The following is a 127,215-nucleotide window of genomic DNA, read 5'->3' as shown; positions in this document are numbered from 1 at the left end:
TAGGGTCAACATAGAGAGAAGACAGTACTGAAAACTGGCTAGCATCAGGTTAAAAAGAAAAGGCAGCATTTTCTGAAGGCCAAATTCACCTGCTTTATAACTTTGTCTAAGGCTGTCTCAAATGATGATGTCATGTTTTCCCAACCTACTATCTAATTTTAAACAGATGGTCAGCCTGTTCCATAGATTTCATTAAGTCAAGCAATCGGATAAGCAAATCTTGAACTGCATTGGGATCTTTATCATGCTGTTTCAAAGATGCTTTACAACTTTCCATTTTAAAAAAAAAAGAATGAAGTAATGTTGTTTCTCTTCTGATTTCCAAAGTTTATATTTTCATGGCATATACATGATACATTATTATTTAGAATTTTATTGTGTAATTTAAAAAGGCAAAATACTGATAATCACAGAGTGATAGCTTAAGAACTAAAATTTGTGGCTATAAAATAGGTCATTTATCACAAAATTAGCACAATTTTAAAATGTTGATGCAAAACAGATGTATACTACATTGCAGCATTTGTTTTCTCCCTGCATACAATTTGTTCTTTTTAGTAATTGTGAGAATATGTCAAGTACCTAATAGTACCTCTTAGCCATAAGCTAGGCCTTAAGCTCATACTTGGTACCTTGCCTTTCTGAGTCCTCTCTTTTTGTGCCATTCCTCTGAGAAGAATGCTTCCAGCAGAACTGATTTTGACATAGAAGTAAAGTTAATAGTTTCTGCTACAAACATTTATTAAGTTCCATAGTCAGCTAACACTGTCCCGGGCACTGGGAATACTGTAATGAATAAGCAAGAGAGGACACAGTCCATGGTTCGGGAAGATCAAAGTCACACACAAGCGAAAGCAGTAGTAGTAACACCCCATCCTCAATTCCTAAGGGTTCCCCCATCCCGACGTCCTTTCAGGAAATCCCCTGATGTGTACACTACCTGATGAGGAACTTTGTTGAGGAAACACAAGAAAGGGAGGGAAAGGATACTCACCTGCCTAGGCAAATCAGCCAAATCACCTGAGATGACAAACATCATAATCATAGATTGCCCTGCTTCCAGGAGGAGCCATTTGGTGACTTAAATCATTCAGCTGTTTCGTTGTTATTCTTTGTTTTATTGTGTTTTCTTCAACACAGCTGCTAAGTACTCCCTTTCTTAGCAGGGAAAAAAGTGCAGGCCTAGCTATTTCTAAAGTCCAGCCATTAGTTCCCTAGGAAACAAAATATATTAATACGAAAACTCTTTTAGTAAGAAAAAGCCTACCCAAACTACTTGGAAAAAACAGACTCGTCTGGCTTTCTAGCTGGGAAGTTCCACCAATGAACTTCAGGCATGGCTAGATCATAATGCTCAAATTACGTCTTAAAGATTTGACTTTCCCATTCTATCTCTGTTTTTCTCTGGGCAGATTCTTCCCACATAGTGGCAAAGATGACCACCAGCAGCTCTAGGCTTCCATCATCTTTACAGAAAAAATGCCTATCCCTCGCCCTCCCCACACCAGCAAACTGTCTCTTTCCTCATAGTTTCAGCAAAATTCCAGGGATTGTCCTCAAGAGAAATGCTAGAAAGAAAAAATATGTATATCCACTTTAAAAAAAAGTATATCCACTTTACACAAAAGCCCTGTAATATTTTTAAAGACTTTTAAATAAAGAGAACAAAATAACAAAAAAAAATCAAATTACAATGACAAAAAACTATATAGATTAATGTTTTTTATAGATCTCCCTCTGGAGTTTATGGAAATGTCAGTGGAATTAAGCCAGCTATTTCTTAGCTCCTTTCACTGACTCACTTCTTGTTGTACTGTTTAGAACGATCTCTGCCTAACTTTGTTGTTTAGGTTTTTGTTTCCAGGATAATGCTCATAGGTTTTCCCAACTTCTTGGTTGCCATCCTCTCTTTCTAGTGATATAGCCAACAATGAAATTATGTAGCCACTAGTTATAGGTAATAGATCCAAAGAGAGCCAAGTAAGACTTGTATCTTCTCAGAAAACTACAGGCTTTCTAGATCTAAGGTCTTCTGGCTTCACCTAGAAAAGTCAATTTACTTAATTCCTTGATGCTTGACCTATGCTTTACTCCAATATTTTTTTTAAAATGGTTGTCAAGCACAGAGCTGGAAATTTGTCACTATGGGACTGGAACATAGAAAGCTGGTGCTGGGCTTTGAGAAACCCTCACAAAAGAGGACAGAGACCAGGCACTCTAAGGAAGATGAAGATTATACACATTCTCTCAATCTGGGTGGGCCTCTTGCCCCTGCCATTCTCTCAGGCTGCAGAAAAGTGGAGACAATGAAAAGTAGTCAGCCCACTACCTGTGGCTAAGAGGAAAACAAATTCTTCTCATATGGTAGGAAGAATGCACCTGTACTGTATCGATGGAGAATTACCTGGGCATGATCAAGATTAAAATAAATCTCATGGCAAAAACAAACAAATATTTAATGCAAAGTAAAAGGACCCAGCTTGGAAGAAATTATAGCTTAAAAATGAGATGGAAATACCTCACAGTTGCTTTAAGCTATAGATGAATTTAATAAGAATATAAATTCAAGGGATTTTAAAAATGAACTGAAAAATGAGTTGATCAAATAACAGTTTGAGATCAAAAAGAAGTTTGTCAGTCTGAGCAAAAAACAATTAAGGATGGATAACATTGTTCTCAGGCCATAAAATTCATTGGCTCTTCTCTCTTCTTTCAAATAAAATAGGGCTTAGGAACTCAGGAAATAAAGCAGACTCATTGTTTGAAGAGTTTCCCTAAGATACCACCTGTTTCCTGCTTTAAAGATAATACACCTTCTCTTCAAATTAGGGAAGATCAAGGCTTCACGAAGACTTTGGTGGAAACTTGGCAAATGCACATGTGTGCCTGCACACACACTCACCAGTGGAAAGGAGTAAATATTTGAGATCTATTGAAGAGTTAAAGTCTTTGTGTTCCTTCAGCAACATCACATAAAATGACAAGTATGCGCTGATCATTCTCACTGGCCAACCCCTCAATACCATTGCCACCACTACCATTCTCTGACCTTCTCTAATATGCTGTGGTCTGGGAAAGCTGACCCCTGAGGACTTATCACCCTTGTTCCTTTGTCCTTGGGCTTCCAGTTGGGCAGGAGATCAGAAGGTAGGAGGAGGGAGAGGCCAAGATGTTTTTCTCCAGTTTTTCCCTGCTGCTTTGTAGGTCTCTGGCAGTAGATATAACACTCCACACTCTGCTGGTGTGAGAGGGGACCCTCCTTTCTGTGTTCATTGTCAGTTGACTCCAGGAACTCTACCTCCTCCCCTTGTGCCTGCAGCAGCTTCAAGCAGTGGTTAGTCTCTGGAATCTCACTATTGCTTATTTTTTTCTCTTAATCTCATTCTCACCTCAACAGTACTTCTTAATTTGTCTAAATTTTAAGCAAATAGGGCAAATTCTGTTTCCTCACAGGATCCAAACTGAGTTGCAAATACAGATACTGACTGGCCAAATTGAGAAAAATGAATAATTTCAAAGGAGCAAAGAAAATAAAAAAGGTTTTGATAAATATAGAATTGTTCTCATAGGGAAATGGCTAAAGATAATAATAGTGAATGTAAAAAAGAAAAGAAGGAAGAGAAGGAGGACCGATCTAAGAGATTAGGGGGAAACTAATATATAAGAGAGTTAGATAAAAAGGATCTAACATAGATACTGGGTTGTAAAGCACCAAACAAATACAAAAAGTCATTTGAAAATATGAAACAAGAATAATTTCCCTGAATTGAAGGCAAATGCTGCAGACTGAAAGAACACACTGAATTTGAAAGAAATTTGATGCAGAGCAGTCAACGCCAATTTATATTCTAGTTAGGTTATTCTCCTTATGCTAGTTGTGCTACTATCAAGCATTAAGGAAAAGAATTCAAACAGAAAAGACCAAAAACGCCAATCACTATCACCGGGGAAGTAATCACACTGGCCTCAGATTCCTTGACAATTGGAGATTGGTTGTACCGATCTTCATGGTTCTGGGAGGAAATCATAGTTAATAGTACATTGTAATAGTCCTATTATGTTAAAAATAATTTTTAATAAAACTAGGAAGGTAGATAGAATGAGATGACAGAACATATGTGACTGTTAATGTCCTCATCATTTATAGCAGGGAATCACTATTAAAACTGAGAACTTAAAAAAAAGACTCCAATTCCAACCTTTTTTTTTTTTGAGATGGAGTTTTGCTCTTGTTGCCCAGGCTGGAGTGCAATGGTGCGATCTCGGCTCACCACAACCTCTGCCTCCTGGATTCATGTGATTCTCCTGCCTCAGCATCCCAGGTACCTGGGATTACAGGCATGCGCCACCATGCCTAGCTAATTTTGTATTTTTAGTAGCGACAGGGTTTCTCCATTTTGGTTAGGCTGGTCCTGAACTCCTGACCTCAGGTGATCCACTCGCCTTGGCCTCCCAAAGTGCTGAGATAACAGGCGTGAGCCACCGCGTCTGGCTCCTCCAATCTCTTAACATTTGTGTTTTTCCAAAATTTCTTCCACAGTCTTAGAGGAATATTTTATGTTGAAAGAAAAAAAAATATTTATTTGAAGCTTACACTTCCATCAGGGTGTTTGGGAATTTTTGTTTGGTGTGTACGTATGCACATGTGTGTTTGGGTCATAAAGAAATTTGCTTGTTTCTTTTTCACTTTAAAAAAACATCTGTAGGCCAGGTGCAGCGGCTCACATCTGTAATCCCAGCACTTTGGGAGGCTGAGGCAGGCAGATCACCTAAGTCAGGAGTTTGACACCAGCCTGGCTGACAGAGCGAAACTCCGTCTCTACTAAAAATACAAAAATTAGCCAGGCAGGGTGGCACATGTCTATAGCCCCAGGTACTCAGGAGGCTGAGGCAGGAGAATGGCTTGAACCTGGGAGGCAGAGACTGCAGTGAGCTGAGATCGTGCCACTGCACTCCAGTCCAGACGACTGAGCAAGACTCCGTCTCAAAAACAAAACAAAACAAAACAAAACAAAACAAAACAAAAAAACTATAATAGGCCAGGCATGGTAGCTCACGCCTGTAATCCTAGCACTTTGGGAGGCCAAGGCAGCTGGATTGTTTGATTTCAGGAGTTCAAGACCAACCTGGGCAACATAGCTAAACCCCATCTCTACAAAATATTAAAAAATTGTCTCAGCATAATAACATGCACCTGCAGTCCCAGCTACCCCAGAGGGTTCCTTGAGCCCAGGAGTTCAAGGTGGTAGTAATCTATGATAGTGCCACTGCACCTCAGTCTGGGCTACAAAGTTAGACCCTGACTCTTTAAAAAAAAAAAAAAAAAAGTTGTCTATAATATAATCATATTTTAAAGCATTTCCTTCCTGTCTAGCTGTCTATTTTTTAAAGAAACATGCCTGGATAAAGTTCATCTAATATTAACCAAGTTTCTTCTTATGTGGTGAGATTTAACTGATTTTTAAATCTCTATGTTTGTACTTTTTGCAGTGTTTGAATTCCTTCTAAAAATACACTTAGTATTTACAAGAAAAGATAGAATAATTTATTTTATTAAAAATAAGACTGTAAACAAGACAAAATATTAACCAACAACTATAAATCTCTTTATGGAGGGATATGAATCATCTTAGTGTCCTTCTTTTACTTTTTTATGATTGACAAATAATAATTCTATATATTTATGGGGTAGAATGTGATGTTTCAATACATGTATACATTGGGAGATGATCAAATCAGGGTAATTAGCATACCCGTTACCCCAAATGCTTATCATTTCTTTGTGGTGAGAACATTTAAAAACTTCTCTTTTAGTTATTTTGAAATATTTAATACATTAACTATCGTTACCTTGCTGTGCAATAGAGCAGCTAGAACTTATTCCTCCCAGCTGTAACTTTGTACCTGTTGACAAATGTCTCTCCTTTTGTCCATCTACCTCCCCCAACCCAAGCCCCTGGTAACCATCATTCTGCTCCCTATTTCTATTTTTTTCTTTTTTTTTTTTAATTTTAGCATCAGAATTACTTGCAAATCTGCTCTCTCCTTCTATGAGCTTGCCTTTTTTAGATTTTACGTATACATAAGATCACATGGTATTTGTCTCTCTGTGCCTGACTCATTTCACTTAACACAATATCCCCTAGGTTCATCCATGTTGTTGAAAATGACAGAATTTCAGTTTTTTTTTAAGGACGGATAGTATTCCATTATGTACATATACCACATTTTAAAAATCTATTCATCCCTTGATGGAAAGTTAGGTTGTTTCCATATCTTGGCTATTGTGAATAATGCTGCAATGAACATGAAGTGCAGATGTCTCTTTGGCATACTGATTTTAAATCCTGTGAGTATATACCCAGTAGTGAGATTGCTGGATCGTATGGTAATTCTATTTTTAGTTTTTAAAGAAATCTTTATATTATTTTCAAAATGTCTACTAATTTACAATACCACCAAGAGTGTATAAGGGTTCCCTTTTCTCCACATCCTCACCAACACTTATTATCTTTTATGTTTCTGATAATAGTCCATCTACAATTGTGAGGTGATATCTCATTGTGGTTTTAATTTGCATTTCTCTGATGATTAAAGATGTTGAGCATTTTTTTCATGTATCTGTTGGCCACTTTAAGAAGTGTCTATTCAAGTCCTTTGTCGATTTTTAAATAGAGTTGTTTTCTTGTTATTGAGTAGTTTGGGTTATTTATATATTTTGGATATTGGCTCCTTATCCCATATGTGATTTGCAAATATTTTCTCCCAACCTGTGGATTGTCTCTTCTCTCTATTAAGCTTCTTTTACTTTTTAATAAAAGTTTGTTTCATGTCTTTGCAAAACAAGGTTCCAGACTTCATTTGAGAATATGCAGGAAAGTTCAATAATTTGTGACAGCATATTGCAGGGTAAAGAGTACTCAAGCTTTAGATTGAACCTAAGTTAAATATCAATTATCTATTGTTATGTAGTAAATCACTCCAAACTTAGGTAGCATAAAATGACTACTATTTTATATACTTATGACTTTGTGGGTCAAGTAGTTAGGCAATGTACAATGATAATAACTTGTTTCTGTTCTTTGATGTCTGGGACCTCACCTGAGGTTACTTAAATATCCAAGAGCTGGCTGGAATGGCTCAATGGAGGCCATATGTCTGGAGTCTTGGTTCTGACTCTTAGCTTGGGCTCCTCATATCATGGTAGTCTCAAGGTTCCAAGAGGAAGCATTACAAAGAAGACAAACTCCCTAAGTCCAAGTGCTTAGTAAGCCTCTATTAATATCATGCTTGCTAATGTCCCATTGGCAAAAGCAAGTCCCAATGTCAAACCTAGACTCAATGTGGGAAGGGCATACACAAGAAATTTGGATCTTGGCTCTATCATTTTTGACCTTGACAAGTAATTTTATTTCTCTGAGTCTCAAAAGAGTTTTCTTTTCTGTAAAATGATGATAACAATACCCAATTCACTTGGTTTAAGGGATTAAATGAGACAAAAGTATAGCTAACAGAGAACCTAAGAAATAGTACATGTTTAATAGATATTAATTTTGATAATACTTATTATAAAAACATAAAGGGTACTTTTGTTTAAAAATGGTTGCACAGCTTATAAACTTACCTTTTGAATAAGTTTTATACAGTTTTGATTAGCACCATTTTAAATCTGTTTTTCAGTGTTTTTATTTACTTTGGGTCCCCCACACAAATTCTGTAAGTCCTTCTATGCAATGGTTACCTTATTTTCTATTTCCTTTGTTTCTCATCTTAACTTTTATTTTTATAGGCTTCTAATCAAAAGTACATTTTCCATTAAACTACTTGGAGGACATCTTATTTGATCTTCATGCAACCTTATGATATAGATAAAGAAAGTACTATCTTCACTTCACAGTTGGGGAAATTATGGCTGAGAAGGGTTAAATTAATATCTAAGATCATCCATTAGCATAGGCAAGACTATGTCCAAAGTCTCAGTCTTCCCAGTCTTCAGAGCTGTAGACCATAATATATCTTTCTAAATTCTCATGAGCCTCTTAAGAAATCTATGTGAACATTCCAGAAATGTTATCATTGCAATGTTTCTACAATCTTTTCATATGTTGATTTACTGTCTAATAATAGAAACAGAATCCACCATAGTTAAGAGAACCTAACTTACTTTCTCCAGATATCAGATGCAAACCTGTTATAATATTAGTATGTATTTAACATTGTAAGAATATGCAGGAAACTTCTGGCTGTAAAAGGGCTCTTTTCTTTGTATTCAAATAAAAAAGGACTTAGAAGCTCACCGATTAACTGGAGAGTGTTGAAGGGAGACTCCTTAGAATATACCTGTTTCTGCTTTGTTTCCTTTAATTAAGAAAGATCAAGGTCTCAGAAAGATGCCAGTGGAGGCTGGGTGCCGTGGCTCACTCCTGTAATCCCAGCACTTTGGGAGGCCAAGGCAGGCGGATCACCTGAAGTCAGGAGTTCGAGACCAGCCTGGCCAACATGGTGAAATCCCGTCTCTACTAAAAATATGAAAATTAGCTGGGCCTGGTAATGCGCACCTGTAATCCCAGCTACTTGGGAGTCTGAGACAGGAGAATAGCTTGAACCCCGGAAGCAGAGGTTGCAGTGAGCCACGATCGCGCCATTGCACTCCAGCCTGGCTGACGAGAAAGTCCGTCTCAAAAAAAAAAAAAAAAAGAGGCAAGTGGAAGCTTGATATTTGCAGATGAGTCTCACATACGAACACACATTCATTCATACAAGCATGCACACACACATACACATCAGCGGAAACGGGTAAATGTCTGATATCTGTATACTGATATCAAACGTTAAATTCTGTAAAATCTTTTACAAAAGTAACACAAAGATTGAGGAGGAGTACAAGATTTTGTGTACCAATTAGAGATCTTCAGTTGCAATGAAAAAGGCTAATACTGGCAAACTTGAAAAATAAAAAAGGACTTACAGGAAGGATATGGGTGGCTCACAGAAGCAAAGTAATAACTGCCGAAGTGTGCTCAGCAAAGAACCCAGGGATGCAGGTAGCAAGAGCCAAGTAGCAGGAACTACTCTGTGGTTTTATTAGGTCACCTCTGTGGGGATGAATTAGCTCTGTTTTTCCTATCTTTATATCACTCTTTTTAAAAGTTAAATCTTGAGCAGGAATGTTTGGTTGGTCCTTATACTCACCCCTTGGCCAGGTGAGGACAGGGGACTTTGACAGTTAATAAGACTACAAACATTGGGCAAAAGGTAACTCAAGAAAGGAAATCATGGTATTATAACAAGAAGAAAAGAATGCTGGACCACTAAAAATTAAATTACAGACCAAAATGTCTTGTTTAGATTTAAAACATTTTAAGAAGGAGATATTTGCCTCAGATAAACCCAGTAGCTAAGCTGATTTAAGATTATCCCATTTAATCATTACAGAGACTTACGTTAGAAAGTTCTCAGTACATCAGGTTAGAATAATTTTATATTATTCTCTTAGTATGCTACTTACAGTTATCTGTTTTATTGTTATTAAACCTGTCACTTAAAAACATAAGCAGCACAATATAGTTCATTCCAAACTACACTTTCTTTCATCTCATAATTACATTAGAAAACACTAAGCCTTCTGCTACAATGAGATAATACAATTCCTAGGTGTTCAAAGACACATGGCAAACAATGCCTAAAAGGCAATGTTATCTTACAGTTAAATATGCCTACCTCTGAGGGTTTTACCACTGCTAATGTGCTCTTAGAATTCTGAAAGAGATGTACTATAAGAATGCCAGTGATTGGCAAATCATTACATACCAAATACCTAGAGAAAAATGATAGTAAGAATTCAAAACAAGATAGTGAGTATATTTTGAAATGAATTTTGAAAAACATACATGGAAATTAAAACCTTTTCTGCAAACTGCCATAACTGTTTTCCTTGATTATAATGAGACATTGGCAGAACTAAGTATTTGATATCTATAATCATTTAAAAGATGAAAAAAAATGGCAGATAGGAGGCAGGACTAACTTGCAGCTCCACCTGAGATGGATAGAACAGCACGTGGAGACTCATATTGTGAACTTTTGCTCTAAAAACTACCACAGGAACATATCAGAAAAACCAAAAGAATACAAGAGACCCTTTGAAAGAAGCAGGTTGCTGCTGCAAACTCCGTGAGACAGCCAAAAAACTGAGTGCCCAAAGTGTGAGAGGGGAAAGTCCACCTTCTAACACACACTCTCACTGGGGAACCTGTCAATCCAGATCACAGGAGAAAGATCTAACCTTACCTAGATCTGAAACAAATGTAGAGAGCCAAGAGAAATACAAAAGTAGAAGAAGCAGTGGGAAGAGCCCTTTAGGCACTGCCAGTCCTCAGGGAAGCCATTTCTGATTTTATCTCACAGGGATCCTTGGGGAGGGCTGCCAGTGGAAATGGGGGAAGGATCACAGGGAGAAGGAAACTTCTAGCAGATCTCTGTAATAATTATGACCGAACACGAATTTTCCTGGACACAATTGGGTGGGTGGGGGCAAAAGGGAAATGCAAATAGGAGCACAGAAGCCATGGCCAGTAGGTAGGGGTTGGGCCTGAAAGCCCTGCTTACTTTCTTAGCAGGAAAGCTTGTAGCCTGGGGCAAGATCTCAGCCCTGCTCACAGGCTGCCTGGATATAAACTCGGTGCTGTTGATGGGGCATGATGGGAGTGAGATTGGCCTTGCTGGCTGCATGGGAGTTGGGTGATGCCTGTCACTGCTAGCTTTCCCCTACTTCCCTGGTGATCTGTATGAAACAGAAGAGGCAGCCATAATCTCCCTGAGAATATAACTCCATTGGCCTGAGAACCACACCCCCATACCCCAGGGCAGCTGCAGCAAGCCCTGCCCAAGGAGAGTCTGAGCTCACACCACCTAAACCTGCCCCTACATCATGGTCTTTCTCTACCAGCCCTGGTATCCAAAGACAAAAGATATAATCTCTTGGGACCTCTATGGCCCCACCCAACACCTGAGAAACCGGAATACTTATTCAGGCAACCTTAGGGCAAGCTTGTATCAGCTGATGCTCTTTTTTTTTTTTTTTTTCTGAGATAGAGTTTCGCTCTTGTTCCTCAGGCTGGAGTGCAATGGCACGATCTTGGCTTACCGCAACCTCTGCCTCCCGGGTTCAAGAGATTCTCCTGCCTCAGCATTCCCGAGTAGCTGGGATTATAGGCATGCACCACCATGCCCAGCTAATTTTGTATTTTTAGTAGAGATGGGGTTTCTCCATGTTGGTCAGGCTGGTCTCAAACTCCTGACCTCAGGTGATCCACCCACCTTGGCCTCCTAAAGTGCTGGGATTACAGGCGTGAGCCACTGCGCCTGGCCCAGCTGATGTTCTCTTGAAAGCACCATCTGCTGGCTGGAGACCAACCAACGGCTAGCAAAACTAGCACTCAAGAAAACCAGTGCACTAAACACAACTACAACCAAGGACCTTCGCAGAGTCCACGACACTCCCTTACTACCTCCACTGGAGCAGGTGCTGATGGCCATGGCTGAAAGACCTGAAAACCAATCACATCACAGGACTCTTTGCAGATACTCCCCAGTACCAGCCCAGAGTCTGGCAGCCCCACTGGGTGGCTAGTCTCAGAAGAGCAATAACAATCACTGCAGTGCGGCTCTCAGGAATCCCCATCTCTAGGGAAGGGGGAGAACAATTGGACAAAAGAATCTGAACAGCAGCCCTTGAGCCCCAGATCTTTCCTCTGACATAGTCTACCCAAATAAGAAGGAACCAGAAAAACAATTCTGGTAATATGACAAAGCAAAGTTCTTTAACACCCTCAAAAGATGACTTTAGCTCACCAGCAATGGATCCAAACCAAGAAGAAATCTTTGAATTGCCAGTAGAAGAATTGAGACTGTTGATTATTAAGCTACTCAAGGAAGCACTAGAGAATGGTGAAAACCAACTTAAAGAAATTAAAAAAAAAAAACTACAGGATATGGATGAAAAAATCGCCAGAGAAATAGCATAAATAAAAAACAATTAAAACTTCTGGAAATGAAAGACATACTTAGAGAAATGCAAAATACACTGGAAAATCTCAACAACAGAATCAAACAAGTAGAAGAAAAAAAACTTCCAAGTTTGAAGACAAGGCATTTGAATTAACCCAATCTAACAAAGAAAAAAGAATAAAAAAAAAAAAAGAATGAAGCCTCTAAGAAGTCTGGGATTATGCTAAATGACCAAACCTAAAAATAATTGGTGTTTCTGAGGAAGATGAGAAATCTAAAAGTTTGGGAATCAGTCAAGGAAAATTTCCCTGGCCTTGCTAGAGAACTAGACATCCAAATTCAAGAAGCTCAAAGAACACCAGGTAAATTCATCACAAAAAATCATCACCTAGGCACATAGTCATCAGATTATCTAAATTCAAGATGAAGGCAAGAATCTTAAGAGCTGTGAGGCAAAAGCAACAGGTAACCTATAAAGGAAAACCTATCAGATTAACAGATTTCTCAGCAGAAACCCTACAAGCTAGAAGGGATTGGGGTCTTATCTTTAGCCTCCTTGAACAAAACAATTTTCAGCCAAGAAGTTTATATCCAGTGAAACTGAGGTTCATAAAAGAAGGAAAGATAAAGTCTTTTTCAGACAAACAAATGCTGAGAGAATTCACCACTACCAGTGCCAACTGGTAGACTACATACACTACAAGAGCTGCTAAAAGGAGATCAACATCTTGAAACAAAACCTCAAAACAGAAAAAACAGAACCTCCTTAAAACATAAATCTCACAGGGCCTATAATACAATACACAATGAAACAAAAAGGTATTTAGGCAACAACTAGCATGATGAGTAGAATAGTATCTCACATCTCAATACTAACATTGAATGTACATGGCCTAAATGCTCCACTTAAAACATACAGAATGGCAGAATGGATAAGAATTCATCAACAAAGTATCTTGTTGTCTTCAACAGACTCACCTGACACATAAGGACTCAGATAAACTTAAAGTAAAGTGGTGGGAAAAGATATTCCATGCAAATGGACACCAAAAGTGAGCAGGAGTAGCTATTCTCATATCAGACAAAACAGACTTTAAAGGAACAACAGTTAAAAAAGACAAAGAGGGACATAATGATAGAAGAACTAGTCCAACAAGAAAATATCACAATCCTAAATATATAAGCACCTAACACTGGAGCTCCCAAATTTATAAAACAATTACTACTAGACCTAAGAAATGAGGTAGATAGCAACACAATAATAGTAGGGGACTTCAATACTCCATTGACTGCACTAGACAGGTCATCAAGACAGAAAGTCAAGAAAGAAACAATGGACTTAAACTATACCCTAAAACAAATTGACTTAACAAGTATTTACAGAACTTTCTACCCAACAACTGCAGAATATACATTCTATTCATCAGCACATGGAACATTCTCTAAGATAGACCAAGGTGTATCTTGTATCAGCTGAAGCTCTCTTGAAAGCTCCACCTCCTGGCTGGATAGACCTTGTTTTGTGGCTAATACCATATAGGTCACAAAACAAGACTCAATAGATTTAAGAAAATCAAAATTATATCAAGTACTCTCTCAGACCACAGTGGAATAAAATCGGACATCAACTCCAAAGGAACCCTCAAAATCATGCAAATAAATGGAAATTAAATAATCTGCTCCTGAATGATTGTTGGGTCAATGAAATGAAGATGGAAATTAAAAATTATTTGAGCTGAACAATAATAGTGACATAACCTATCAAAACCTCTGGGATACATCAAAAGCAGTGCTAAGAAGAAAGCTCATAGCATTAAATGCCTACATCAAAAAGTCTGAAGGAGCATAAATAGACAATCTAAGGTTATATTTTAAGGAACTAGGGAAACAAGAAAAAAACAAACTCAAACCCAGCAGAAGAAAAAAATAAAAAGGATCAGAGCAGAACTAAATGAAACTGAATCAAAAAAATCTGTAAGACAAATGAAACAAAAAACTGATTTTTTTTTCTTTTCTTTTTCAGATGGAGTCTGTCACCCAGGCTGCAGTGAAGTGGCATGATCTCAGGTCACTATAATCTCTGCCTCCTGGGTTCAAGCAGTTCTCCCTGCCTCAGTCTCCCAAGTAGCTGGGATTACAGGCACCTGCCACCATGTCTGGCTAATTTTTTTTTTTTTTTTTTTTTTTTTTTTTTAGTAGAGACAGGGATTTGCTATGTTGCCCAGGCTGGTACTGAACTCCCGACCTCAGGTGATCTGCCCTCCGCAGCCTCCCAGTGTGCTGGGATTACAGGCGTGAGCTACGGTGCCTGGCCAACAAAACTGGTTTTCTGAAAAGATAAAGAAAATTGATAGACCATTAGTGTGATTAACCAAGAAAAGAAGAGAGAAGATCCAACTAAGCTAAATTAGAAACGAAATGGGAGATATTACAACTGATACCACAGAAATACAAAAGATTATTCAAGTCTACCATGGACACCTGTATACGCACAAACGAGAAAACCTAGAGGAGATGGATACATTCCTGGAAAGATATAATTCTTCTAGTTTAAACCAGGAAGAAATATAAACTGTGAACAAACCAATAACAAGCAGCAAAATAGAAATGGTAATTTTTTAAATCACCACCAAAAAAAGACCAGGACCAAATAGATTCAGAGCTAAATTCTATCAGACATTCAAAGAATAATTGGTACCAATCTTATTGACACTATCCCAAAAGACAAAGAGGGAATCCTCCCTAATTTCATTCTATGAAGCCAGTATCACCCTAATACCAAAACCAGGAAACAACATAACAAGAAAAGAAAACTACATACCAATATCCCTGATGACTATAGATGCAAAAATCCTCAACAAAATACTAGCTAACCAAATACAACAGCATATCAAAAAGATAATCCATCATGATCAAGCAGGTTTTATACCAGGCATGCAGGGATGATTTAACATACACTAGTCAATAAATGTGATACACCACAAAGGATTAAAAACAAAAATCACATGATAACCTCAACAGACGCAGAAAAATCATTTGACAAAATCCAGCATCCTTTTATTATTAAAACTCTCAGCAAAATTGGCGTAGAAGAGACATTTCTTAAGGCAATCAATGCCATCTATAACAAACCCACAGCCAACATTATACTGAATGAGGAAAAGTTGAAAGCATTCCCCCTGAGAACTAGAACAAGACAAAGATGTCCACTCTCACCACTTCTATTCAACATAGTACTGGAAGTCCTAGCCAGAGAAGTCAGACAAGAGAAAGAAACGGCATTCAAATTGGTAAAGAGGAAGTCAAACCATCGCTGTTCACTGATGATATAACTGTATACTTGGAAAACCATAAAGACATGTCCAAAAAGCTTCCACATCTGATAAATGAATTCAGTAAAATTTCAGGATACAAAATCAATATACACAAATCAGTAGCACCGCTATACACCAACAGAGGCCAAACTGAGAATCAAGTCAAGAACTCAATCTCTTTTATGATAGCTGCAAAAAAAAAAAAAAAAAAAAAAAAAAAAAAAAAAAAAAAAAAAAAAAAAAAAAACCACTTAGGAATATACCTCTATTGGTCCATTTTCATACTGCTGTAAAGAACTGCCCAAGACTGGGTAATTTATACAGGAAAAAGATTTAATTGACTCACAGTTCGGCATGACTGGGGAGACCTCAGGAAACTTACAATCATGGCAGAAGGTGATGGGGAAGCAAAGCACCTTCATCACAAGGTAGCAGGAAGGAGAAGTGCCCAGTGAAGAGGGAAGAGGCCTATATAATACCATCACATCTCTTAAGAACTCACTATCATGAGGTCAGCATTGGGGAACTGACCCCATGATTAAATTATCTCCACCTGGTCTCTCCCTTGACACATGGGGATTATGGGGATTACAATTCAAGATGAGATTTGAGTGGGGGCACAAAACCTAACCATATCATTCTGCCCCGGGCCCCTCCCAAACCTCATGTCTCTTTTACATTTCAAAACCAATCATGCCTTCCCAATAGTCCCCCAAAGTCTTTTTTTTTTTTTTTTTTAATACTTTAAGTTCTGGGATACCTGTGCAGAACGTGCACGTTTGTTACATAGGTCTACACATGCCATGGTGGTTTGCTGCACCCATCAACCTGTCATCTACATTAGGTATTTCTTCTGATGCTATCCCTCCCCTAACTCCCATTCCTCATCAGGCCCCGGTGTGTGATGTTCCCCTCCCTGTGTCCATGTGTTCTCATTGTTCAACTCCCACTTACGAGTGAGAACATGCGGTGTTTGGTTTTCTGTTCCTGTGTAAGCTTGCTGAGAATGATGGTTTTCAGCTTCATCCATATCCCTGCAAAGGACATGAACTCATCCTTTCTATGGCTGCATACTACTCTATGGTGTATATGTGCCACATTTTCTTAATCCAGTCTATCACTGATGGGCATTTGGGTTAGTTCCAAGTCTTTGCTTTTGTGAACAGTGCTGCAGTAAACATACGTATGCATGTGTCTTTATAGCAGAATGATTTATAATCCTTTGAGTATATACCCAGTAATGGCATTGCTGGGTCAAATGGTATTACTGGTTCTAGATCCTTGAGGAATTGCCACACTGTCTTCCACAATGGTTGAACTAGTTTACCGTCCCAGCAACAGTGTAAAAGCGTTCCTGTTTCTCCACATCCTCTCCAGCATCTGTTATTTCCCTACTTTTTAATGTTCGCCATTCTAACTGGCATGAGATGGTATCTCATTGTGGTTTTGATTTGCATTGATCTAATGACCAGTGATGATGAGCTTTTTTTCATATGTTTGTTGGTCATATAAATGTCTTGTTTCTTTTTTTTTTTTTTGAGATGGAGTCTCACTCTGTCGCCCAGGCTGGGGTGCAGTGGCACGATCTCAGCTCACTGCAAGCTCTGCCTCCCGGGTTCACGCCATTCTCCTGCCTCAGCCTCGCAAGTAGCTGGGACCACAGGCGCCTGCCACCACGCCTGGCTAATTTTTTGTATTTTTAGTAGAGACAGGGTTTCACCGTGTTAGCTAGGATGGTCTCAATCTCCTGACCTCATGATCTGCCCACCTCGGCCTCCCAAAGTCCTGGGATTATGGGGGTTTTTTTGGTTGTTTTTTTTTTTTTGAGACAGAGTTTTGCTCTTGTCACCCAAGCTGGAGTGCAGTGGTACAATCTTGGCCCACTGCAACCTCTGCCTCTGGGGTTCAAGCAATTCTCCTGCCTCAGCCTTCCAAGTAGCTGGGATTACAAGTACCCACCAGCACGCCCAGCTAATTTTTCTATTTTTAGTAAAGACGGGGTTTCTCCATATTGGCCAGGCTTGTCTCAAACTCTTCACCTCCGGTGATCCACCCGCCTTGTCCTCCCAAAAATGTCTTCTTTTGAGAAGTGTCTGTTCATATCCTTTGCCCACTTTTTCATGGGATTGTTTGTTTTTTTCTTGTATATTTGTTTAAGTTTCTTGTAGATTCTGGATATTAGCCCTTTGTCAGATGGATAGATTGCAAAATTTTCCCCCTATTCTGTAGTTTGCCTATTCACTCTGATGACGGTTTCTTTTGCTGTTCAGAAGCTTCATTCCAGCACTAACCCAAAAGTCCAAGTCCAAAGTCTCATCTGAGACAAGGCAAGTCTCTTCCACCTATGAGCCTGTAATATCAAAAGCAAGTTAGTTACTTCCTAGATACAATGGGGGTAAAGGTATTGGGTAAATATAGCTGTTCCAAATGAGCGAAATTGGACAAAATGAAGGGGCTCCAGGCCCCATGCAAGTCTGAAATCCAGCAGGGCAATCAAATTTTAAAGCTCTGAAATGATCTCCTTTGCCTCTATGTCTCACATCTAGGTCATGCTGATGGAAGAGGTGGGCTCCCATGGCCTTACACAATACCTAACCAAGGAGTTGAAAGACCTCTACAACGAAAACTACAAAACACTGCTGAAAGAAATCATAGATGACACAAACAAATAAAAACACATCGCATACTCATGGATGGGCAGAACCAGTAATGTCAAAATGACCACGCTGCCAAAAGCAATCTACAAATTTAATGCAATTCCCATCAAAATATCATTATAATTCTTCACACAACTAGAAAAAACAACCCTAAAATTCATATGGAACTAAAACAAAAAAAAAAGCCTGCATAGCCAAAGCCAGACTAAGCAGCAAAAAAAACAAATCTGGAGGCATCACATTACCTGGCTTCAAACTATACTACAAGGCTATAATCACCAAAACTGCATGGTTCTGGTATAAAAATAAGCATGTAGACTAATGGAACAGAATAGAGAACCCAGAAATAAAGCCAAATACTTACAGCCAGCTGATCTTCAACAAAGCAAACAAAAACATAAAGTGGAGAAAGTACACCCTATTTAACAATTGGTGCTGGGATAATTGGCAAGACACATGTAGGAGAATGAAACTAGATCCTAATCTCTCACCTTATACAAACATCAATTCAATATGGATCAAAGATTTAAATCTGAGACCTGAAACCGTAAACATTCTAGAAGGTAACATCAGAAAAACCCTTCTAAACATTGGCTTAGGCAAAGACTTCATGACCAAGAACCCAAAAGCAAATGCAACAAAAACAAAGATAAAAAGGTGGAACTTAATTAAACTAAAAAGCTTCTATACCGCAAAAGAAATAATCAGCAGAGTAAACAGAACCCTCAGAGTGGGAGAAAATCTTCACAAACGAAGCATTCAACAAAGGAATAATATCCAGAATCTACAAGGCAATCAAACAAATCACAAGACAAAAAAAAAAAATCCAACCAAATACAAATAATCACATCAAAATTTGGCTAAGGACATAAATAGACAATTATCAAAAGAAGATATACACATGGCCAACAAACATATTTTTTAAATGCTCAGTATCACTAATTATCAGGGAAATGCAAATCAAAACCACAGTGCAATACCACCTTACTTCTGCAAGAATGGTCATAATTAAAAAATCAAAAAATAATAGATGTTGGCATGGCTGTGGTGAAAAGGGAACACTTTTACCCTGCTGGTATGGAAAAAAAAAAAGGAGATTCCTTAAAGAACTAAAAGTAGATTTGCCATTTGCTCCAGCAATCCTGCTACTGGATATCTACTCAGAGGAAAAGTCATAATATAAAAAAGACACTTGCACACGCATGTTTATAGCAACACAATTCGCAATTGCAAAAATATGGAACCAGCCCAAATGCTCATCGATCAACGAGTGGATAAAGAAAATGCAATATATATACATATACCATGAAATACTACTCAGTCATAAAAAAGAATGAAATAATGTAATTCGAAGGAACCTGGACGGATTTGGAGACCATTATTCTAAGTGAAGTAACCCAGGAATGGAAAACGATGCATTGTATGTTCTCACTCATAAGACGGAGCTAAGCTCTAAATGATACAATGGACTTTGCGGATTCAGGGGGAAGGGTGGGAGGGGAGTGAGGAATAAAAGACTATACATTGGATACAGTGTATACTGCTTGGGTGACGTGTGCACCAAAATCTCAGAAATCACCACTAAAGAACTTATCCATGTAACCAAACACCACCTGTTCCCCAAAAACCTACTGAAATTTATAAAAAATCATTTAAAAGATGGAATAAGGAGCTAGGGTTATTGGAGTCATCTCTCTACCTCACTCCCTGACTTTGTTCAGGGAATGAGGTAGAGAGATGAAATTCTGTGAGTTCTCTAGCAGTTTTTCATAAGGGTGGATAAGAACTCAGGTGAACCTATAGGGTTTTAGAACTTAGAGAAACTAGAAGTAAAGAGTTCTTAGAAATCATCCAGGGCAAACTCTTCATAGAACAGTTTCTTTCTTATCATTCATGTGGTTTATAAGTCTTATCCAAAGATAGTAGCAATCCTAGTCATGCTAATTCTAATTCACTACTTACCCATAGTAGAGTGGAAACTTTTACCAAAATATCTGGAAACAGTTTTAAATTGTTTTTCTCTACCAGGATGCCCCCATGTTGAAGAAAGTAGGCAAAAACTGTGATAAAAATATGAGCTAGTCCTTTCTCTTTTGAATGCCTTAAAAACACCCAAAGAATCTGTGAGCTGGTAGAAACCCAAGAGGCTACTTCTTTATACATTCTTTGTCTTGTTCTGAAAAATAATTTACAGCAGCTTTAGAAGTCAACTAGTAAAACCTTATTTCCCACAGAGGAACCTTCTCTATGACATCTCAAATTGATATTTTCTTTTATTCTTCAAAGATGAAACACATTCACAAGTATCTTTCCATTGATAAAGCTGATTATTAGAAAAAGAAATCTCCCCTATATGGATTTACATCCTCTTTCCTAGAATATACACTTTATTTAATACAGTCCACTTTTAGGACTTCTTTCAAGATCATAATCTGTCCATAATCTTCCCAGCAACCCTAGAAATTTTTCTTCCTATATCAAAGAAATGGCCTAACAGAATCACTTGTCCACTGTCAAAAGTAAGTTGCCTCTTCTGATTCTGAATCAGCATCAGAATCACTTGTTGTACCAATTCATAGGCTCCACTACAGACCTAAAGTATCGGAATCTCTAAAGATAACATCAGAGAATCTACAACTATTACATATCAATAAAAAAAATGAAAACAGAAATTTTTAGACATGAAGTCCTTGCCCATGCCTATGTCCTGAATGGTAATGCCTAGGTTTTCTTCTAGGGTTTTTATGGTTTTAGGTCTAACGTTTAAGTCTTTAATCCATGTTGAATTAATTTTTGTATAAGGTGTAAGGAAGGGATCCAGTTTCAGCTTTCTACATATGGCTAGCCAGTTTTCCCAGCACCATTTATTAAATAGGGAACCCTTTCCCCGTTGCTTGTTTTTCTCAGGTTTGTCAAAGATCAGATAGTTGTAGATATGTGGTGTTATTTCTGAGGGCTCTGTTCTGTTCCACTGATCTATATCTCTGTTTTGGTACCAGTACCATGCTGTTTTGGTTACTGTAGCCTTGTAGTATAGTTTGAAGTCAGGTAGCATGATGCCGCCAGCTTTGTTCTCTTGGCTTAGGAAGGACTTCATGTCTAAAACACCAAAAGCAATGGCAACAAAAGACAAAATTGACAAATGGGATCTCATTAAACTAAAGAGCTTCTGCACAGCAAAAGAAACTACTATCAGAGTGAACAGGCAACCTACAAAATGGGAGAAAATTTTAGCAACCTACTCATCTGACAAAGGGCTAATATCCAGAATCTACAATGAACTCAAACAAATTTACAAGAAAAAAACAAACAACCCCATCAAAAAGTGGGCAAAGGACATGAACAGATACTTCTCAAAAGAAGACATTTATGCAGCCAAAAAACACATGAAAAAATGCTCACCATCACTGGCCATCAGAGAAATGCAAATCAAAACCACAGTGAGATACCACCTCACACCAGTTAGAATGGCAATCATTAAGTCAGGAAACAACAGGTGCTGGAGAGGATGTGGAGAAATAGGAACACTTTTACACTGTTAGTGGGACTGTAAACTAGTTCAACCCTTGTGGAAGTCAGTGTGGCGATTCCTCAGGGATCTAGAACTAGAAATACCATTTGACCCAGCCATCCCATTACTGGGTATATACCCAAAGGACTATAAATCATGCTGCTATAAAGACACATGCACATGTATGTTTATTGTGGCACTATTCACAATAGCAAAGACTGGGAATCAACCCAAATGTCCAACAATGATAGACTGGATTAAGAAAATGTGGCACATATACACCATGGAATACTATGCAGCCATAAAAAATGGTGAGTTCATGTCCTTTGTAGGGACATGGATGAAACTGGAAATCATCATTCTCAGTAAACTATCGCAAGAACAAAAAACCAAACACCGCATGTTCTCACTCATAGGTGGGAATTGAACAGTGAGAACACATGAACACAGGAAGGGGAACATCACACTCTGGGGACTGTTGTGGGGTGGGGGGAGGGGGGAGGGATAGCTTTAGGAGATATACCTAATGCTAAAAGACGAGTTAATGGGTGCAGCACACCAGCATGGCACAAGTATACATATGTAACTAACCTGCACAGTGTGCACATGTACTCTAAAACTTAAAGTTTAATAATAATAAAAAAAAGAAATTTTTAAAAATTATACTTTAAAAAGACCAGAGAATCTGCATTTTAAATAAGCATATTCTGATTCTTGCATACACTTAAATCCTTGAACTAGTGCCTACAGGATAGGGATACAAAGCTAATATGGATTCAACCATCTTAAAACTAACTCCTAGAAAAATGCTCTCATTCTACAAGACAAAAAGAGCATCGTTACCTGAAAGCTCCATAGTCCCCAAAGCAATACATTAACATAGCTATAGGAATCCAGTGTTTGGCTAGTACTTACTCGGTCTGTTGGGGGCTAATTATTCAAGGGGTTGCAGTCTTCATGGAGAAAGTACACAGAAACAATGAAGAATAAACTAGCACCAGATCCAAAAGGTTGGGGGTGGGGGCAACCCTATGAAATGTTGCTCTCATTTTACTCCATGAATATGAACAATACTTCAACATACTTGACATTTAAGGAAAGCTTGGTTTATAATAAACTTTGGATTCTTGAGAGGCTTTTATGAAATTTTGTCTTTAGTAGCACAAAGTAGGGTTAATCCAATTCTATAAGCCTTAAACCAATACTCTAGAGCGCAGTTTGTTAAGAACCTATGATTGAGTTCTAGACTAACATACCAAATGTATCTCAGGGTTTAATCCTTAGATGGCTCTTCTTTTCTCTATCTACATTCAATCCTCTGGTATTCTCATGGCTTTCAATATCACCTATACTCTGCTAACAGCTAAATTCTCTAGTTCAATTCTCTTACCTGAACTCTAAATTCATACCCAATTGCCTATTTGACATTACTGCTTGGATATCCAATATACATCTCAAACTAAATATTTCTAAAACTGAATGGTTCATCACTTTCCAAACCTGGTCCTTTTGAAGGCTGTGCCATCTTAGTTAACTGCAAATATATCTTTTCAATTGCTCAGGCTATAAACTTCAAGTCATCTTTAATTTCTCCTTTTCTTTTTTCACCCCAAATTTGATTTTTCAACATATCTTCTTGGCTCCTTCTTCAAAACACATCTAGAATCTGACTTCTTCTCACCATTTCAACCTCTACCACTTGATCTGAGCCACCATCTTCTCTTGACTAAATCAATTGTGATAGATCTCTAACTGGTTTCCCTAGTTCTATGCTGTCCTCGCTCTAATCCATTCTTTACCACAAAACCCAGAATAATCCATTTAAAACTAAGCTCAAAGATATCATTCCATTACTTAAAATTCTTCAATGTTTCCTCATCTCACTCACTCAGGTTAAAAACCAAAATCTTTACTATGGCCTACAAGACCCTACATAAATCTGGGTCTTCATGACCTCTAAGATTTCATATCAAACTATTATGCATCTGGCTCATGCTGCCCCAGTACTCCTAGCTCTGGTCTCCCAATGATGTCATCATGTTCCTGCCTTAGGGTCTTTGCACAGGCTTTCCTCAGATATTCTCATTGCTTACTTCTTCGCCATTTTAAGTTATTGCCAAAAAATATCACTTTCTCAGTCAATAACCCCCTGACCACCCTGTTTAAAATGTACTTAGTGCCCAGAACTACTTACCCTTTTTTCTGCTTTGTTTTTCTTTCATGTAATGTCACCTTTTAAGATACTCTATAATTTACTTTTCTTTTTTTTTTTTTTTGAGACAACGTCTTGCCCTGTTGCCCAGGCTAGAGTGCAGTGGCACAATCTCGGCCCACTGCAACCTCAACCTCCTAGGCTCAAGCCTTCCTCCCACCTTATAATGTACTTTTTCACTTTTATTTTTTATCTACCTTCTTCCAGTGGAATATATAAACTCCACCAAAGCAATCATTTTTGTTTTGTTTTTTATTTCCCCTCTCTCTGTCTCCACTGTTTTATTTCCAGTACCCAGAATAGTTCCTGGAACAAAATAGGTTTTTAAATAAATGATTTTTAAGTGACTCAGTTAATAAATAAAGAAGTTTAACTGGCTTTGTGGCCCTGATAGGACAGGTCACTTAACCTTACATCCTGTGTATCCTGATTTGTAAAATGTGATTCATGATTCTTATTAAGGTGTCTTCCACACTCTGAAATTAAAGTGATGCTCACAGATCCATAGTTATGGAAGGAAGCCCAGTGAAGTTCTGGGGCACAGCCTGGCTGTTTGAAGACGGTTGTAAGCCAAGCTGCTGTGGCCATGAGAAAGGCACCCAGTGGTTCCTGTGATAAAGACTGAGTTTCAACAGAACTTGGTGTTAAGGAGAATCTGAGGTTGCACTACCCTCTCTAAAATAGTCATAAATAAAATCTGTCTGGTGGTTTCATCTTTATATCTTTTTTCTGCTTTGGGCAACCCAAGCCTTGTTCACTGCCTCTACTCAGCATGATTTTGTAAATGCTAGCCACACTACAGAGTTTAAAGGTATGAAATATCTAATTAAAATGAAACTTCTGGTAGGAATAGCTTTCAGAGAGTAGTAATATGACTAGACAATATTTAACAAAAGAAAAGTCTGAGTCTAGGAGTCAAGGGAACTGGATCCTAAATCTGGTTCTGTCACTGTGTGACTTCAGAGAAGTCACTTAGCCTTTATGCCTCAGTTTTCTCATTTGTCAAACCGGGATTTGCCAGCCCTCAAAGGATAATTGTAGGGATTGCATAAAATAACAGATAAAAAAGTACTTTTAAAGTTTACAAATGCCCTGCATGTTTCATCCTTCTAAAGCACTAACGATGTGTTATGTTCTGAAAATGACAGAGAATTAAATGTGATCTTCACTCATAAAACTAGGAGATACAATCCTACAGGTTCACAATTTACCTAACAGGATATGACATGATCACTGGGAGGTACTCCAGAAAAGAGGCTGTTGACAGAGTGGAAAAGTCAGGCATATGCAATTATAATGTTGAATCCAATCATCATCATGAGTTCAGGATAGATATTTATGGATCATTATGGAGACCAGGAGGAACCTGACATTCTGAGTGGGTGGTAGAAGATTTTCTTTGGAGAGGTAAAGTTATCAAAGACAAAGTCACTTCCAACTTAAGAAGCAGATATTTTACAAGCTGTACAGTTCATCCATTTAACAGGCCCTAGCATTTGCTGCATACAGAAATTAAGTTTGGTTGACATGAGAGCATACTGGATATTCTGAGTGCCACACTTGGTACCAGCACAGCTGTAACCAGGACAGATTGCAATAAGGATACTTTTTTCTGGCTCCACAGATACTGACAAAATCCATGTTTTCTTTTTCCAGGGCCCAGCTCAGAAATCAGCGCTGATCAAATAAAGCACACATTCCCTTTGGCACTAAATTTGACTCGGCAGCGTCTGTACAGGGATCCTGGCAAGTAAGAGAATCATTTTTCTAAGCCATGGCCAGTCCCTGGAAGTGAATCTAATCATAGTATGGTGTTCCAAGAGGGGAAGTGAGAAATTTTCAGAGATGGGCAGAAGGGAAGATATAAGAATAATCATAACAAGATTCTAAGGGGGAAAGCCATATTGAATTAAACTTTAGATGATCTACAGCAGCTCTGCAGTGCCCAAATAAGTGCCTATAATACATGTGTTTATTAATGAAAGAATGAAACCTAGTCAGGGTCGGCTAAGTATCTATAATTGTATTCGTTTGGTTGCAGAACCAGAACATTCAGCCTTTAGAATCACTGGGGATTGGCTCACCGCTGTGTGGAAGCACAACTGTTATTTCTGAATGCCATCCATGTGGCTCAGCCACTGAGATGAAGCACCATTCAGAAGAAGCAAATGTGTGCTCTATGTTTCACCCAGTCTGATTTGGCCAAGATCACACAGATAGGTTCTACAAAGAAAGCACTATTGCCATTATCATCGAAATACAAATCTACTTTTGGAAGACAAGTGCCTTATAAATACACCAATTGAAAAACAAGCAAAGTGAATTTAAGCTACGTAAGTATGAGGAGATTCTTTAACAGAAATGCCCTCTTCTAAGTTTCTCTGCCAAATCTTCTTACTACATTTAAAGTTCTCAAAACCTTTTTGTTTCATGTCCTTGATTCTTGTCCTTTCAATGACTTTAGCTACTCTTTAGTACTTATACAGAGAAACTTCTCTTATATGATACAGTCAGGGAATGCAATATCCCAGCTCTACAATATTCTGGCTTCTGGAAAGATATGCTTTTGACATACCATATAACATTTTCAACAGGTTTCGAACAATAATAATACATGATATTCTATTACATCATATTATATTAAATCATATTATAATCATATATGGGTACTTGTGCTGAATGTAGTATAATCTTCTCCTGGTGACTCATCAAGTATTTTAGGATCATGGTTTGTCTGTTTTATTGATGCTCACAAAAGCAAAACAACTATGCCAAAGTGCTGGTGAGTGAAGCATTATATTGAATAGATTCCTGCTAAACCCGAGAACATCTTTGCCCTGAAACTATCTGGTATCTAGATAGCTCATGGTAACCCTAGGCATTTGCTGTCAACATAACAAGATCAGTTCTACTTAGTTTCCCAGATCAAACAAGATCAGTTGTGCTCTATTTAGTGTATTGTTTAACGTCTTCCTGTGATTACATTCATTTATGTTTTAGGTTTTTTTTCACAATAGACTCCTTCTTTTGTTTTCATTTCAGATTGTCTCCAGGCTCCAAGATTTTATTTTTTCATAGCAATTTCTTCCCCTCAATGCTTATTTTAATGCTATGCACAATGAATTCTTCAAAAACTAGCCACTAACTGGTACTTACTGGCTACGTTTTGTGAAACAAAAATTACAGGAGGCCATTGTTTTAGGATGGAATTCCTGCACTAGTCCCTAACAAATTGGACCAAACCAAAACAGGGTCACCCATGCTAAATGGCACATAATCAAACTAAAGCGTTAAGAAATCAAATAGATCCCAAATGGACCAACTTTTCCTGAAAATAGGAGACTCCAGTCTACCTGAGTCAGAGTAATAAGGAAGTCCTCTCTCTTTGAACCTGCACAAAAAAGTAACCTGATATTAAATAATCAGTTATTTTTATTCTTTTTTTTAGGTGGGGTCTCACTCTGTCACCCAAGCTGGGGTGCAGAGGTGCAATAATGGGTCATTGCAGCATAGAAATACTAGGTTCAAGAGATCCTCTCCCCTCACCCTCCCGAGTAGCTGGGACTAACTACAGGCACACACTACCACACCCAGCCAATTTTTTATTTTGTTTTTTGTAGAGATGAGGTCTCACTTTGTTACTCAGGCTGCTCTCAAACTCTGGACATCAAGCAATTCTCTTGCCTCATCCTCCCAAAGTGCTGAAATTATAGGCATGAGCCACTGGGCCCAGCCCCACTCAGATTTTTATTTTATTTATTTTATTTTATTTTATTCTAATTTTTTTTTATTTTTCAGATGGAGTCTTGCACTGTCACCCAGGCTGGAGTGCAGTGGTGTGATCTTGGCTCACTGCAACCTCCGCCTCCCAGTTTCAAGCGATTCTCTTGCCTCAGCCTCCTGAGTAGCTGGGACTATACGTGCACACCACCACACCTGGCTAATTTTTGTATTATTAGTAGAGATGGGATTTCACCATGTTGGCCAGGCTGCTCTCGAACTCCTGGCCTCCTGATCCGCCCACCTCAGCCTCCCAAAGTGTTAGGATTACAGGTGTGAACCACTGTGCCCAGCCTCAGTTATTTTTACATTGCTCTTTTCCTTGTCCCCACTTTACAAAACCCACTGTTCTGCCATTGCCCAGTGGGAGCTTTACTCTATCTTGAAGAATAGAAGCTGCCCCAATTCATGAGCCACAGATAAAAGCCAATTCTATCTATAACTAAATTTGTTGTAATTTTGTCTTTTGACAATTTTATGTGGCAAAAATAGCCATTGTGCTAAGTGAATAACCAAAATGTTCTTGTAAATAACATAAATTTGTGGTTTCCTAGTATACTCTGCAGAGCTCTGGGATTCTCTAGATGTGCTTCACTGACCACTGTGATATAAGGAGGCGGCTAAACTCATGTCACTCTGCGCATCCCATATCCTTCAAGCTGAGCAACTCTGTCCTAATCCTTTTTCTTTTTATTTATTTATTGAGACAGGGTCTCACTCTGTCATCCAGACTGGAGTGCAATGGCTCCATCACAGCTCACTGCAGCCTCGACCTCCTGGGATCAAGCAATCGTCCTGCCTCAGCCTCCTGAGTAGCTGGGACTACAGGCATGTGCCACCACACTCGGCTAATTTTTGTATGATTTTAGAGGTGGGGTCTCCCTATGTTGCCCAGGCTAGTCTCAAACATCTAGTTTCAAGCAATCCTCCTGCCTCAGCCTCCCAAAGTGCTGGGATTATGGGCAAGAGACACTGCACCTGGCCCTTGTCTGTTTTATACAGTGGGTTTCTACACAAGATTGTGTGTAAATGCAAAAAAATAGTTTGACAATTAGTAACATTGACCCAGCTGCTAATTGACAGTGAATATTTCACTTCAGTGACTCTACTTGTTTGTTGACAAAGCTACTACTTAGCAGAGGCAGTGATATTGTCAAGTCCTGTTTGTGTGTGTGTGTGTGTGTGTGTGTGTGTGTACAAATATTTTTAAATGCTTACCAATGGTTCAATACTGAATAAAGCCTATGTACTCCCAATGATTACTGTCCAAAATAGCATTATGCAAAGTACTTAACTGAGCTTCCACCTTATGATTCTAAAAGCTAAGAAAAAATGCTTGTCGCTCTTTTGAAGATATGGGTTATAATTATTGGAGAAGCACGTTCACATGCAGTTTGACTCTTCTCCACATTGGAGTAATTACCCTGCATTGTAGCTGGACTCAGGGGATTTTGAACGTAGTAATGAATTGCTGCGAACCTTCCAAGAAATACAGAACCATATGTCTCAGGAAATGGGTTGGAGGCTGTAGCTATAGATAAGAACGTGGGAAGGGAATGCTAGTACTTCTAAAGCCAACTGTGTAAGGTTATGAATTGAAATTCATTGCTAATGTGGATGAAGCTGGAATGTATTTTTCCCATGACGTTTAGTGTGGAATTTGTCATAGTAGCAGGAAATTGGATGCTAAACTTTTAAGTTGCTTTCCAGTGATTAAAGAACAGAATGTCCAGATTCTTAGAATCTCCATACTAGAAGTTCAAATTTACATGTAGCTTATGTTATCTGGATGGCTACAATTATAAACTCTCAGAAGCTTAGGCCAGATCATAAAAAGGCCAAAATATGAGAATGAAACCATTGAGAATTAAAATACAGAAGTTGAAAATCACCAACTGTAGAAGTTTCATATTCAAGAGATATTTTCTTTTTCCTGAGGAGACATTTTCTTTTTCCTGAGATCAAAATCCAGTCAAATAATCAAATGTAAATAAAAAATATAACAATCAATCAAATCCATCTGTAGAAAGGATGGGATGTGTTTATAGAAGCCCAGTAATTCAAACCAAAGCTAGAAAAGGTGGTATCAAAACTAAGATTTATAAAAATTTGTACCCAAGAAGAAGAGAGACTATATCTAGGTCACCTGAGGTAAATTCTATCAATAAATAAGGGTGGTTCACCAAGCTTACAGCCTGGTAAGACAATATTCCAGATCTCAAGCTTTCTTACAGACAGGAGACAATCTTTCAGATTTCAAGAAAGAAAGAATAGATAAAATAGACATCTACAGTCAGTTGACTTTAAGTAAAAGAGATAATCCTATATCATCTGAGTGGCCCTAATTCAATCAGTTGAAAAGCTTCACAGCAGAATGGTTTCCTGGAAGAAGAAATTCTACCTATCAGCTTCAGCTTGATACATTTTGGACTTGTCTAACCAGCTCCCAGCACTTTTCCAAGTCTGAATGGGCTGTCATTCTACTTTCTTTGGTAAGAGAAGACTTAAAGTGGATGGAAAAATGCCTTGGCCTACCAAAAGAGCTTTATTCAGCAACCCAATCCAATTACTTTCCCCTCAGTCCACAGATACAGCAAACCTGGACCTGGAAAACTTGGAATACATCTTCATCTGTCCCTCTGATATACTTTCAAGGGAAAAACTATGAAGTCACCCCTTATAAAGGCTGTCCTGATTCACAGAATATTCATTCAGTGGCTTTTCTTTATTTCATTTCTCAGAGTTCTACTATTTAACAACAAAAATTAAAATTAAAATATCCTTTAGTAGTTGGGATACTTTTTTTTTAAGAGGATAGGTAACATTTTCTATCTAGTTAATGGTTTGGGGATAGACAGGCACATCATTTCTAGGTAAATAGATCTCCTACAAAGAGTCAAGTAATTTCTGTAACTTTTAACTTTTAATTTAACCCTAATATAACAGCCAATGGTTTTAGTGCTATAAGAGGTCTGAAAAGATTATCTTGCCCTATCCCCTATATTCTAACCAATAAAAGATAAGTAGACACATGCCTTCATTTTATGGAGTTCAATGCTACGCTCAGGTCTCACAGTAAGTAAGAGGGTAGAGAATCCAGGACATGTTTACCTCATGGGGAGAGCCTTGATCTACCACACCATGCTGCTTCTCTTCTAGATCTGTGGCTGATTTAAGCTGTGTTATTATAAACCAGGCCATAGACATTAACTCAGTAATTGAGTTTTGTGAAATTTCCAAGCTAGATGAAGGTGATTAAAGAGTGTCTTCTCAAAAACAACTTTATTATTAAAATTTAAATAGGTCTTGTAAAGTAAGTGTGGGTAATAATACACATTTTTCCTCTTAGTAAAGCAGTAAATAATAGGAGAGTCATTGTTTATAATTTGTAATATTCTCATACCAATGCTTATAATTATACAATTCCTTCATATCACAGTGAATATATTCTGGTTGGGGATAAAATTCAAGTCAAGACTGTAATCAAAGAAACAACAAAAAAAAATGAAATCACTATACAGAAAGATATGGTAGCACATGCTGGTGAAGTGTGGTAAAAAAAATTTGCATGTGTTCCCTGTGCCCCTTGGTGGATAAGACTAGAAGACCTGATAAAGAAGGATATAGGAAACCTAAAATGGGATATTTCCAAATTGGAATAATGGGCTTTACACTATGCTACCCTTATTCCAGAGAAAGCCATCATTCTCCACCAAACATAGCTAAGCCAAAACCCTGGTTTTCCGAGGTAGCAGATTACCACATGGTATGCACTAAGAAGTGAGAAGTGGTGTTTCTGCAGATAGTCTGAAGATGGTTGGGTGGTGACTCAAGCCAGCCTTTGAGAAATCCTTATTTCCAATGGAAAAAGTGGGGATATAGAAAATACAGTTTACTATCAAAAATACATCTTGTGCTCAGTGGCTCACGCCTGTAATCCCAATACTTTGGGAAGCCAAGGCAGGCGGATCACTTGAGGTCAGGAGTTCAAGACCAGTCTGGCCAATATGGTGAAACTCCGTCACTACTAAAAATACAAAAAGTAGCTGGGCATGGTGGCGGGGACCTGTAGTCCCAGCTACTCGGGAGGCTGAGGCACAAGAATTGCTTGAACCTGGGAAGCGGAGGTTGCAGTGAGCCAAGATCACATCACCGCACCCTAGTCTGGGCATCGCAGTGAGACTCCATTTCAAACAAACAAACAAAATACATCTTGTTATAAAATGTTATTAAAGTTATTGAAGCATATATTTCTGTGAAATATTTTTAACATACATTTTATGAAACTAGAGATTTGATTTTTTACATTAACAGTGTAGACAAAGACCTCTATCTGGTAAATTATCATTTCTAATTCCAAGTGCATGTGACCATACATATTCCTATATTATTTTAGAATAAAATTTTTTTGGTTTTTATATTGCTTGTAAAAATGCAGATATTTTATAACAAGATCTACAAATTGATTTTTCAAACACTGTGGTAACAATATTTAAAGGCAAATTAATATAAACATGATATGATTGATGATACTTAGAAATATTTTTATTTTTCAAAAGTGGTAGTCTTTTAAATTTTACACTTGTAGGTAAGAATATTTCTGGAGAGCATCTCTAGACTGATTTATTCATATAAGTGTTATTTTATACACTGGTTTGTTCCTAAAAGAAAGTAAGGGACATTACAAAGGTACAAACCGTATGAATTTATGTTCAGATGGCTAGGTTAATTCAAGGAAATACTGTAGACAGTTGTATTTGTCAGTATAGGGTAGGTTATACTTTGGTTGAAAAACATATATTAGTAGATTAATAAAACAAAATTTTGTAACTTGTTTACTATAAGTCTGTTGTAGGACAAGGTGACTCTTCAGGCTAAAGTCCTTCATCCAAAGACTCAAAAAATTGATGCTGCATTTATCAGCTTCCAGTGGGTTTCAGAGCATATCATTTTTAGTTTTGTCAAAAATTTTTTTAAAGAATCATTTAAATGGTATATGATGCTATCAATTCTAAATTTCGTTCTAAGCCACAAGCATCTATTGATATAACGTTAGGATATATATTTTTTTGTTTTCTGTTTTTGTGTTTTAGGGAGGATGATGCCTATATATATTTGCACATTGAAATTGTTTCTAGAATAACAAATAAGTTCATGTCAATGCTTACTAAATTTTTTTTGTGTGTAATTTTTTTGTTAAACCACTTTATTGAAGTATGATTGATATATTAAAGGTCATAAATATTAAATGTACACAACATGATGGGTTTGGAAGTAGGCATACACCCATGAAACCATCACCATAATCTATGCCATAAATCTGCACATCACCTCCAAAGTTTTCTCCTGCCCTTATTATTATTGTATGTGTGTATGATAAGAATATGTAACAAAAAGTCTACCTTATACATTACAGTATTGTTAACTATATGCATTATACTGTACAGTAGATCTCTAGAATTTATTCATCTTGTATAATTGATACTTTGTACACTCTGACTAATACTTCCCCATTAATACCTCCCCCCAGCCCCTGCCAACCATCATTCCACTCTCTGCTTCTATGAATTTGACTATTTTAGATTCATCATATAACCGAGATAATGCAGTATTTGTCTTTCTGTGTCTGGTTTATTTCACTTAGAATAATATCTTCTGGGTTCATCCATGGTGTTGCAAATGGCAGGATTTCTTACATTTTTAAGGCTGAATAATATTTCATTGTATGTATATACCACATTTTCTTTATCTATTCATCCATCAACAGACATTTAGGTTGTTTCCATTTCTTGGTTATTGTCGTGAACCTAGTAATACCGATATCTCTTCAAGATCCTAACATTAATTCCTTTGTATAAATACCAAGAAGTAGGTTTATTGGATCATATGGTGGGGTTATTTATAATTTTTTGAGGAATCTTCTTATTGTTTTCCATAGCAGCTGCACCAGTTTACATTCTCACCAACAGTATACAAGTGCTCCTTTTTTTTCCACATCCTGGCCAATACTTCTTAACTTTTTTTTATTATTAATACTCCTCCTAATATGTATAAGGAAATATCTCATTGTGGTTTTGATTTGTTTTTCCCTGATGATTAGTGATGTTAAGCACTTTTGATATAAGTGTTGGGCATTTGCATGTCTTCTTTGGAGAAATATCTATTGTGATCCTTTGCCAATTTTTAACCAGATTATTTGTTGTCGGGCTTTTGGAGGATTTTTTTGGTATGGAGCTGTAAGTGTTCTTTATATATTTTGGATACTAATTATTTATACAGACATATGGTTTGCAAATATTTTCTCCTATTTTGTATTTTGCAGGATAGGTTTGTCTCTCACTTCATTTGTTTTCATTCATTGTATCTTCACAATATTTATACTTGTCACATTGCTTTCTAAGTGATATTTGAAAAGCGTGTTTACATGGTATTCTTGCAATTGTAAAATCCTCCCAGAAAAACTGAATCTTTTATATTATCATGCCTTATTTTCCCTCCCTTTAAACCAGTTCTATAAGCATTTAAAACCAGTGACCTTGATAGGGATTTAAAGTGATACCATCTCACACTAGTCAGAATGGCGATTATTAAAAAGTCCAGAAACAACAGATGCTGGTGAGGATGCAGACAAAAAGGAACACTTTTACACTGTTAGTGGGAGTGTAAATTAGTTCAACAAATTAGTAAATTAGTTCAATTGAAATTAGTTCAATTGTGGAAGACAGTGTTGTGATTTCTCAAAGATCTAGAGGCAGAAATACCATTTAACCCAACAATCTCATTACTGGGTATATACCCAAAGGAATATAAATCATTCTATTACAGTCCGGGTGCAGTGACTCATGCCTGTAATCCCAGCACTTTGGGAGGCTGAGGTGGGCGGATCACTAGAGGTCAGGAGTTTGAGACCAGCCTGACCAATGAGTGAAACCCTATCTCTACTAAAAATACAAAAATTAGACAGGTGTGATGTCATGTGCCTTTAGTCCCAGCTGCTCAGGAGGCTTAGGCATAAGAATCACTTGAACCTGGATGGCAGGGGCTGCAGTGAGTCGAGATCGCACCACTGCACTCCAGCCTGGGGTGACAGAGCAAGGCTCAGTCTCAAAAAAATAAATAAATAAATAAACCACTCTATTATAAAGATATATGCACCCGTATGTTCATTGCAGCACTATTCACAATAGCAAAGACATGGAATCAACCCAAATGCCCATCAGTGATAGACTGGATAAAGAAAATATATACCATGGAATAGTATGCAGCCATACAAAGGAATGAGATCATTTCCTTTGCAAGGATATGGAGGGAGCTGGAATCCATTATCTTCAGCAAACTAACACAGAAACAGAAAACCAAACACTAGATGCTCTCACTTATAAGTGGGAGCTAAACGATGAGAACACATGGACACAGGGAGGGGAACAACAAAAACTGGGGCCTTTCATGTGGGGAGGTAGGGGGAGTGAGGCCATCAGGAAGACCAGCTAATGAACACTGAGCTTAATACCTAGGTGATGCAGAATTGGAAAAAACTACTTTAAAGTTCATTTGGAACCAAAAAAGAGCCTGCATTGCCAAGTCAATCCTAAGCCAAAAGAACAAAGCTGGAGGCATCACGCTACCTGACTTCAAACTATACTACAAGGCTACAGTAACCAAAACAGCATGGTACTGGTAACAAAACACAGATATAGACCAATGGAACAGAACAGAGCCCTCAGAAATAATACCACGCATCTACAACTATCTGATCTTTGACAAACCTGACAAAAACAAGAAATGGGGAAAGGATTCCCTATTCAACAAATGGTGCTGGGAAAACTGGCTAGCCATATGTAGAAAGCTGAAACTGGATCCTTTCCTTACACCTTATACAAAAATTAATTCAAGATGGATTAAAGACTTAAATGTTAGACCTAAAACCATAAAAACCCTAGAAGAAAACCTAGGCAATACCATTCAGGACATAGGCATGGGCAAGGACTTTATGTCTAAAACACCAAAAGCAATGGCAACAAAAGACAAAATTGACAAATGGGATCTAATTAAACTAAAGAGCTTCTGGACAGCAAAAGAAACCACCATCAGAGTGAACAGGCAACCTACAGAATGGGAGAAAATTTTTGCAATCTACTCACCTGACAAAGGGCTAATATCCAGAATCTACAAAGAGCTCAAACAAATTTACAAGAAAAAAACAAACAACCCCATCAAAAAGTGGCTGAAGGATATGAACCAACACTTCTCAAAAGAAGACATTTATGCAGCCAACAGACACATGAAAAAATGCTCATCATCACTGGCCATCAGAGAAATGCAAATCAAAACCACAATGAGATACCATCTCACACCAGTTAGAATGGTGATCATTAAAAAGTCAGGAAACAACAGGTGCTGGAGAGGATGTGGAGAAATAGGAACACTTTTACACTGTTGGTGGGACTGTAAACTAGTTCAACCATTGTGCAAGACAGTGTGGCGATTCCTCAGGGATCTAGAACTAGAAATACTATTTGACCCAGCCATCCCATTACTGGGTATATACCCAAAGGATTATAAATCATGCTGCTATAAATACACATGCACACGTATGTTTATTATGGCACTATTCACAATAGCAAAAACTTGGAACCAACCCAAATGTCTAACAATGATAGACTGGATTAAGAAAATGTGGCACATATACACCATGGAATACTATGCAGTGATAAAAAAGGATGAGTTCATGTCCTTTGTAGGGACATGGATGAAGCTGGAAACCATCATTCTCAGCAAACTATCGCAAGGACAAAAAAACACTGCATGTTCTCACTCATAGGTGGGAATTGAACAATGAGAACACTTGGACACAGAAAGGGGAACATCACACACCAGGGCCTGTCATGGCATGGGGGGAGTGGGGAGGGATAGCATTAGGAGATATACCTAATGTAAATGATGAGTTAATGGGTGCAGCACACCAACATGGCACATGTATACATACGTAACAAAACTGCACGTTGTGCACATGTACCCTAGAACTTAAAGTATAATAAAAATATATATATATAAAAACTACCTAGGTGATGGGTTGATGTGTGCAGCAAACCATCATGGCACATGTTTACCTGTGTAACAAACCTGCACATCCTGCACAAGCACCCTGGAACTTAAAAGTTGAAGGAAAAATAAATAAATAAATAAATCTAGTATTGATTTGGGTTATTTCAGTTTGTGTCCTCCAAATAATATTTGTTCAAAATAAAGTAATTTAGAAAATGCTCTAAAATGTGAAAGACTTACAAGAATGTGAATGTAAGACAATATCCTTTAATTTTGAGGAATACTTTTGGACAAAGTATTAAGAGTCTATTATGTGCTTGGCATCATACTAAATAATAAGAGAAATATAATACAAAGAGCCTGAAAGAGATCAGAAAGCTGGAGATGTGGGTACCTCACTGGTATCTCACACACTGTGGTGTGCATGCCATTTTGACTCAGAAGGCAGTGGTTGGCTTTTCTCAGAGGGTGATATCATGCTGATTGCTAAATGAAGAAGAAAGTGAACAATGTGAAATTTTAGGGGTAGGACATGAGGAGGCAAGGTGTGAATCATACCAGGCCAAAATGGCCATAACATGGGGTCTAGATTTATGTGTACCAGGAAGCAGTCCTTGGGGTATTTTTTGTAGGGATGTAGTATGATCTGATTCATATTTTTCACATTGCACCCTATCTTGTACATAGAAAATAATAGTGTCTTGGTGGCAGAGTGGAAGGAGAGATTTAGTAGGAGGCGAGGGTTTAGTGTAAGTGGGAGCTGAGAGAAGGAGGCTTGGATCAGTAGAGGAGATGAAGAGAAATGGACAGAATTCCATAAAGAAATTCTAAAGACAGGCTGGGCGTAGTGGCTCACACCTGTAATCCCAGCACTTTGGGAGGCTGAGGCGGGCAGATCACCTGAGGTCAGGAGTTGGAGACCGGCCTGGCTAACATGGTGAAACCCCATCTCTACTAAAATACAAAAATTAGCTAAGCGTGGTGGTGCACACCTGTAGTCCCAGCTACTCAGGAGGCTGAGGCAGGAGAATCGCTTGAACCCAGGAGGCGGAGGTTGTGGTGAGCCAAGAACGTGCCACTGCACTCCAGCCTGGGCGACAGAGCAAGACTCTATCTCAAAAAAAAAAAAAAAAAAAAAAAAAGAAAGAAAGAAAGAAAGAAAAAAGAAAAAGAAATTCCAAAGACATAACGGACTGGGAAAATATTTGAACCTCATATTGCTTTTCTACAGATCAGTAAGAAAAAGACTGATAACTGAAAGTAAAATGAACAAGGAATGTTAACAGGCAGTTTGCAGAAAAGGAAATAAAAAATGCTAAATATATGTTAAGCTGTTCGATTTCACTCTTAATAAGATAAATGAAAATGAAAAGTACACTGAAATGTATATTTACTAAAGATTAGCAAAAAGAAGAGAGTTTAATAGAATATAAACTTGGGGAGGGTAGAAAGAAATATTCTCATACATTTCTGGGGTGAATGTAAATTAGTATACTGTCTGTGAGGGACAATTTGCAGGTATCTATCAAAATCACACAAGCACTTATTCTTAGACCCAGAAGATTCTCCTCATTGTAATTTATCCTAGAGATAAACCTTTATTCTACATCCTATAACAGAGGCTGTCAGTGCTCTGCTCACATTCATCAGATCTGCAGCCTTCTACCAATGATTCTCAGAAGCTGGTGTGTATTCACTTCAGCTACCTCACTCTTGAGGTTAAATAATTGTGAGGAGTGTGTTTTTCTCCTTTCTCAGATTTCCTCATTTGAACTTCCCATAAGGTTAAACTCCAGTTGCCCGTGGCAGTACCTTGGCTCGATACTGCATTGGATGACTGCCTTCTTTTCCCTGGATCACTTCCCTCTTCCTTTACTGGTTTTCCCAGTACTTCTGAATAAATTACTTACAATCAAGATTTGTTTCTGGAGAAATTCAACTAAGACAATCAATCCAAGCCTTTTCTCTGAATGTTCTTTCTACTTTTAGATTCCTAACAGGGGTGCTACTGGCATTTGGGTAGCATATGTCCATGTCATATAATCTTGCCATTACCTTTCAGGATGTTTAGCATGTCTCTTCTTTGGACACAGAATTCCACTAGTTACTGTGACAGCCAAAAACTTAATACATGCATTTCCATATTTCCACGTGTCTTTCTCTCTCCCCTGGAAACACAGCTTTTCCTGTAGCCCTCTCAAGTAGAGCCAATATCTTCTCTCAGATGCCACATACCACTAGGCCAGTGGGGGGCTCCTTACTGCTCCCAGATCATTTTCTCTTCTTCCCCTAAAACTCCAGCTTTTAATATCATATTTTCCCACCATATTGCTATGATTCACTGTATTTCCCTTGACCACTCCTCCTTATTCCTTAAAGATTTAGCCTTTAGCTGATTGACATTTTATCAAACACTATTCCTATAATAGTTCTTGGTGATTGTAATATTCATGTGGATGATCCTTTCAACTCCATGGCCTCTCAGTTCCTTGACTTTCTCTCTTCTCTTCTTCAATGATCTTATCTGTCCTTCATAAGAGAACCTCCAGAATCTCCTACCAAATACCTACCTGTATCTCTGCATCTGTGCCCACCTACTGCCTTCTTTTCTGTTACTATAAATGAACACCCTGTGCCTATCCAGACCAACATGTCTTCTAGTTCTAATCCTATACTTTCCTGCCCACTGAAGGATATAATTCTAGCAATTCATCTTGCTCTACCTGCGTCCCAAATTTTTCCCTCTTCATAGCAGTCAAATATGCTGCAATTATGCCTATCTGAAAATAATAATATGCTCAACTGGTTTTTATTCTACTTCACTGGCTACTTTACCACAACCTACTTTGCTAGTTTTGCCTTGTCTCTTTGATTCTAACTATTGGAGGGCCCCCAGGGCTAAGCCCATGAACTTTTCTCTATCTATGCTGCTTACATTATGATTTTGTTAATTTCTGTGGCTTTCAATATCACATATAAAATGAAAATTCCAGAATTTATTTATCCAGTTTGATCTCACCTCTAAATTCCAGACTTATATATCCACTATCCTTTTTGATAGCTCTATCTGGTACCTGATAAATAGTTCCAACTGGCAATTTTAAAAACCAAATTTATATCCTCCTATCCAAACATGCTCACTCAATAATCTTCTACTTAGGAAATGGCATACTCATCATTCCATTTGCTCACACCAAAGTCCTGGCATCATTTAATTTCTCTTTCACACTCTACATCTACTTTATCAGCAAATCTTTTTGGCTCCATATTAAAAGTATAAATAGAACTCAATCACCACTTACACCTCCATTGCCCCCAACTTTCTAGTCCGAACCATAATCCTTCTTTAAAATTTCAATAGCCTCCTGATTGGGTTCCCTATTTTCATTTTCCCCCACAGTCTAATTTCACTACAGAAGTCAGAGTGATCCTTTTAAGACTCAAATCAGATCATGTTATTACTTTGGTCAAAACTCTGTATCTTATTCGGAATAAAGGTGAATGTTCATATAACAGTTCACAAGACCAGATAGAATCTAATCCCTCAGGCACCATTCCAGTCTCCTCTTTAACCTCTGAATAAATAACTGGAGAATGGAGACAGGTTCCACATAGATTTTTGGAGGCAGAACTATTAAGACCTGCCAGTGGATTTGATGAGGTAGAATTAGGGAAAGAGAGCAATAAAACATGGTAAACAACTCCCTAGTTTTTGGCCTGAGCACCTGGATATATGATTGTGTGTTAACTCTCATGGGAAAGACTAGGGCAGGAGTAGGTATGGGCCTACCTAATGCGTATTTGTAGGATGTGGTTACAGCAAGTAGATCCGAATTCTGTCATATACATGTTAGGCTTTAGGTACCTACTGGACATTTAAGTGAAGATTATGAGTATGCAGCTATAAAGTCTGGTAAGAGAAAACTAGGTGAGTGTATTTCATGAAATCTATAGAAGATGCTGCTGTTACTAAAAGGATGCAATGTTGAGAGATTTTGATGCTGCTGAGAGATTTAGGAAAAACTGAACAGAGGCTGACAATGAATTAGATACATTCAGGTCATTGGTAACCTTGTGTAACCTTATTAGTGGAAAGATGGGATGGGTTAGGGACAGAATAGAAGGAGTGAAATGGAAGAGAGTTTATACAACTAACATGGTAGTAGAAAGATAAATTGATTCTGATTGCATCTATTTTTAACCATCATTGTTGTGATATAATAAACATACCATAAATTTACCCAGGTAAAGTATACAATTCAGTGGTATTCAGTGTATTCAAAAGATTGTACAACCATCACTACCATCTAATTCCAGAACATTTTCAATACTTCCCAAAGAAACCTCACCTTTGTTAGCAGTCACTTTCCAATCTCCCAATCCCTGCCAATCACTATCTTCTTTCTGTCTCTACGAATTTGCCTATTCTGGACATTTCATGCAAGTGAAGTCACACAATACATGGGCCTTTGTGTCTGGTTCTTTCGCTTAGCATGTTTGCAAGGTTGTAGTGTCTGTCCATGCTTTATTCCTTTCTATGACTAAATATATTCAATTATTTTATGGATATACCATATTTTATCTGTTTATCAGATGATAGACATTTGGGTTGTTTCTACCTTTCGGCTGTTAAAGATAAGGCTGCTATAAGCATTCATGTATGAGTTTTTGTGCGAAAATATTTTCATTTCTCTTGGGTACGTCCTAGGAGTAGAATTGCTATGTCATGTAGTAACTATATGTTTAGCAATTTGAGGAACTGCCAGACTTTTCTAAAGTGGCTGCACCATTTTATATTCCCACCAGAAATTCCAACCAGATTTGGGTCTTTTAAAAATATATTCCATCTCTACTTAGCTTTTTGAACATTTGGAACATAGTCACAATAATTGTTTTAGTGTCTCTCTCTGCTAATTATATCATCTGTGCCAAATTTGGGTCTGTTTTGATTGACTGGTTGCTCTCCCCATTATGAGATATGTTTTTCTTTTTCTTTGCATGCCTGGTAATCTTTGATTGCATACATACTTTGTGAATTTGTTGGGTGCTGGATACTTTTGAACTCTCATAAATCTTCTTGAGCTTTGTTCAGGTATGATGTTAAGTTACTTGGAAACAGTTTGATCTTTTCAGATGTTGCTTTTATGATTTGTTTGGCAGGTTGAGAGCAGTTCTCAGGCTAGGGCTAATTATTTCCCACCACTGAGGCAAGACCTTCTTGAGTACTTTATCCAGTGCCGATGAATTATGAGTTTTTCCAATCTGGCCGGTAGTGGGAACAGACACTATTTCTGGCCCTATGTATGTTATGGCCACAGGTTCTCTCTACCTCCTCCAGATGGTCCTTTTCTAGGCCTCATGTAGTTTCTTCATAGTCATGATCAAAATTCTTCTGAATACTTAACAGAGATCCCTCTGCAGACCCCCAGGCTTTACTCTGTGTAGCTCTCTCTCTCCTCTATCACTCTTTCCTAAGAAATCTCACTGCGTTGATCTTCCTGTACTCTCAGCAATGTTGCCTCAATTCACAATCATAACTGGGCTTCACCTCTGTTCTCCTACCACATGTCACGACCTGAAAACTCTCTCAAATTAGTAAACTGGGGCAATAGTAGGTCTCATCCATTTTATTTCCTATATTTCAAGAATCACCATGTCCATTGCTTGATATCTAGTGTCATAAAAACCATTGTTTCATGTCTTTTGTCTGTTTTTGTTGTTGTTTAGTTGTTACAGATAGGAGGGTAAATCTAGTTCTATTACTCCACCTTGATCATATATTTTTTCTAAATCAGAGATAGCAGGGAGGACTCTGAAATGGCCCATCGTCAATGCCTTTCCTTCCTTATTTATGATGAGAATGAGAGCTTTGACTCAAATCATTTCTATGTATATTTACATAGTTGTTTCTCAGATCTTAAAAAACAGATGGGGCAAGCACTGATACCTCAAATAGATTTCTTTTTTGGAAACAAAATATTCCACTGAGGAATAGTCATTTATAGTATGGGATGCTAGCCCAAGCTTTGTCCTGGCAGAGTTTACAGATCCAAATGTCTGCACAGAGGCTTGACAGATGTGAAGCGTAGGCCAGATGTAATATGTGATGAACTGAGAACATGACAGTGAACTGGAGAGGCAGGCTTGGTCCAAAGTCCTTCAAATTCAAAAGCATGATGGCAAATAAAAGTGCCCTAACTTTCTGACTGAACTTAATCCCACTGTCTGCATCCAAAACTCTGACCACCCGCCTCAGTTATAAGATAGTTTTTATTTATTTATTTTTCACCAACCACAATAAGCAGCACTGAATAAGATTGTTTTATTAAAATATCTTGTACAAAAATATCTTTAAAAGAGCAATACATACTATTAATTTTTGTACAGTGATATTATTATTAATGCCCGTAAGTCCTTCAAAGGAGGCTCACTGTCCCCCAAAAGAAGATTAACTAGGAGAATGCAAAATCATAGATGAGGAAATAAGTGTAATTTTCCTGAAGCAGTAAGTATTTTACCAATCTCAGAATGTTTGTCCACAAAGCTTAGCAATATACTCATGTCAAGGACAGTAGTTACATCTCTTTTATCTTCCCAGCAAAAAGTAACTCTTTTACTACAACCAGTTTCACCTGTTTTGCAACTTGCTTTGGTCAATATTTTCTTTAGCTGGGAAGAAAGCTAACTGACACAGTGGAGATGAAAAACTGGTTTTAGAAACCTATTGATATAAGCTAGAAGAGACATATTTGGAGAGCTGGAATCAATATTTTAAATAGAATAATTTCTAGACTTTACATAGTTATACTTTGGTTTCCAGTTCTCTAGAAATTAAATGGTAGCTAAGACTATCATATTAGGAATTGAAATATGAATGATTCTACAGACCATGACTTGGCTGTGATGCTCATAAAATTCTAAGTCCTGCAGCTACTCAAGGTAGTGCATACAAGTACAAACCCAGAATATCTGAGTCAAGAGTGAAATATATGTTCCTACTAATATTCAATCTGAGTTACCTTGCCTTTTAAAGGACATCAAAGGATTTCAACATACAGTAGTCAGATATAAAGTGTTAGTGTGTTTTTTTTTTTAACACCTAGTAAAAATAACAATGTTATTAATTGTAAGAAGAAGAAAGGACATCTTGGTTAGGTAGTCCGACCACAATACTTAACAGAAAGATTAGCTTCTCCAACGTAAATACTTAGTAACACACACCACTGCTGTGACAGTCACCACTGACTTTCACTGTAGGGTTTTTGGATCTTTAAGGTTATATTTTATGACTGAACTGCATTTTTAAAAGACTTTTCCCAAATAATCTATGAAAAGCCAGACTTCTTTTAATTATTGTTTGTTTTAACAACTTATATCAAAAAGAAGGCACATCTTTCTAAGAAGGTTTTGTTAAATCAGTGGTTTTCAATTTGGGGCGGTTTTGTCTCTTTTTTTTTTTCCCAGGGGACATTTGGCAATGTTGAGAAATGTTTTGTTATAACTAGACAGGTGGGTGCTACTGGGAGAGATGCCACCAAAAATCTTACAATGCACAAGACAGCTCCCTACAACAAAGAATTATCCAACCTCAAAGGTCAATAGAACTGAGATTGAGAAATCATGTGTTAAATCAAGACTGTGATGTTGTTAAGCTTCTGTATAAATTCTAGTTGAGAAATACCTTTGTGGTAACTTTTAAAATTACAATTGTTTCAAGGAAAACAACTAATTTAGGCTTATTTACTATTTCAAAATAATAACTTCTTATTTGCTTAGCATTTTATTGTTAAAAAAATTTTTTTTTAAATAGAGACAGGACCTTTCTATGCTGCCCAGGCTGATATTGAACTCCTGGGCTCAAGTGATCCTCCTGCCTTGGGATCCCACAATGCTGGGATTATAGGCATGAAACACCATACCTGGCCTTTTCTTTTTATTTTCTTTTAGCCATTTATCTTTTGCACAATCCTTTCATATGTTTCATCTCATTTTCTCCTCATAGATTTGTGGTGAAATTATCTTTTTTCCTGTTCTGCTATCAAGGGCACTGTTGCACAGGACAAGGCTATAGGATTCAAACAAGCCACACTGATTCACATTCTGAATGAAAAACCCAGTGCTCTTTTGCTATCCTATCCTACAGCAGTGACATTCTTGTTAAGGACACTATATGAAAAGAAATTTAAAAATAAACAAAAACAAATCATTGTGTACCTCTGGGGATGTGACCCCAGAAGATAGGTGTCATATGCTCTAAGAATGGAGGAAGCAGGAGAGACACAGGTTGGGTATGGGAGGTGAGGAGCAAGCATGGGGAGTAAGAGGTGGAAAAAATAATGACATTACTAAAGCCATCGGGGGAAGCACAGGCAGATTCCTAAACTGAATGTGACTGCTTTCCTGTGAAAATCATTCCTTCTCCCCTAAGCAGGGTAAGACCCTTACAAAAACACAAAATGGATAAATCTGCTGAATTCAACTAGAAAAACAGAAACCACACTTATTTCTTCAAACAAAGAATGTGATACAAGGAATCTGTTGCACAGGTGATGGAAAAACTGAGAAGAATCCAGGGGAAATTCTTCCCCAGAGAAGCAACCACAGGAAACTATTACACTTTTAAGTAGGTGGCAGGAGGAGGTAGTATTGTCAGATCCCAGGGCTGATTTCATGGTAGGCCTGTCCAGCAAGAGAGGGAGCCGCTGGGGAGACAGCTGCAGGGGATGGTGCCTAAGGCAGAAAGAGATGGGGAGATACATTGGTTTCTCCTACCCTCCAATCACCTGACAGTGCTCCCTGTTAGCCTAGCCCAGTAGGAAGCCAGCTGACACATGGGTCTGGAAAACAGCCTGTAGAAGCCAGCTTAGATAAGGACAGAGAAGGGCAGGGGAGGAGTATTTTCCAAGACTAGCAGGCTAGTCATCACATGTTCCGCGGAGGAATGCCAATGGAGGAACACCATGGATTGGTTCAAGTGATCAAGTAAATATTCCAGGAACTTAATCATGTTTTCTTTCAAAATAAGATGTTTTAAGTCTATCTTGGACCAAACAATTAAATAACTAAAATTAAAATCAAACTCAGAAGAGAAAGAGTATTTGACAAATGAAGCATGGTACCTTTTTGTATAAATATCCAGGCCTTTTAGGGTTAAGTGATTACCACAGAGAGAAAAGTTTTTTTAAAATAGAAAATGGAAAGAAAACAGCTCTAATAGGGGGGATTTTGTCACACCTGTTTTGCACACAGTAGGCTCCACAGTCAAAATAGAGACAAATTCTTGCTGAGCTTTTGACGACATGAAAATAAAGGCATTCATCACCTTTCCTCTCAAAATTGCAGACTGTAGCAGAACACCATTTTTAAAAGGCTAGTCTAATTTCCTTTCTGGGGGAAAAAAATGAGAAAGGAAACTAAAGAGACAAAAATATATAATTGCAGACTCTCCCTCTTAACTGGATCACTGTGTACCCAAAATATGTGTAATTTAATTTTAAGAAATATATTGAAATTGCAGAATCACTAGTAATTCAGTGACCTCAGAAATCCTGGAACACAAAAGCCAACTATTAATGGCTATTTCAACTGAGTAATGGTTAACATTTACAAGAGACATAACCTGGGGTAATTGCTGGGGATATTTTGGCTTTCTTGTACATGTTCTTAATCTGCATAACTGATCAGAAAAGCCACAGAGAAGTGTAGCAGGGATGCCACATGTAACTGACTCATAAAAGGCTCCTTTAGAGAAGGAGACACTCAAAGCACAGGGAAATGTAAGCAGGCACCTTAAGTAGGAAAATGTGAAGTGCGATTTCTGGTAGCTGTCCTACTTGGGACACAAATGGCCTTTGCTGGTCAGTCCCAGCAGGCAGGGCAAGACTGAAGCACCCAATATGCAATCCCAGATCAGGGCTTTGAAGGGGGCTGGGGCTCCAGAGAGCCAGATGAAGCTGCAGCCTTAAGAGAGTCCAGTTATCATTTCTACAGGGTCAAGCAAACAAATGCCATAGTCCAAAGTGGCAGTCGCCTGGGGGCAGGGTCCTCAGAGATGGAACAAGGGCTTGAAAGGGAATCTAGGGGCTGGTGAAACTCTTGAAATCCAGGCAGGCCAGCTTGCTTTGGGAATAAGGGGAGTGTTTGTCTGAGAGCTGCTGGCAGAAGGTGAGTAGCCAAGACAGGGGATCAGTCAAAGAAGCCCATTAGGATATAGAAACTGGGCAAGAGAGAGATTTAAGTGATGATGGGGGTGAGGGGCTTGAACTGCGTCATAGAGACGTGTGTGTTTGCTTTCCTCCCAGAGGCATTTTTCTAATCCTTTAAGGCTCAAGTTCTCACTATAGGTGCAGTGCCCAGAGCTCATAAGCATTTCCCAGTCTTATCAAATTGTTTGAGAGCTGGACAAGAAAATGGCCTGGCTCTAAAACACAAAGCAAATTATAAAATGCAATTAATAAATGTTTCAAGAGGAAAATTATATGAATTCCTTTAATTTTCATAACAAAACGTCGTGCTTTTCATGTGGGATAGGACTACATTTTCCAGTGTTTGATAGGATGTGGGATGAGGCCTCTGAAAGAATATCCAGGGTTTAGGTAACCCTTGAATTCGCCTTTCTTCTGCTTGGCATAGTTCAGGCAGGGGAGGTCCAATGTGTTAAGACTTCAGCAAGGTTGGGCAAAGAGTGGAAGGCAAAAGCCCAAATCACCATAGCCAGAAATGTGGGGGAGGGGAGTAGAAGAGACTGGAAGGAAGGGTGTCTGGGACAGTTGCAGAGGTTGGCTCGACTGAGTGCTGAGAGATGCAGGCACAGTGCCCCTGGAGATGGTACGGTCTGGTTTCTAATTTTGGAAATGGTCATACCAGGGTTTCCAATTCGGCAGGCATGCTATCAGTGAAAGACTGAAGTGTAGGAGAACCATCTGGAGGCCAGTGGCCATTCAGTTTGTGTAGGGGTATAAATACAGAATTGACAAAAGCAAGACAGGGCTTAGTTTCTAAAGTGGGGAAGCAGCAGAAGGGAAGTGACGACTGAACAGGAGAATCTGGTTCTTCTGAGGCACCAGACCAGTGGAAAATCAGTGAGTCAAGGAACACTGAGGTCCAGAGGTTCCAAGGCTCCTGGGTTTACTTAGTGTCTGATTGGCTACAAGGCAATTTCAGGAACACGACAGAAGGTCAACCAATGAGAATGGACTTCCAGATTGCTTGTCTGGGAGCAGGGCCTAATTCTATTCTATATGCATCCTCGTTGGGAGGAGGGACACCTGAGTCTAAGTGAAACAAGGGGTGATCCAATCTGAGATTACCCTGGAGACAGGACCCCTTTGTGTGTCCAGAGAAATAGGCATGGAACTGCCATTTCTTGAGTCAGGTTCCAAGGTGACTGGGGTGAAGTGGCTCCAATTTAGGAGAAGGACACAAAGACAGGAAACCACCCAGTGCGCACTGCAGGGGCAGATGTTTAAACAAACTCTTCTAGCCAGGTACAGCCCTGATAGGGAGGAGGGTGTGTCTCTCTGAGAAGACCACAGACCCTGACCTGGAGACATCGTGATGACTGAGCAGAGATAAAAGAGGAGGAGACCGATCAGTTGCACCTCTAGGGCCAATTAGGGCTGGTGCAGAGGCTGGTGGCCTCTGGCTGAACAGAGTGGAAAGCTTTAGACTTCCCCTGGGTCTGTATCCAGGTTCCAGGGCCAACCACAACTCCTCTTTCTCTGTTACCTGAGAGCAGAGAAGGGGCAGGGCCAGGGCGCCAGCAGGAGAGAGCTTAGCTGGCCAAGCTGAAGCGAGAGGTCATTAGGGACTAGATCATGGCAGCAGCGACTGCCTGGATCCTGGCAGAATAAAAGAATTCCAGCAACAGTAAGTGACTTTGGAATAAGAGCCCTCAGCTGATGCCTGGAGGGATGCTGTAGGAGTTTTGGATAATCTTGTAGAAGAGATCATTTTTATTGTTTTTCTTTTATTACACTATGAATAGAGGACCTGCAGGTAGGGTAGCCAAGACTTTTCCCAGATGATATATTCCCCAGCAGAAGTACTGCTATTTCTAATGCGTGAGGCACTAATGATAAAGAATCTATGGATTACTAGCATTTCAAGAGCCTCAACCACGTTTTAAACCTAATTCAAATGAATATTTAACTCAATGGCTATAAGATGTGGCAGTATGCCAACCATTCAACTTATTCTTCACATTTTTCACAAGAAAAACAACAAAAATCATCTCTCCTATAGACCTGACTGATTGATTATCCAAAGAACCAAAGCAGTAAATTTATGAATGTATATTTAATTTGAAACAAAGAAGCATTCTGAAATATTTGACATAATGTGACTGGGAACATAAAGGTAAGGGTGTTGGCCAGGCACTGTGGCTCATGCCTGTAATCTCAGCACTTTGGGAGGCCAAGGCAGGAAGATCACTTGAAGCCAGGAGTTCCAGACCAGCCTGGGCAACATGGTGAAACCCGGTGTCTAGAAAAAATAAAATGAAAAAAAAAAAAAAATCAGCTGGACTTGATAGTGCATGCCCGCAGGAGGCTGAGATGGGAGGATCCCTTGGGCCCAAGAGGTCAAGACTGCACTGAGTTATGATTGCACCACTGCCCTCCAGCCTGGGTAACAGAGCAAGACAGAATGGAACGGAATGGAACAGGATGGAATGGGACGGGGAAGGGATGGGGAAGGAAAAGGAAAAGGAAAGGAAAGGGAGAGAAAGAAAGAAAGAAAGAGAAAAGTAAAAGAAAGGAAAAAAGGAAAGGAAAGGAAAGGAGGAAGAAAGGAAAGAAAAGAAAAAGAAAAGAAAGAAAGAGAAAAATAAGAAAGAAAAGAAAGTAAGAGAAAGGAAGGGTGTCAATGAAGGACTTAAAGGACTTAAAAATGGTCCTGTTCTCAGAATTCAGGGTAGGCCCTGTTCTGAGTTTCCTGAGAATTCTCTGGGAATGATTTTTGAGTGATAAGTACATCAAATGTATGGGTCCTTTTTTGCCATAGGCATCACTAGACAAGGCTTACAGGTGGAATTGCTTGAGTTCTGAAGTTTTTTGTATCCTTAAGAAGTCAGTATCATACAATATAAAAGTACTATAAAACTAGGAATTCACAACAAGGTGAAAAGCCAGAGGCAGAAAAATGAAGACATGGGAAGAGAGAATGAAATTACGTGTACAATAATTTACAAGTTATTAATATTAAACAAGGGTTTGGTATTTCCTTCCAGATTTATTTATTTACAGTAAATTCACTGTAATATTTATTACAGTGAAAAATAATCAGCAAATAAGTTGTCATTTCTTTCCACATTGATTCCAGAAGCTAAATGTCATTTTAATTGTATAAGTGTTAGCTTATGGAAGTTGGGACTGAGTTTGGTTTCCTTGAAGAAAATTTAGGAAAGAAGGGGATAATGATTAGAAAAATATGTGGGATGCCAGCTATGGTGGTGCGCATCTGTAAGTCCCAGCTACTTAGGAGGCTGAGACAGGATTGTTTAAGTCCAGGAGTTTGAAACTGTAGTGAGCCATCATCATGCCTATGAATAACCACTGCACTCCAGCCTGGGCAACAAAGGGAGATCCTGTCTGTTTAAAAAAAAAAAAGAAAAGAAAAAGAAAAAGGAAAAAAAAAGTGGAAACCAGCTTACTAGCAAAGAGCTTGGTGGACTGCATTAAAACGTGTAGGGGCATTAGCAAAATCTCCAGAAGCAGCGAGCCCAAAAAGTACATCACCGAGGATTCATAAAGTATTGCATGCTTGCTAACAAGCATATTCCTTGCTTTTTTATCTCTACATGGAAGACAATAATGGATTTGTGAGTTTTGTATAGCTTCGATTTGGACAACTAGAATTGGAAAATTATTGTATAAACCAGATGGTGGTATGGAAGGCAGTGGTGAGTCCATCGTGCCTACACAGCCATGAAATGGGAGCATTTGTGGTGTTTAATTTAGAAGAGGAACAAGATGCTACAGTCACTAAAATATCAAAGTGGGAAGCTTGATTGGTTCTTCAGGCTGAGCCTCATAGGGTTGGGTCATGGAGATCCAGAGTCTGAGGCTCATCTGTTTATTAAATTCAGAACGGCTGTTCTGATCATCTTCACTAACTGCTGACATAATTATAGGAAGTAGAACTTCCAAGTTGGCCATATACACTGAGGAGTATAAATAGTTTCCTATAGAAAATCAACAATAAGTAGCAAAATAAATATGCAAAAGTTATATGCATGTTTTTTCAGTAGGCTTTTAGGCAGGACAAGTTGGGTGATCCTAATGGTTAATGCCTTAAACGAAGCAAGCCCAGTACTGACCTAGCAGAGGCAAACTGTGCTCTACACTAATGACAAAGCTGTTATTTCTCTATTTTAAAAATTTATTTACGGCAGCAATAAATGAAAGCCTATCATATCTCTCTAGTTTTCCAATAGGTATCCAGTAAGTAGGAAATCAAATTAAGAAGGTAGTTCTTTAGCAGACTGGTAATAAAGCATCAAGCTTTAGTAAGCTTTAATCCAAACTTACTGACCATAAAACCATCTTTTACTTTGCTAAGCCATCACAGTTTTGTTAGCATTACTTACAAGCCATATTCACTCTTAGTATTTACTATCATTTTATTAGTGGGTAAAGTCATTGAATACTGCAAGCAAGACAGGAATGGTGTGTCCTAACACTTAGGGTAAGGAGATCAAGCCTAGGGAAAAGACTCTCTGAGAATACCCTGAGGAGCAATTTGACATCCTTGTGGTGGAAGTTTATTGAATCAGTTCCCAACTTCAGCCCAGTCAACTGTGAAGGGTCAGCATCACTCTTAACTTCCAATTGGAAATGTACTTGATGGACTTATAACTTAATTCTATGAGTGTATTATATTTACTAGGTGTCTTATAATTTTTAATTATTGGAAGAGAGGGGGTGACATACTACGAAGGGATTGAAAGAGCTAAAAGGCTTAGTCAAAAATTACATGTACTTTTGGCTGTATGTCACATACCATAAAGTTAACACGGGTGCACAGTGAGTATAGCAAATCGTTTCAACTGCTCTTTGCTGGTGTTTGGAGATGGTTAAATGTTTACACAAATATTTCCTCTCTCCACCAACTCTTCCCCCATTCCCTAATGCTCACTTCCACTTCTGTTTTTTAACTTTTGGAGTTCCTTGATCTGCATAAACATTCTACCAACTCAGCCCAAGGCAACTTTGAATTTTACGGTTACATTGCTAATTTTATCTTTATCTGAAAACTTTTGGCACAGATTTTGTCTTAAAGCACGTTTTGTCTTAAATAAGTCAACAGGATTGCTAATGTAAGGTCAGGTGCTAATCCCAGCACTTTGGGAGGCAGAAGTGGGAGGATCACTTGAGGCCAGGAGTTTGAGCCCAGCCTGGGCAATATGGTGAGACTCTGTTTCTACTAAAAATACAAAAATTAGCCAGGCTCACGCCTGTAGTCTCAGATACTTGGTGGCTGAGGCACAGAACTGCTTGAATCTGGGAGGTGACCCAGGATCGCGCCACTGCACTCCAGCCTGGGGTACAAAGCGAGATCCTGTCTCAAACAAACAAAAAGAAAAAAGAAATAAAAAAGACAGCTAATGTAGTATTAATTTGAAATGAGGGGGATCTGCCTGTCCAGTATTCAAATCCCAGTAACCTCTGGATGAATTACTTGCCATTTCTAGTTCTTGTCGCTTAATTTTAAGATGGAAATGTCTACGTTGAAGTTTTAGAGAGGTTGTTGAGAGAATAGAGATGATACAAGTCCATGCTTAGAATACTCAGCACATAGCAAAATAATAAATATTTTCCCTCTGCCCTCTCTCTTTTCTTGGAAAGCCAGGTAAGCAATGAGAAGTTGGTTTATGGCCAGGTGTGGTGGTTCACGCCTGCAAATCCCAGCACTTTGGGAGACCAAGGTGGGAGGATCCCTTGAGCTCAGGAGTTCGAGATCTGCTTGGGCCACATAGCAAGACCTCGTCTCCACAAAAAATTAAGATTACCTGGGCGTGGCACATTCCTGTAGTCCCAGCTACTTGGGAGGCTGAGTTGGGAGGATCACTTTAGCCTAGGAGGTCGAGGCTGCAGTGAGCTGTGATGGCACCACTGCACTCCAGCCTGGGTGACAGACAGCCCTGTCAAAAACAAAACAAAACAAAAATTGCTGACGTATGCACAGTTACAGTAAAAAGAGTTGGGATCCTTGAATGACGTTCATGTCTGTTCTGGCAAAGCCGGGATTGTCGGTCCCCTAAACTTCTTTAAAGAAGTTTACTCCTGGTAGCTCGATTAAGTATCTTTGTCCCATGGCCGTGGGGAATAAAAAGTTCAGTTGTCACCCCCTTTTTAAACTAAATGTCCGAAGAGACAAGGCAATCCCATCCTCTCTTCACACATTTGTGCACGTGCAGCTTTATTTCCCACCGTGCGGTCCCAGGAGGCCGCCTGGTCTTCTGCACTCACTTCCTAGGCATCCCTGGCCGCCCCTCGGCAGGCTCTCCTTCTGGCCTGAGACTTCCAGCTGAGCCTCATCCCCTCCACCTGAAAACTGCTCCATGGGGCACTTCATCTACCTGGAAAGTTCTCGATTTCCAACTGGAGCCTGTATACTGCTGGTTGTGTCTCAGCAGTTATTACAGCTCTGGGCTTACAACGGGAGCTTAGCAAAAGTTCCACCCTGGCTTCCTAGACTGCTACAGCTCCAAGAAAAATCCTGTGCGCACAAACGGCCGCCGCCTTTGGCGTCTCCCGCGGATTAGACCAGTTAGGAGGTCTCAGCAAGCTTTTAGGCAGGACAAGTTTTACGCCTGGCCAAATAAGGGTCAGGCTAAGCAAGGCGCCTCCGTGCGCCTAGCCAGAGCGGTGCCGGCTGCGGAACCTGCCCCGCCGGGAGCCTAGTGCCATGCAGCGGCGGCGGCGGTGGCGGCTTCCCAAGCGCGGCGGCAAATCCGGGCCCGCCCGGAAGTGCCCGGCGCTGGAGGAGGGAGCAAGGGCCCAGGAGCCGCCGCCGCCGCCGCGCGCACGCGCCCTCGCGGGCTGGAGCCGGGGCTGGAGTCGTAACTCGGAAGCCGGAGCCCAGACGGGCCCGCGGCGGGGGGGTGGGGGCTGCGCGGGGGCGGGAGTGGCGGAGGTGGCCGCCCCTGGCGGCGGGTTTGTTTATCCCGGGGAAGAAGTTTAGGAGCGGGAGATAGGGAAGGAGGGCGGGTCGGGGAGGAGGGATGCGGTTCGGCGGAGGCGGCCGCCACAGGGACTTGCCGCCATCACCCCTGCTGCCACCACCGCAGCCTCGGGCTCCCAGGGCCGACACGGCCGCCGCCTCAGCGGGAGAGGAGTCTCCACCGGGACTGACCGCTGCCGCCCAGCACGTCCAGGTAGGCGCCCCTTCCCCTCCCCCCAGTCCCCGCGGCAGCCCCAGGCGCTTGCTCCCCTCCCCCGGCTCTCCGTAGACCGGCGGCCTCCTGCTCGCGCCTCACTGCGCCCTCTGCTCTCTGGGTCCCGGACCCCTGCTCGGGCGGCGAGCTCCGGCCTGCTCTGGGGACTACCTCCCACGCCCCCGGACCGCCCTTCCCTCGCGCGGCGGCGCCACTTTCCCCGGGGTTGCCCCCAATCCCTCCTTGATTTCCCAGCCTCCACCTTCCAGGATCCCCTTTAGTTTTACCCCCGGGCCTCGCCCCTTCTTTTCCTCTGGCTTCCCTCCTCCTCTATACCTGTATACCTCCACACCTGCCCCTTTTTACCTGAGTGCTGCCCAAAGGCAGAAACTGCATGCTCTGCCACCGCGCAGCGTCCACTTTCATACCTCCTCATCCCGAATACAGACACTTGAAACTCTCGTCCCTGTTAGCCCATTTTAGGCAGAGTTCTCAGCTCCGCAGACCGCTCAGTACCTCCAGTCCGGTGGTCATGCCTTTAACCTCTCTTTAACCTGCTTTCTAATACATTTTTGCTCATTTATACCAGAGTACATCAAGCTAACCGCGCGGTTCGGGATCCAAGTCTTCAAAGAGCCCACTTGTATTCCTGCTGCTCTCCTTTTTCCTAATTCTTTTTGAGTCAATGTATTTGTATATTGATTCAACATAAAAGAAAAGGGAAGGTAGCATTTTCTCTCTCAAAGCAGTCACACAACCCAGTAGAAATAAGATTCACCATCTGCTTATCCTAACTTTCGCTTGTCTCTTTCCTGACTGATCTCTGTCATTCAGTGATTCTTTCCAGGCTTCTGATGCTTTGTTTATTTTTGAATAATCTTGGGCCTAGTTTGACCCATTGTGGTACTCACTTTCCCACTTGCAATTGAATCCACTGTTTCTTGGACTAGAAACTGACAGAGGTAAAAGGTTCATACCTTGAAAAATTACATCTCTCCTGCCACAATGAGATTGGTGGAATATTTCAAATTACCATTTCATCATTCTTGTGAGAAATGTTGCCTAGTGGTTAAGAACTCTTCTCTAGAGCTCAGACTAGTATAGTTGCCGGGGTGTAAACCCTTGCTCTGCCATCTACCAGCTTTGGCTTTGGGGAAGTTACTTAATATTTCTTCGCCTCAGTATACTTACAGCTGTAAAATGGGGTTATGATATTACATCACAGGATGGTGCTAGTAATTGCACAAGTAAATACAAGTAAAGTACTTAAAACAGTACCTGGCACAGGGCAAATATCTGATAAATGCTATCATCACTTCTTGGTTTGACTTGATCTGGCTTGTGGGTAGATTAATTCTAAGACAGGAAAGTGGGAATGGAAAGCTACTTTCTTATTCTTTGACATTTAACATCCTTTTTTGATATAGATAGCATGTATAATTTGTTATTGTATAAATTAATTCCTTCTGATTTGAAAACTACAGGGTTTTAGCCCACCATTTTCAAGGCAGCTAACTACCAAGCTACAGATAGGTCAGTCCTTATTTCAGATGTCTATTTGGAACTTCTACAATTTTACCTTTGTTTTGAGAATAAACAAAGTGAAAGTACTGTGTATAACAGATTCATCATACTGGAAAATGAGATTTTACAGATAAAAATTTTAGTACTGTAAGTTAAATACTCAAAACTGGTGGTATTCTTCATACTCATCTGACCTTTATCTTCAATCAGTACTCGAGATAGAGCTTTGGCTTGTCTTCATTCAGAAGACTGGTGGCCGTTTTCTCTTAATGTGTTATGTTCATTCATATTCACATGTCTTCTTGGCTTGGTGTTTACAGAATTTTACTCACTTTAAAAAATGCTGACAGTTTTTGCCGTATTTGCTTACCTCTTGTGCACTGTTGCTTACTTATTACATTTTTAAAGGACTCACATTAAAAGATCTGAATAGATATTACTTTTGTGTTGTTTTAAATAGTAAAAGTTTGAAATCACTATTTGCTGTCCTAATTATATGTAAAAATATGTACATATGTAACTATCAAAATAAAAATGTTTTTCCATTTATGGTTTAAAATCATTCTTGTGCCACCATGGAGCATGTTCCATACTTGGGGGTGACACTGTTTTTGGTAATGCTGTTCCCTGACCTAGAATAACCTTTGCTCTTTCTCCTGCATATCCAGGTTCTACCTGATTTTCATCTCTCACTGCTTCCACATAGTTCCTTCCAACATTTAGTTTCTTGGCTTTCCTAATGTCTATATCTGCATTTTTGGCCATGAATTTATATAAACAGTGCAGGTTGAAGAAAAATAACTCCCCTAGAATCAGACTTTTAAAGCTTATAGAACTTTGAAAGGGTGGGATAAAATTGACATTTAACATCTACTCTATGCCTGGCACTATTTCTTGGTTTTGTAAATATTCTTTCCAAAAATATTTAATGAGCATCTACCATGTGCCAGGCATTGGGGATACATGAGAGTGGCCCTTCTCAACCATGTTTCTGGGTGAAAATCAAACCCTAATGCTCTGAGGCATCTAAGCTATGTAATGAATTATCTCATCTCCTGTGCACCTAGAATAGTACTAGCTATGTACCGTTCTTGAGAGAACTAAAGCAGTAGTTACTCCAGTTTTTGTAGGGCTTAATTTCTGCAGAGCCCTAGTTGAGAAAAGCTCCTGTACAGAGAAGAGTAATATGCAGTCTCTGCTTTTTTGTAATTTTATTCTGATGTGGCACTGACAGGCAGTTTATATATATTAACTTATTTAAACCCATAATAATTCTTTAATAAGGCTTTTTTATTCCTATTTTACAAATGAGGAACTTGAGAAACAGATTACTTAACTTCTGCAAAATCAGACAGTTGAGAAAGTTTTGCAGCCAGGCAGCATAGTTGTCATCTATTACTCTTTTGCCTCTCACACCTTTCACTTCCTTGTTGATTTACTTTAGAGAAGACTCACTTCCTTGTTCATTAGAGAAAATTCTTCACCTTTCTGAATATCTTATTTATTTATTTTTTATAAATTTAAGCTTCACAGCAGTTTCCTTCTCTTTTCATGTTGTTTAGTGAAGAAAGTAAAGGAGATGTAACTCTTTTAAAGCACTTCATCAAAAGTCTTATGTCAAGCCTTATATATGATTAAATATTGAAGACATTTACATTTAGTGGTCATGCTCACTGTTTTGTTTCCTTACTTGGATTTGTTCACTTAACAAAAGTTTATTAACAACCCATCTGTGCCAGTCTCTGGTGACATGTAATAGAAAGAGATTACTTGTATTCATGGAGGCAGAAGTCTGTTTGGGGAATAAAAAAAAGAAAAAAAATTATAGGCCAGGTGCCTTGGCTCATACCTATAATCCCAGCACTTTGGGAGGTCGAGGTGGGCTTATCACTTAAGGTTAGGAGTTCAAGACCAGCCCGGCCAACATGGTGAAACTGTGTCTCTTCTAAAAAAAAAAAAAGTTAGCTGGGTGTGGTGGCACACACCTGTAGTCCCGGCTACTTGGGAGGGTGAGGCAGGAGAATCTCTTGAACCCCAGAGACAGAGCTTGCAGTGAGCTGCACTCCAACCTGAGCAACAGAGTGAGACTCTGTCTCAAAAAATAATAATAATAATTATAAAAATAATTAGTTACCATTACTGCTACAAAGGAAGATCATTGTGAAGAACAAAGGCACACCAATCCATTAGGGAATGCTTCTCTGAAGAAATGACTTTTAGACAGAAACCTAAAGGATGAACTGTAGTGACCCAAGTGATGTTGGCAATTTCAACTTTCTGGACCTGGAAGGTCCAGTAAGAACTGAACTTTAGCACGTGAGGTTGGTTGATGGGGAATAGACTGGAGCAGATCACCATGGCCAAAATCCACGCTAAGCATTTTGTACTTAATCCTAAGAGCAATAGGAAGCCACCAGAGAATGTTAAACAGCTGAATAAGTTACCCAAACTTTTGCTTTAAAAAAATCAGTTGGCTGCTCTGCAGAGAACAGGTTGGAAAGAGGCAAGTGTAAATACAGGGAGACTAATTAAGTCATTGCTTCTCAAACTTGTCTGTGTTGAAGGACCAATTTTGTTTTAATTTTCTATTCATTCTGGTATTTAGTAACACACAATAAGATGTTTGTTTTGGCAGTGTCAAATTGCTGTAAACGTTCCTAAATGCTTTCTCTAGGTTTCTATATTTATTTCATTTCAGACCAGTAGCAAAAGTTTTTGGACCAGTGTCAGTGCACAGATCACAATTTGAATAGCGTTGAGATTAGCTGTTACAATAATGTAGTCAAGAGTTGGTGGAACCTTGGTTCAGGATGGCAGTGATAGAGATAAACTAGCCTGATTTGACAAATAAATTTTGGGAGGAAAAATTGATAGGATTTAGAGATGGATGAGATTTGGGGGTCCTGGGGAGAGGAAAAGGCTGACTTCCAGGGCCAGTAGTTCTTGTGCCTAAGGTGAGAGTACTGGGGGAGGAGCAGTTTTTTATTTTGTAGTTTCAGGGAAGGGGGAGGTATTGGTCATTTTTCAATTGGAGACTTACTAAACTTGAGACTGAGACATATAAGTAGAGATGCCTAGTAGCAATTGGATGTATAGGTCTGGAGCTCAGCAAAGAGGTTTGGACTGGAAATAAATTTGGGAATAGTGTACAGTTTATAATTGATGTCTGGGAGTGAGGGATGAGATTGCTTAAGGAGATAGTATGGAGAAGATAAGGGGGCTTTTGAGTAAGCCCTGTGAATCTTTCACATTTGAACTTTGGTAGAAAGAAATGGAACAAAAGAGGCTGAGAAGGAAGAAGCTAGAGGTTGGAAGAAAATTTTGTTGGTATCACTGAAGCCAAGGCAATAGACTGAAAAAGAAGGGAGTGGCCAGTTGAATATTTTGAATGCAACTGGGAAATTAAGTGGCAAACTAAAGAGCATACGCTGAATTTAGCAACATGAAGAAAATTTTATATTTCTGGTTGTCAATACACCCAATAAACTGTTTGATGATGAATTTTGTATTAATCTGCCAAAGTTACAATCCTAAATTAAAATAAAATATTAAATCTATAATATGAACCATGTCTGTCTTCCTGAGTTCAGACGTGTTTTTAGTATCATCTGGCTGTTCTATAAGTATCTAAAACTTTTCACAGCTTATTCATTCATAGTATGTATTTTTTAAATACTCACTATTTATCAGACACTGAATGCTAGACTTCTAGGTATGGGATTAGAATTCAGAGACTAGGGACCATGAACGATTAAACAAATATTTGTTTTTCTTGTGTGATTAGTGCTGTCGTGGCAGTTTATTCAGGTTGCCTTGGAAGCACAGAGCAGGGGCATCAGGGGAGGCTTTCAAGGAAAATGACCCTTGAGCAGAGAGAGTGTTTCTGAAAGTCAAGTTACATAGGTGGAGAAGGCGAGTTAAACATAGGTGGCAGAGGAGTTTAAAGAAGTGATACTCCAAGTAATTTGAAAGCCTGCAAAGGCAGAAATTGGGGCTAGAGTACACGGGTAGTAGGTTGGAGAGGTTGGCCATGCCATTTAAAGGTTTCTCACTTGAACTTGTATCTTTTTTGGATTTTTTTTATTAATATCCTTACCACCCATATAGTCACTAAACGTGGAGGTATCTTTTTAATATCTTTAAGAATTAAATATTTCTTTGTTTTAGTATTTATTGCCCAAGGTAGTGTTTTATTTTTGCTAGTTAGCTTTACATTATATGTATTAAATCTATACTTACAGGTTCATTCAATAACTGATAGCATAAATATTTTAGTTATATTCCAGTGACTTATTATGGAAGAAATTTTATACATGTAACTTTTTCTCTCAATTTTAGGGAGTTTAAAAGGAAAGCCTTGCTAAGGATTGGTGAAGATGTAGTACTAAACCTTGGGTATATGGTCAATGATGGTGTTTCTGGGCTCAGTAGAATGACAGCCATCCCCTGATAGCTTAAATGTTATTTTAGGTGGTTGTATTACATCAGAAAGTCTACAAATCCCTGGACTTTTCTCTTGGACCATGGGTAGAATACAATTTATCTATAGACATGGATAAACTTTTTGAAGAATACTGTAGTTGGCAAAACCTTAATTGGCAAGGGCAGGGTCTCATAGAAAATAATGGGATAGAAAGGAAAATTATATTAAAATTAATTTTATTCTTTATTTATTTATTTTTTACTTTTTTGAGACAGAGTCTTGCCCTTTTGCCCAGGCTGGAGTGCAGTGACGTGATCTCAGCTCATTGCAACCTCTGTCTCCCGGTTCAAACAATTCTCCTGCCTCAGCCTCTTGAGTAGCTGGGACTACAGGCACAGCCACCATGCCCGGCTAACTTTTGTATTTTTAGTAGAGATGGGGTTTCACCATGTTGGCCAGGCTGGTCTTGAACTCCTGACCTCAAGTAATCCTCCCGCCTCGGCCTCCCAAATTGCTAGGATTATAGGCTGAGCCACTGGGTTTGGCCAAAGTGAATTTTAAAAACACAGTAAATGAAAAGTTCTAGAAGACATCCACTTTATTTTATTTTTTGGCAGAGACGGGTCTCGCTGTCTTTCCCAGGCTTGTCTCAAACTCCTGGCCTCAAAGGAATTAAGAAAATTATAACTTTAAAAATTTATTTTTACTAGTTCATACTGGCTTTAAAATCTTTTGCTCTTGCCTTCTCCTTGGTTTTAAGTTTTGTTATGTCTTATATAACAACTGTGTGCTTTTCATGTATTTATTATGGCTCTTACAGGTACCCTTTTAGAGGCATTTTATCTTTTATGTTGAACATAACTATAGCTCCTGTTTGGTATTCTTTATACCTGCTTATATGTTCTAAAAGAGGTCAGGATAATTATTAGCATTATATTCTGAATTGTGTAATACATGAGACTAAACTTTACATAGGTAAAAGCTAGCAGATTAAAATGATTTTTTTATTCTCAAGTATGAAATTTTTGCACCTCAAACCATGGTTGAGACAGGTTAGATAGGAGATACGTATATGTATATATACCTAAAGTGAAAGTATGATGAAGATACTCATCTCTGCAATACGAATATATTTAGAAAATACTCCCCTTCCCCCAACACACACACTTCTTTGGAGTTGGTGTATTTGCTTTCATCCTATAGTAGATAAATAAGTAAAAATATTTAGGGTTAACAATTAAAAACAAAGAGGTGTTTTTATTTTCTGCAGAACTGAAGATTAATAGTATATCTAAAAAGTAGTATGCTTTTGAAATATTATTTTATAGGTATGAGCTGAGATTAGATTCAAAAAACAAAAATAACAAAATATAATGTTATATTTATTGACAAAGAAAATACCATTGTTTCCTGTTTGGGTATGTTTTCTGAAGCAAATTTAACAATTTTTTTCTTGTGTAAAATAGATTTGTATCTCCCCTCCTCGAACCCCCCAGTTAGGTGATTTTTTAAAAAAATAGATTTTATGTTTTCGAAGCTGTTTTAGGTTCACTGAAGAAGTTGAGCAGAATCTACAAAGATTTTCCATACATCCCTTGCACCCATACAGACATAGCCTCCTCCATTATCACCATTCCCCACCAGAGTGACCCATTTTTTAAACTGATGAATCTGCATTGACCCATCATTATCATCCAGAGTGCATGGTTTACATTAGATTCATGGTTGGTATTGTATAGTATATTCTATGGGTTTGGACAATTTTTATGACATCTATCTACCATTATGATGTCTTTCACAGCCCTAAAAATCCTCTGACCTAGGTCTATTCATTCTTCCTTCCTGCAACCCCTGACAACCATTGATCTTTTTACTGTTTTGCCATTTCCAAAGTGTGTAGCCTTTTCAGATTAGTTTCTTTCACTTAGTATTATGCATTTTAAGTTTCCTCTATGTCTTTTCATGGCTCAATAGCTCATTTCTTTTTAATGCTGAATAATATTTTGTTATCTGGATGTACCACAGTTTATCCATTGACCTTTGTTATTTACAAGTTTTGCAGATTATGAGTAAAGCTGCTATGAACAACCTTATGCAGGTTTTTGTGTAGACATAAGTTTTCAGCTCTTGGTAAATACCAAGGACCATGATTGATGGGTAGCATGCTTAGTAAGAGTACGTTTAGTTTTGTAGGAAACCACCCAACTGTCTTTCAAAGTGGCCATACCATTTTACATTCGCATCAGCGATGAGTGAGAGTTTTTGTTGTTCCACATCCTTGTCAGTATTTGGTATTATGCTGCTGTTGGTTGAAGTAGTCTATAGATGTCCATTATGTCTAGTTGATTGATAGTGTTGTTGAGTTCAAACTTGTCCTTACTGATTTTCTACCTGCTGGATCGGCCCATTTCTGTTAGAGGGGTGTTGAAGTGTCCAACTACAGTAGTGGATTCATCTATTTCTCTTTGCAAATCAGATTTTGCCTTACATATTTTGATGCTCTGTTGTTAAGTACATATAAATTAAGAATTATGGAGAATTTACCTCTTTATCACTTTATAATACCCCTCTTTATTCCTGATAACTTCCTTCACATTAAAGTATAATTAAGTTATCTTTAAGGTAAAGATTGCAATAGTCTCAAGGTGTTTTTTCAGCTGTCATTTGGATATATTTTTTAATGTTTTAGGAAATTCCTCTGTAGTTTTTATAAGACAAAAAAATGAAATAAAATTAACAGTGAGTATAAATTTGTTCTGAGATTGCTAAAGCAAGTACAAATACAGGAAGCTACCAAATGTCTAAATGAATTTAATTTCATTTAATTAAATTTTTTTGGTGACAACACTTAGGATCAGTTTAAACCTTTACTAACTGTTTAGGAATTAAGTTTTGGTAGAAAAGCTCAAGTGGGGCATGGACACGCACTAAGCAGATTTGATCATTTCTCATTGCATTTAAAGTGCAACCTTTATCCTGCATGTAGAATTTAAAAATAAAAATAATAAATGAAGTACATCTTTTAAAACATGAAAATACTTTTTCCTGTAAGCATTTTATCAGTGGCGTTTGAGAACTGGCTTGAATTGTGGAGTATCTTGGTTTATGCGTTAATATTGTTGATGATTTTATTTTCTCAGGTGTCTGATTTATTTTTACTGTTGTCTCTCTGCCTCTCCCTACCCCCAAGTGTTTTATCAACAAAAATTGTATCTTTAAGTTGTGTAATGAAACCAGTATTTTTTCTTAAGAGGGTATACCAGGTGTATTCGTACATGGGCCTGAGAAACTGACAGCTTTCTACAGTGTAAAGATAACCTTTACATCAAATTTCCTCATAGATTATTTTATTAAAAGAGAAGAAGTACCCTTTGTAAAGCACTTGTGTCAGACAGACACTGTGTTGAGTACTTAAGACATTTTATCTCATTTACTTCTAATCACTAACCCATGAGGTATAGATAATACCATAATTTTTTGAATCACAGTTGCTGTCAATTACCAGATGGATTATTATTTTATGTACCCCAGAGAGAGAGAACTGCGGATTATAATTGTAAGATGCTATCAATTTCAGAAATGTTAAAATGTGACAAAAATAGCTGTCTTAGAATTAGTGAAAGGTGGAATTAGTGCTACCTTGTTTTGTGGTTGTCACTCAGGATTCTGAAGACAACTCACCTCCCAAAATGAAGTCAAGTCAGGACAAACGTAGGTCTGCTTTACTCCAGAGCTCTCCAGGCATCAGAGCATAGAGACTAGGAGCATACAGCCACCCTGCCATTTAATAGCTGTATGACTTTAGGGAAGTTACTTAAAGTCTTAGTTTTCTCTTCTGTAAAATGGAAATGGAAATGATAATGGTAAAACCATATAGTTGTTATGAGAACTGAATGAGTTGTATATACATTTATAATGTGCTTTCCATGAGGTTAAATGCTTTGCATATATATTGGTTAATTAAAACAGTATTGTTTCTGATCTAAGTAGATGCTTGCTTAAAAGGGAGAGGAAAAGAGCCTTATCAAATGGTTCATTGATATTTTGTGCACATAATGAATATTAAAGTATTTTATTGATTTGTCTTTTAAAATTAATGTAAGATTGCAGTCTTGACAATTTTGACATCTAAATTACATTTTTATTTTCATAAAAATAATACTGTATAAAGTTTTAGCTGAAATCTGCTTTCCTTTCATCTCTGTTATGACATATTTAGTCAGAATATTGATGTGCTATGATGGATATCTTGAAAATAACCTGTGATATAGTTGGGATTCCTGTCAACCTCATAAGAAACTGATTCAGAAATTTTTTTAAAGGGTTTCAGTATTATTGACGCGTGTTTTAATTTCAGTTAAAATATACTGCTTTTTCATTGCACAGTGTATAGAGGAAAGATAATACCGAGACAGTTTTTGTAATAGTTTTATATGCACATGATTTTGTTGGTTCACCTTGAGATTTAAAATCTTGTCATCTTGCTGAACCACAGTTCTATAAAAATAAAATATAATCTTTTCGTATACCCTGATAACAAAAATGGGTTAAGACCTTCCTTTGAACTTCTTGCTTTTTCCTTCATTCCCACTTTTGCTTTGTTTTCATTGTTTTTTGTTTGTTTGTTTGTTTATTTTGGACTCACATTATTCATTTACTTCACAAGTAGTTGTTGACTGACTGTTAAATGCCAGGTCCTGTATTTACAGTGATGAATTGGAAATAGCCCTTGACCTGGAAGAACTCACTATTTGGGATTTCTTAAGTGTCTAGTCATTGAGTACTTAGGCATGGTGCCAAGGACTTTATATATACATCTTTTGTTTTAATCCTCGTAACTACACTGCTAAGGTAGGTCAGTGCTTCTTGAATGTTTCTATTAAATAGATGGCAGAGAAGAGGAAATTCTTGGGGAATCAAAGGGAGGTGACAGTCTGAGTGTGGTAATGATGGTGGTGAAGGGGGAGAGCTTTGATGTTAAAATTCTTTTCAATTTAGTGTTTTCTCTTACAAATGTTTTGAGGCCATGATGGCTCACGCCTGTAATCCCAACTCTTTGGGAGGCCAAGGCAGGAGGATTGCCTGAGGCCAGGAGTTCTAGACTAGCCTGGACAACATAGCAAGACATTGTCTCTATAAAAAATTTAAAAATTAGGCCGGGCATAGTGGCCCACGCCGGTAATCCCAGCACTTTGGGAGGCCGAGGCCGGTGGATCACCTGAGGTAAGGAATTTGAGACTAGCCTGGCCAACATGGCGAAACCCCGTCTCTACTAAAAATACAAAAATCAGCCGGGTGTGGTGGCACACACCTGTAATCCCAGCTACTCGGGAGGCTGAGGCAGGAGCGCTTGAACCTGGGAGGCGGAGGTTGCAGTGAGCCAAGATTGCACCACTGCACTCCAGTGTAGGCGACAGAGTGAGATTCCATCTTTAAAAAATGATAAAAATAAAAATAAAATTAAAAAATTAGCCACATGTTGGTGTTGTGGTGCACGCCTGTAGTCCCAGCTACTCAGGAAGCTGAGGCAGGAAGATCACTTGAGCTCAGGAGTTTGAGGAGGCAGTGAGCTATGGTCTTGTCACTGCGCTCCAGCCTAGGAAATAGAGCTAGACCTTACCTCAAAAAAAAAAAAAACAAAAAATTGGCTTTTGCATTCTGTTAACATACCTTTCTTTGTTTTGATATGAACAAATTTTTAATGTAAAAAAATTAATTAGCATGAGGGAAGATTCAAAAAAGTATCCTGTCCCAATTTTAGGGTAGAGGGAATATGGTACTGGGAGCAGGATTTTATTATACACTTCAGGGCATCAAGGGGGCTCATTTATTTGTTAAACTTTTTTTGCTTTTTTATTTTAAGTAAACTTTTGAAGTGTAACATGCAAAGACATGCACATATCATCATACAGCATGTATGGTGTTTTATCTTGGCTTCTTACCTTAAACATACATATATGGTTATGTGATCTATAAACCCCGAATATCTGAAACAGGTCTCAGTTAATTTAGGAAGTTTATTTTGCCAAGGTTGAGGACCTGCGCTGGGGTAACAGCCTCAGGAGGTCCTAAAAACATGCACCCAAGGCAGTCAGAGCATGGTTTGGTTTTATACATTTTGGGGAGACATGAGACATCAATCAACGTATGTAAAATGAATATTGGTTTGGCCCAGAAAGGCAGGACAACTCGAAGCTGGGAGAGAGGGCTTCCAGGTCATAGGTAGATAAGAGACAAATAGTTGAAACCGTTTGAGTTTCTGATTTGCCTCTTAGAAGGAGGCAATCAGATATGCATTTAGCTCAGTGAGCAGAGGGGTGACTTTGAATACAATGGGAAGCAGGTTTGCCCTGAGCAGTTTCCAGCCTGACTTTTCCCTTTAGCTTAGTGATTCTGGGGTCCCAAGGGTTTTTTCCTTTCACAGATTCAAGCATGTTGCCTGTAGCAATAGTTTATTCTCACTGCTTCATAATATTCCACTGTATGACTCTGTATATCATGATTTATCTGTTTTACTGTTAATGGACATCTAGGTTGTTTCCAGTTTGGGGCCGTCATGAATAGAGTCCCTATAAAATATCCTTGTATTCCTGTCTGTGCATGTCTTTTGGTCCCATGTGTGCATTTCCCTGGGTAATGTACCTTGTAATATAATCACTGGGTCATATGTGTGCCTTGTTCAGTTTTAGTATAACCCAGTGATTTCCAAAGTTGTTGTACCAATGTATAACCTCATCAGTAGTAGATGAGAATTTCTAGTTGTCCCACATACTCTGGAACATTGGCTTGATATTCTGTCTCATATATTTAGCCATTCTGGTGGGTGTAACATGGTATTAAGTTGTGGGTAGGCTATTTTCTCAAAATAAACATGATTCCTTTCCCTACTCCTACCCTTGGTCCCCTCCTTTGTGAACACCAGGGGAAAGTGGAACAGACACCTGTATATTTTCATAAAACCTATCAGATGATTCTGGTCACCTTGCCAGTTGGTAAGATGCAGAATATACAACAAATTTAAGTATAATTTAAGGAAAATGAGATGGTCATGAAAATTATAGCTCCACAGTGTAGTTTATTGACTTTCTGACAAATAGTGCACTTCTAACTTGATAAACATGGATGAGTTTTAAGATTTTGCAAGCTGGTGAAAAGTTTTGTAGGCTTTTTTATTTGACTGAGTGAGTTTGCAACATTGACCCAAAGCTCTAATTACACAATGCTGGAATGCGCTTGTTCTTACTTGACCATCTACCCAGATTGCAGGTTGTGTTCATTCATTATTCTGTGGGGTTTTGCTACAGTTTAAAGAAGGGAAACACTATATGAGCAGATCTTTCTCAATTTTCAGAACTTGAAAAAAGTTGGCAGAATAAATTTTACCATTTCCTCACAGCATGCTGTGTGTTTTTATGTCTAATTTCTTGTTATTTGTGGAGTTTTTCTTTTAAATTTCACAGAAGTGTTGCTAAGCTGTATTTTTTGTCATTTTGTAGTGAAAATCCAAGAGTGCAAAAAATATTTTTCCCTTGAATCCTTTTCAGTGTTAGGATTGTAATTCTTTTCTCATTCCTTAATCATTGTAGATTATGTTAGAATCATATGTAGGGAAGTGTCATTCCTGTACCTTTTGGGGATAATATTTGTTGATTTCTTCTTTTAAGATATGCACATCGACTCTTAACTCCAGATAAGCTCATAGTTTTCCCTTTCTACATTTTATATGCCTAACTTTTTACAGCTATTATTTTTATAACTGGCTTCATTTCTTACTGCTGCAAAGTACTGTTTTAAGGTAGAGCAGCCATTTGGTAAATACTTGTGCTCTACATATTCAATAGTATTTACTGATTATTGCTAGTCACAGGACTATTGGAATTATTAGCTCATCATCAGAAGAGCTAAGATGTCATTCATTATTTGTAAGATTTTTATTTTGGAATAAACCTGTTTGACGGCAATTAGCTAAAAAACAAAAAACAGAAGTACATGTTTAGTGAAAGCATAACTTATGAAGCTGCTATTCTGCTTTTTAAGATTTTTTACAGCATTGTTCATCAGCTCAAAGAAGCAGATAGTGGGTGGTTAGATTGATATGGAGTGGAGGGTTTACAGGATGGTTGCGGTAAAAGAACAAAGGAGTGAAATGTTAACCATGCTTGCTAGAGCGTGTTTGAAGTCGTGATGTATTGTGGGTTTGAGGTTTGACAAGGAAGGAAGTGAAGGCATAATGGGAATAATGACTTAAAAAAATGGGAAGAGGCTAAGGAAGTATTGGTAATAAGAGATATTGAGGGATTAAATTGGTGACAGAACAGGAATAAGGTCTGTTGTAAAAGATACACTGAGATTTATTTTCAGAGTTGGTCAAGCTATTCTAGCTAATAAGTTTGTTTGGAAAAGATTGCTATAATGTTATGTGGGTGAGATCATTCAGGAATGTCAAGGAATTTGATGCTGGTAGGTTGAAAGTCCACAGGGTGCACTCATCCAAGGTGATGATAGAAATAGTGAAGAAAACTGTGGAGGGAGACAAGTACTGATGAAGTCCTTAATAAGGGAACCTAACTACCAGTAGAAGAGGTGAGCCCATGATAGCCAGGGAAAAGAGGGGAAGAGGGTATAGCATTTGACTCACACAGTTGCCAAACAGTTTTGGAAGAAGGCTGGAAAAGTGGTCTGGAAACAACATCAGGGAGTTGAAAGAACTCTTAATTGCTCCATATTCCTTTTTTCTAGATCCTTCACAGGTGTAAGAAAAGAATATTATTTGAGCAGTTCTGGTTTATCTGCTTTAATTGGGTATTTACCTCCTTGACCTTATCTTCATAATCTTTGTTTCACCAGTGCCTGACCTATTTAGGTACTTTATAAATGTTTGTTCCGTAAATGCTAGACAAATGTGAAATTGTGCCAGTGTCCTGGAATTCTAGAACAAAGAGCATTGCTTAGACATTTAAAAAACTGATTTGAAAAGTAGTAAAAGAACTGTTACTTTAACACAATTATATTTTCAAAGTATGGAATTAAGTACCATAACTATGAGACATGTTTGTGTTTACAGGCATAATACGGGAAATAAATTACATAATTTTTTACATAAATAGGTGGATGACAGGTTCTTGATGGATTATAGAGGGTGGTTGGGATGTTAGAGAGAATATTCTTGATTTTTAGAGGTTGGCAGGAGTATTGTGGAATCGATGCATATCTTTTAGAACTTCCGACAATTATTACACCTCTGATCTCTGACTGCTGCTTACTTTGTTGTTTCCTTTCATTGGAGCATTAGGCTTTTGAGGATCGAATCGTAGCAGATTAATTTTGGGGCAAGATGGGTAAAGAAATCTTCAGCAATTTTAAGTAAAATATTTCTTGCCGGGTGCGGTGACTCACGCCTGTAATCCCAGCAGTTTGGGAGACTGAGGCAGGAGGATCGCGAGGTCAGGAGATCGAGACCATCCTGGCTAACATGATGAAACCCCGTCTGTACTACAAATACAAAAGATTAGCCAGGCGTGGTGGCGGGTGCCTGTAGTCCCAGGTACTTGAGAGGCTGAGGCAGGAGAATGGCGTGAACCCAGGAGGTGAGCTTGCAGTGAGCCAAGATCGCGCCACTGCACTCCAGCCTGGGTGACAGAGCGAGACTCCGTCTCAAAAAAAAAAAAAATCTGACCTAGGCCAGGGCACAGTGGCTCATGCCTGTAATCCCAGCAGTTTGGGAGGCCGAGGTGGGCGGATCACCGGAGGTCAGGAATTTGAGACCAGCCTGGCCAACATGGTGCAAAAATACAAAATACTAAAAATACAAAAATTAGCTGGGTGTGGTGGCGCACACCTGTAATCCCAGCAACTTGCGGGGCTGAGGCAGGACAATCACTTGAACCCGGGAGGCGGAGGTGGCAGTGAGCCAAGATTGTGCCATTGCACTCCAGCCTGGGCAACAAGAGCGAAACTGTCTCAAAAAAAAAAAAAAAAGAAAAGAAAAAAGAAATTCTGACTTGGTAAATGAAGAAGGAAGAGAAATAATGAAGGCAAATGACTCTATTATGATTTTGTTAAAAAAAAAAAAGAAAGAAAACTTTGGAAGTGGCGGAAGCTTTAATGAAATGTTTAGCCAAATTGTTCTGAAACAGAAAAGGTTGGGGAAGAATGAGAGAAGGGAGAAGGAGAGAACATAGTTTTTATTATAGATGAATTTGTTTTAAAACTAAGGTAAATTTGAAAAATGCTTAGGGTTAATATTAGTAGATCCAGAATTTGCAGTAACTGTAGAGGAACTACCCTAAGTATAGACCTTATCTCCTGTAATACTCCTGTAATATGACTTTTATGAGTGAAGAATTATTCTCTTTCTGAAAATGAGAAAATTAAGGGCCAGAAAAGGAAAGTAACTTGTTCAAGAGTATAAAACCTAAGTTTCTTTAATTTACAAAGTTTTATACACAGACTTTACAGATACATTTCAGTGAGTTTCGAAGGAGGTATTCACCATTGTAACAACAGCCAAATCAAGATATAGATCATTTCCATTACTCCAGAAAGTTCCCTCAAAGGTTATACAATTCCTAATGGACATGTTAGACATCAATCTGTCTTTTTCCAACTGCACATCCACATTGCTTGTATTAAAAGGCAGATTGGAGCTACTAGAGATAAGCAGTTGTGAGAAGAGCAGAGTTAATAGCTGGTGTATACCTGATGGAGAGCCAAGCAATTAAAGTTTAAACAGCAAGAATAAAAAGTTTAAAACTATATTTGGACAAATTTAACTCTGCTGTCTTTCATAGTTCCCAAGATTATTTCTATTTTGTAAACAAGCTCTATCTTTGAGTTTTATATTGATACTCATATGAATAATTTATTGAGTGCTTTCTATTTACCGGACACTGTACTAGGTGTCTTCTGTACATTCCCATTCAATATACCAGTCATTTGAGATAATTACCATTTATTATTCCCATATTATAGACAAGAAAACTGAGACCCAGAGACCTTACACTGCTTTGGGATTGAACCCAAGTCTGATATCAGAAACTAAACTTTTAACTGTGATGGTGTTCTCTGGATCATTCTGTAATACTAAATTATTTTTGGTGCTTTATTTTAGAAGGCATTAAATTATGTACTGTTTTGTAAACATTAATTCTTTACTAGTGGTTGACTTCTTATCCAGTCAGCATATCTTTGCTTACTCTCTGTCACATTCTGTACTAGGCAGTGGTTGCATAAAGATGGAAATATAGTAATCTCAAGGAGCTTAGCATATTTGATGAATTGGAAAAAATCATAGTGTTTTCACTTAAAAATTCTGGATTCAATTTCTGATTTGTTGGGCTTTAAAAAAAAAAACAACTCTGTGACCTTAAGTAGCATTGCTTTTCTGTGTTTCAGTTTCCCTATATGTAGAATAGAAGTAAATACTTAACAGGTTTGTCTAGAGGATCAAATGAAATACTGTATGTGAAGAATAAAGTTTAGGTGGGAGGATCACTTGAGCCCAGGAGTTCAGGACTGGCCTGGGCAACATAGTGTGACCCCGTCTCAAAACAGACATAAAATTATGCAGGTATGGCATGCACCTGTAGTGCCAGCTACATGGGAGGCTGAGGCAAGAGGATTGCTTGTCTGGGAGGTCAAGGCTGAAGTGAGCCATGATCATGCCACTGCACTCCAGCCTGAGTGACGGAGTGAGACTCTGTCAGAAAAATAAAATAAAAAATAAATTTTTAAAAAAGTAAAGTTTTAATGTGTAAAGCAAACTCTTACAGATTATTGTACTATTAACTACAATACATTTGATTAATCCTGTATGGGTGGCATTTTTTGTGAAAGTTCCAGGTAGCTAGGGAGTAATTTTTACCCAGGAAAATGGTATAGGGACAAAGGGTGGTTAGTGAAAATTTTACGAAAGAGGTGACATTTAAGATTAAAATGCAGTGTTGGTGCTTAAAGAGATAAGGTTAAATTATCTGTCACTAGTTGAAATAACCTCCTCTATGAGCTGAGTAAAAGAATGTTACTATAGTTTATAAACTAGAGCTTGAATTAAATTGACTAAAAATTTTGTTATATCAAAAATGTATACTTTTCTATTCCATAATGTTTTATAAAAGACTAATTATGCATAGGTAATTTCTGATTCCTTCTGTCTTTTAAGAGCTTTAAGCCATTGCTGAAATTTGCAAAACTTTGTAGGCCAGTGCTCAAGTAAATTTGTTTTTAGAGACTATAGTGAACTTGAAGGTACTGCTTTGGCATTAAGAGTATCTGGATGATCCTGTTCCTTTTATCGTGTTTGTGTTGCTTAAAAATATATACATACCTGCGTACATACATGTACACTGACATACATTTGGGTCACAACATTTGGTTTCAGCTATTTGTAATTTTTACCAAAAAAGGCATGGTCAGGTTTTGCTATTTTGTTTATTCACTTAAGCACATTGGAAGTTGTAGAAGATTTTATCTGGAGGACCTCTGAGAGCTAGTTCAAATTATGAGGTTAGAGGCTGTCTTTGTGTTGTTCTTCCTTGTTTCTTCATGGCCTACATTAGTGTAGGTTCCCCCAAAATACTCAAATGGGTCAATGAATAAGAGAGAAAGAGAGTGAACAAATGAATGAATGATTTTTTAAAAAAAGAAGAGGCTGTGCAACTTTCCGTTGTGAGTAGTCACCTAACTGCTAGTCTGGCCCATTGTAGTTTACTACCCTGTTTATATATTACTATAATTTGAAATCTTACCTCTTATAACTGTAGTTATAAACTGATGCTAACTGAATAAAGTTGATTTTTTAAAAATCCTAATACTGTATAAGACTATTAACATAGGTACACTGGGCTTCGTCTTTTCTTATATGCTTTGTTTATACAATATTATTAATACATAATAGAAAAAATTGGACTTGTCACAACTAGCATGCCATATAAATGTAGTTGTTTGCAAATGATGATTGTAAAAAATGGTTTCCAGAGATCCAGAATATCTTTAATATGTTATGCTATAGGAAAAGTAATCAGGTTCTGCAGTGACCTGTAGTTGGTATTTTAAAAGAAGGTAATTGCAGTGTGAGGAAATTATTTGGTGATGTTGAGTAAATCTTAAACTAGTTTATGAATCTGTATTAACTTATGGTGGAACTGGACAGAGTTTAGCAATTCTTGCCTCCAGTTCTGTCTATAGCCAGAAGCTCAGTGATGTGCCAAAGAGTACATAGCCTGAAATGTGAAATGGGTAGAAGTAGAATCCAAGTATCTCAGCACATGGACCCCAGAGCTTTTTTTTTTTTTTTCCATTTTTACTGTTGCCATGGAAAATGACATTATGCCTATATCTAGAAATGTTGTTAGATGATTTCTTGCTTTTAATCTTTTCTTTGAAAATACATTAAAGCAACAGAAATGAAGTGATTTTGTGGCGTTATATTGTGTACACAGGGGTTCACTCTTAGTTTAATTTTTAGTTGTTTTTTGTGTGTGGGGGGGAGAACCCTGGCAGTAAATGACAAGGCAGCAGTAAACAGAGGCTCTAAATCTTCTCTTTTATAACAGCATGTGTTAATAACTTTTAGGAATTATCAAGTAGAAAAAGAGTTGTTCCAAAAATATATGGAAGTCTTTACCCTTGTAAACTTTTCATGTATCTATAAAATGTAATTAAAACTACCTCCTTGCTTTCAGTGTTGGAGAATGTTGTGGATTTCAAAAGAGATTCCCTAACATTGGAATAAGACCCCCCAAAAAAGAAGTTGAAAGTAAGCCAGTTCCTTAGCATAGTATCCAAGTGAAATGGAAGACTTATTCAGAGATGGAGGACAAATGAACACCTGGGGGAATGATGATGAGTTTTTTGTGTGTGTTAGCGGTATTGACAGCTTCCTAGTTCAGCCTTCAGACTAGAACAGAGGTTCTTAGTGTGAGATCCCAGGACGACCTGAGACTTTGTTAGAAATGCAAATTTGGGAAGCTGACCCGGACCCGCTGAACCCTTAACACCCGGATTGAAGCCCAGCATTTTGTTTTAACAGGCCCTCCAAGGTAATTCTACTGCACACTTAACTTTGAGACTTACTGCCCTAGAAAAACAGAAAGCCTTAAGGTCTACCATTGTAATCACTTGAGGGGGGATTGTTGCTTTAGGACCACATGAAATTGCCAGTATTCTGCCTTTGACATACAAAAATGTCAGTGTCATGTAATTCAACCTGATACAATTGACTGAAAAAACCTGTCAGACTTTGAAGGGAGGTTGCCTTTTGCTTGGGGCAGAGAGCTCACACTACAGAATAGCTATTTCACTTATGCCTCAAGGACCCAGGTAAGTAAACTATAAGGTAAATGAAGGTATTTGTTCACCCCCACCCTTTTTTTTAAAACTGGGGTCCTGTGTAAATATATTACCAACGCCAGTTACTTCAGTGTACACATCCCTCCCTTCCTTTCCCCCAGCTCTGTTGGCTTCCCCTTTAAATAGAAATATATATAACTAAGAAGAAGGAATATTTTTTCCTGTCCTTAGCCAATTTTTTTTTCTTGAAGGTTCAGCTGTTGCCATTACTGCATGTTTAACCACCCCCTCTTCTTGCCCCTGCACATTCTTTCCTATAGCAGTGGTGTCCAGCTCTGCCACTTAGTCTAATCAGTCTTCTGAAAGACACAGCTGTTTCTGTTTCAGAGACGAGCCTATCCATTTAGTACACATTTTAGTCAACTTTAAGTAAACTGGTTTTGAGTAATTAAAACTACAAGATGGACTTTCTGTTTTCACGTGTAGGTCAAAATTAGCTATTCCATTAATTCTCTCAAAACACGTAGCAAGCCCCCTTCCTTTTTCATTTTATTTTTAAACCAACACTGAGTGTTGTGCTAGGCTTTGCCTTACAGAAATTAATAAACTAGAGATGATATTATACTTAGGTAATACCACAGCCATGCACATAAACTCTATAGTAAAAGACAATAAATGAAGTAGGCTAATGAGGGTGTATATTAGTCCGTTTTCACACTACCTATAAAGACATACCTGAGACCGGGCAGTTTACAAAAGAAAGGTTTAGTTGGACTTACAGTTCCACGTGGCTGGGGCAGCCTCACAATCGTGGCAGAAGGCACATCTCACATGACAGCAGACAAGAGAAGAGAGCTTGTGCAGGGAAATTCCCGTTTTTAAAACCATGAGATCTCATGAGACTTACTGTCACAAGAACATCACGAAAAACACCCACCCCCATGATTTAGTCATCTCCCACCAGGTCCCTGCCACAACACATGGGAATTATGGGAGCTGTAAGATGAGATTTGTGTGAGGACACAGAGCCAAACCATATCATTCTGCCCCTGGCCCCTCTCAAATCTCGTATCTTCACATTTCAAAACCAATCATGCCTTTCCAACTGGTTTTGAGTAGTTAACCCCCAAAGTCTCAGCTCAAAAGTCCACAGTCCAAAGTCTTATCTGAGACAAGTCCCTTCCACCTGTGAGCCTGTAAAATCAAAAGCAAGTTAGTTACCTCCTAGATACAGTGGGGGTACAGGCATTGGGTAAATATAGCTGTTCCAAATGGGTGAAATTGGCCAAAACAAAGGGGCTCCAGGCCCCCATGCAAATTCAAAATCCAGCAGGGCAGTCAAATCTTAAAGCTTCAAAATGATCTCCTTTGACTCCATGTCTTGAATCCAGGCCATGCTGATGCAACATCCTTTGGTCTCAAGCAGTTCTGCCCCTGTGGTTTTGCAGGGTACAGCCTCCCTCCTGACTGCTTTCACAGGCTGGTGTTGAGTGTCTGCGGGTTTTCCAGGCGCACGGTACTAACTGTCAGTGGATCTACCATTCTGGGGTCTGGAGGATGGTGGCCCTCTTCTCACAGCTCCACTGAGAGGTGACCCAGTAGGATTCTGTTGGGGGAGGGCTCTGACCCCACATTTTCCTTCCTTACTGCCCTAGCAGAGGTTCTCCATGAGAGCCCCACCCCTGCAGCAAACTTTTGCCTGGGCATTCAGGTGTTTCTATACATCTTCTGAAATCTAAGCAGAGGTTCCCAAACTTCAATTCTTGACTTCTGTGCACCTGCAGGCTCAACACCACATGGAAGCTGCCAAGACTTGGGGCTTCCACCCTCTGAGGCCACAGCCTGAGCTGTACCTTGACCCCGTTTAGTCACAGCTGGAGCGGCTGGGACCCAGAGCACCAAGTCCCTAGACTGCATAGGGCAGAGGGACCCTGGGCCCAGCCCATGAAACCATTTTTTCCTTCTGAACCTCCAGGCCTGAGATGGGAGGGGCTGCTGCAAAGGTCTCTGACATGCCCTGGAGACATTTTCCACATTGTCTTGGAATTAACATTTGACTCCTCATTACTTATGCAGATTTCTGCAGCTGACTTGAACTTCTCCTCAGAAAATGGGATTTTCTTTCCTATCACATTGTCAGGCTGCAAATTTTCCAAACATTTATACTCTATTTCCCTTATAAAACTGAATGCCTTTAACAGCACCCAGGTCACCTCTTCAATGGTTTGCTGCTTAGAAATTTTTTCCACCAGATACCCTAAGTCATCTCTCTCAACTTCCAAGTTCCACAAATCTCTAGGGAGGGGCAGAATGCCACCAGTATCTTTGCTAAAACGTAACAAGACCCACCTTTGCTGTAGTTCCTAACACATTCCTCATCTCCATCTGAGACCACCTCAGCCTGGATTTCATTGTCCATATCATTATTAGCATTTTGGTCAAAGCCATTCAACATGTCTCTAGGGAATTCCAAACTCCCTATCTTCCTGTCTCCTTCTGAGCCCTCCAGACTGTTCCAGTCTCTGCCTGTTACCCAGTTCCAAATTCCCACATTTTCCTGCCTCCTTCTGAGCCCTCCAGACCGTTCCAGTCTCTGCCTGTTACCCAGTTCCAAAGCCACTTCCACATTTTTGGGTATCTTTTCAGCAGCACCCCACTCTACTGGTACCAGTTTACTATATTAATCCGTTTTCATGCTGCTGATAAAGACATACCTGAGACCAGGCAATTTGCAAAAGAAAGGTTTAATTGGACTTACAGTTCCACGTGGCTGGGGAAGCCTTACAATCATGGCAGAAGGCAAAAGGCATGTCTCACATGGTGGCAGACAAGAGAAGAGAGCTTGTGCAGGGAAAGTCCCGTTTTTAAAACCATCAGATCTCATGAGACTCATTCACTATCATGAGAACAGCATGGGAAAGACCCGCCTCCATGACTCATCTCCCATCGGGTTCCTCCCACAACACATGGGAACTATGGGAGCTACAAGATGAGATTTGGGTGGGAACACAGAGCCAAACTGTATCAGGGTGGTACAAGTGTTTCACATGAGCTGACTGGCAGTCAGTAACTGATTTCAGTTTTCCAGATAATTGACATACTGTGTTATATACTGCTTTTTTTCGTACTTAATAGTGCTTTTTTAAAAATAGAAGTTGTGGCTGGGCATAGTGGTTCACACCTGTAATCCCAGCACTTTGTGAGCCAGGATGATTGCTCAGGGCCAGGACTTTGAAACCAGCCTGGGTAACAGCAAGACCTGCATCAGTATAAAAAGTAGAAAAAAAAAAAACAAAAAAAATACACAAAAAACAATTAGCAAACTATGGTGGCACATGGCTGTATTCCCGGCTACTCAGGAGGCTGAGGCAGGAGGATCTCTTGAGCCTGGGAGGTTGAGGCTGCAGTGAGCCTTGACTGTGCCACTGCACTCCAGTCTGAGTTAGAATGAGAACCTGTCTCAAAAAAAAAAAAAAAAAGTTGTAATTGTATCAATTTTTGCATTACATGAGAGAGTAGAGACAATAGGGTATCATCCATTCTCACCTTCACTCCCAGTTTTATTGTGCTTGCTTTTACTTGTGTTAGTGGTTTCTATAATGTTCTATATGTCCTTTATTAGCTCTAGATAGTATTACCCATGTTTCTGAATCATAGTCTTGTTCCTTTCCTTACTCCTTCAATCTCCCAGTTTTAATTAGTTGTTAATTTTGCATCATCAAGGTATTTGCATTTTGTTCTGACTATAACTTTTTTTACTTTTTAAATCAATTCTAATGATTTTTTAAATCTAGAAATAGATGATTATATGAATATTTACTTTAGAACAAAGTGGAATGGACCCACAGAGTATGAAATGTAATCCTGTGTACATGAAAATTTCATCAATTGAAAATTTTCCAAGTGGAAAATTCTAGTGGATTCTCATCTGATTGTTGTTGTTTCCTACTTTTCCTCTAAGGTTATTCAGCTCTGTTGTCTTCACTTCCATGTTTTCTTCATTTGGTTAGAGCTGTGGTCTTTAAAATGAGACATGCGTGTAAAAGGCACGCAAAATAATTTAGGGGAGTATCAGGATTTATTAGAAATTGTGTGTTAATTTTTATCTGTAATTTTTAATTTTTTGGTATGTTTTACAATACATATATTAATATAGTGATGTATATATTTTATAAAACTATACTGAGAGTATATTCTGATTTTTTTTTACTTGTAAGGGTGTGCCATACAAAAAAATTTAGAGTTTAATTGGGTTCAGAATACATTTTAAATATAGGATGTCAAACTTTTCAAGTATGTGTTGTCTGAAAATGTCCTTTATTTGGTCGTCATTCTTAAATAGAGTATGGATTTTTTTTTTTTTTTTTTTTGAGACAGCGTCTCACTCTGTCACCCAGGCTGGAGTGCAGTGGCACAATCTTGGCTCACTGCAACCTCCACCTCCTGGGTTCAAACAATTCTTCTATCTCAGCCTCCCAAGTAGCTGGGACTACAGCACCTGCCACCACACCCGGCTAATTTTTGTGTTTTTAGTAGAGACAGGGTTTCGCCATGTTGGCCAGGCTGATCTCAAACACCTGACCTCAAGTGATCCACCTGCCTCGACTTCCCAAAGTGCAGGGATTACAGGCAGCAGCCATGGCACCCAACCTGAGTATGGAATTCTAAGTTCAGCTTTTTTTTTCTTAACAGCATTTACCCCTTGCCTTAATACAGTATTCAGATTTTAGTCTGACTTGTTCCTTTGTAGATAACATAGAATTTTAGGATTTTCTTTTTTTAATGAAATTTTGTAGTTTTATCCAGATGTGTCTAGTTATAGATCTTTTTTCAGTAATCATTCTTGACAGTTGATGAGGCCTGTCTATGAACTTGTGTCTCCCTTCAGATTATGGAAATAATCTTGTGTTTTTCTCTTTATATATCTCCGTTGTTCCTAGTCTTACCTTCTTTAAGATCACCTGTCAGATCAATACTGGACCTCGTCAATCTGACCCACAGTTCCCTCATTTCTCATATTTCCTATATTTGTGTTTTTAATCTGTCTCCTCAGAAGTCATCTTTATCTTTTATTTTCTACTCATGCATCAGTTATGACTATATTATTATTTATCTTGCATATTAAACTTATTTTGTCATTTATTTTTAATCAAGAAGTCTTAGTTTCTGACCACTTTTTCAAAGCAGCTTGTTCTTGTCTTATTCAATTGTACTTTAAGAGAAATTTTTTAAAAGTATACCATTCAGTCCCCTGAATTGTCTCCATTTCTATGAGAGTTCTTTGTTAATTTTTTTCTTCCCATTTTGGACCTTCTCTTTTATCTATTAGTTTTCCCCAAATGTCTGTTATCCTTGGCTTTCCGTTCATATATTAGGATGAGGGACTGTGTTGCTAAAAGATGGTATCTGGCTGTCATGGTTTTCAGGGCAGTTGTGTAGATCTGTTTCCCCAGCATCCTCTTCCTTGAATGGGAAGGTTATGGACACTTTCGGTATAAGTGGGCAAGGTGTCTCAACGTGATGACTTCCCTGAAGTTGCATGCGTAAGCTGGGAACTGTTACACATGTCAAAGTAAGGAGGGCTTTATTTTGTGTGGGAGAGTGCTCTAATACTATTTGATTTCTGTTAGAAGTTATCTTTTCTCCTTATTTTTCTTCGCATCTCATTCCTAATGTCTGCTATGATATTGAGAGTTAGTCCAACCTGTATCCTGTTTGTCTCTCAGGAATTGGCGCTCTCACAAGAGACATACCCAGACAGGTGTCCCTCTTCCTTTAGAGGGCAATTGTTGGGCTTTGGCGTGATGGTAAAAGCTACAACTGCCACCCTTGGGGAAGGGTAGAGCCCCAGCTGTCTCATCTAGCCTAAATACTGTTTCTAAAATAATTACTCTGAGGCTTGCCACTTGGCCTTTTCCTGCTCTTTGTGTATGTGATGAAAGGTTAGTTTTTCTTTGGGCCTCCTTGAAAGAAACATGGATACTTACAGTACCCTGGATTGTGATTTATCTACCTTTATATCTCTGCTAATTTATTGCCGTTCCTCTGACTTGAATTTTTAAAAATGTCTCATGTACCAGTGTCACACCCTTTCTTATTTTCTAACGTTGTTATTTGTTTATTTTTTTGTAAAAATTTGTTGTCATCTCATTGAGTATCGTGTTGGGAAATAAAAGAGATTGATAAATGTGTTCATTTCACTGCCTTGAACCATATACATTTTTCTCAAAGTTCCGTCTTGGGTGCAGTATATGACTCAGGTATCTAGAAATCAGAAAATTACTAGAAAAACTGTATACTTTGTCACATATGAATTGACAAGACAGTATGACTCCCTTTTGTTCTGGGTTATTAAAACTAAGCATTATCTGTTACTTACATGCTGGAAAGGACATGTCTTAAAGAATTTAGTGTAAGCTTGGACTCAAATCCAGTCAAGCACTGCCAAATTTTAGTGCTAAGACTTTGGGTAGGTTACTTTGCATTTTTGCGACCTAGTTTACTTATCTATAATATTGACAGAGGCAGTTATTATCTTCTTCTTAGAGTTAATTTGAGAATCAGTTAGATAAATACTTAAGCCTGGCATATTGAAAACCTTTAGAAAAAATCTGTTCTCATGGTTTTTAAATTGCCTCTCTTCAGGAAAATGTTATTTATACATTTTAGATAGCCCCTTCCTTATAGGACAGATAAGTTTCTGCAAAGTTGGCTGTGAAGCAGATTATTATAAAACAAATTTCAAAATAGTTCTCTTTGTAATATTTGGGGAGAAAAATTATGAGTTGAAAGCTCTTGGTGAAGAAGTTTGTTAGTGGCTTGCTGGAATGAGTAGAAAGTATACTTGCAGAGAGAAGTTAGCTACTAGAAATGGTTGTCCCTCTTAGGAAGCACCTGCTGGAATAGTAGAGCTCTTTGCATAATTGGGCTCATAGGAAGCCAATAAGTAATACCCATCTCGTATCATTTTTCTCTGTGTACTTATATAAAGCCATAATGAATATGATGTATTCTTTATGGCCCTTTTGAATATGTTTTTGACCACCCCGTTTCCATATTGTACTTCATTGTTACCTTGGTCATAAATGAACTGTTTGTGTAGGTATGTGTGTGTGTGCATGCATGTGCCTGTGTGTGTGTGTGTGTGTGTTTGCGCGCGCGCACGCTTCTGGACTCTCCTTTTTCATTAGTCAACTTCTCTGTTTTTCCACTAGTACCATTCTGTCATAATTACAGTTGCTATATTTTAGGTTTATGTTTTCTACTTCTAAGTCTTTCAACTTTGTTGTTCATGATTGCTTTGGTATTCTTGACCCATTTGCATTTCCATGTAAGTTTTAGAATCAACTTGTCAGTTTCCACAAAAAGCAGCATTGGGATTTTTATTGTTATTACATTGAGTTTATATGTTAGTCTGAAAATACATACTTTTTTTAAACTTTTATTTTAAGTTCAGGGGTACCTACCTGTGCAGGTTTGTTATATAGGTAAACTCCTGTCATGAGGGTTTGTTGTACAGATTATTTCGTTACCCAGGTATTAGTTAGCCTAGTACCCATTAGTTCTTTTTCCTAATCCTCTCCCTCCTCCCACGCTTTACCCTCTAATAGGCCCCTGTGTATGTTGTTTCCTGCTATGTGTCCATGTGTTTCCATCTTTTAGCTGCCACTTACAAGTGAGAACCTGTGGTATTTGGTTTTCTGTTCCTGTGTTAGTTTGCTAAAGATAATGGCCTCCAGCTCTATCCATGTTCCTGCAAAGGATATGATCTTGTTATTTTATGTGGCTGTGTAGTATTCTGTGATGTATGACATTTTTTTAATCCAGTCTACCATTGATGGCATTTAGGTTGATTCTATGTCTTTATTGTGAATAGTGCTGCAGTGAACATATGTTCACTGTGTGTGGACACATGTGTGCATGTGTCTTTATGATAGAATGATTTATATTCTTTTGGCTATACCCAGTAATGGGATTGCTGGGTCGAATGGTAGTTATGTTTTTAGGTCTTTGAGGAATCGCCACACTGTTTTCCACAATGGTTGAAGTCAGTCTGCATATATTGAAATTGATGTCTTTACAATAATGAATTTTCTAATTCATGAATACTATATATCCCTTCATTAATTTAGCTTACCTGTACTTTCTCTTAATATCATTGTGTAGTTTTCAGTGTAAAGATGGCATCCTTCATTAGATTTATTTCTAGGAAGTAGACTTTTAAATTATACTTTGGTATCTTTTAAAATTTTTGTTTTCCGATTGTTGCTAACATAAAAATATAATGGATTTTTATATGCTGACTTAGTATACAGCATCCTTGACAAACTTCCTTGTTATTCCTGTTAGTGTGTCTGACTTAAGCATGTTAACTGTGAATAGTGACCATTTTCTTTATGCCTTTCCAATTCTTATGCTTTTCATTTATTTATTTTTGCCTTAAGGTACTGGATAGGACCTTACTGGATAGGTACATGTTGAATGAAAGTGGTAGTAGTGGTCTTCTTGCCTCATTCCCGTGTCTCAGGGAAACCTTACTGTAGAGTGTGTGAGTGTGTGTGTGTTTTAAGACACTTTTAAAATTAAGGATTTATTCCTGGTTTCTAGCGTTTTCATCCTAAATGGGTACTGAATTTTATCAAATGCTTTTTCTGCAACTATCAAAGTGATCTTTTCCCTCCTTTTTCTGTTAATGGGCTAAATTACATTAATAAATTCTGATTTTGATCTAGTCTAACGGAGTATTTGGGCTTATGTATAAATGTAATTATAAATAATATAATTATATACTTATTTACAATCTTTCCCTTTTTCTCTCCTTTTAAAAATCTATTTTATTTTTAGTTATGCTGTCTTTTCTTGTAGTGGTTACTGTAGAGATTACAGTATACTTCATGGAGTTACTTGAGCTGCTGCCAATCATTATTTTTACCCCACTTCCCCAAGAATGCTAAAACCTTAGAATACCTTTTTCCCCATGAAGAACACTTTTTACTCCATTTATCCCTCATGGTTTTTACATTACTGTTGGCATGCATTTTAATTCTACTTATATTTAAGCCCCAAGATATTACAATTTTTCGTTGGCCAGTTTTGGAAAATTCTTACTTACCTCTTCAAATATTGCTTCTCTCTTTTTCTTCTGTGACTCCACTAAGTAGGTGTTAGACTCTTGCACTGTGTCTCACGTTTGCCTTAGGCTCTTTGTAATACCTATATTTTTTTCTCTGGTTTAGTGAAAATACTTTCATTGATCTTTTAAAAAGTTTTCTAGTCTTACCTTTTGCTGTTTAGTCTATTCAACTTATATTAAGTAGTAATTTCAGTTATTTTCCAGTTCTAGAATTTCCATTTGATTCTTTTAAAATTAAATTATTGGTAAAATTCTGTTGCCTGTTGGGTTTTTTTTTCCTCCTAGCTTTTATTCATAAGCGTCTGTTTTTTGGCAGCCTGATAATTTTTGATTGAATAACTGTCATTGTAAAAATTGTAAAGGCTCAAGATGATAATCTTTTAGACAGGATTTATTTTTTCTTTTCTTAGACATGTTAGTGTGGGAGCTGATAACTTTTATCCAATCAGGGACTAAAGTGAATCAAGACTGTTTTAAGGCTATTTGTACATTTGATTTGTCTTCATACAGTCTAGTTTTACTTTACAGGCATTTCAATTTAGAGTCTTAAATTCTTGGGACACTGTCTCTGGCAAATCTGAACTCTAATCCTTGTCTTGTTTGCAGTATAAGACGTCTGAAAACTTTGCCTCTTGGCTTCCTGCTGCATGCAAAGTCAGCATTTGGCAGAAGTCTTAAAGAGCACCTCACCAGGATCTTAGCCCCTTGGGTATCCTGTTTTATCTCCAGCGCCGTAAGGCCAACAGAATCTTTGCTGATAGTTTCACCCCATGGCAGTGGCTCTGTCTGGGTAAAGTGTGGATTCTCGCTCTTGCGTTATGCTTAGAATCTGCAAATATTCTTGGGGAGAAAAGTGGCTGTAGTCTGTCAGCCCAATTTATTTATTTATTTTTGTTCGCTTTTTTTTTTTTTTTTTTTTTTTTTTTTGAGATAGAATCTCGCTCTGTCGCTCAGGCTAGAGTGCAGTGGCACGATCTTGGCTTACTGCAAGCTCTGCCTCCCGGGTTCACACCATTCTCCTGCCTCAGCCTCCCGAGTAGCTGGGACTACAGGCGCCTACCACCACGCCCGGCTAATTTTTTTTTTTTTTTTTTTGTATTTTTAGTAGAGGCGGGGTTTCACCGTGTTAGCCAGGATGGTCTCGATCTCCTGACCTCATGATCTGCCCGCCTCGGCCTCCCAAAGTGCTGGGATTACAGGCATGAGCCACAGCGCCGGGCCTTGTTTTCGTTTTTTACTTCTGTAATGACTTGAAATGTCAGCCCACCTTTAGGTTGTTCTCCCTTCTCTAGAATCTTGTGACCTTTTGTCCTGATTGCTTGAGCAGCTCTAGATACCTTTAAACATACTTATTTTTATTCAAGTTTTTCTATTTCTCAGCAGAATTTAGTTTACCTGCTAGTTACTCCATTATCCCCAGAAGCAGAACATCCCATGATAGCCTCTAAGTACTTTTTATATACATTAATTGTTTTGATCATTACCAGGCTTATCTCCCCTGCCCATCTGTACCATCAACTGTCACCAGTAAAGTTTTACTTACTGTTTCTACTCCAGTACTGACTTTGTGCTAAGGGTGTGTATATGTATAAAATTTCCTGTTATCCACTCAGCAACCATAGGGCAATGAGGTGCTATAATAATTTAATAAACAAAGGAGAGGCCCAGTATCTATAAGATCACAGAATTCATGGCAAAGCACTGATTCACATTGGTCTCAGTATATAGCTCTTGTTATTAAAGTCTATGCTATTGTTTGTGGTCTTTCTATAATCTTGTTTGCTTCCTATAGAATACAGCTCAGGGAATATCTTCAGGACATTCTCTCTGTCCTGAAGTGCTTATCACTCTGTACAGTACTCTCTCATATTATCATATTCAAAATATCTCCGTGTCTGTATCCTCTACTATGTTATAGTTTTTGCCAAGAGTAGGGAATGTGTTTTATTTATCTTCGTACCCCAGGTTTCGTTAGAGTGCATGATATATCTAAGCATATAATAAATGTTTATTGTATTTCCCTAAAGTCATCGTATACTTAATTTGAATAGATTTAAGAAATTTATATGTGTATTACTATTTTATCACCTTTATAAACACTTATTAGAATCTTAATTATTCTCCCTGGTACAGTCTTAGCAAAACTGTTGAACATTATATGTTATATATTATATTAACTCTTTTTCATCATATATATAAAGTTGTTTTGACCTCAGGCAGTATTTTGTTATAACATCCTGAAGCAGTTCAGAGGACTTTTAGCATAAATATGGTAGTATTTCAAAATTGTAATTTACCATTTGTTAATTGTAGAATTAATAAACAAAAATACTGTATGTATAATTAAATCACAATTGATTAAGCTACCTCCTAGAAGATGAATGAGCTGATTGCAGATGACAATGAAAGACGTAGCTCATAAACATCAGTCTCATTTTATAACTGGATAAAATTTTGATAATGCTCTTTAGACAGCATGATTTTTTTTAACCCTACTTTGCTGGGTAATTTATATATTTTATTGGTCTAGAAGCTTGATAGCTAACACATTTGATACACTGCAAAATTGAAGACATTTTTTAAAGAAACAATAGTTTTTCCTTTGGGTGATTAAAAGTAATGATTAGTACTTTATTCTCTAATAGTGGCTAATATAGACTCAATAGTTATAGAAGATGTTTTATAGAGTTGACCCTCTGTATCCACCGATTCTGCATCTGAGGATTCAACCAACTGTGGATCAAAAATATATGGGAAAAAAAATTAACAATACAACAATTTAAAAAATCTAATAAAACAGCACAGTATAACAACTATTTACATAGCATTTACATTGTATTAGGTGTTAAGTAATCTAGAGATGATCTAAAGATACCAGAGGATATGTGTATATCAAATGCAGATATTATACCATTTTGTATAAGGGACTGGAACATCTGTGAATTTTGGTATCCATGGGAGTCCTGGAATCAGTCTCCCATGGAAACAAAGGGACAACTTTGATTACTTTTTAATCACAAAAGAAATGTGTATATATGTGCATATGGACTTCTATGTGCACGTATTTTTTTAAAATGAGGCAAAATTCGTATAACATAAAATCTATCATTTTTACTTTTTTAAAAAGTACAGTTCAGTAATGGCTTAGTACATTGATAGTGTTGTGCAACTAGCACCTCTGTCTAGTTCCAGAACACTTTTATCAGTCCCAGAGGAAACTCCATAACCAATTACTTACCATTTCCCCCTCCCCACGGGCCTGGCAACTACTAATCTGCTTTTTGTATGTATGGATCTGCCCAATATTTAAAACAAGTGAAATGATACAATGTGGCCTTTTGTGCCTATCTTCTTTCACTTAGCATAATGTTTTCAAGATTCATTCATGTTGTAACATGCATCAATACTTTATTTCTTTTTATGACTACATATTATTTCATTGTGTGACCAGGCTTAATGGCTCACACCTGTAATCTCAGCACTTTGGGAGGCTGAGCTGGAAGGATCCCTTGAGCCCAGGAGTTCAGGACCAAACTGAGCAACAGTGAGATCTTGTCTCTATAAGAAATAAAATTACCCAGGTGTGGGCAGTGAGCTGTGATTGCATCACTGTATTTCAGCCTGAGTGGCAGAGCAAGACACTGTTTAAAAAAAGGAAAATTCATTGTGTACATGTACCACATTTTAAAAATTCATTTATTGCTTGATGAACATTTGGATTGTCCATCAATGGATGGATTATTAGCTAGTAACCTTTTGGCTATTGTGAATACTGCAGCAAAGAACATTTATGTCTCAGTCATTTGAACACCTGTTTCCAGTTCTTTTGGATATATACCTAGGAGTAGAATAGCTGGATCATGTGGTAATTCTATGTTTAATTTTTTGAGGAATCCTTAAACTGTTTTTCACAGCAGTTAAACCATTATACATCTCCACAAGCAATGTCCAAGGATTCCAGTTTCTCTACATCCTCGTCAATGCAGGTGATTCCCCACTCCTTTTTTTTTTTTTTTAATAGCCATTCTAGTAGCTTTTTTTTTTTTTTTTTTTTTGGTCTTTTTCAGCATTTTTACTGTGATCCATGTGTTTGTGGGTTTCTTTGCATTTAACCTACTTGGAGTTGATTGAGCTCCTTAAATGTGTATATTATTGCTTTTCAATAAATTTGAGAAGTTTTCAGCCATTTTTTTTAGTTATTTTTTTCTGCTGCTTCTGTCTTTCTTCTTCTGATACTCCCATTATATACATGTCAGTGTGCTTAAAATAATGTCCTACAGTTCTCTGAAGATGTTCATTTTTCTTCATATTTTTCTGTCTGGATTGTATAATCTCTACTGATTTGTCTGTAAGTTCACTAATTCTTCTATTTGTTCATATCTACTGTTGACCTCCTCTAGTGAATTTTCATTTCAGTTATATGGTTCAGCTCCAGAATTTTTATTTGGTTCTTTTAAAAAAAAATAACCTTTACCTTTTTGTTGATATTCTTTTTTTGTGTGTGACATTGTCATCATACCTTCCTCTAATTATGATTTCCTTTAGTTCTTTACACATACTTATTAATGGCTATTTGGAATGCTTTGTCTGTTAAATCCAACATGTAAGTTTAATCACAGTTTCTGTTATCTGTTTTTTTCCCCAGCATATGGGTCATACTTTCTGTTTTTTCATGCCTCGTAATTTTCTATTCAAAGCTGGATATTTTATGTAGTAAATTGAGAAATTCTTGGAACTGGTTTCTTCCTTCCAGTGAATGCTGTTGCTTCTTGCTTATTTTGTTTATGGACTGTTTTAGTGGAGTCTGTTTAGTGCCCCCCCCCCCCCCACACACACACACACAGGCACACAGTGTTAAGCCTCTGATGTTGCACCTCTGGGGAAGCAGCCTTGGGTATTCCCAGTTACCCTGGGTGATGGTGGTTTGGCAGGGCTCTCTTTTTGCCTGACTACTCACATCTGTTAAGGTCCATTAATCTAGTGCTAATTGCACTGTTTTCAACAATGCCCTGGGGCATTATGTTGTTCTGCAGACTCATCAACTTTGGTTTCCTTTGAAGAAATAGTTCCCTAAGTCAGTGCTTGAAATTTCTTCTGAATCCAGGTGGGCTCCTCTCAGCTGTGTCTTTTCCTGTTTTTTTTTTTTTGGGCAAATCAACTGTCCTGTAGTTTAGCCTTTGTATCCATTGATTCCTCCAGTCTCTTCTCATTTGCCTCTCACAGCCTCTACTGTTTTTCAGATCATGCTTGCCTGTTTCCTTGCAAATGAACTTCTTTTCTCTGGGAAGAGATTAAAAGCAGTCTGCTTTATGGTCCACTTCTTTCCACAGGCAAACATCTCCAAGCCCAGGCTCTGGAGTAAGGAGGAAGGAACAATGGTATTTCTTTCCCAGTGTATCTCTACTGTAGGAGCTGTGCTGGAGGGAGGCAGTAGCCTCAGTTCTTCTTATCTTCACGCTCTTGGTATGGAACCCACAGTTTACAAGCCAAGACAGCAGTGATTGGTACCCCGACAGCATCATGCCCAAAGTAGAGCCTCCACCTTTCCGGCAGTGACAGATTTGAAGAAGGGAGCCAGCCCCTGTAACATCAGCATTAAGTAGCTAGAGGTGTAGCAGCATGAGCCAAACAAACAAACAAAACCCCTCAGACACCGAGTTGAGGAAGGAAAGGACTTTATTCGGCTGGGAGCGTCGGCAGACTTACATCTCAAACAACCGAGCTCCCTGAGTGAGCAATTTCTGTCCCTTTTAAGGGCTTACGACTCTTAAGGGTGTCCACGTGAGAGGGTCGTGATCGATTGAGCAAGCAGGGGATACATGATTGGGGGCTGCATGCACCGGTAATCAGAACGGAACAGAACAGTACGGGGATTTTCACGATGCTTTTCCATACAGTGTCTGGAATCTATAGATAACACAAGCAGTTAAGTCATGGGTTGATTTTTAACTACCAGGCCCAGGGTGTGGCATCGGGCTGTCTGCCTGTGGATTTCATTTCTGCCTTTTAGTTTTTACTTCTTTTTTCTTTAGAGGCAGAAATTGGGCACAAGACAATATGAAGGGTGGTCTTCTCCCTTAGAGGCAGGATGAGAAATGTTGACATCCTTCCTGTCACAGCAGGACATTGACTGGACCTGTTGGAAGAGGGAACACAGTGCTTATGGCTACACCAGTCTAGAGTGGAGTTTCTGACTCCTTGAGTTAGGACAGAGCAGCTCCTGGTTCAAAGACCACAGACTCTCACTTTTCTCATAGTCTCTACTAAATTTTCTTGAATAAATGTTTCTTCATTTGTTCTGTGCTTCCAGCAGTGTTTTTATATTTTTCACCAAATTTGCTGGGGAGTATGTCCATGGAACTCCTCAAGTTGTCACGCTGAAAGTTTTTTTCATTAGTGGTTCAGTCTCTGCTGCTTATGGGGGTCTGTTCACATTTTCGGTTTCTTCTTGAGTCAGTTTTGGTAGTTCCACATTTGTGAATTTTAAAATTTTTTCTTCTGTTACTGATTTATAGTTTCATTCAACTGCAATCAGAGAGGATACTTTGTATAATTTAAATTTTTTTAAATTTGTCGAGACTTGTTTTGTGGCCTAGGTAGCATATGGTCTGTCCTTGAGAACATTCCATATGCACTGGAGAAGAATGTGTGTTCCACTGTTGATGAGTGAAATGGCTGTTAGGTCTAGTTATTTTATACTGCTGTTCAAGTCTTCTATCTCTTTATTGATCTTCCTCGTTCTCTGCATTATTGAATGTTGGGTATTTCTGTCTCCAGCTATTATTGTAGAATTGTCTATTCTCTCTTTAATTCTGTTAGTTTTTGCTTGATATAGTTTGGGGCTCTATTATTTGGTGTATATATGTTTGTACTTGTCATACCTTCTTGATGAATTGACTCTTTTATCAATAGATAATATCCTTTGTCTCTCGTAACAATTTTTGACTTAAAGTCTGTTTTGTCTTATGGTAGCATAGCCACCCAGCTCTCTTCTGCATGAAATACCTTTTTTCATCCTTTCACTTTCAACCTATTTTTGATTTCCATACACAAGAACCCTTAAAAATATTCTTCCAGTCTTTTCACATTGCCTATCTGTTGGATCACTTCTTCAGTGCTTAGCCAGGCCATTTGCAACTCTGCCTTAGTCTTCACTTCCTGTTGGCTCAGCAATGTCAGCCAGCTTAGGACCTTCTTACCTGTTTTCTTTTCTTTTTTCTTTTTATTATACTTTAAGTTTTAGGGTTCATGTGCACAACGTGCAGGTTAGTTACATATGTATATATGTGCGATGTTGGTGTGCTGCACCCATTAACTCATCATTTAACATTAGGAATATCTCCTAATGCTATCCCGCCCCCCTCTCCCCACCCCACAACAGACCCCGGTGTGTGATGTTCCCCTTCCTGTGTTCGTGTGTTCTCATTGTTCAATTTCCCACCTATGAGTGAGAACATGCGGTGTTTGGTTTTTTGTCCTTGCGATAGTTTGCTGAGAATGATGGTTTCCAGCTTCATCCATGTCCCTACAAAGGACATGAACTCATCATTTCTTACGGCTGCATAGTATTCCATGTTGTATATGTGCCACATTCTCTTAATCCAGTCTATCATTGTTGGACATTTGGGTTGGTTCCAAGTCTTTGCTATTGTGAATAGTGCTGCAATAAACATATGTGTGCATGTGTCTTTATAGCAGCATGATTTATAATCCTTTGGGTATATACCCAGTAATGGGATGGCTGGGTCAAATGGTATTTCTAGTTCAAGATCCCTAAGGAATCGCCACACTGACTTCCACAATGGTTGAACTAGTTTACAGTCCCACCAACAGTGTAAAAGTGTTCCTATTTCTCCACATCCTCTCCAGCACCTGTTGTTTCCTGACTTTTTAATGATCGCCATTCTAACTGGTGTGAGATGGTATCTCATTGTGGTTTTGATTTGCATTTCTCTGATGGCCAGTGATGATGAGCATTTTTTCATGTGTCTGTTGGCTGCATAAATGTCTTCTTTTGAGAAGTGCCTGTTCATATCTTTCACCCACTTTTTGATGGGGTTGTTTTTTTCTTGTAAATTTGTTTGAGTTCTTTGTAGATTCTGGATATTAGCCCTTTGTCAGATGAGTAGATTGCAAAAATTTTCTCCCATTCTGTAGGTTGCCTGTTCACTCTGATGGTGGTTTCTTTTGCTGTCCAGAAGCTCTTTAGTTTAATTAGATCCCATTTGTCAATTTTGTCTTTGTTGCCATTGCTTTTGGTGTTTTAGACATAAAGTCCTTGCCCATGCATATGTCCTGAACGGTATTGCCTAGGTTTTCTTCTAGGGTTTTTATGGTTTTAGGTCTAATAAGTCTTTAATCCATCTTGAATTAATTTTTGTATAAGGTGTAAGGAAAGGATCCAGTTTCAGCTTTCTACATATGGCTAGCCAGTTTTCCCAGCACCATTTATTAAATAGGGAATCCTGTCCCCATTTCTTGTTTTTGTCAGGTTTGTCAAAGATCAGATGGTTGTAGATATGTGGCATTATTTCTGAGGGCTCTGTTCTGTTCCGTTGGTCTATATCTCTGTTTTGGTACCAGTACCATGCTGTTTTGGTTACTGTAGCCTTGTAATATAGTTTGAAGTCAGGTAGAGTGATGCCTCCAGATTTGTTCTTTTGGCTTAGGATTGACTTGGCAATGCAGGCTCTTTTTTGGTTCCATATGAACTTGAAAGTAGTTTTTTCCAATTCTGTGAAGAAAGTCATTGGTAGCTTGATGGGGATGACATTGAATCTGTAAATTACCTTTGGCAGTATGGCCATTTTCACGATACTGATTCTTCCTACCCATGAGCATGGAATGTTCTTCCATTTGTTTGTATCCTCTTTTATTTCATTGAGCAGTGGTTTGTAGTTCTCCTTGAAGAGGTCCTTAACATCTCTTGTAAGTTGGATTCCTAGGTATCTTATTCTCTTTGAAGCAATTGTAAATGGGAGTTCACTCATGATTTGGTTCTCTGTCTGTTATTGGTGTATAAGAATGCTTGTGATTTTTGCACATTGATTTTGTATCCTGAGACTTTGATGAAGTTGCCTATCAGCTTAAGGAGATTTTGGGCTGAGACCATGGGGTTTTCTAGATATACAATCATGTCATCTGCAAACAGGGACAATTTGACTTCCTCTTTTCCTAATTGGATACCCTTTATTTCCTTCTCCTGCCTGATTGCCCTGGCCAGAACTTCCAACACTATGTTGAATAGGAGTGGTGAGGGAGGCCATCCCTGTCTTGTGCCAGTTTTCAAAGGGAATGCTTCCAGTTTTTGGCCATTCAGTATGATATTGGCTGTGGGTTTGTCATAGATAGCTCTTATTATTTTGAGATACTTCCCATCAATACCTAATTTATTGAGAATTTTTAGCATGAAGGGTTGTTGAATTTTGTCAAAGGCCTTTTCTGCATCTATTGAGATAATCATATGGTTTTTTTCATTGGTTCTGTTTATATGCTGGATTACGTTTATTGATTTGCATATGTTGAAGCAGCCTTGCAACCCAGGGATGAAGCCCACTTGATCATCATGGATAAGCTTCTTGATGTGCTGCTGGATTCAGTTTGCCACTATTTTATTGAGGATTTTTGCATCAATGTTCATCAGGGATATTGGTCTAAAATTCTCTTTTTTTGTTGTGTCTCTGTCAGGCTTTGGTATCAGGATGATGCTGGCCTCATAAAATGAGTTAGGGAGCATTCCCTCTTTTTCTATTGATTGGAGTAATTTCAGAAGGAATGGTACCAGCTCCTCCTTGTACCTCCGGTAGAATTCAGCTGTGAATCCATCTGGTCCTGGACTTTTTTTGGTTGGTAAGCTATTAATTATTGCCACAATTTCAGATCCTGTTATTGGTCTATTCAGAGATTCAACTTCTTCCTGGTTTAGTCTTGGGAGGGTGTATGTGTTGAGGAATTCATCCATTTCTTCTAGATTTTCTAGTTTATTTGCGTAGAGGTGTTTATAGTAGTCTCTGATGGTAGTTTGTATTTCTGTGGGATCAGTGGTGATATCCACTTTATCATTTTTTATTGCGTCTGTTTGATTCTTCTCTCTTCTTTATTAGTCTTGCTAGCGGTCTATCAATTTTGTTGATCTTTTCAAAAAACCAGCTCCTGGATTCATTGATTTTTTTTGAAGGGATTTTTGTGTCTCTATCTCCTTCAGTTCTGCTCTGATCTTAGTTATTTCTTGCCTTCTGCTAGCTTTTGAATGTGTTTGCTCTTGCTTCTCTAGTTCTTTTAATTGTGATATTAGTGTGTCAATTTTAGATCTTTCCTGCTTTCTCTTGTGGGCATTTAGTGCTATAAGTTTCCCTCTACACACTGCTTTGAATGCATCCCAGAGATTCTGGTATATTGTGTCTTTGTTCTCATTGGTTTCAAAGAACATCTTTATTTCTGCCTTCATTTTGTTGTGTACCCAAGTAGTCATTCAGGAGCAGGTTGTTCAGTTTCCATGTAGTTTAGTGGTTTTGAGTGAGTTTCTTAATCCTGAGTTCTACTTTGATTGCACTGTGGTCTGAGAGACAGTTTGTTATAATTTCTGTTCTTTTACATATGCTGAGGAGTGCTTTACTTCCAACTAAGTGGTCAATTTTGGAATAAATGTGGTGTGCTGCTGAAAAAAAGTATATTCTGTTGATTTGGGGTGGAGAGTTCTGTAGATGTCTATTAGGTCTGCTTGGTTCAGAGCTGAGTTCAATTCCAGGATATCCTTGTTAACTTTCTGTCTCGTTGATCTGTCTAATGTTGACAGTGGGGTGTTAAAGTCTCCCATTATTATTGTGTGGGAGTGTAAGTCTCTTTGTAGGTCTCTAAGGACTTGCTTTATGAATCTGGGTGCTCCTGTATTGGGTGCATATATATTTAGGATAGTTAGCTGTTCTTGTTGAATTGGTCCCTTTACCATTATGTAATGGCCTTTTTTGTGTCTTTTGATCTTTGTTGGTTTAAAGTCTGTTTTATCAGAGACTAGGATTGCAATCCCTGCCTTTTTTTGTTTTCCATTTGCTTAGTAGATCTTCCTCCATCCCTTTATTTTGAGCCTATGTGTGTCTCTGCCTGTGACATGGGTTTCCTGAATACAGCACACTGATGGGTCTTGACTCTTTATCCAATTGCCAGTCTGTGTCTTTTAATTGGAGCATTTAGCCCATTTACATTTAAGGTTAATGTTGTTATGTGTGAATTTGATCCTGTCATTATGATGTTAGCTGGTTATTTCGCTCTTTAGTTGATGCAGTTTCTTCCTAGCCTCGATGGTCTTTACAGTTTGGCATGTTTGTGCAGTGGCTGGTACCGGTTGTTCCTTTCCATGTTTAGTGCTTCCTTCAGGAGCTCTTTTAGGGCAGGCCTGGTGGTGACAGAATCTCTCAGCATTTGCTTGTCTGTAAAGGATGTTATTTATCCTTCACTTACGAAGCTTAGCTTGGCTGGATGTGAAATTCTGGGTTGAAAATTCTTTTCTTTAATAATGTTGAATATTGGCCCCCACTCTCTTCTGGCTTGTAGAGTTTCTGCGGAGAGATCAGCTGTTAGTCTGACAGGCTTCCCTTTGTGGGTAACCTGACCTTTCTCTCTGGCTGCCTTAACATTTTTTCCTTCATTTCAACTTTGGTGAATCTGACAGTTATGTGTCTTGGAGTTGCTCTTCTCGAGGAGTATCTTTGTGGCATTCTCTGTATTTCCTGAATTTGAATGTTGGCCTGCCTTGCTAGATTGGGGAAGTTCTCCTGGATAATATCCTGCAGAGTGTTTTCCCACTTGGTTCCATTCTCCCCATCACTTTCAGGTACACCAATCAGACGTAGATTTGGTCTTTTCACATAGTCCCATATTTCTTGGAGGCTTTGTTCATTTCTTTTTATTCTTTTTTCTCTAAGCTTCTTTTCTCGCTTCACTTCATTCATTTCATCTTTCATCACTGATACCCTTTCTTCCAGTTGGTCGCATTGGCAACTGAGGCTTGTGCATTCATCACGGAGTTCTCGTGTCTTGGTTTTCAGCTCCATCAGGTCCTTTAAGGACTTCTCTGCATTGGTTATTCTAGTTAGCCATTCGTCTAATTTTTTTTCAAGGTTTTTAACTTCTTTGCCATGGGTTTGAACTTCCTCCTTTAGCTTGGAGTAGTTTGATCGTCTGAAGCCTTCTTCTCTCAACTCGTCAAAGTCATTTTCCATACAGCTTTGTTCTGTTGCTGGTGAGGAGCTGCGTTCCTTTGGAGGAGGAGAGGCGCTCTGATTTTTAGAGTTTCCAGTTTTTCTGCTCTGTTTTTTCCCTATCTTTGTGGTTTTATCTACCTTTGGTCTTTGATGATGGTGACTTACAGATGGGTTTTTGGTGTGGATGTCCTTTCTGTGTTAGTTTTCCTTCTAACAGTCAGGACCCTCAGCTGCAGGTCTGTTGGAGTTTGCTGGAGGTCCACTTCAGACCCTGTTTGCCTGGGTATCAGCAGTGGAGGCTGCAGAACAGCGGATATTGGTGAACAGCAGATGTTGCTGCCTAATCGTTCCTCTGTAAGTTTTGTCTCAGAGGAGTACCCGGCCTTGTGAGGTGTCAGTCTGCCCCTACTGGGGGGTGTCTCCCAGTTAGGCTACTCGGGGGTCAGGGACCCACTTGAGGTGGCAGTCTGTCTGTTCTCAGATGTCCAGCTGCGTGCTGGGAGAACCACTGCTCTCTTCAAGGCTGTCAGACAGGGACATTTAAGTCTGCAGAGGATTCTGCTGCCTTTTGTTTGGCTGTGCCCTGCCCCCACAGGTGGAGTCTACAGAGGCAAACAGGCCTCCTTGAGCTGCAGTGGGCTCCACCCAGTTTGAGCTTCCAGGCCGCTTTGTTTACCTACTCAAGCCTGGGTAGCGGTGGGCGCTCCTCCCCCAGCCTCGCTGCCACCTTGCAGTTTGATCTCAGACTGCTGTGTTAGCAATGAGCGAGGCTCCCTGGGCATTAAGACCCTCCGAGCCAGGTGCGGCACATAATTTCCTGGTGTGCTGTTTGCTAAGACCATTGGAAAAGCACAGTATTAGGGTGGGAGTGACCTGATTTTCCAGGTGCCGTCTGTCACCCCTTTCTTTGACTAGGAAAGGGAATTCCCTGACCCCTTGTGCTTCCCGGGTGAGGTGATGCCTTGCTCTGCTTCGGCTCACGCTCGGTGCACTGCACCCACTGTCCTGCACCCACTTTCCGACACTCCCCAGTGAGATAAACCCAGTACCTCATTTGGAAATGGAAAAATCACCCATCTTCTGCGTCGCTCACACTGGGAGCTGTAGACTGGAGCTGTTCCTATTCAGCCATCTTGGCTCCACCCCCCACCTGTTTTCAAGCATGTGTTTGCCCCTGGGCATACCCATAGCTTTCTAGATTTCCTGGAATATGTGGGAGCTTTTCAAAGCTTTTATTCCCCAGCTTCTTCCTTCCCACGGTTTTTTGCCTGGTCATTGCTTGTGCCAGCTCTGATTCCTTCTCTAGGTGGCTATAACTAATACATTTGCCTCTTAATGCTTTTGATAAATGCCATATCCCAGAATGCTGTCCCCTACCTCAGGGAAGCTCCAAGGCAGGTGAAACTGGCCCTTCAGTCAGTCCTTCAGGGAATTGCCAGACTGGTCAAAGTACATTACAATATGTTTTAGAATAAGGTCCATCTTGCTCTCTTTGGTACCAGCACCGTATACCAGGAATGAGGGCAAGTGACTTTATATCAGCATCCTGTATCAGGAATGAGGGCTGATGACTTGGGCGGACCACCAAACTAGGGGAGGGAGCCATAGTAAGCAGGTTTGTTAAAATGCCACAGCCCTTTCTCACTGAAATTCAGTAGCTTGTTTCTTCATTAAGCATTCCCTTAGCTGTTAAGTTTTGTTTTTGTTTTTTTTTTTTGAGACGGAGTCTTGCTCTGTCGCCCAGGCTGGAGTGCAGTGGCGTGATCTCGGCTCACTGCAAACTCTGCCTCCCGGGTTCATGCCATTCTCCTGCCTCAGCCTCCCGAGTAGCTGGGACTATAGGCGCCTGCCATCACACCCGGCTAATGTTTTTTTTTGTATTTTTTAGCAGAGACAGGGTTTCACCGTGTTAGCCAGGATGGTCTCGATCTCCTGACCTCATGATCCACCCACCTCGGCCTCCCAAAGTGCTGGGATTACAGGCGTGAGCCACCGCACCCGGCCAGCTGTTAAGTTTTTGATTCAGTTCCAGAGTTTCAAACAAGCTGATTCTGACCATTTCACCAGCTATTCATTTCTTTTGTGGACGGATGGAGTTTTGGAGCTCTCTACTATTTTGTGACATCTATGTGTATATACATTTTTACATATCTACGAATTTCTACCTATATAGTTTAGAGATTCATATCTATGAATCTCTATGAATTCATATCTATGAATTTTTAAAGAATGTCAAGAAATTTATTGGTATGATAATCAACAATTCAGGATACAGGTTACTTCTGGTAAAGAGAGGAAACATGATAGTGGTAGGGACACACCAGGATGGTGGGTACATGATTGTCTGACATGTGATTCTTTTTTTGTTTTCTGAATATTTGAGATTTTTATATAAAGTTAGATAGTTGTGTGTGTCTATATGACTTACATAAAACATTGTGACATTGAAGCATTTTGTTGAAGTAGAAAGTCTTGTGTATGTTTATTTGAATAACAAATCTTGCTTTCCCTTTAATAAGTAAAAGTAGGAAATATCACACTTGAAATGCTTAAGACTAGTTTATATGATGGAATAGGGGAGAATCTTTTACTTATTTGTTGATGTATATAGATTGATTGTCTTGTGTTTTTCTCTAGATCTTAGTTTCATTGTACCCTCTCTGCAACCTTTTTCTGTAAGAATGAGAATAGGAAGGCCTGAATGTTAGTAGGTAGTTGATAGTCTGCTGTTTTTATTTTCATTTTTCTTCTTATGAAGAGGAAGAAAAAAATAGAATCCTGGAAATAGCACTGAAGTGGACTTTGGGAGATCTTTGTCTTTGTTCTTTGTTCTAATATTCATTCAACAGTGTAAATTTGGACAGTTCTTATTTTCTGTGCCAGTCCTCATTTGTAAAATAAGAATTGGAACAATAGGTAAGGCCTGTTTAAGCTTTGTAAAATATAGAAGGGCAGCATGATTCTATGGAAAGAGCATTGACTTTGGAGCCAGGCAAATTTGTGTTCATCTATTTTCTAATTACTTTAAAGTAAGCTTTCTAAACGCTTTTCTCATCATTAAGATGGTGTATTAACACCCATCTCACAGAGCTACTGAAGAATGAACAACATATATAATATCTTGTAAAGTGCTCACACATACAGTCTGTTCACTCAGATTCTCCATACCTTTATCTTGTAACTACATCCTTTGAAGTAAAGCTGGAGAGAAAAACAAAGAAATCCTTGTAATCTTTTATGTAGCTTGCTTTTATTTTTTTATTTTATTTTATTTTTGAGATGGAGTCTCACTCTGTTGCCCAGGCTGGAGTGCAGTGGTGCGATCTTGCCTCACTGCAGCCTCCACCTCCCAGATTGAAACAATTCTCCTGCCTCAGCCTCCGGAGTAGCTGGCATTATAGGCGCCCGCCCCCATGCCTGGCTTATTTTTGTATTTTTAGTAGAGACAGGGTTTCACCACGTTTGCCAGACTGGTCTTGAACTCCTGGGCTCAAGTGATCCGCTTGCCTCAGCCTCCCAAAGTGCTGGGATTACAGGCGTGAGCCACCGTGCCTGACTGTAGTTTGCTTTTATATATGAATTACATTTGAAGTGTATATGAAGTATATTTTTATATATGAGGTCTGTTGTGAGTTATACTTCAGGAAGATAATAACTCTTCTAGAGATATTGAAGAACTTTCTCTTTACCCTCCAGGGTTTCTAAAAGTTTTTTATTTATGTTTTTTTTAGTATTAAATTATAATAGTATCTTTTTATAAAAGCTTAAAGATTCAGGTTAATGTTTTCTTTGATTTCTTTCAATTTACCTTCTACCCCAGGATCTATTACTTAAACAGTAACATAGACACAAGATCTTACGTATTTCTGTAGTCCATATGAGTTTGAAAATAACCATGTTTTCCACTACTTTTAAAAATAATTACTTATATTTCTGTATTAATTAAAACATAACACATTTATGAAATATGAATAAATAAAAATAAAAAAATCTCATCAGCCAGAGATAGCCTTTTAATATTTAGATGTATTTGACATTATCACTGAAATGCCAAAGTGCAGCTCAGTGCCTCCACCTGCCAGTCTGTTTTTCTTTATGCACGAGTACCTCTATATACTATTTATATTTATAAAAGCAATGTCTTGTTAGGCATACTGTTTGATTTTTTTTAGATATATAACATATCCTGAACACTTTTCCCTGTCATTAAGAAAATTTAATACACTCTTAATGGTTGCACATTTTCCATGTATTAATATTGCAGAAATATACTGTGCTCAGAATTATCTTTTTCACAGTTATAATCATTTTCCTAGAATGTATTTACAGGATGAATCTGACAAAATTTCTTTTGATACTAATTATAAAATTGATCTATAGCAAAGCCTTATCCTCAGTATAGTGATGTCTGCTTCTCTGCAATTTTGCTGGCTGTAGGGTTTGACGGTTTAAAATAATCTTGGACAGTGCAATAGGTAGAAAACGTTATGGGTTCTTTTTCTATTTCATTGATTACAAGTGAGGGTAAACTTTTTTTTTTTTTTTTTTTGGTAATCATTCTTCTGTGAAATGCTTGCTCATCTCATCATTTTTGTGTGTGTGTGAATGTTTTTGAAATCAATGCAAGTTGCCAGAAAACATATAAATGCTTTCATGGACATCAAATAACACCATCTGCATTTTTATACTTTTAGAAATTGGTAGCTTATATTTTAGCGTCATTCCCTTCTTGCCAGAAATCTCACTATGAAATAATAAGGGAGATTATTATACTATTTATATTCCCACAAGAAAAGTATGAGAGTGCCTCTCCTCTTACACTCTCACTTATCTTTTGGATTTTTCCTAGTTTGATAGGTAAAAAGTGGCTTTTTAATTTAGTTTTAATTTTTATTTTTCTAATTATAAGTTTCTTTCCTGTGAGTTATTTGCTTATTTTCTTATTTGTAAAAATTCTTTATATATTAAGAAAATTAGTTATATGTGCTATATGCATTTCAGATAGTTTTCTTTGTTTATTGTTTTTGAAATTGGTCATAATGGTTTATTTTATCAGGTTTTTTTACAGTCACTGGCAAAAGTATTGACCAGGACACATCCCTCTCATATATTACTAGAGATTTTTCTAACAGATAAGTCTAATAATCATTACTCTTTCAGTACATTTATTTAATTAACTATGAATTTGCCTATAATAAATATTCAACTTTTGTTTCTGCTCCTGTTTCTACTCCCAAGTCTGTAGAAAACAATAGTGGTCTGTCTTGGAGAATGTTCCACATGCACTTGAAAATAATGTGTGTTCTGCTGTTGATGGGTGAAATGGCTGTTAGGTCTAGCTGGTTGTTTTACACTGCTGTTCAAGTCTCCTATTTCTTTTTTGATTTTCCTGGTTCTGTGCATTATTGAATGTTGGGTATTGCTGTCTCCAACTATTATTGTAGAATTGTCTATTCTGCCTTCAATTCTGTTAGTTTTTGCTTGATATAGTTTGGGGCTCTATTATGTGGTGTATATATGTTTGTACTTGTCATACCTTCTTGATGAATTGACCCTTTTATCAATATATAATATCCTTTATCTCTCATAACAATTTTTGTCTTAAAGTCTGTTTTGTCTGTGGTAGCATAGGGTTCTGCAGACTTCAGTATATATATTGTCATGTAATCTTGAAACCCTCTTACACCTCCAGAGTGCACTACTTATGTAGCTTATTCTGATTGTGCCTCTTTTAGTAAGTTACAAAGCAGCAGCATCTGGTCACTAATATCCTGGTTAGGTTATGAAGAGGTAATTATGCATACCATTGGATACAGTACAAGAACAGCTACCTGGGAGGAAATTTTATGACATAGTACGTCTCGGCAAGAAGCACTCTGTTAGGGATGAAGTCTTATCAGAGAACCTGTTGTCTGAGATAGACGTGGAGTTTTGTAGAAAGTCTGTATTTCTTCTTACAGAGTATTCATTGCCTGTTACATTCCATTCTATGTTTTACTTGACGAAAACTTCTGGAGTCTGACAGATGGGTAACTAGTATTTATAGTTCTAACTTTGCAAACCTTTTGGTTTTCATGACTATGTCAATAAAAAGGTGAAGGAGGGTGAACCAGATATTAACTGATGTCATTATGTTTCCATGATATTTTGTGATTTTATGTATATGCTCTTAAAACTATATGTTATTTTTAAATTTGTGATTTTTTGGAGAACATGCCTTTACAAAATAATCTTATCTATAAATACTAAGTTTGTTTAGATTTCAAGTGTCACATGTTACAAAAACTTACTTCTTAAAATCATTAAATTTATCTAAAATTCTCACATGTTCCTTCATAATCTAGTTTGGGATAGTAATTGTTTCATGTCTGTTTAAATATATCTTCCCTCTTGATTCTGTCGTTTAAACTTTTTAATCAGTACATCAAACTTCTTTCCTTTGTAGATAAGGTACTCAACTGTGTGGGGTACTACATAAATCCTGAAAGACTACAATAAAGTGGTGATGTCTCGGGAACCCACCCCACCTCTACCTGGAGATATGTCTACTGGTCCCATAGCAGAAAGCTGGTGTTACACACAGGTACATGCTCTTAAAAATCCCTCACTTTATGTCACTTATAAATTTTACAGTATGTTGAGAATAGTATTGTGAAACACTTTGCCATAGTTATTAGAAGTGTTAGAAGACTGGATCGTAGGATGTTGAACATGTAACAAGTTAAAAGTATTACCGTCATCATTATAAAAGTGGTTTTCTGAATCTCTTAGGTTAAAGTAGTAAAATTTTCCTATATGTGGACCATTAATAACTTCAGTTTTTGTCGAGAGGAAATGGGTGAAGTGTTAAAAAGTTCAACATTTTCATCTGGCCCAAGTGACAAAATGAAATGGTAAGATTTTTGTTTGCTTTGAATTTTTGTTTTTTGTTTTTGATGTGATCATCAGCTGCTCATGATTTTGTTGTTATCATTGTTCCTGAATGAGTATTAATGTAATTTCATATTAGATTGGTAGTATGTTCCTAATAGTGTGGGGAATTATAAAGAACTGTGAGGATGTTGACAGGAGTGCTGTTTGTGACATTAACACATGATTTCAGTGTTCTCTCTCTCTCTTTCTCTCTCTCTCTCTCTCGAATGCTTTTCAAGTATCATATTCCTCCATGTGAGCTTATTGTTTTATTTTAGGTGCCTGAGGGTAAACCCAAAGGGATTAGATGATGAAAGTAAAGACTACTTGTCCTTATATTTGCTTTTAGTCAGCTGCCCCAAAAGTGAAGTTCGAGCAAAATTCAAATTTTCCCTTCTGAATGCTAAAAGGGAAGAAACAAAAGCAATGGGTAAGTGATTTGCAAACTAAGTGAAGACATTTCTGTATAACTACATATTATGACTTCTTCTGCACCTTTACCTAGAAAAGTCTGGGACTTTTTTCTGCTAAAATCTGCTTAACCTGAAACTTTTAATTTGACCATTATTTAAATCCAGCATAGAGCTATAATTATTTTACTGAGTCTTAGACTTCGTAAAACATGTAAAAATGATTAATAATATTACTTCTTCATGTCCTAAAATGACATCCAGTTGTCACTTAGAAAAATAGTTGCTGTTAGGGCAAGGTGCCTGGTTCAGTGCTTGGCATATATAATATGTGCTCAGGAAGCATTTCTCTCTTGCCTTTTTTGCCAGGTAATAAAATCTGAAGAACAATGAGAAAGAGATAGAGTGCCCTGATATTTTGTCACTAGAATTTTTTGAGCAGTAGATTGAACACTGACTGAAAGGAGCCATTTTTCTTAGTTTCAGGGCCTACTAATTTCAGTCCAAAATTCACATATATAGCCAGCTGAAATGCAGTAGCCTTGAGCTTCATAATAGAAGAGTGATGTAGGAAATGTATGTTGTGTATGGCAGGAGAATAATATTTTCTAGAAATGAATCGCAGAATCAAGTAACTTGATTACAGAAAATTCACATTCACATACATTTTTAAATAACGTATTGCTAAAATAATATATATTTTCACATTGTCTCACCTTAAGATAGTGGAGTATTTCAGGTAGATTGATTACTGATTTTCCACTTCCATTTTATTCTTTGTATAATAGATGATGAATACTTTCTGTAGAGGATCTTGTTTACTGCCTAGTATATAGTTGTTATAGACTACCTTAGGCATTTGAAATATTTGCTTCAGATGTTTATTAAATCTATTACAAATTACACAAAAAGCATCTTTTGGACTTTTATGAAAAATTCTTTTTAGGGGAGAGGAGGTTATGTCTAGAGACTTAGGAATGATAAAGGACTTTCTTTATCTTTTTCACAGGTTCATGGATTTTTCTATAGTTGAATAAAAAATCGGTGGGATGAGTATGTCAGGAAAGCTTAAACATGCCTTGATATTTAGAACATCCATTTTTGAAGGGAGAAGCAGGAAATAAGATGTATGTTTCTTACCAGATTCTGATATTAGATGATTAGTGTGCCTATACCAACATATTTTGATCCTATTTAATTGTCTTTTAGGGCCAATCTTAGATTGTTAAAAAGATCTCTTCCTTCTCCATGTGATCTGATCTGACTTTTCTATTTGAGATCCAGAAGTCTGAAATTGAGCACATTGACAATGGCCAAAATTGAGTAGGCATATGGAGTTACTGTTTCTACCTGACTTAAAACTCTTATGACATTTGATTTATAAACACAAATATCTGTAACTTTTATGATGGATGTATTGACAAGTCCTGTTTTCACACATTTTATTTAACTGTGTTACCATGTTTAAAAAGTCTCTTGGATATTTATTTTATTTAAACTCTATTCTGTTTTCCACCAGAAAGCCAAAGAGCATATCGATTTGTGCAAGGGAAGGACTGGGGTTTTAAAAAATTCATTAGAAGGGACTTTTTGCTTGATGAAGCTAATGGTCTTTTACCAGATGACAAGCTTACATTATTTTGTGAGGTGGGTACATCTTTTATTCTAAGAACCCCATGGTTTATTTAGTGATATGGCAAAAGTATAAACTGGATTAATAACACTTTAAAATTAAGTAATTGGTATAGTTGATCGAGTTTCATTTGTAAATTCTTGACTAGAAAAAGCTTAGAAAATTCTTGACACAAATCAGTGTAATGACCCAGTCTGGAAACACTCTGTCATATTTCTAGCTATAATTTGTGTGTACACTTATACTACAACATACTACATCCTTCTTCCTCTTGAAAAGATTGTGAATGTGAATATGTGAACATTCCTAAATATTTTCTTCATTCTGAGTCACTGACATAGATTGTCAATTTTTAAAAAATTTTCAGATTGATTGTATTAAACATTATTACTGAGAATTTATCAGTTTGAACCCGAAGTACCTGGAAAACATTGAGAAGCTTTCTGATTGTTCAGGCGGTTGGATTAATCTAATTAAATAGCATTCTAAGAAATAGTTCTCAGATTTTTAAGATATGCCCGTGTCTATTGACAAACTTATAAGGTGTAATTATGTGCACAGAATGGGATATTTTGAAAGTTACTAGCATTGCCTCTGCCAATAATGTACACTTACGATCTGTCCTAATTTGATGTTTGGATTTGCTTTTGTCATGTTATCATTAGGTAGTTTTATCTATATGAATTTTTGAGATTCACCTTTGGACTGAATTCAAGGATTATATTTTTAACCAGTACAGTTTATAGAGAATATACATCAGTAACAATTTTATCAAAATGTTTAAGGCAGTTGATAATTTTCATAAGAAAGATAGTTGAAAAGATTTTTATCATGTACTCAACATTAGATATATTTCAACAGATTATCATGGACAGATGAGTGTCTTAGGAATATAATAACTTCTTAACTATAAGCTGTAATCTTTTTATAGTAAGTGTATAAGATTTCTTGGCAAGATTACAAACTAATTGTATGACATTATGTCAGAAGAATAATTGAAATATGCCCCCAGAGACTATATAATTGCATCTTATTTTTTACTTAGACAAGTTAAATGAACTGTATGATGAATTTATTATGAATACAATTATTTGGTTGACAAACACATAGCACAAGTCTTATTAAATAACTGGGAAGAAAACAGTATTTGTTGCTGATCAGCAGATATTCTAAGTAGTAGTCTAAATAAATATAGGTTATGCTATATAAAATTTTTAGCATCCTTACTGTAGAGTCTTCCAGAATTTTAGCAGTTATCCTAAATTTCCACATGTAAATTGTTTAAATGTTAATTTAGAACAGAAAGGATCTTAAAGGCTATTTAATCCAATTTTAACAAAAACAAAAAATGACCAGCTAAAATAGTTTTAGAAATGAACCTTTTTAGAAAATACCTTTTTTTTTTTTTTTTTTTTTTTTAGAATTGAAATAGTGTTTGCAGATATTTTCCTAAGTACACTGTGCTGGAACCTAGACAACCAAGAAATTCAGAAATAAGGCTGAAATTAAGATTTTTTTTTTGTATGCTTGGTATCCATATGCTACATGCTAGTGACCCCCAAAAACAAAACCCAACATGACATATATTTTAAAGTTGCCATCAATCAGATTCATTTTTGGATCCTGAAATATACATCTTTTTGCTGATATAGATATTTATACCCTGGGCACCGTATTTAGCATAGGTGGGCAAAAGGTACTTTTAACTAACATTCTTCATGCCCTCCACTGTTTGTTCCACCCCGCTCACGGATGCCCTTCCTTCTACAGAATCTCCAGCACTGCTTGCAGAAGAGGAGGAAGCATTGCACTACCCTTCCTAAAGAACTGCCTCCTCCCCCTCCCCTGCAAGTGGTGCTGTAGACAGGTAAGGCAGTTGGGTGCTACCCTTTTTGCACAAAACGTAACTTAATCTTGCAAGTTCCCTACGGTGGTTAAAGTAGCCAGAGATAGAGATTGGTAGCAGTGTAAGCAGCTCTGCCCTCTTTCCCAAAGTGACGCAGAAAATAGGAATTGAGAAATAAGTAGGAAAACTAGAAAACTGGTTAGTTTAATTTATCTTTTGAAATTCAACAGATTTTAAATACTCAGTCTACAGACCCATACCATTTCATGATATACAGGAAAAATGTATGTACAGATAAAACATATATAAACAAGTATTTCATGAGGTTTAACTAGCTCCTTTTTAAGGACACATCTTTTTTCCCATCCTGTTTGTCTTTTGCTAAGATAGTGTCTTAGTCCATTTCGTGTTGCCATTAACAGAATACCTGAGACTAGGTAATTTTTAAAGAACAGAATTTTTATTGGCTCATGGTTCTGGAGGCTGAGAAGTCCAAGATTGAGGCTACTTCTGGTGAGGTCCTTTTTCTCACATCATAACATGGTGGACATCATCACATGGTGAGAAAGAGAAGAGGTGAGGGGAAGAGTGGGGGTTGTTGGAGGGTAGGAGGGTGTGTGTGTGTGTGTGCGCGCCAGACTCGCTTTAATAAACCCATTGTCTCAGTAAACACATTAATCCATTCATGAGGTTAGAGTCCTCATGACCTAATTACCTCTGAAAGGTCTCACCTGTCAACATTGTTGCATTGGGTATTAAATTTCCAACATATGATCTTTGTGAAATACATTCAAATCATAGCAGAGAGCCTTTCTGTTTTAAAATAATTATATATGATAGTGGGAGGAAGTTGGGATTTATTTTCTAAAAAGCCCTTTCTTGGCAAAATGAAAAGTTGACTACCCTATTTCTGTCACCAGATTTTTTTTTTTTAATGACACCAATCTATGAAAATCAAAAAGTCTAAAACTCGCTATTCTGGAAGATATTCATGTGAAATTCGACTGTTAAAAGTTTCTCACTTTGGAGCCGGTGTGGTGGGTGTTTGGCTAGTTGATTAAAATGGCAAAATTGTAGTACTATTTAGCATTGGAAATTCCTGGCTTTTAGAATTAGTTGGAAAATTCAGATTTCGAAAACTGGAACCAATAGTTACCTTAGCTCTACATTAGAAGAGACCCAAATTTTTCAGGATAGTCACAGATTAGATCCCTCAAATGTTCCTTGTCAGTCTAAACTATATTCTCTGAGTTGAGCCAAAAGCAAATTTGAAAAAGGGCTGTCAAATGACTTTGAGGTTTTGCTTTGCAACATTTAACAATTTTGAAGATTGCACATTTGCCTCTTTTTTTTTTTTTTTTTGAAAGAAGCATAACTTGGACCTCAGGAAAGAATCTCAGCCTTTTTCCTGAATTTTTTATTCTAGGTTCCATTCAGTAAGAGCATTCATTACCTGCATTTAAGTATGTAATAGATAAAACCAAATTTTTAACATTTTCTTAAATATAGGTGTCAGGAAAATAATCAGAATCCATTGCATATGTCAATTTTTAATTAGATCATTAATTTATGTTCTATAAGAAGTCTCTTGAATACTCTTTGGAGTATGAAGTATTAATTATGTGTCTTAGTTAAAATTTGTGGTTGCTGTGATAATACTGTGTAGATAGGTATGTCAGTAATACAGATCTTCTGAATTGTTCTTGCTTATACAAAATACAAATATAACATCAATATCTGTGTCTGATAATATTGTCTTTATTTTTTAATCCTTTTATTACCTGATTTTTTGCCAAATTTCTACATTAAATACGTTATTTTGAATTTAAGAGACAGTAAGTAGAATTCAAGAAATCATTTCTGAAATTAAATACATCATCACATTTTGTAACTCTGCTGTATGTATCATGCAAGCCATTGAACAGATCCAGTTTTTTCTGTCTAGAAATTTCAAGAGCAGTGCTTGATATGAACAAATAAATGCTGTTAGGGTCTAAGGACCTGATCCCTTACGAAACCTTGAATATTAACACCAACATTTTTTGTGTCTATATCATTAGGTTATAATGTGTAGTAGAACAGGGCAGTTGGGTAAGGATTAGTGAAACTTTTTTATAGTTATTAAAATTTTAGACATAACTTGATTAAAAACTTGATAAGATAGCACCTTTATTGGCAGATTTATTTATTTATACAATATCTTGTGGCTCCCATACTTAGAGAAACATCTCCTAAGATTGTTGTAATAAATGCTTTTTGGTCATAATTGTGTTAATTTTACTAATTTTTAAAAATATCAGAAAAATATTGTATGAAGAGCCGTAAAGAAAGGAATCTGGGCCAGGCACGGTGGCTCACGCCTGTAATCCCAGCACTTTGGGAGGCTGAGGCGGGTGGATCACGAGGTCAAGAGATCGAGACCATCCTGGCTAACATGGTGAAAACCCATCTCTACTAAAAATACAAAAGATTAGCTGGGAGTGGTGGCGGGCACCTGTAGTCCCAGCTACTCGGGAGGCTGAGGCAGGAGAATGGCATGAATGCAGGAGGCGGAGCTTGCAGTGAGCAGAGATCGCGCCACTGCACTCCAGCCTGGGCGACAGAGCAAGACTCCGTCTCAAAAGAAAAAAAAAAAAGAATCTGGAGATTTAGGTCTAGTCTTCCTTTGGTACAAGCCAGCACAGTGTGATTTGGAATACTTTGTTTACCTTGTCTTTATCACAGTTTGAAATCTCTTTGTAAAATAAGGTGAATAGATTAGATGATTTCTGTGACACATATGATTTCAAAAGGTTAATACGTAAATTGAGGGCAAAAGCGGTTAATAAAAATATCCTCAGAAAAATAAAGATTTTCTAGTTTTTCTTTAGAAGTGTGTATTCATTCACATGAGATATATGTTTGTATGTCTGGATGTATTGGGACTTCTAAGACTTAATCTTCTCCAAACATTTTACATTGGACCATTATTAGACTTAGTTAGCATATTGGTAGTTTAGCAAATTTATTTATTTATGATTCTGTTTTCTGCATAGTTTACTGTATATATGTGTGTCCTTATTTATACTTTTATTTAATAAAAGCCTAATGAAATATTGTTAAATTAATGCAGCTATCTATTGCTGTGTAACAAATGATCCCAAAACTTAGAAGTTGAAAACAGCAGTAGATAAGTAATGTAGCACTTTTTGTTTTGTTTTGTTTTTTAAAAAAGTCATTTACTTTGAAACATTTACTAGTTAAGGTAGTATTTTCTTTAAGTGTTTTTTTTACATGTATTAAATGTAATGTGAAATTTTTAATAGCATAGTAGAATCCATTTTTTTAAAAAGTGGTCTGCAGCCAGGTGGTATGGCTCACTCCTGTAATCCCAACACTTTGGGAGGTCAAGGCAAGTGGATCACTTGAGGTCAGGAGTTCAAGACCAGCCTGGCCAACATGGTGAAACCCCTTCTCTGCTAAAAACTACAAAAATTAGCTGGGTGTGGTGGTACACACCTGTAATCCCAGCTACTCGGGAGGTCTGAGACAGGAGAATTACTTGAACCCAGGAGGCAGCGGTTGCAGTGAGCCGAGATCACTCCACTGCACTCTAGCCTAGGCAACAGAGCCAGACTTTGTCTCAAAAATAAAAAATAAATAAATAAATTTTTTTAAAAAGTGGTGTGCAAGACTTAATAGTGTTTTAGGATATTATTCAGTATGTGGTCATCTTTTATGGGAAATAACTTGATCCATATTATATTGGAATCTCCATAAAAATAATACTGTAATCATACCTTTTATTGATTATTTCTTAAGTAAATAAAAGTCTGCAAATCGAACTAAATTATGTTGCTCTTGCTGTTGATCTTCCATAAAAGATTTTCGTGAACTTTAATAATTACAGTTGCTTTTGTGGAAGTTTTTGCACCTTAAAATTTAAATCATTTTAATATGTATTTAAATTAGTTTTACTAGAAGTGAAACATTAGGAATAACACTTTAAAAACTTCTCAATTTGCATATCATAGACTGTAATTTTATCACTTTTTATACGGTAAAAAGTCATTTTGACTTCTAAACAAAATACTATGTTTATGTACATATAGTAAAATTTAAATGTAGGTAGGTTTGAAGTGTAAGAAAATAAAAAAGAAATTTTTTTCTCCACCTCACAAAGATGTACTTTTGTTTGAGTTTATATCATATTGTGGCTTTTCTATTGAGAAATATTTTTGTAATTACTTTAATAATCAAGCATTCTAACCAATTGATAAGCCATTTATTTATATAGAATAAATTGAAAAAGATCTATATTTCTAATTTTTTCATTTCTCTCCTTTAAATTGTGTTTTTAATTTCAGTTTCTGGATATTAGAAATTTTGATTAGGAGTACATTGAATTATCCAAATAAGCTTAAACATAAAAAATTGAAGTATGGACTTAAACTAATTACTGATATTACTTTGTGAAAGTGTTTTTCTTGCTGTCCCTTTTTTATTAGGTGAGTGTGGTCCAAGATTCAGTAAACATATCAGGACATACTAATACAAATACTTTGAAGGTGCCTGAGTGTCGTCTAGCAGAAGATTTAGGTAATCTCTGGGAAAACACAAGATTTACAGACTGCAGTTTTTTCGTGAGAGGACAAGAATTTAAAGCTCATAAATCTGTGCTTGCAGGTACTTTCTACTTATGGGGTAATATAGTACATTTTAAAAAATGCATTTATGCATAAAATAATGATACATAATCTTGTTACAGCTCGATCTCCGGTTTTTAACGCCATGTTTGAACATGAAATGGAAGAAAGCAAAAAGGTAAACATGGCTTAAAGGCTAATATTTAATTTATATAAACGTAAAGTAGTTGGGTGTATGTTTTAAAAGTAATAGTACAATGTTCTCATTGTCATACTGTGATAAGCAGGGAAAATTTTTACAAACAGGAAAAAAATGTGTTCTATAATAGAACAATAGATGTAGCTCAATGTGGATGTGCAGTCAATATTCCAGAGAACAGCTATTTTTTATGCCCTTCTGGTAGGTAAATTGGATAGTTGTTATCCAAAAGGATAGTTATCCAAAGGACTATTCTGGTCCATAGCTATTTGAGAAGTCTCTGTTCAAGGTATATATTCTCCCTTTGTAAGACTTTATGGATTGATTTTTGGAATCTGTTTTCTAGCAACAAAAATAACATAGATGACATCAGTATTATTGTATACCAACTGTAATCAGGATGTTACCTACTTGACTTCCCCAGATGTTTCTCTTTTACTTGTCATCATGAAATGTAATTATGTTAGATATCAGAGGTTGATTCTTTGCTGTTTGCATAACTTGTGAACCATAGGGCTCCAGCTGGACAACTCTAGAGTTTTTTCATGTGGCTCAATTTTATTCTTTCTGCAGAACTAGATGCTGCAGTAAAATAACTGCTTTCTTTCTCCAAGTTTTGGTTTGGGGAGATGCTATGATCAGCCTTCTGATCACTTCCAAGTTGGGAGACATCAGTGATGTCATATACTATTGACATCAAGGGGTCAGAAAAATTTGCTGTCATTTAGTTAGATATTTAGCTTTATTGATCTCAGCAAAGAAACTAAATACAAAAACACGCAGTAAAAAAGCACTCTTTGGACTTGACTATTTTTCAGGTAAGCAAGGAAGTGCCAGTATATGATAATACATGCCATTTTTGCAAATGGGAGAATTCTGAGGTAGTGGGCTTTATTGTTACCTCTAGTACCTTGCCCTACTTTTGCTTAATTCTGGGAATTAAGAACTGTTTGTTACAGGATCTTAGGTGTTGTATTAGGACCTAGGGATTCAACAAAGAAAGGGTTAATAGCCAGTGTCCTTTAGAATACTGGTCAGAAACTTAACACAGATGTATTTTATTTGGCTTATAGTTTTCTGTTTGTTTACTTGTTTTTTTTTTTTTTTAACTGTTTTTAATTGAAAAATTGGGGCTCCTTTTTCCACATGGTGGTGCTTGGCTTGGTCTGAATATCAGAATATGGGCTCTCCAGCTGGTCATGGTTCCCACCTCTCCGATAGTGTATGCTTTTCCTCTTGGACTTGTCCACTTCACTTTGCCGAAGTACTTAATGAAGTTTACCTACCTCAATTTTAAAGTAGAATTTAGAAATATCTGTGTATGTATATTTGAGTTATACACTATTTTAGTGTAGATTTAGGGCTTTTAAATTACTGTCAAAGATTCACTTTGGTTCATTTGTGTGTACTTTTTTTTTTTAACATTTTTGTGTTGTTTTTCGATATCAGAATCGAGTGGAAATAAATGATTTAGACCCTGAAGTTTTTAAAGAAATGATGAGATTCATTTACACAGGGAGAGCACCAAACCTTGACAAAATGGCTGACAACTTGTTGGCAGCTGCAGACAAAGTAAGTAATTAGGTCTTAAGGAACCAAAATATACCCTCAAGCTTGATTTATATAGAAAGCTGTCATCAAATGAAAACTCCAAATAACTCGTATTATTTGTAGATGGCTCTTGAAAGCTTTATGAAATAGCATACAGTGGGGTAATCTGGAAATGAAATTTTTTTTTAAAAGTCATGATGTGAAAGTATCTTGAGCCAGAAGGAAGTGGCTTTTTTCATGGGAGAGTAACCTGTAAACTCAGTCGTTTTGAGTGTATATGGACTTCCATTTAAAAGAACACACACAGTGACATATATAATTTTCAGATATTTTTAGTCTTGAGATATAGTGCATGACCTTTTTTAAAAAAAGGAAAAAATATTAGATATTATGTAACTTAATTCTCTCCACGTAGAGATTGTTTTTTTATTATGACAGCATAGAGCAAAAACAATATTAATAATTTTATAATACTTTCTTGTAATGATGATTTTTTTGAAGGTAGAGAAACTGCAAAAAACATCAGAAAAATCTCTAAGCCAATGGTTCTCAATCCTAAAAGCACATTCAGTATACAAGTTCACATATGCATGTATGTATGTATATATGTACGTATGCATGTGTATGTGTCGATGGATGGTGTGTGTGTATATATACACATCATTTGAAAAATGTTACCATTGGGGAAATTGGACCAAGTGTGTATATGGAATCTATTTTTTCTGACAACTGCACATGAATCTATGACTGTCTCAATAAAAACTTAAATTAAAAACACTATTTACAATAGCAGCATCATCAGTATTAAATACATAGATATACGTTTGAAAAAAGAGGGTTAAAACCTACACATTGAAAATTACAAAGGTATATTATGTGATGCTGAGGTTTGGGGTATGATTGACCCCATCACCCAGGTAATGATGATAGTACCCAATAATAGGTAAGTTTTCAGCCCTTGCCCCCCTCCCTCTCTACCCCCTCAAGGAGTCCTCAGTGTCTGTTGTTCCCATCTTTATGTCCGTGGCATTACACAGTATACCTTTGTAACAAACCTGCACATGTATCTCCCTGTTTCTACAATAAAAGTTGAAAAGAAAAAAAGAAAATTACAAAATATGCCAAAAGAAACTCAGGAAGACTTAAATAAGTACATAAATCTTGTCCATGGACTGAAAGTCTCAATATTGTTAAAATGTCAGTTGTCTTTAAAACTGATAGTAGACGCAGCATGTTCCTCTCAAGATCCTAGCAGTCTTTTTTCTTTTTTTTTTTTTTCAGAAGTTGACAAGCTGATTTAAAATTTTATTGTAATAACTTTGGGGAAAAAAAGAATAAAGTAGAGGACTAACACTACTTGATATCATGACTTACTATAAAGCTTTAGAAATTAAGACAGTGTTGTATTGGTGTTAAGATGGGCAAATAATGGAACAGAATAAAGAATATGAATATGAAAATAGACCGTCACATTATGAATATTTAATTTTTGACAAAAGTACAAAGACAGTTCAGTAGAAAAAGGATAATCTTTAAACAAGTGGTGCAGGAGCAGTTGAATACCTACATGTGCACCTCAAACCATGTATACAAAGTAAGGCAGGCCTCGCATGGTGGCTCACGCCTGTAATCCGAACACTTTGGGAGGCCAAAGTGAACAGATCACTTGAGGTCAGGAGTTCAAGACCAGCCTGGCCAACATGGTGAAACCCTGTCTCTACTAAAAATACAAAAATGAGCTGGGTGTGGTGGTGTGTGCCTGTAATCCCAGTTTCTTGGGAGGCTGAGGCAGGAGAATTGCTTGAACCCAGGAGGCAGAGGTTGCAGTGAGCCAAGATCATACCACTGCACTCCATCCTGGGCAAAAGAGCAAGATTCCATCTCAAAAAAAAAAAAAAAAAAAAGTAATGCAAAATGGATCATAAACCTAAAAATCTAAAACCTCTAAAAGAAAACATAAAAGAAAGTGTTTGTGATGTTAGGTTAGGCAGAGATTTCTTAGCTGTGGCACCAAAAATTCTGTAAAAGAAAAAAAATGATAAAATAGACTTCAATAAAATTTCAACTTCTTTTCTTCGAAAGACAGAATAAAAAGAATAGCCACAAACTGGGAGAAAATATTTGCACAGCAGATATCTAATGAACAACTTTTATTCAGAATATATCTGACTTTTGTATTCAGACTATATAAAGAATTCTCAAAACTCAGTTATAAGAAAACAATGTTATTTCTAAAAGTAGACAAAACGTTTGAGCAAACATTTTCTGAAATAATGTCTGAAATACATAAAAAGATATTCTAGTCAAGCATGGTGGCTCACACCTGTAATCCCAACACGTTAGGAGGCCTAGGCTGGAATATCACTTGAGCCCAGGGGTTTGAAACCAGCCTATGCAACATAGTAAGTCCCCATCTCTACAAAAAAAAATTTTTTTAATTAGCCTGGTGTGGTGCCATGTGCCTGTAATCCCAGCTACTCAGGAGGCTGAGATGGGAGGATTCCTTTAGCCCAGGAGGTCAAGACTATAATGAGCCCTAATTGTGCCACTGCACTCCAGCCTGGGCAACAGAGCAAGACCCTGTCTCAAAAATGAAAGATACTCAACATCATTAGGTCATTAGGGAAATGTAAATTCAAGCCATCATTAGATATTCCTGCACATCATTATAATGGCTAAAAGTACAAAGACCATACTAAGTGTTGTCAAGGATGTGGAAGAATAGGATTCTCATGTTAAAGACACGGAAAAATTAGGGCTCTCATGTGCTGTTGATGGAAATGTAAAATGGTACAACCACTTTGGAAAAGTGTTTGACAGTTTCTCAGAAAGTTAAACATAAACTTACACTGTGATCCAGTGAGTCCAATTTTAGGTTTTTACCTAAGTGGAAAGAAAGCATATGCCCATACAGACACTTGTATATGACTAACAGCTTCAATTGTAACAGCCAAGAACTGGTAACAACCCAAATATTCATCAGCAGTTGAATGTGTAAAACATATTGTTGTATATCTATGTATGATGAAATAAAAAGGATTGAACTATTGATACGCAATAACATTCATGATTCTCAAAATAATTATACTGAATGAAGGAGTCAGACAAAAACAAATATGTAATATGTTATTTCATGTATAGAAAACTCCAGAAAATGCAGACTAATCTATAGTGATAGAAAGCATATCAGAGGTATCACCTAGGGTGGGGCAAGAGGGAAAGATTACAAAGAGGTAGAGGGAAACTTTGAGGGACAATTGGTATATTTATTGTAGAGTTAATGATGGTTTTATGGCTGTATAAACTTAGCAGAATGTGAACCTTATGTGTACTTTATTGTGTGTCAGTTATACCTTAGTAAAGCTGCTCAACATGTTATATAACATACACTAATACCTGCAAGAATGTTCAGTGGTTATGAATACGATTTATTTAACGTTACAATGAATTCATCCTTCAATACTGAGTGGTGGCAACATGCAGTATACTTGGTGGTACACATTAGTGTTTGAAGTAGTAGAGAAGAGAAGTATATTTATTAAGAATATTGAGTAATAAGGTAGCTTTTTAGAATAAATCCTACTTCAAAAATACGCTTATGCAAATTGCAGTTTCCTAAAGAAAATTAGTCTTTCTTCTAAGTGCATTCGTTTATATTTACTTCATATTAGGTTAAAACAGTAACTTAAAGAATTTTAAAATAATCTTAAATAATAATCTATTTTACCCTTATTTTCCAAGTTGCAAATGTATCATGTATTCAGGAACTTAGTTGGAGTAAATGTTTAATGGTTATGTTTTCATTTTGGATAGTATGCACTGGAACGGCTGAAGGTCATGTGCGAAGAAGCTTTGTGTAGTAACCTCTCAGTAGAGAATGTTGCAGATACCCTTGTCCTTGCAGATTTGCACAGTGCAGAACAGTTGAAAGCACAAGCCATAGACTTTATTAATAGGTAAGCTATGCTTGTATTTCAGTGGGCATGACACCTTCAATATTTTTTCTCTGGACTTTTTTTTAAGTATGTTTAAATCTTCAATGCAGGTGCAGTGTACTTCGACAACTTGGGTGTAAAGATGGGAAAAACTGGAACAGCAAGTAAGATGACATCAGTTTCTGACTCAAAGTTGCTCTACATAAGTGAGATTAAGTGTTTGCATAGCCTTTTGTTCATCTACAATAAGTATGAATCCAAATGTTACATGAAGCAAACTGCCAGTTATTAAAAACAAACAAAGACTACTTAGTGGATTCCTGAGGCTATGCTCCCTTGTAGGTCAGCTTCTAGTGCAACCTCGGATGGATGCTGTAATATCTTAAGCGCATAATGCCATGTAGTATATAGCAGAGTCCAGGTATTGCTAGAGATCTAGTCCATGCCCCTTCAGAAAGCATTCCAAAAAGTGTGGGAAATAATTCATTTACTCCTATGAGGAATGTTACCCTCCAGATTTGCTGAGAAAGCCTTTACATTTGAAGGCTGACTCACTGCTTCTTAGGTTAGCCAGGTACCTTGAGTAATATGCTATATTAGGCTAGCTTCCTAATAGTCCAAAAATGGTAGCAATTTGATATTCTCTTTTCCCTAGTGAACCTATAAGGGGTTGGATAGTTGCTATATCTTTCTAAGACTGGATCTTGTGAATATGAACATACTATTCTACTTTTTTCTCTTCTCTTACTTTTCATGACTTTTATATTCTTTGTTATTATTCGAAATCACAATGGGGAAAGAAGTCAATAGGTTGAAGTGTTTGCATCTGCTTTTGATTAGTTTTGCCTATAAACCCTTAAATTTCCTTTCCTCAAATTATCAAAAGTTGATATAAGAAAGTGGAAATTTTTTTTTTTTTTTTTTTTTTTTGAGACAGAGTCTCGCACTGTTGCCCTGGCTGGAGTGCAGTGGTGTGATCTCGGCTCACTGCGAGCTCCGCCTCCTGGGTTCACGCCATTCTCCTGCCTCAGCCTCCCAAGTAGCTGGAACTACAGGAGCCTGCCACCACACCTGGATCATTTTTTTGTATTTTTAGCAGAGACGGGTTTTCACCGTGGTAGCCAGGATGGTCTCGATCTCCTGACCTCATGATCCGCCTGTCTTGGCCTCCCAAAGTGCTGGGATTACAGAAGTGAGCCACCGTGCCCGGCCAAAAATTTTTAAAGAAGGAAATGAATTAGTTTGTTGACTTAATTATTTCCCATTGCTTTAATCTGTTTTGATATATGTTAAGTTGTTTAACTGAGTTCATCTTATTAGTTTGTAGATTCTGTTTTCTGAAAGTAAAAAGTAGTGACTACTTTAAAATTATTGGTTGTCTTGTATAATACGTTGGTCAGTGTATGCTAATATGATATCATTATGGCATTTGATCCTAGAGAAAAATTGTTTTGAGTTTAAAGTATACTATATTAGCATCAAATGGCAATTTATGATCCTTTGTACTTAGCCATTTTCAAGCTCTAGTTTTACTCTAAGGAAATACTTCACGTTTTATAACTTTTTCAGTGTCAAAAAAAAATAGCTTGTTTTGTACCCCCTTGGAGAAGCTGTATTCATATTCATCAATAGATATTTATTAATGAATGAAAAAGGTGTAATTGGTATCTATGTGATTCTAAACAACTAATTGAAATATTGAACACAATGACACACTGGTATTAGGCTGATGCAAAAGTAATTGCAGATTTTGGCATTACTTTTAATGGCAAAAACCACAATTACTTTTGCACCAATCTAATAATTTGATGTTTGCCAACTTAAAAAATTGTTTTGTTGGTATCAGCTACTATTTAGTTCAGCAGACATTACTCTAGCATCTTCTGTGTTTCAAGTACAATGCTAGGGTGCTGCATATAAAAAAAATTTCAAGGGAAAATTCTTGGTCTTGGGAAAGTTATCTAATAGAGATAGATATATAAATATATCATTTCATTATAATATGGTAAGTAATACAATAGAAGAGAATATGTACAAGAACTTGACTAACCCTGGAAATTTAGAAATGGCTTCCTGGATATAGCTGAGTCTTAAAACACAAATAGGAGTTAGCAGACGTAAGAAGGAAGTAGCAAGCATTGCAGACAGAAGGGACAGCATGAACCAAAGTATAGAAGCGTAAAGTAGTAGTTGATCATTCATTTGACAGATACTTATCCTTTATTATCCAGTAAATTCCCAAGTCACAGTGCACAGTATAGAGAATACAGTGGTGAGCATGACATATATTTTCCCTGCCTTCATGGAGTTTATGGTCTAGCAGCAGATTAAACAGCTAATTGCAGTAAAGCGTGATGATAGGGAATATGTAGCATACCCATAGGAGCATATAGCAGAGACTTAACCTAATCTAGGAATCAGAGCACAAAACTAAATGCCGGAAATATTGTAGAGGTTACCTTGGTGAAGAAGAGGGAAGAGAGGAAGAAAAGTACACCCCAGAAAAAGGAAATGAGATGCGCAAAGTTTTAACAATGAGAAAGAGCAGTATAGTGTGTGTGTGTGTGTGTGTGTGTGTGTGTGTGTGTGTGTGTGTGTGTGTGTGTGTTGCGGGCGGGGAGGTAGGTAATGAGAAGAAGCTAGAGAAAGTAGGCAGAGATCAGACCCTGAAAGGCCATGTAAAATAACATTAGAATTTTTAGATATTCAGAGTAGTAGGTGTCCAGTAAAGGGTTTTCACCCAGAGTGGGACATGATTAGTTTTGCATTTTTAACAATCTCTGCATGCAGGGTGGAGAACAAATTGTGGGGAGGTTGTGGTGGCAATAGTAGTTGAGAAACAAGGTTGAATACAGGTAGACCAGTTGGAAAGTTACTGGAGTAGTTCAGGCAAGAGATGAACGGTGGAAATTAGACTTGATTGGTGACAGTGGGGCTAGAGAGAAAAGAAAGTAAGAAATATTTTGAAGGGAGAATCTAATATTTGGATATTATTTGGATGGTAGATGGCATAAAGTAGAGAATTGAGGCAAGGAAGGGTAACTAGATTTGTTGCTTGAGCATTTATTTACGGTTATTGTTTGGTGAGAGCATAGTGTACATAGGGTACAATAAGCAGTTCAATATCAGAGTATAAAATGCCAGATCATGGAATGGGAGGTAGGAAGTAGGGAGTAGAGTAAGAAACCAAACATAATATGATGCTGTATTTCTCTTTCTAAAGAACTTGGATATGGGCAGTGGGAAACAATGAAGAGGGCCTCATATAGTCATATTTGTGTTACCAAGGGAACATTATGGAAGCTTGGTTTAAGAGGAGCAGGAGACTAGAAGACCACTTAGGAGTCTGTTGTCATAATCCAAACGTAAGATGATGTGGGCCTTAAACTGGGATTCAGGACATCTTTGAAGCCTTTCAAACCTTAAAATAAGGTTTTGATGATTGGAGAGGAGAGTCTAGGGTGACTGCCAGATTTCCAGCTTGCATCACTGGATGATGGTGGAAGCTTTAGGTGACTGGAAAGGTAGGAGGAAGAATTTGGGGTTGGGGAGAGGGATGATGAGCTCTCATCTGACAATCCTGAATTTATGGGTCTTGAGGCACATCCAAGTGAAAAAAACAAGTGGCTGCGAATGAACCTTGTGTGGAACCCCAATCATTGAATTTCATAGTTAAAATTGTGAAGAGTGGATGAGATAGAATTAGTAATGCATGTTAAGGGAGGAGAGTAGAGTCCAATATTTGTAACTCAAGAGAAAATCTGCCTTATAAGAGGCATGTAAAAGAAGAGAAAGGGACTCTTGAAAGAGCTGGTACAGAAATTGTAACAATGAGAGTTGAACTATAAAGACCCACGTCACATACTTTAAGGGAGCAGAACTTCCAGAAAAATTTAATAGTTTCAGTTGCCACAGAAGATACCAGTAAGATAAAGATGGTATTTTAATAAAAACAAATGATTTGAATACATAGGTAAAAAGCGTTCAAATATTTTGAAATTTGCAAGTTTTTAAGAAATTAACAGTGCAACAGTGCATTTTGAAAAGTATTCTTTAGTAAATATCTTTTAATTCTATTTTTCAGCCAAGCAACCGACATAATGGAAACATCAGGGTGGAAGTCCATGATTCAGTCTCACCCTCATTTAGTAGCAGAAGCCTTTCGAGCACTAGCATCTGCACAGTGTCCACAGTTTGGCATTCCACGCAAACGGCTAAAACAGTCCTGAAATCTTCCATGAACAGTTGAAAAATGGAATTGACTTTCACTCCTCCAGGTCCAGAAGGATTCTAATACACAAACCATAAGCAAGAGTTGTTTCTGTTATTTTGTCCACAGAACAGAAGCTGAAAAAGCATATTGCTTGCATTTCAGGTGGATAATTTATGGTTTATTCTTCAGCTTTAAATTAGACTGATTAATTCACTTCAAGGCCTTAAATTATCTTCAATGACTTCTCTTGTTCATATAATACTTTAATTTTTTTTTATTGTGCCTTGTCATTTTGACCAAGGCTATGCAGGATTGCACTAGCTCCATAATGCAGTAATATTGATAACTGAAGATATTAAGTTTCAAAAGGATCTTCCATTATTTTGCAAAAAGAAAAATGAATTTTATAGGGTTTGTCCTATGCTATCTCAAAGTTTAAGTTCTCTTTAAAAGCACTTGTATTGGAGATTACCAGTAATGTCTCCAATCTAAGTTCTATAAATATGGGAGAACCCTCTTACCTTCAAGGTAAGTTATGGCAATACACTGCTTCAATTCTAATTTATTTTTCATTTCAGGGGGCAAATATGCAATGAGTTGGCCCAGATTTTTAGTGACATTTATGATGTTTGTCTTGTATGTTAACTGTCCAACAAACTGTGGGTTTATTCTAAGTTTACAATTATTGAGAACTGATTGAGGTTAAGATTTCATGAAGAAAGCATGTATTGTGTGGAAGTAATTTTTTTTTAATTTATACTGACCTACATTTATATGAAGAATTCTGTACATGTTAAAAGTAAGGATGACCAAATGCAAATTTAATGAGTGGGCCAATTAAGAAAGATATATATGCACTTTTACTGTGTAACTTTTGTATGCTGAATGGTACATATATTTTTTGGCTTTTGAGGGAATTAATAAGGTATAATTAATTGTGTCTTAACTTTTCAAAGAAATTTTTAGATGGAGGCAACTGGGATGTTTGTGATAATAGATGAGAAAGACATCCTTGATTGTAGTTAAATTGGTTTGGATTACAGATATTCATTATTGAATTGACTCCTATTTTCTCACACTTTGGAAAAGACACCTGAACAATAAATGAATCCTGGATAGTCTACTCTCCTTCAAACAATGAACTGATACTTGCCTTTGGGAGATGCATACAAAAGGAGAGAACCCTTAGACTATGTCAGGTCACACTAGGAACCTCCCCTCACTCCCCGTTTTTCTTCATTGTGTTTCAGTTACTGTACTAACATTGTGGATGATACTGAAATTCTGCATAATGTGAACAGGATAAACTATTTATAAACTGCTTTTCATGGGCCAGTTCTTTATTATAAATGAATTTTAGCTTTAAATGCATATACACGTTCAGTGTTTGATAGTTGTGTTCTTAAGGGAGGTTTGTTCTGGTGCATTGTCCTGGAGAAGCAGAAGCAGTCAGTGTTGGGGTACCACATCTGACTTACTGTGGTGGTGACAATGTGCTTCTTAATGGCAAGATTTATATTTGACCACAAGGGAAAAAGTGTGTCACTGGAAAAAAACGCATATACCTATGTTTGCAAACATAACTATTCTTCAGATTAAAATTTGTATAATTTGTTTATTTAATGTTTGAATTCAGGACAAAAGAAAAAATGAAGCTTGAGGTGTTTTCAAATAGACCTTATTTTTGCTATCTCTTTGTTAGGTGTTAACTGAAGCAATTCGAATATGTCCAGATTCATTTGGATTCATATTTACATTGAAAAAACTCAACTAAGCATTTGTTATCCACAACAACCTAGAGTTTAAAAAGATCGTATTTTCACCTGTCTTCATTACTTTCTATGTAGTTTCATTCTTTGTCGTGGTAACTTAAATTTGAAATTGGAAGAATCTCTTGGGATAGAAGAAAGATTCTTACCTGGTGATGGAACTTCATCCTTCATCCTGTGTAAGAGTATTATGGGAAGTAGAAATTCACTTCCTTAAATCCATCGTAAGATTGAGCCTCAAGTTTGCAATATACAATTTTAAAAATACACGTACATACATACATATGTATACATTTCCAGTTTAAGATTTTGCGAGGGTCTTATAAGAAAACAAAAATTCCCTCAGGCTATAGAATTATGTTGTCATATATCAGAAAAGTACTGATGTATCCATTTATATCCAATGCGCACCACACCGGCACATTGTGATTTAATTCACCGCTTGAATCTATATTTCTAACCACAGTGACTTCAGTAAAAATACCGTATAATGAACATTTCAGCTTCTTCTTACTTACTCGAGAGTTTATTGCAAATCTTAAGGATTTTATTATAAAGATTTTTTTTTAGTTTGGTAGCACATTTTGTACCAAAAATGTCAAACACTGTGCTGTAAGAATATCCATGTTTGTAGAAATGTCCACTTTTCAGATAATATAATGCCTACCATTATACTAACAGAATCATATGGTAGTTGATTTATTTTTTTATTTATTATGTATATTTTTGGTATTGTGGGTTCTTGAGGCAATGATAAAAACACTTAATGTATTCTGACATGAGTGCTCTAATAGCCTCCTTCTCCTCATTTTTAAACTGCATACATTACTTTCAAAATAGGTATAGATATTCTGTCCCGCCTTTTGAGCTATTAGCCTGTTCCTGTTTCCCTTTGTCACCTAAGCAAGGCTTTTTCTGAGAAGGTAGTGAATGGTTTCAAATGTTGCATACTATAAGAATAATCATTGGGTAACTGTTGTTTAGACCAACACTTAGAAATACTATATTTGTGCCTTTTCATTTTTAATTTTAATGTGTGTTGATATTTGGAGCACAAATAATGAAGGTGCCATAATATGGCTTGCCAATGTTACCTCCTTGAATAGTCATGTGTCATTGTCTTGAATTGGTAATTGGAGAACCTTGCATGAAATATGTGATCGTGTGTGTGTGTGTGTATGCGCGTGTGTGTCTGTGTGTGTGTACATACCTGTATTTGCTTGGGGCTTGTGTGTGGTATGTTACAAAGAGTGAATTTCTGGAAACAGAAATCAGTTAAATGTTGAAAGTTCAGGTTAGCAGAAATATTTCATTTAAATATGCTTTACTTTGGAGGACAATTGATTAACAGAGGAAATGATAATTTTCAAAAATGTGATCAATTTACTGCATGATGAAATGTGAAAACAGTGCCTTTTTAGGACATCAATTATAATAAAATTGTTTTAAAATATTAACAAAGATCTCAAAAAGTTGTCATGAACATTATTCGTTTATTTTTAAACTGGATCTAAATAAGAGCTTAGATGGCCAAAATTAGAATTAATAATATACCCATTTAAATTTTGTTCATAAATTTAAAATCTTAATCAGAATTCTTTATAAAATGTGGGTCATAGATATGACCCAGTGTTACTCAAATAGAACAGGGATTGTGAAAATCCAGCTCAACATACTTAAGTATACTTGGCTTAGAGCCAAGTATACTTGAAGAGGTGAATTATTCTGACTTGGACATGCATGCTCTTTGATGGATAAAATAAAAATATTCAATTTATTCTTACAAAAGAAGGTGGGTGGGTGAGTGGGTTCGTTTTAGTGTTCTCAGATTATAAAGACAGCACTTTCCGCACACAAAGTGTATTTTACAAACCTTTTTTATACAAATTAATGAGCTCTACTTTATTTAAGTGTTCATGGAATGATGTAAATTTTAGGTCCAGTTGAACAAATATTGAGTGCCTACCATATGCAAGACTAACTCCTTACTAGGAATGAAATCACACAGTGTCTTCTGTTTGCAGTATGTGAACTTTATGTTTGAAAAGAAATTATTATATTTAAATTTTTTTGTTGTCAGAGTTTATCATTGTATACTGTAACCCAGTAAATTTTGCATTCAGTTTTAAAAAATGAAGATGTAACTTACCTGAGTCTCATTTTTGAAAATGAAATTCTGCAAAAATTATTTAAAAATTAGTTCTTGGGGAAATTGATTTTCAAGATTCAAGTGTATAAAAACTTATATTGAACTTTTCAGCCTCGTTTTTAATTAGCTGATGTTAATGATAAGATACATAATACATGTATCTTGTTGCTGAAAATATTTTTTGCATTTCAACACATTGAGTTAAAATAAAGTTGTTACTACTTATTCAAGATTAATGGGCTTATCTTGTGTTTATTTGAAGAATACATACTCTTCTTTTTCAGGTTGGTATGATGCTTTGCAAAAGAGCCATGTATTTGATATGATAAATCATGCATAGTAATTGTCTTTTCTACATAGGGGAGCTCTTATTTTTTGGAACCAATTGAAGACATTCTTAACTGTAAAATATTAATATGCATTTATTTTAATATGTATGAACCATCAATACTGGATGACTTATTCTAATGCTACGTACCATTAATGTAACAGAGATCACGTTTTCCCTGTCATTCCTATCCTGTCTTAATTTCAGTTATCCCAGACAATTTAATCATTTGATGCTATCAAAAAGCAAATTGGGGCAGGATATTCCTGAATCAGTTTAGTAACAGTAACGCAATTAGTGCTTTAAAATTATGGCCAATATAGTAGTAGAAAGGCACAGTGAAAAACCTTCCATGTACCTCAGACACACATACATGCACTGAATTTTCCCTAATAGAATGAAAGAGGGTTGAAAAATTTAGAACATCATCTATGCAAGTATAGTAAAGTAACATAAGTGGTTAATAATATTCTAAATGTTACTAATGAACTCTGTGTAACCTTTTGCTTCCTCTTCTGCTGCAGCCAGTCCCCTTAATACTTTGAGAACACTGGGATGTGATGTCTCCGTCTGCCACCCCAGAATCATTTGTTCCTACGAGAAGGCCAAGAGTGGTACTTGCTTTGATCACTGTTTTTAAATAGAAGACACATTGGTAGAAATCTTTCACATAATATGTTGCTGCTTTTGGGGGGGTGTTGGGGAGTACCAGAGAGGTCTGCATGCATCTGCAGTGTACACTGGCAAACAAAAGGTTTGTCATTCCCGTTGTCCTGTTGTGCTTCCTTTCCACCTCTCCCTGGCTGTTCCCCCACCCCCTCGTTCCTTTTGTAAAGGATGCAGGTGTAGTCTTGTGCCAGTCTGTGACATAACACCTGAACAATTTCTATGGTATCCTACCCATTTGCTCAGATTCAAACCAGGCCTTAATCGATAACAAGCAAAGAGAAAAAAAGGTGGGATTTGTAAATAACAATTACAGCAAAAAAAAAAAAAAAAACACTGAGAACTCTGCTATTCTGCTTAAAATAGATATATTACCATAAGGAGAGGTTTTTAGAATGTGTATTTTATAAAGTCCTAAAAAAATTGTGATGGTCATTATAATAGGCAAAGATGAAAAATGAGAATGGCATGAGTTGAAAAAAGGTACTAAAGTTAGATGCATTAAATTTGATCAACACCAGAAATGATAAAGCAGACATTTGAATCAGTAGAAGACAAGGTTGAGAAATGTTTCCAGATTATGAGGACAAGAATAGAGAGATGAAGAAAAAGACAATTCAGTTTAATTTATATTAGCAGTTAATTAAATGGAGTACCAGGCACTGTGTGGAGCTGTTTGCAGTGATAAAGTGGAAATAGTCTGTGTGTTCATGAAGTTTATTTTCTTGAAGAAAATGCAGTCATATAATAGCATGTGATAATTGTGATAGGAATACAAGAGGAGCCCCTAGCCTAGGGGTGAGGGTGGAAGTCCCAGATGGCTTTTCTGAGTAAGCGATGTCTAAATTGAGATTCAGTGGAAATTAAGCAGCTTAGTGAGGGTGTCATCCAGCCCATTATTTGAAGTCTTAGAGGCTGACCAAGGTTCATATAGAACATTTATAGAAATGAAAATGAAGATGGCTATATCCTACTGTGTAAAGGGAAGAAAGGACTAACATAAACCAGTAAGACAGGGTTACAGTTTATTATAGGCCTTATTAAAGGAACCTGACTTAACCTGGGAGGACTGAAGTGTTTCATATGGGGGTATGTCATGCTGATCAACAATCTATCAATCTTTATATAGTTTGGAGGGGGCTTTTTCCATTAAGGGGAGATTTGAAAGGAAACACTGAAACAACTTGAAAATAAATTGTGTAGGTAGAAGGGAGAAAGAGGAGTTAAGAGTGGCTTCCAGGGTCCAGGTTTTGCATTTGGCTAACTGGGTGGAGGGTAGTATTGTTCCCTGATACAGTAATCACAAGAATGGGAATATTTTGGAAAAAAAAATTTCATTTGGAGGCTGTTGAACTTACTGTTCCTATGGTGCATTCTGTTCCTATGGTGATTCAAAGATCAGATGGTTGTAGATGTGTGGTATTATTTCTGAGGGCTCTGTTCTGTTCCATTGATCTATATCTCTGTTTTGGTACCAGTACCATGCTGTTTTGGTTACTGTAGCC

General features: G+C 37.6%; 1 protein-coding gene and 1 long non-coding RNA gene across 6 annotated transcripts; one reads left to right on the top strand and one right to left on the bottom strand.

Moving 5' to 3' along the window:
- Positions 1-47,006: 47,006 nt before the first annotated feature.
- Positions 47,007-53,501, bottom strand: LOC129397253 (uncharacterized). Its single transcript, XR_008624482.3, has 3 exons — positions 53,108-53,501; positions 52,538-52,669; positions 47,007-49,011 (listed from the first exon to the last, which is right to left on the bottom strand). It is a non-coding gene; the product is annotated as an uncharacterized LOC129397253 (long non-coding RNA).
- A 54-nt stretch (positions 53,502-53,555) lies between these two features.
- Positions 53,556-124,948, top strand: SPOPL (speckle type BTB/POZ protein like). Of its 5 annotated transcripts, XM_003822823.5 has the most exons (11): positions 53,556-53,905; positions 101,920-102,057; positions 102,246-102,367; positions 102,665-102,816; positions 104,316-104,443; positions 110,763-110,940; positions 111,023-111,078; positions 112,549-112,671; positions 116,464-116,606; positions 116,696-116,749; positions 120,670-124,948. In XM_003822823.5, the coding sequence occupies exons 2-11, from the start codon at positions 101,980-101,982 to the stop codon at positions 120,812-120,814; spliced, it is 1,179 nt and encodes a 392-aa protein (XP_003822871.1). In that variant the 5' UTR covers positions 53,556-53,905; positions 101,920-101,979; the 3' UTR covers positions 120,815-124,948. The 5 variants fall into 5 exon arrangements, with proteins under 5 accessions (XP_003822871.1, XP_034809954.1, XP_034809956.1 ...); XM_034954063.2 differs by lacking the exon at positions 116,696-116,749 and having other exon boundaries at positions 53,665-53,905; XM_034954065.2 differs by lacking the exons at positions 53,556-53,905; positions 101,920-102,057 and adding an exon at positions 106,200-106,296 and having other exon boundaries at positions 102,736-102,816.
- Positions 124,949-127,215: the final 2,267 nt, after the last annotated feature.

The sequence above is a fragment of the Pan paniscus genome, chromosome 13 (assembly GCF_029289425.2).
Source record: "Pan paniscus chromosome 13, NHGRI_mPanPan1-v2.0_pri, whole genome shotgun sequence".
NCBI classification, from domain to species: Eukaryota; Metazoa; Chordata; class Mammalia; order Primates; family Hominidae; genus Pan; species Pan paniscus.
The sequence above is the reverse complement of the archived record's forward strand: the minus strand, read 5'-3'. Positions and strand labels throughout refer to the sequence as shown.

What these genes read in the sequence shown, in the direction of transcription:
- SPOPL (XM_003822823.5), top strand. Translation starts at nt 101,980, where the DNA reads ATGTCTCGGGAACCCACCCCACCTCTACCTGGAGATATGTCTACTGGT. An exon ending in CCAAGTGACAAAATGAAATG is followed by an intron (nt 102,368 to 102,664) that starts GTAAGATTTTTG and finishes GTTTTATTTTAG; the next exon opens with GTGCCTGAGGGTAAACCCAA. An exon ending in AAATGGAAGAAAGCAAAAAG is followed by an intron (nt 111,079 to 112,548) that starts GTAAACATGGCT and finishes TTTCGATATCAG; the next exon opens with AATCGAGTGGAAATAAATGA.